The following is a 144,179-nucleotide window of genomic DNA, read 5'->3' on the forward strand; positions in this document are numbered from 1 at the left end:
TAGGCCGATTGGTATCGTCGACTCGGTCGTAGGCCGATTGGTATCTCGGACTATAAGGACTATACCTTAAGCCTTTTCGCCTTATAGGCTCAAGGCTGGAAGGCAAGTGGACCGCCTCGACCGTAGGCCGATTGGTATCGCCGACTCGCCCGTAGGTCGATTGGTGTCGCCGACTCGCGCGTAGGCCGATTGGTATCGCTGAATATAAGGGTTATTATGCGTGTGAGGCCGACTATAAACCTGTGCACTGCCTAGGCCGATTCACGACCTGATCTCACCCGACTGTAACCTTGGCCGACTCACCCGACTGTAACCTTGGCCGACTCACTCGACTGTAACCTTGGCCGACTCACCCGACGATAACCTTGGCCGACTCACCCGACTGTAACCTTGGCCGACTCACTCGACTGTAACCTTGGCCGACTCACCCGACTGTAACCTTGGCCGACTCACTTGACTATAACCTTGGCCGACTCACCCGACTGTAACCTTGGCCGACTCACTCGACTATAACCTTGGCCGACTCACCCGACTGTAACCTTGGCCGACTCACTCGACTGTAACCTTGGCCGACTCACCCGACTGTAACCTTGGCCGACTCACCCGACTGTAACCTTGGCCGACTCTCCCTCTCAGAGCCAGATATCGATCGACTCCCACCCATAAAGACTTACTCGGTCATTATCCGATTGGACACTTAGTAAATGGCGAGGTCCCACCTTCACTCACTAAGTATTTTCTAGATTGTAACCGCTAAAGAGATCCCCATATTCACGGGGCCTATAAGGCCCGTGAACAAGAAACTATAAAATCCAAAACCCTAGAGTTAAGAAGACAGATAACACTTTTGAATGCTCTGACTCTAAGGTATGATCTAGGAAAAAACCCTAGTCCATCCCTTGGCCGAAACAGTTATATATACATAATCACTTTTTCTTTTCATAGCCTTTCAACACACTAATAGGAATGAAATATTTGAGTAAAATTTGCAGTGATATTTATGTTTAATTTATTTTTTTTATATTTTACTTAAAATTTATATATTATTACTTTATTTTTAATTTATGTTAAATAAAATTTAATTAATATAATTTATAATAATTATTTTATGTTAAAAAATTTTATTTTGTATATTTTTCTAAAAAGATAATATTTAATTAATTTTTGAACAGAAAAATGAAAATGGAGATCGGAATAGATATATATAAAAAAAATAATTAAAAAAATCGTACCGCCCATCCTATTATCATACAAGAGATGGACTTAATCTCTAAAAATCCAACTCAACAATCTTTAGATTTACCTCAAATCTTAATCTGGAGATCTCTCCCTCTTTTTCTTATTTTATTTATATGCTGAAAAAGTCCTGCTTGAGAGTTGAGACCCATCAATTAGTTGGATTTGAAGGAGACATGCGCGAAATTACGTGCACTCAATTATTTGTTTTAAAACAAGATAAGAGACTTTTTAGATAAAACAAATATTTTTTTTTAAGTTACATCAAAATCAAAATTTAAATTAAGTTTTGAAATAAAAATAAAATTATTTAATAACTTTAACTTAAAATATTTTTAAATAAAAAACTCTATTTTTTTGTCTCACATAAATTAGTTTAAGATTAAAAGATTATTTTTTTACACCAAAAGGGAATTGCATATGTATTAAATGGATTTAGGTCCGGATCCAAATATTAATTTGTTGGTAAAAGTTGACGGACATAAGTGAGTTTGGACACTTTATTATCTACTTTATCCACGTCCTTAAACATTGAAATTCGTGTGTGTGTGAGTTGCGAGTCCAGGTTATTTTTGTTATCTATAGCTACTTGTTCCATACGAATATCATTTGATATTAAAATACATTATAACTTTCATATTTTAAACTCGCAAAATATATTATTATGTTAGATTTAAATTTAGTTAAATGTTTTGTTTATTAAATTTATAAAGAAAATGCAATTGAGTTATGGATGTTACATTTCTAATTAAGGTTCTTTATTTTGTTGAACATTCATAGTTAATGTTAAAATAGCACTTTTATTTTACTAAGTTATAAAAAGAAGTATACTAAAAGGAAAATATATTTTTATTTAATTAAAGTGTAAATAATAAAGTGAGATCATAAAAGAGAGCTCTTATTCTATAGATTACATGGATCAACTAATATGAAGTTGTTTCAGCTTAATCAATAATCTCAAATTCAAATATTAAATATTCACCTATGTAAAATGTTAAATAATAATAATAATAATAAAAACTTAACATCCATAAGTCTTATCCGTGCCAAATAAGAATCAACTCCAATGAAAAACTTATATGGTCACTATAAAGATAAGTATGAGTAGAATACTTTATACTTATCCATTTGTTAATTAGTTATATGCAAATATGAAGATAAATATGATAATATTTAATTCGCATACTTGTTATCCATAACACAACTTAATCTCACGACTCATGGAAAACTCTCAACATTTCCAATGTGAACTTTGTTTTTCATTTCCAATATTTAATGAAATTAATTATTAGGACTCTTGATTAATTACTTTTGCAAATTCAAAAATTAGCCTCGGATGAATGTGAATTCTAAGTCCAAATAAGCTATGAAGGAAACTTCAAATTAATTTCTACACATAGGCTGGCATTGCCTATTACTATGATGCCTAAACCAAGTATATATCCCCATTATGTTTTCAATGAAGTACATTGCAAGAATGTATTTGTGTGGTTCTCCTCATGACATTAACCAAGTGTGGAGAGAAGCCGTAGAACACCAACTAAATGAAATCAACTTAATAAATAGTTAGGTTTTCTTAAGTATGATGATAGAATTTTGATTTCCTGGTCATGTATAAAGAAGACTTTATTGAAAAAAAGGTAAAATCTACTTCAATATATCTCCCTAAAAAAAATAAAAATCTCCGACGTGAGAGGACTTCCTAAGTGCAAAGTAAAAAATAATACAATAATTTAAAGAAATAAACATAAAATATAAATAAAACAACCCTACGCTACGCCTATAGTCAACTTTAGTTGTAATTTTACGTACCGAACTCCAAAATTCAGAAGATAAGAATGCTTCACCTTTCCTTTAATATATTCCCTCAGCATCACCTGTCACCATCAACGAAACTCCCATGCAATTCTGCATTTCAACTTTTCTTATTATACATGGACAAAGTATATGTCATTTTCCCCCTTCTATTATTTGTTTTCTTTTTTCTTTTCTTGTGATTTTAATTAATTTTATGCGTACGCACGTGCGGTGTAGAAAATTTGTTATGTTGCTCAATTCACTAGAATCTTCAAGCCAACCAAAGCAGGGTAATAGCAAGTTTATATATATATATATATATACACAGAAAATTACTCTCATATGGCCAAGCAGAAAATAATGAGATTAAAGGGAAGGTCCTGTTGGAATTAACGTAGGATATCTGCTACATATCTGCAAGTAAAATGAACAAAGGCACATTGGGTACGAATCCATTTTTAAAATGATTCTTATCCTTCTATGTTCCTTCTCTCTCCGCAATTGACTCGATGGAAAGAATAAAGGGGAAGAAACATGAAAAGCTCCACCATAAACTCTATCATACCATAGTATTTATTTTCTTTATCGTCTCACTTTTATTGTATATTTTTATTTTTATTTTTCTCTTCATTTTTTTATTGCATTATTTATCATATTTATTATTTTTCATAAACATTAGTTTGAGTTTAATTTAATTTTATAAAATTAATTTGTAAGGTAAAAATTATTCTTAACATGTATACACTATTTTGATCATATTTTTTTAGTGTAATGAGATTTTTAACACATTCAAGGTTATATATGCTTAACTTGGAATTTGTATATAATAAACATAATAATAATTATTAAGACAAATTCTGATATCATTTTAGGAATGCGTATTTAAGTTACTAAAATAAATATTACATATAACGATATATAAAAAAATGTTAATATAGATATAATATGTATAGGTATAAATTTATTTGACATATAATTACACATAATTTTAGTGTTAATTTTAAATAAAATTCAATAATATATATTATATCACTATAATTTATATTTACACTTTCTAACAACATACCAACATATATTATATTTATAATGTAAGTAAAAGTAATTTTTAATAACAAATATTATATCAGTAAATAAAATGTGTTACTGTTTAACAATTTTTTTTTGTAATGAACCTTACTTATTTCTATAAAATTGACTTATAAGTGAAAATTATTTTATATTTCTAACATAATTTTTTTTTTTCTATTTCTTCTTCGTACCATATGCAACAAAAAAATAAGGTGCACATTGGTCATTTTCCATGTTAGCTTGTGTAGAAATTAAACTTGAAAAGGTTGATTTTCCAAGTCCTTTAGTTAATGGGTCGAATAAAACGCTACAACTACATGATCCAATCGACCTACGACAAACAACATAGAACCGAGAGGATCATTTTGTCAAACCTAAATTCTTGATCCGATAATAAACTTTAAAGAAATTTACAAACCTTGAGAAAAAATATATATACATATAATCAAATAATAACACAACTATGTTAAATATTTAAATAATAATAATTGTTTTTGCTATTCATAATAATTTTGTTCCGCTTAAATTGATTACTTTGGGAGGATACATGCATGTGTCTAAATCAAAAAGGAATTGAACAAGTCAACTGTAATATTTACTTGCGTAACATTGGTATTTGATATTTCGAATAAGGGTACAAGCTGCAGCACTTTATTTTCCTTAGCAATGATGAAGCATACGCAAATACCTTAACCTAGTATGGTTTAGTTAAGAGCACTCGATCACACATTAGATATCAGTCCTTTTGACATCATTTGCAAATATTGCTGAAGTTTGTAAAGTGAATATAATCATTGGTAGCTTCAACGTTTTAGAGCTGAAGGATGATTTGTCCATGCCTATTGGGAGAATAAAAACAAGACCCAACATGATGTAATCAAAATGTCGTGTCATTTTCGATCTTCTTTTTCAGCACATGAAAGTGGCACAATAGTTGTTCATGCATGTGCATCAACATATAATGCAATTTGTGTGCCCTCAGGGGTCGCACTTGCACAGTCTTGAAATTATCATCAAAATGGGGGTATTATTATGATTCCTGGTGTCCTTTTCATTTTTATTTGGAGTTACTGTTTATGAACAGCGTATTAACGATAAAAGTTGTGTGTGAATAAGGTCTCGGAATCTGTTACGATGACCGTAAGAAAATTCTTCTGTGACTCAACGTTCATTCATGATATATGGCATTTTGTGTATATTCAATCTCATCCCTTTGGTCGCATGCATTTCGAAATTTGTGTCATAGTGAACCAACGTAGAACTAGACAAATTCAAATAAATTTTTTTTCCACAAATAACTATATATTTAAAAAAAATACTTTTTAATGGTTTTAGATTTATAATTTTCCAAACTCAGATGAAATATATATAAGTTGAAATTATAAAAAAATTTCAATATTTATAAACTATTAAATATATATTCATTAAATCAAAAGATTATTTTATTTAAAATGTAATTATACATACTTAGTACTTGAACTTAGAATCATTAATTAAGTCAAAAGAATCTTATATTTGAGAATTTATGCACTTAGTGATATATATAGGGTTATAATTACATTGGTGTAACTTTTATCAAGTGTTATTATAACTTTTACCAAGAATTTTATATGAACTTTCAATTTAACGGTTGGATTTACAAAATTTCTATTAATATAAAGTTATTGAGCAATGTAACACTTGGTAAAAGTTACACTGGTGTTATTATAAGTTTATAACTCCCCTTATATATATATATATATATATATATATATATATATATATATATATATATATATATATATATAATATTATTGTTATAATATTTTTCTATAACTCAAGCTTGCTCTCCTATATAATAGTCATAACTACACTTTACAATGTCTCAAAGTAATTGTTTAAAAAGAAGAGTAATGATAAATCCTCCTATACCGAATCTCTTAGAAATCATTCTACTACTTTATAAAGAAAATATTAAATAAAATATAAATTATTTAGTATCTTTAAAAATTAAAACACATTCAAAGAAGAAGAAGAAAATATATTGAAAGAGGATGTTGTAATAAGAGAGTTTAGAATGTGTTACTTGAAATGCAATCAATAAAAGAAAATCCTTATTTTTAGTATATTGCTTGTATTGACTTAATTTGGTGCACTTTTCGTCCTAATCAAATATATTTTATTTTATTTTAAATATCTTTTCCTGAATTTAATCAATTCTGAACTATTTAATTATTAATCTCCATTTTAATAATAATGAAAACATCTCTTATTGCATTTTATTCTTTTACAATGCAAAATTAAATACATTTTCCTTTATATTTATATGATTTTTATCCAAATTTTAAAATTTATATCTACAAAATAGAGAACAAACGAGGACGTTTGTTTTGAGGTATAATATTGTGTTTCTAGAAATTTTATAATCAGGAATGTTATTCCTATAAGGGTGTTTAGTTAACATTGTTAATTTTAGAAGAAGAAAAAAAAGTATTTAATTAAATTAATAATAATAAATGTGGAGTAATAAGTGGAAAGAGTTAGTCAATAGAAAAAGTAATTTCCATTCCCGTGAAAATATAAGATGCCCATCCTTTACTACGAGAATGAGAAACATGTCAAATGTAAAGGTTTTATATTTCTGGAAATAAAATTAGAAATGCCTTTTTATCACCTTCTAACAAACATAGGAATAGATATGTTCACCTAAACATTCTTGAGAATAGAAAAAATTACTTGAAACAAACACATCCGAAGTATTTGTATAGTTTTTAGTTTATATAAAAATCCTTGTCATAAAAACTAATTAGGTTTAATTTTTTTAATTCCTATAGTTTCACTTATTTTACTTTATCTCATGTGTTCCTATACTTATCATTTTATATCATTTTTACTCCTTATAGTTTAAAATAAATCTTTTAAATTTCTATACTTATAATTTTTTAATTTTTTTAGTCCTTGTCGTTAATTTTTTTTAATATTGTCAATATATATATGATAAAAATTTTAAATTTTATGAGGGTAAAAAGAATGTTTCAACCAAATATTCTAACTAAATAATTAATGTTTAAGTGAACATATAAAGATTAAAAAAATATTTTAACCAAATAATTAATTTAAATATCAATTTCTTTTTAAGTTTATCTCTCTTATATATACCAATGGAATTCAATTATTAGAGATTTTGTGTTATATTTAAAGAAAAATACGAAAGATAAAAATAAACACCAAATAGAATAACTTTTCCATGATATATCATAGGTTAAATTAATATGAGTTCTTATAATTTCATTAAATTTTAGTAATATCGTTATGATAACAAAGGTTTTAATTAAATCTAAGAAGTGTTTTTTTTAAGTTAATTAAACCTTAGTAGATTTAATTTTTTTATTTAAATCCCTAAAAGTTAACACTATTACTAATCCAATAAATTTCTATATAACTAAAGTTTTGTAACAGGTGATCTTGGTGTTCATATGGCTATGGAATTGTGATGTGTGGAGCATCATTTGATAAAAATATGGTGATTAAGTCTTAGTGTTTTTTTTTTCCTTTTCCCAGTTACATTACGTACGCCATTATCTGTTTCTCCTCTCTCTATAATCAATATATACAAGTATACGATGACTATGAGCTAATTACTAGTGTAAAAATTAGATTTAAAATTGAAGCTTTAAAATCGGTTACAAGGTAACCGATCTTAAAAGTGACGCGATGACAATTTTGTAAATAACATGAACATTTTTAAGATCGGTTAAAATTTAATCGATCTTAAAAGTACTTTTAAGATCAGTTACAAAAGAACCGATCTTAAAAGTGTCATTTTTAAGATCGATTATAAAATAATCGATCTTAAAAGTACTTTTAAGATCGGTTACAAAAGAACCGATCTTAAAAGTGTTACTTTTAAAATCGGTTATTTAAGAACCGATTTTAAAAGTGCTACTTTTAAAATCAGTTATTTCAGAACCGATTTTGTATGTAGTATACAAAATCGGTTCTTAAATAACCGATTTTAAAAGTATCGTCAGAAATCTTTTATATTCCTCTCCATTCTCATTTTCTTTAATCTTTCCCTCCATTCCTTTTTTTAATCTCTGATGCTCTCATTTTCTAAAGTCCTCAATAAGGTAAATTTTGTTGTCGTTTTTGTTTTCATTTTCGTCTTTTCATGTTTTTCTTGTGTCTCTTTTCGTTTTCTCATGTTTTTCTCGTCTCTATTTTCGTTGTAGGTTCAGTTTGGGTAAATTTCGAAACTGGAACGGCTCGTTCTGCAAGGAAAACGGGCCGTTCTCCAAGGGGAACGAGTCGTGCTCCTGTTAACTTTTAGGCCTTTTGAACAGACTTGAACGGCCTGTTCCAGTTTTGGAACGGCCCATTCCAGTTTAATTTTTTTCCACGGCTAAGATCAGTTATAAAACAACCGATCTTAAAAGTTAATTTTTAAAATTGATTGTTTAACCGATTTTAAAAGTCTAACTTTTAAAATTGACTCTTTCAAAATCGGTTACGAAACCGATTTTAAAAGTTAAAAATAATCAATTTTAAAAGTTTTTTTTTTCTACTAGTGTATAATCCTACAAAATATAATGCTTTTAATAAATGAATATTTTAGAATTAGGCATTCATGTGTGATCTATTAAGCATGACCCTCATTCATCGATTAACCTCGAATTGTCCTAAGGTTGGCGCATCCATGGTAAACTAAGTCTATGTTGTCTAAGGTAGAATAAATAATTAGCTTAATATGCTTCCCTTTTCGAGAAAAAAGACCGACATGCATAAAGATATTATGTTCAAGATCCATAAAAGTCTTGCTGCAAGGTGATTAGCATGCAATATGAGTCCTTGATCTTGAGTTATTTCAAATTTAATTATGAATTTACTGCTACCGTAACAAAGTTGGCAATTGCAATTATAGCTACCAATGACTTTTTCGGTTTTTGAGGTCAACTACAAAATGACAATGTTGGAAGCGTGATGTTTCATCTCAATATAGGAATTTTGACTTACATATGTTGCATGGTATTCTCATATAGCAAGGATCCAAATGTGTAACATTAAATGATTACCATTGAAAAGAGTGAATGAAGACTCACTTCCCTTTTCTTTCAAAGCTGCAATATTATATGGTTGCATGTATGATGACTTCTAATTTCTATTTTAATTCATTGGTGTATTGTCTTTATCTTAGCCCATAGAAAGACCTATTTCATGTAGTACAAGTGATGCATTAATTTGTTGGTCTCCTTGTCTCTTCACGCTAATAATCCTCCAACAAGGATTGGTTTATTATATAGTTAACTTTTAGGATTTAATTCAAAAAATTAAAATTATAAATATTTAATTTAAAAGATTTAAAATATGGGACCCAGTTAATCAAGAAACAAGAAACAATAAGTGTGATACATCTCACTTATATTCTACATATGAAACTAGGTTAAATAGCCACAAACAAACATAAGCATATATACATAGAAGTCACAAGAAATAATAAATATACCAAACACATATAAGAAAGTTATCAATGTGGTATGTAATGACTCAACTTTGTCAATTTAAATTCTTTAGTAACTTCCTTGCAATGTGGTGGGTGATTTACTTGTGTTTATCTCAATATAAGTAAGTGAGAAAATAATTGTTCCATTCTAAAGTTAAAAAATACTACTAATAATTACTTATAAATACTTGCAAGGATAAAATATTTCATTTGTTTCTCTAAAATTTTTGGAATTCGAACTTAGGGATGAACCTCTCATCACGTGACAATTATATACAATGTAAATATGATTTGTCATGTAAGTGACAAGTCAACGATATTATACAATTGATTAAAAGGAAATAACACATTTAAATTTTGAAGGACTAAAATAGTAAGTTTTTTTTTTATGACTGAAATTGAATTTTAAAAAATTTAGAGAAACGGGAATCATATATTATCCTACTTTTAAATACTTTCAAAAAAATATAAATACTTGTAAACGATTCACTTGAACAAAAAATCTTAGAAGTCAATACATTTGATTGATTTGAATTTGTTTTTACTGTTTATCCCAATCACGAAAATTCCAAACTTCTATTAACATTTAAGTACTAGAAATTCAAATTTCAACCCCAAAAAAAGGAGTACAAGGTACAAACCAGGATTTTTTATTTTTTATTTTTGGTCCATGGCTCAGAGCAAGATTCTACAATGGAAAAGATGTTGTTTAAACATGGCCCAAGTTCCAAAAATTAATCGACTCTTATTCCCACAATACTTTCAACTAAAACAGCCCTTATATGATGACCGGCCAACATAAAGAACTGCAAATACGTTAACTGGCCCAACCCATTATGTGGGCTGGTTTAGGCATAACACAAATCATAACCCACAAGGATCCATTCGATTCTGATCCAATTTTAACGAGAAAAGTTTATTTTGACTAGATTCAAATTTTACTAAAGGATTAATTATATTTTTAGCTAGTTTTGTTTAATTTAATTTTTAATTTATGAACAAAAATTTGACTAGTCAAGATTCTTTAACTTTTTTGTTAAGATTTTTAGATCCTAAACAAGAGTTTGACTAGTCAAGATAATTAAACTTTTTAAAAATATTTAATTTTTAGTCCTAAAAATATCATTAAATAGATAAAAATAATGGATTCAAACTCTTGTTCAAAGAATAAAAATCAAATTTTTTAAATTTTAGAGATCTTCACCAATCAAATCTTTAATAGAAAAATGTTAATCAACCTTGTCCACTCAAATTTTTGTTTAGAGATTAAAAATCAAAATTCAAAAATTTTAGACTGAAAACTTAATTAATCCTTGGGAATTGCTATGGTACTCTCAAAGATCCAAGAGTTTCAATACATTTTTCTTCTATGTAAACTCATAAAAGATTTAAAAAAAATTAATTTAATTATAAAATGAATAATCCAAATTATACTTATAAAATAAAAAATAAGATTAAAATTATAAGATTTCAATAATATTATAAAATATTAAAAAAAAGAAAAAAATTAATAAATAGTAGAAATAAAAATTTATTAAAATTACAATATAGAAATTTAAAATTTTAAGACAAAAGACAAAAAATATACTTAAAAAATTATTAAAATTAAAATATAGAAATTCAAAAATTTTAAGTGAAAAGAAAAAAATATACTTAAAAAATTATTAAAATTAAACTATTTAAATATATAATAATATTATTACAAATAAATTAGAATATATAAAATAAAAATAAAATGACTAAATAATTTAAAAATTGTAAGAATAAAAAATATCATAAATATTATTTAAATAAATTATTAAAATAAAATATAAAAAACTGTACCGGTACCCTCTCAAATAAGATGGGTACCATAGAATTTCTCTTAATCCTTTACTAAATTTACGATTATGCAAAAGTTATACTAATTCTTAATCATTAATTTTTACCTACGTAAAATTTTACATCAAACTTTATTTATATATTTTTTAAAAAACTTAAATATATTTTTAGTTTTTTAAATTTAGGGTAATTTTGTTTTTTGTTCTCCAAAATTAAAACTCTTATTTAATCTCTATAATTTTCAAAAATTTTGTTTTAGTCTTTCAGGTTACCAATAATATACCTGAAAGTAATAGATTGAGATAATTATGTAATATCAATTAAATTTAATGTGATATTTTTACTAATAAAGAGATTAATAGTAGATTTTATACGATAATATTTGATAAATTTTTTAACAAAATTTAAATACGAGAACTAAAACAAAAAAATTTTAAATTACATTTTGTATAATCTAAAAGTTGATATTAATTTTAAGAACAATGTTATTAGCCTCCACCCGATAGTCGACTTAGTTGAAGTATCAGGTTAGTGGGTTAAAAGATGAATCATTAAGTTATCAATTGACTCGCATAACTCGGTCTATATTAAAAAATTATAAATAATTGACAACATATAAAATTTATATTTCAAAAAATATATAATAAATAGATTATAAATATATTATAAAATTTTCATGAATAAAAGTATTAAAAATTTCAAAATAATAAACACTTATCAAATTAAAATTAGAACAACTAACCAACACAATAAACAAAATAAAAAATATATTAAAAACTCATGTCTTAACAAGTAGTAACAGAACAACCACCACCTAGTCCAACCAGCAACCAATAGAAAAAAAAAAAAAAAAAAAAATATATATATATATATATATATATATATATATATAATGTAGTTAACAACAATATTATTTTCATGATTATATCCAAAATATTTATTTTTACTTTTTATTAAAAGATATTATTATTAATTAAAAAATTATTTTAAAATTTTGTTTTAAGTCTATCTGTGTGCTGGACTACCTCGTATATATTATATAAAAAAATTGTATATATAAAAAAAGTGCAAAAAATTGCACTAATTTAAGAGCTTAATCCATGACGCTAAATTAAAATTTACAATATTACTAAGTATTATCGATATATTTGATTATGAATCACGTTAGCCATTTTGATTTGAATTAATTTTAGGTTTAAATATATTTTTAATTTTTCAAATTTAAAATAATTTTATTTTTAATTTCTTAAATTTAAAATTGTTGTTATAATATAAAAATTTTATTTTAATTTTTATATTCAAAATTTATTAATAAATTTGTTAAATACTGTCACATAAAATTTACTTATTAGTGTCTTTGATAATGAAAACATTACATTAAACTCAACTAATATTGTATAATTGTATTAATCTATTTTTAAATATGTTATTGGAGATATAAAAGATTAAAATAAAATTTTAAAAATAAAACTAAAATCAATAATTTGAAATTTAAGAGATAAAAATAAATCTTTATCCTAAATTTAAAGTGGTTTAATTTTATTTAACATACCATTTACATCAACCTGTTCGTTTATAACTACAAAATAAAATTTTCAATTTTTTATTTGGTGGTTTTAAACATTTGTCCATATTTTGTTTTGATAAAGTTAAGTTTGAATATATATGAAGATTCGCAAAATAAGCTAATTTTAGAGTATCTGCGATGGGAGTTGCTTATAAGTAACATTTGTACTACATTATTGTCAAATTAGTTTTAGCTTATTTTATGGATTGCTTAAATTTTAACAGAATTTTAGCAGAGTTACTTCTACAAGCAACTCTGCTAAAATTTAAGCAACTCATAAAGTGAGTCAGAATTAATTTAGCAGCACAAAAATTTGCTTATAAACAACTATATTAAAGATGCTATTAAGTGCTTAACTTTACAAGTGAGGATTCGTATGTTTTATTGCAACTAGACACGTGGCAAAAGTTTAAACTTTTCAAAGTTTATATATATTTTTTCTTGCCACGGGTTTCTTTCCGTATACCGTGTTTGAGATTAATCTCTGTCAGTACCGTAATTATTATTTATTGGTTTGATGAATTTTAATAATTATTATTGATTTGATGAATTTTTACACGGCAGAGATTGAATATGAATTACCTGTTCTTATATATCAATTATATTATATTATTTATATATCATGTTAAAAGCAACTTTCAAAGTATGTACAATTTGTCCTATCCTCGAAAGTTTGTTTCCTTGCATGCTTTTAAATTTTAATGAAATTACATCTTGTTCCAAGAAATAAGCCAAATTTCGCCTTATTTCAACTAATTTATTGTTACTATCTTCAAAATATCTTTCATTTAATTGAAATTTTATTTTTAATAATTTTTCTTTTTTCTTGATATAAAATTTTAATGAATAATAATTTATGAAAAAATATATTTTTTAAATGAAATTGGTACAATAAATGATAGTAACAACTCTCACCATTCCATCTATTTATATTTTAATAATTATAATTTATTTCAATTTAATTATCGTTTTACAATATTAGCATAATATTAATTTTTTATTATATTATTAATCATTATTAATGCATCATTTACTTAGTATTTTTTTAATACTTATTTTATCGGTGAAAATCCAAAAAATTTAAAAATATATTAGAAAGTTACATATATTTTTTTAATTGCGAAATTAAGATATATTAATTGTATTTTTCTTATGTCTTGCGCTAAAACTTGAAATATGCCAAACAAAATTAGATGGAGGAAGTTTATACCTCTCTTATTAAACGTAAATCAATTTTTTTTTTCCTTAGATATGAGACCGGAATGAAATATGCACTAATAAGTAAATAAACTATTTATTTCTACCTACTTATTAAGAGTACAATGACAAGTAGTAAATAGAGATGTTAAACGGGTCAATCCAACCCAATCTATAAAAAAAATAAATTAGATTTGATTTTTTTTCATTGAGTTAAAAATCTCAATTCAACCATTAAAAAATTATAACTTTTAATCTTTTTTTCTTAAATTTTGTTCAAATTTTATGATTAAATATAATTAGAAAAATTTATAAAACTTATAATTACTCAAATAATCCAAATGTTCAACGGAGCATGTAATCATAAGATTATCGACAATAATAAAACAATTCATCCACTACACTAAAATAAGTTTGTAATATAACCACAAATAATTCTAACAACTACAATCAAATAAGTAACATTACTATCAAATAAGTGTTAATAAGTATATGAATCATACATAAAAATATATCATAGGTTAATGTCAATATATAAAAGTAAATAAATATATATATATATATATATATATATATATATATATAGATAGATAGATAGATAAATAGATAGATAGATAGATAGATAGATAGATAGATAGATAGATAGATAGATAGATAGATAGATAGATAGATAGATAGATAGATAGATCAGTCTAAGAAAATAATCCAACCTATCATTTTGTTTATTGTGTTGGTAAGTTATATTCGTTAAAATGTTGAAAAAAGCTATTAAATCTATCTTATTTGAGTAGTTTATTTCGTTAAGTTGAACTCATTTTAATACTCCTATTAATAAAATATTCAAATTATTTTGAAATTTAAAATTATTTAAATGAATTTAATCAAATATAAATTAAGTTACTGTGATTTATTTTAATATAAATGTATATTTCAAAATTATTTAATTTTATTTTCCTTATGTTCTAATTTTAAAAAGTATTTACAACCCACAAATATTTATAAATTTTCCTTTTGTATGAAGTCCTGTCTTGTTCTATACTAAACTCTTATTAAAAAAAACTTATACAAAGCCCTAGAAATGTCAAAATCTTGTCGGATACATTGATTTCTTAATTGCCTATTAATATCCCTTTTTAGTTCCAGCTGGCTTTGAATGTTATATGATCTATCCTTCCTTCTTCATGCCCCTTTGCCATAAACAAAAAGGGAAGGCAATGGAAAGTTGGTAACCCTAAAAACGACTCTTGGAGGTTCTAGGGGTCAATGTCTACGTGTTGCGTGGATTACAACTATTTGTGATTGATCAGATGCATCTATCGATCCAGGAGTAATTAATATATTAATTTTATTAATTTATGAATTCAAGTTTATCTTTATCTGGTGTCAATCTCCATTTCTTATTTTCTTCCACTCTTCATTCTTTTGTCTTCAACTTTTTTTTCCATGCCATTCCCTACTTATTGGGTTTGTAGGTTGTTTATTAATTGTTTGTTTGGCCGTTCATGTCAATGCATTTAACCGGAATCAAATAAAATAATGATTGGCATTAGATCAACATGTTTATTACTGTAATAATAATAATAATAATAATAATAATAATAATATTATATATATATATATATATATATCTATATATATATATATATATATAATTTGTTGGGATAAAATTTTTCAAAAATACTTATATGAAAAACTTAGTGCAAAAGTGATATTTTACGTCGGCTATTTTGAGGTTTTTACATCGTAAATAAGTTTGACGTTAATGTGGGAGACGTAAATTTACGTCGGATCTACCATGTCCGGCGTAAAACATCTTCCTCGTCATTGGTGGCGTCTACCTCTCCCGCATCGCCAACCAGAAGCCTTAGGCCGGCTTTGAGGTCATCCTCCTAGCCCTCTACGCGCATGAAACAACCTCACGTATTGCCCAACCGCTCTCCGTCACCATTCTCGACCTCACAAATCTCAGCATCTACCACGACGCCAAAGCCTCCCCTAACAAAACTCAGAAGATTAACCTAGGTCAGAAAACTCAGAAAAATAGTAACGAAAGGCTCAAAATTCATAAATAGCAACTCACCTTCTCCAAAAACTCATAAATGCCCTTCACCAAATTCCAATCGGTCAAAAAGATGGAGAATAACCCACCAATGACGAGCCTCCCTTCACCGGAAGTCGCCGGAGCTCAAAACGCAACCAGAACTCGTTCTCACCTTCGTCGGAAATCGCCCAAACACTTTTCAGATTAACCTAGATCGTGTGCGCGAGGAAGACGAAGGGGCGACTAGGGATATAAAACGATTTTTACGTCGGACTAAATAGGGATCCGACCTAAAATTTCAAATCTATGTCGGTTGTAGCTTCTATCCGACGTAGATTTCAATTTTATGTCGGATCTTATGTAGTCCGACATAAAATAGTTTAACTTATTTACAAAATTATCACCACGTCTTTTTTACGTCACTTTTTTTATATGTGTGACAACAAAGAGATGACATAAAAGACTGATTTTTCACTAGTCTTCACAAATTTAAACTAGTTTATATATGCACAAGTTAATTTATAATTTTTTTTTAAATAACGCTTTTGAATGAGTTTATCCAATCAGTAGTAATTAATTTGATATTGAGTCAGCTATATTGCTGCATCATTGCTTACCATATGTGGAAAATGGAATTAAACTGTTTCTCCTATATAATATTCTTTTGACTAGAATAACGAAGAAAATAATTGATAGCAACTATATCGAACCTCCACATCTACAATCATTCTTGTGTTTCCTTTTAATTATTAAAAATAAAAAATATTATTATATAAACAAATGAAAAAAATAATAATTTCAAGTCAAGTTGTTTGGTGCTCTTTTAACTATTTTTGCTCTCTCTTGATCTGTTGTTGCCGGGAGCTTTGATTAGAAATATATTCAAATCAAGGCATATCATTTAGAAATATAAATATAATAAAACGAAAAGGAAAAGAAGCATGCATGTCTATGTGTATTAGTTATTAGTTTAAAGTTTAAACCAGCCAATGTGAATTAATTATATATGGGAAGATTCGGTAATACTGCGTAGTTTTTAGACTTGGTATCCAAAGCAAGGTATTATTATTGTATTATATTATATAATTTATATTATATATATATATATATTATATGTTGGATTTAAATTTTCTTAAAATTAGTAAAGATAAAGTAAATAATTTTAATTATTGATAGGAAATCAATGGTTATCATTTTAATATATCAATAATATTGATCGACAATTTTCTTATTTATAATTTAAATTATTCACTCGCATGAAAAGGAATCAAGATCATTCAAATTAATTATAAGCTAAAAATGGAACCACACGGAAAAGCAGCATGCATGTGGTATTAAAACATTTTCATTTTAGCACTTTGCATTTCACAATTTATTTACATGCTAGCTGTTTCATTTATATATACACGTAATTAATCTTTAAATGGATCCACAGACATTGGTTTTAGAAGTTAGAACCTTACGGGAGTAATTAAAGAGAAATTATTTATTGATATGCACAACCTTTGTCTAAAATTATTCATTGAGAAAAAAAAACAAGAAATATCCCAACCCGTGGATATTAAAAAAATTATAACAAGAGTCACAACCCTTGTCTCAAACATTAATTCTATATAGGAATTTATAAACCAATTAGAGATTAATTAAGCAACTGATAAACAAGTTTAGAAGCAAAATACTTCAATCAATTCCCTTATTTGACCATGACTAAACAGAATGGTGTTACGAAGCATGCATTATAAAGAGCAAATCACGTAGAGAATCTTAAATATGTAGCAACTAGCGACCATAAACACTCTGAACATGTTACGAGATTGTCCACACATGAAGATACGTGTAAGCTAAAGGTTAATTTGAACGTGAAAGTGGACATGTTATGAGATTGTCCACCTTAGTGACTCGATTTAGGGTTCTAAATCCACGTAGGTTATTCCTTTGTCGGGCTTAAAAGGCTGAACTTTTACTGAGGAATTTTTCTTTCCACCCTTTAACTTCAACTCTAAGCCCATTAATTTGATTCCCACCGGTACCACTTCTGATAATGACATCTGGGTTGCTGCCAGAAAATAAATCATTATCTTGCTATGATCAAGACAATACAATAGTTTATACTTAATAGCATGAATTTCATTATCCTCATCCACTACCGGAATCACCCATTCCGGAATTTTCGAACTAAAACCCATGACTAGTTATTAGGGGTTTATAAGATTATTTTGAGGAAAAGCTATAAGAACTAATTAAATATGAATTTCGAAATCAATTTTTTGTTTTTAAGTATATTCTTTTTATACATTATTAGTTTACAACTTAAATATATATTTTTTGATAAATAAATTTTATTAGTGAATTGTAATCTCTATAAATAATTTAATCACTATTATAAAAGTTTGTTCAATTATGTCAACTTCAATAGTGACAAATGGATTAATTCATATCTCGATTAAAAGGATCATATCATGAAAGTTAAAAAATTGAAACAAAACTAAAAGAAATAAAAATAAAAACATATTATATTATAAGAAAAGGAAAAATGATATAGAAAATATACACATAATTCTCGAAATCAAAAGTCATTAATGAGAATAGATAGAATGATATACATAGTAAATTTGTGTAAGGTGTTTATGATTCACTATACAATCACCGATTCAAGTATTTAAAAAAGATTATCTCAACAACTAATAAATATGGACTATACACATGTATAATTATTTAATAATAACTAAAATCTGACAATGACTATCTTAACCCTTAGTTTTTGACATAATCAAACAAGTTCAACTCATTACTCTAGACATCTAGAAGTTCCTTCTTTATTTTCTTCGAGCAATATCTTTGAGTTCCTTTCTTTCGAGTGAGTAAAAAAAATTATATATAAATATTAATACAAAAATAAAAATGAAATAAATTGACTTTATTTTATAAGTTAAAATTATTTTATATCACAACATTTTGCAAAATAGCATCAATTGGCTTATGTTGGCCACGAAACTACCACAAAATAACACCAATTAGAAAGGGGGAGAAGGTGAAAACATTTCACTCAATAATTCATATTTAATTTTAATTCAAAATTATATATTGAATTTCAACAATGCAACTTCTAAATTAAAAATTATTTGATATTTTATTATATAAATTTAAATTTATATATATTCATAAAAAAGTGTGTTATAAGATAATTTTAATTTATGTAACAAATCATTGAATAAATTTTAAATTTTGTAAAAAATTATCATTTAATCTATTTAATAAATTCTTTTAATTTAACATTCAATTATTAAAAGTTAATGTATACGATCCATTATTAAGGGGGAGAAACATGAATATTATCTTGTATATCTCTTTCTCGGGGTGTGACTTTCTGCTTCGGGGACATAAGCGAGAGTGTGACTCTGATAGAAAGACAATCGCTCTACTTCAAGGATATGTGTGCGTGTCACTCTACTTCATGGACGAAATTAGCACGTGTGTGAGTGTTTGAGACCCTAAGAGCATATTAATTCTTTTTCATTTTATGGGTTACTTAAATTTTAGTATCGGAACTTTTATAAACAATTTTGTTAAAATTTAAGCAACTCATAAAGTAAAAAAGAGTTGATATGACATGATGTAACACAAAGAGTTGTTTAAACAATTCCCACTGCAGATGCTCTAATAGGAAGACGATCACTCTACGTGCATGATGTAAGCACATTGACAAGCCTCATTAAATAGTTTTGCCTCTGTGTACATTTATTTTGTTTTCTTTAGATTCTGGTTGCAATGACCAACATTTTTGTATCTTTAACCAATCTAAAAGTGAAAAAGAAAGTGAAGCCTCGTTCAGTTAAAAAAAATAAATAGCAGCAAAGAAACACCTGTATAAAAAATTAATATAAGAAATAACGACAAAAGAATTTTTAATGTGGTTCAATAAGGCTACATATGATAAAGAACTTGAAGACATTGGTCTCTTTAGACTATAAAATTGAAAATAAAATAAAATAAAAAACAAAAGAGGCAAGAAATATTCTAAAGAAAAATCGGTGGCAACACGGAAGTGAGAGGCATATGAAAGCATTGTTCATCCTTTTTACCTTTATGTAATGGAAAGCCCATTATAAGTTACTGACTTCTACTGGATTCTTGTAGTTAAAGTTCCGTTGTGCTTTTATCATGAATATAAAAATTAGATGCACTTTTCTGGTAATTTCTGATACCCCACTTAGCAACGGAACAAGATTTTTTTTTTCTTTTATAATATATTTATCATCCCTGTGTGTGGTTAAAGTTGTTTCATCCGAATCATTACAAGAATAATAGCAGATGTATTTATATGTGAATTTATTCCAGTATCTTTATCTATCATTTAATTACTACACTACAGTTGCCCATAAGGCCATCTCAATATTCTCCCCAATATTAAGAATTAGTGTTTAATAATACTCTGGGACCGTTTTCTTAACCTCTTATGAGTGACCCATTTAGCTTTGTTGTTGAAGTTGTCCTCTAGGGGAATTCTTCTAACCTCTTATTTGTGTCCCTTCTATGTTTGGTTATCCTCTTTCTTCTGATTCTCTTGCATTTCGTTAAATTCACGTGAAGACAACATTTAGACAAAACTTTTTGTTTGTTTCCATGTACTCTACTTCGTTCATGTCAATTCATTATTGTTCATTCTTATCCTTTTTCAAGAATAATTAATAGCTAATGACCTTGCACGGTAGCATTTAGACAATTAGATTCAAATCTTATACCTGAAGCCTTTTGGGAATATAAAAGAGAATTTTATGCCGTAGCCTCGAATTGGCATTACTATTGTTATCTTTTGCAATCTTCTTCTCCCTTCCCCTTCCATTTTGGTGCTCCTTAGTAAGGATATGCTTCCAAAGAGTTATTAGTAATTTAGTATTATGTATGCTACCTCACAATTTTCAACGCATATCTATTAGTCTGCATAGTACCATCCAACTTCAAATTTTGTTCAATATTGTGCCAATGAACGAGAACAAGGTTGATTGGGGAGGGTTGATTCAACAAAGTCATGGACTAAGTGGTGATTTGAATTCTGAGTTTGGTAATCGTTATTGTCAATATTTTGATATCAGACAGCCTTGGAATATGGGATCATTTACCATGGTTGGAGGAGGAACAGAACAATTACCAAACAATAACATAGGCTCTGTTAAATCATCTGGCACAATTATGAGCCGTTTTGATTCACCAGCTTCTGCCTTTTATGCTGCTGAAAACTGCATGGGGTTTGCCGAATTTGATAGCCAAATTGGTGTTCACTCTTTGAGTTCTCAGTTATGTAAGATTCATGATTTGGAGTTTCCTTTGTATCAATCTCCAAAGGAAAACCTTTTCTTGGATTCAGCAAACCAACCTGACCCCGACTTTGACTTGTCAAACACTCTGCAATCCATTGTGAAATCTCAATTGAATAGTGGTAATCAATGCAGTAGATCTCCTGAAAAGTCCAATAAAATTTCATGTGGGAATTTTCCCAGTTCCAAGATCCTTCCAATTGAACAACAAAAGTTGTTTATTCATGGTGTTATCAGGGGCTCATCAAATCAGGACCATATGGTAAGTATTTTGTCTTTTGCAAACCCCATGTGTAGATTTTGTCATGTGTGATGTGTCCATTCTTTGAAGATTCAATTGGCTTATAATATTGCATTTGTATGCAGATTAGTTGTGGATCTTATAATTTACCTAATGCACAGATGAGATTCTCTTCTCCAAATGAGAAATTATCTCCAACACTTTCAGCAGGAAGTGTGTCTACTAATGGGGCAGTGGTATCAAGTAAAACACGTATAAGGTGGACCAAGGATCTTCATGAGAAGTTTGTTGAGTGTGTGAATCGCCTTGGAGGCGCTGAGCGTAAGAAACTTAACTAAATTTATCAAATGGCAATGCATATATTAAATATCTGATAGTCCTTTGTTTCCTGATTGACTATAGAGGCAACACCAAAAGCTATACTAAAGATGATGGATACAGATGGTTTGACTATCTACCATGTCAAAAGTCATTTGCAGAAATATAGAATTGCAAAATTCATTCCAGAGCCCAATTTAGGTAATTTCTATTCTGTTCTTTTACCAAATTTGCAGTGTAGTTTCCTTTCCATGCATGTACATTTCTTGTTTCTTGTCTAGACCGAGGATATAAGTTATAGGCTTCTCTTTTTTACCTTGGTTTTCATTCATTAATTATTGTTGAGATATAAATAAACTAATGCAGATTGTTCACAGATTTAATGTATTTTTAGTTAATAGACTTCAAGTGTAGGAAGTTCCAATGAAGAATAAATGTATTTTCATCCATTAACACGGCAGAAAATTTGAGCCACTAAATGACAATTTAGTTTACTCTCTCTTCTTGATGATAGCAACCTTAGTCAAACTACCAACGTTCTCTGTTGCTTTATTGTTCTCTCCAGTTATTCAAAACTTCAAATTCTTTCAAATTATCAGGTTCACTCCCCATACTGAACCTAAAATTTGTCCTGTTACAGGGAAATCTGACAAAAGAGCCCACACAAAGGATGTGCATCATCTTGATATAAAAACGTAATGCTACTTCTTTTGCCTATGCCACTGTTATATTTCTATATTTTAGTGCTTCTATTAAATTGCTTAGTTCATTTCATATTAATTTCATGTGTTGTTAGTTGTTACCTTATAAATCTACTAAATTTACACTGCTCTTGATTTGCAGTGGCTTACAAATTAGAGAGGCACTTAAGCTGCAATTAGATGCTCAAAGGTGTCTTCATGAACAACTAGAGGTATATCCTTGTTATCATTTTCTCTTGCTACTTTTCTTTATGCTATTATATTTCCACGTTCTCCAAATCTTTAATGTTCTTACATTGTAATTGTACTTAATTTATGTGACCCTTCCCCACCTCTTATAAAAAGCTTCAGTATTGATCAAACCAAATGAAAGGTTCTTGACCCTTGCGCATTGAATTTCACTTTTTTAACTGTAACCAACTTTGCGTGGAAGTTATGATGCAGAGATTTCATCACAGAAGAACAATGAAGTCTAATAGTCTCACTTGCTCAAACTCTAACTACAACTTCTAAAACGATGCATCACTTTTACAAGGAAAATATGATATATTTAAAGGCTTTAAGACATCTTTGCCTATTTGAAGTTTGGGATTCTTCTAATTTAAGACATACACAACACTTAGCTTGTAATCTTATTTGAATTTCTCATGCAATCTAGTTTTCTTTTGGCATGGATAGTGATGTGAAATTGCACTATCATGTGCTAAAATGTGTTAAGAGTTAGGCAGTTATTGGTTGAAAAAATACTGAAGAAATTGGATACTAAAATGATGTGAATGAGTTGGAATATTTGGAATCTTATGACACTCTTTCCTAAATCCTAACTTAAGGCTTTCATTCAACTTAATTTCTTGATCCAGATTCAGAGAAAATTACAGTTGCGAATTGAGGAACAAGGCAGGGAACTGAAGAAAATGTTTGACCAGCAGCAAAAGACAAGTAATAACCTCTTGAATACTCAGAATTCAGCCACTGATGAAACAAAAAATAGTCATAAAGATGGTGAGGTTTGTGTTTCTGAAGGGGCCAACAATTCCTTCTTCACTTCCAAGACCTCTCCAAGCCCATAATTTGATGGTTATGTATAAAATTAGAGTTTTCCAAAAGTGTACTACTTGTAAGAAACAGATAGACCACATCATGTGATTTTGTTATGGTAAGAATAACATTGTTGTGTGAATTATACATAATATAGACTGCTTACATTTTATATCCTTATAGAAAGAAGAAGCATTGTATTACATTTGCATTACTGGGGGAGGGGGTAATAAACTTTGTAAGGAGAGTTTTCTTTCTTTTTCAGCAAGGTGCTATTGTTTTTCTCCTTCTGCATTTCTTTTAACTTCATTAGATATATACGGAGAGGCTAAAAAATTTAGAAAAAGAAAAATAACAACGCACTTTTTCAGATAACAATTTGTAATTAATTAAAATTTATTAAAAATCCCAATTATAATATGAGTTTTTTCCTTACTTAATAAATTACACTTATAATTTCCTATTCAATGAATTTCAGTTTATAAAAAATAATATGCTTAAAAGATGTGTTAGAAAGCTTTTATAAGTAACATTTCTCGATATAAATTTATAGATTTCATTTTTTTCATCTCATATATCTTTTGTATTTAAGGTGGAAAAAAATCCATTTTCACGAGGTTCATTTATTTTTTTTTTCAAATGTCAATTCGATTGAATTCTCTAATCATATGCAACTTATACAAACAAATTCAATTGCTTACAAAAGAAAATGATGTGATTAAATATTTATCTAATCATTGAACTACTTCATCATAAATCATTAAAATATTAGTCTAGTGATTAGAGGAAATAAATTAGGTTAAAAATAAAAGTATTATAAGATTAAAACGGTAGATTATTGTATGACAAGTAAAAGCAAAAGAATATACATTTCTCACTTCATAATTCACACATGAAGAATAAAATCCAAGAGAAGGGGAGAGCCTCTTATTTAAATTATTTTGGGATGAACAAGGGAACAAGACACTAAATGACAAGTTTAAACATAATTGATGTTGAGACTGGGGTGAATATAGTTATAAAAGAATTTGTATAATGAGTATAGAAGGAGAATAATTAAAATATAATATTTAGCATAAAAAACATAAAAAGGGTGGTATTGTTAATTTGATTGGTAGAGGCTTAAAAGTTAAAGGAGAAGGTCCTTGAAAAGACCGGAATCTTTGAGGGTAATGCTATGACAGCCGTCCTTCCTTGGCATTTCGTTTTTGGAGCTACCTTCGTCAACGTCTGCATCTGGGGATATATAATATATATGTATCTTACAAAGTTATTAATTATTATAAGTATTTCTTATTTTTTTTTAATTTAAAATGTACACCAAGTATATAATATAAATTTAGTATAGGCTATTGGTTTTTTTTTTTTTTTTTTTTTTTTTTTTTTTTTTTTTTTCACTTCAAGCTAGGTATGAGTATTTTGTCACTACCTACACTTGCCTTTTAGTATAGAATATATGTATTTTTCACTTCGATATGAGTAAGAGGTGGGTTTACTATATAGGTAACGATGGTTTTTTTTTTCTTTCTTTCCAATATTGTATATTCAAAATTAAAATTTAAGATTATTAGTTAAACTAAAATATCATATTAATTGATTTACATGTGCATTAATTATAACATAAAATATTTAACGTTGTATAAATCTCATTTTTTTTTATCGAAAGTGTTAAGTTTTAAATTTGATTATTTATCCTCCTTGTATATAAATTATAATAGTTATATTAAGCAACAATGTTTTTAGAGAGTTTCACTTAACATGAATGTTTTTCTGAATATTTGTCAATCTATTATCACTTTCAATTTATTATTTATTTTTAAATTTAATTTTAATAGATATTTGAAAAGGTTAATGTTTAAAATATTTTTATATCACAATATAAATTATTTATTATAATTCTAAAATATAATTTATAGATTAAAATATTTATTTATCAGAAATTTTAATTATAATATAACTTACACGTTTCAAAATACTTATTTATTATAAACTATAGTTATTAACCATACCATACCACAATTTAAAAAAATACTCAAAATAATTCTTCTAATTTATAAATTTCTCTAATAATAATAATAGTAACCATACCACTATCTTAAATATAAAAAAATACTTCGTAACAATTGATATCATTTTTTTTCAATTTAAACAAAAAAATAACCTCTTTACATAAATTCAAATAACTATTAGTGAAAATATTTTTAAGAGTTTTTCTTAGATCTTTATAGAAAATTTTCTTAACTCTCGATTTCCATCTACTTTCATTTATCCTTATTATAAGGTATTTTTAATCAAATTACATGTATCAATATAAGTAATTATATTAGTTAATTTTATTGAATATATAAAACAAAATCATGATATATTAATTTTAGCATTCTTATCATTAAATCTTCATGGAAAAGGTGGAGATGTGGAGATATTACTTCATATTAAAACTTATGCATCAATATCAATAAATTTTATTCATTACATATGTTAAAGAAATTCCTCTCCCTCTCTCTCTCTATTTGTGTAAAACTTGTTTATTCATTACATATTTACATATCACTATCACTTTCGTTACCACCATCGTTGGCAAAGGTGGTAGTGACAATTATGATAACAATGATAGTAGTGACATTGATAATGATAGAGATAATTAGGATGGTAATAGTATGTGATAACTTTGTTTGTAATATTTTAATTAACCTTGTTTATTTCAATTTAAGGGTTAAAATTGTTCAACTTTGAATGAAAGTCTCATATTAGATAAATTTAAATATATTAAATAACATATAAGTGAGAAAGACCTATAAACATGGTGTTTCAAGGTTTTGGGTTAAGATTTTGTGTAGAATTTACTTGTGATATTTGTTCATGGTCTATTGATGGAACTTTCTCCATTATTTAACTCCCTCTTGTTACCAACAAATGACATTAGAGTCAATGATTTGAATAGGTAATCAACTCAAACAAGTATTGGACAATAATGAAATGTAGTAGATTGAAGTATGAGATCCATTGTGTGAAAGTCTTCTTAGCAACGAGGAGGTCAAACAACATATCACATTAATGTGATCTAACATAGGTGCAAATATCTAGAGTAGAAACAATAATGGTTAAACTTTAAGGGCTTCCATTAAATACTCACGAACAAAAAAGACTTCCGTTGGAGAAGAAATATAGCATGTGGAAGAGATTCACATTTAAGGAAAGAGAATGAGATTATTAATGTTCAAATATGAATGAGAATTCTATATTAGATAAAGTTGAGAAGTAACATCAAAGTAAAAATGACTCATAAACTTAATACCTTAAAGTTTTGAGTTAAGATGTAACTCAAATTTATTTGTTTGATTTGCTCATAACTTATTGATAAGGTTTTTTTTAGTATTTAACCTTTTTAATTTTCCAAAACACACACACGTATATACATACGTACATGCATGCATGTACACACACATATATATATATATATGAGGAGACATTTGTTTACTTTCGGAATAAGTCTACTTAAACTTACTCTTTTTAATAACTCGTATTTTACATTAAATTTTAATAATTCAACCATTAAAATTAAAGTTTTTAATGAATAAATCAAGTATGTAAGTTATTAACTTTTATAATAAATAATAAAAAAGGAATGTAAAATTATTTTACACCATCCATCTTTAAAAAAAAATCTTTAACCCTTGTTACTATGCATATTACCCCCCAAATAAATAATTAATTTACGCATTGATTCACCAATATTGTGTAGTCTTCTACAAATTACAATGAACACATAGTCGTCTCGTATATAAACAAAGAAATAGTATTTACTCTAATTAAAAGAGATCGACTTTCTGGTCATCCAACTAAGCAAATCAAAAGGGACTCGCTCAGATTCTTGTACTCCTGTATTTTACATTATATTATTCTCTTTAACCAAAAGAGATCAACCATATTAGCTATGTTGATCTTAAAACTGTGATGCTATTCCCAATAGTAATAAACTATCTCTTATATTTTTTTTGTTTTTAACTCCGGTCTTTTCAAATGAATGCAAGATGAGTATAGGTTGAGAGCATAGGAGGTATCCGACGGATCCAAAGTAATGCATTGTTGTGCTTATTGCTGCTGAGTAATTATAGAATATTAAACAAACCATGTCTCTCTTGCATCTTGGAATTAAAGAATGAGTGACTATTAGTTTCTCTGTGAAGCTACATTGCATGATATTTTTCTTAGGTCAGAATGTATTTGGACAAGAATTTTGTCCTCATACATCGAAAATTTCGCATTGTATGAGGACACAACTATGTCTGTATACATTTGTTAACTTTTCCTCTCACTGTTCATCCAATTCATTTTTTATTCTCTCACACTCCCTCTTGCTTTAAATAACAAATATTTGAAGTCTTTTGTGGGCACGGTTTGTTAATGCCTTTTTTGTTCTAGGGTTTGGCATATAAATGAGCATCACATAGAAGTGGAGTGATTAAATTAGCTGAAGTGTATAGAAGTGTAGGTTGGGTCAAGTGATCAGAGAAACATCAAACATGTATCAGTATAGTTCCCAGATGTACGGAACTGAATGGGAATCCTACATGGGAATTACCAACCTAGCCAAGGTTGTTTCATCAGAACAGCTATGTGTTGATCCAACAAAATCACCCTTCAACATTGTGACCACTCCTCTTCAAACTCCACCAGGTTTTTGTGCAACCAGAAGCCTTGTGAGTTTTCAAGCTCAACAACATGATCAGATTGAAGTTCCTGCTTGGTGCTTTGAGTTTCCAAAGACCACGACGACAACAACAACAATAGACTCTGGAGATAACTTCACCAGTACCAAGCAAGATCTACCATCCTCACAATTCACAAGCTCCTTATTGTGCCCGGTTGCTGAATCTTTCTTGTCTAGTAATAGTTCAGATTGTCCTTCTTCTTCTGAAAAGTATTGTAAATTTGCTTGCTCTGAAAAGTATAGCGATATTCAGCCTGACAGTGTGCCATATTATGATCAATTTTCACAAGATGATAAGTTACTGAGGGATGATGGTGCCACAGATGAAAGGCCCCTTGAGATTTCCTTTCAGAGAAACCAGGTTCTTACTTTTTTAATATGTGGTTAGTAGTTTCTGATTCCATTTAAAGTATACATGATTTGGTATGAAATTATTCATCCTTAATTTTCTTTAACAAAAATTGGAGTAGATGTGAGCCTTTTACCTTAGCTTGGTTTAGAGGAAAAATAAGTAATCTTACAGTCTTACCTTGCATAGAAATTCTTAGTTACGCATGCTTCACAGATACCCAGATTAGTTGTTGATATATATCATCTCAATGTAGAACTCATTCATAGGAACATGACTTACTTTTAGTTGACTCCATATAGGACATAAGAAGTCCAACAAATTTTCACTTTAATAGTAGAACCCTTAAGAACTTAAAATGAGTTTCACAACATGTCAACATATACCCCGTGTCTTTATATTTTTTTTAAGCAAAATAATTTTGAAATCTATGGTACCTAAAGAAATCTAAGAGTTTTGATTTAGTTATCTTTTGGGTCAATAATTGAATGAGGTTGTAACACCACAAGAGAGAAGGAGCGAGTTTCTCAATAATAATACCCAAAATCCAAATCCTTAATTTTCTTTTTTCTTTTTTGGAAATTTGTCAATAATTTTAATGATAAGAACTCAATTTTTACATAAGAATCGGTTTTATTATCGAGAAACACATCAACAAGCTCTGATGATGAAAATCCATAAGAACTAGTTTTTTTAAGAATCTTCAACCACCGGTTAAAAATTGTCTGAGTCAGATTTTAATAAATTTTTTCATAAACACTCGGAATAAGAGAAAATTTGAAATAAATTAATTTTTTACTTTCAGAAACGTAAACAATTTATTTGAGCATCTTATTACTACTTTGTATTATATTTCTTTTTCTTTATTTGGCTGATGAGATGTAATATGTCTTGCTAGTTGGTCTCGTGTAGAAAGCGAGAAAAGCAGGGTCCTCGTCAACATTGTGGGGGTGCCTGTTTAACTTCAAGTAACTCTGCTTTTAGGAGAGGCAAAAGAAGAATAAAATGGACCAAAGATCTGCATGAACCATTTATGATGATTGTTAAAAGCCTTGGTGGCCCCGAAAGTAAGTTAACAAATTAAAATAATAGTATTAGTAACACGTAACAACAAAGAAACCTCTTCACTCTTGTTAGTTGTTACCTAATAATTGATTTATTCATTGTTAATGGCAGAGGCAAAGCCAAAGGCTATACTAGAGATGATGAAATCAGATTTGCTGTCCATTTCTCACGTTAAAAGTCATTTGCAGGTAAAACTATTTCCACTAATAAACAATTGCTTTGTGCATAGTATCTACTTTTGCACCTTATTTATTGTCTAATGTTTCTAATATAAATGTCTTGCAGAAATGTCGGTCCACAATACACATGCACAAAGATTTACAGGGTAAACTACTTCTGTCATTGTCCATGTGTTGTATATTACTGCCATGCATACCTCGTGAAATTCTTTAAAAATGCTTCTTTTGAACTATACTATTGGTGTGCTCGATAAGAGTGAAGAGAGGAAGGTGGAAATTAGATATGAAATCTGATAAGGTATTAGGACATACTATAGTTCAGATACATCTCATTCACATTCCTCAAATTTTCACCTTCTCATATTTAAATACTTTGGCTAAACACACATTATCTTTTATTTCTATTATAAGAAAAAAAAAATACATTTTTTTTTTCTTAAATATAAGTAAATTTTAATTGATTTTACCCCATTTAATGACATCTTTAAAAAATATCTCTCTTTAATATATGACATTTCAGTTGCACTATTTCTTTTGACATTTATAATAAAGATAATTTAGAAAAAAAAAATATTTTAAAATAATAAAAAATTATTATAAATAACTAATTTTCTTAATATGTATAAATCAATTTTTTTTCTTATAATAAAGAACAAAGAGAATATCTAATTTAGAATGTGTGCCTAAATTAGTATTATCATATTTTTATTTATTTCTTTGTTTGCTCGTGATTATTAATATACAATTAAAAATGAGTTGAACTATAATTTCACAAGTAAATTATAATGATATTTCTTGAAATTTGGTGAGATTGCACAAACACTTATTACTTTTTCTATGCTCAATGTTACAAAGATCAGGGAGTTGTGTGTAATCTTACAAAATTTTAATGTGAGTGTAATTTGCTCTATAATTTCATTTTCTAGTATTGGGGATATATCATGATACAGCTACCAGTTTTTCTTTCAGAAAGATCCGAGGAAGGACATAAAACAGATGAGGTGGCTGAGCTTCAAGTCAAAATGTAACATCAATTAAACTATGGCAATCTAAACTTGTGTTGTTATGATACTATTTTATTTCAATTAAGAGCTTTTTCTCACTAAAATGTCAAGACTCAAGAAGTTAACTGTAGCCATGTTTGCTTTCTCAAATGTATGCTCTTCAATTTGCAGCCAAATGCAAATTGAGGAATCACGGCAATTGCAGCTAGAGGTCCGGAGGAATATTTGCCAACAACTAGAGGTAATGCTCAGAATTGCTTTGATGGAAATATCTATTAGACATCAATTAAAATGTTTATGAAACTCAAGCATTAATTTGGACTCACTAACCCTTTACTATCTTGTGTTCATTTTTCCTTTGGGCTTAGATGCAACGAAATTTGCAAGTGCTAATTGAACAGCAGAGCCAGCAGCTGAAAGTAATGCTAGATTACCAAAAGGAAAGAACCAAACAGGAGAAGAACCCTTGACAGTTGACACAGAACTGGAAGCTCCTATCCCCAAAATATGAATCAATTGTTTTGATAAATAAGTGACTCTATTTTCCTAGCTGTCATGTGGCATGGCTAGGGCACATGCAAACACCATTTTGCTTCCTTTTTCTTGCAATTGGCAATCAAGAATTTTTTTGCCTTTGGCAGCTACTTCAGAATGTAAGCACCTCCAGTCTGCTCTGTGAACACTCCCACACAAAAAGGGTTATCACAGAATTGAGAGAAGAACCGAAAACATCTTCACACTAACTGGGTCGTATATAAATATTATGATACTTGTATTTATACGATTTATTGTTAACTATATTTCATATAGAAATCTGACTTTTATTTCTTGACTTAATTATTAGCAACAAGTTAAATTTTTCTATAAGTAATAGTTATTAACTTTTAAAATTAATCAAAGTTAAATTTCTTTATAATCTTTATTAATTATTAATTTTATTTCTTATACATTCGCAAATAACTAACATTTAAATATAATAACTGTTTAAAGTAAATAATATGTTTTTTTTTTTCGTCCCTGAAATATCCACCGCCGACAGCAGTGACTAATCTCCTCGCTACGTTGGAGGCACCTCAAAGGGTGGGATAGTTGGCCCAAAATTTAAAAAGTAAATAATATGTTTAAGAAAAAAAACTTAAGTTTATGATATATTAAAAATAATCATATTAATTACATTATTTTTAATATTACTTGAATTTATCATTTATCTTATATTACTTATGATTAGTACTAGATGTTGTTATAATTCATAACTGCTCCTTTAATTTTAAGGTATTTTCTTTGATGTAAGTTTTGTTTAGGGTACCAAAATCCTCTGCGACTAGGATCAATATAAACTATCGCCCTTCGGTCCTTCTATGGCCTGATTATGGTGCATACCAATCCGCGGTACGTCTAAATTCACCCTTGAATTCGTGAAAGTGATGAACCGTAAAAGATTGCAATCAGTAGCCAAACTTTGAAGGAAGGAGTATTTCTTATAAGAAGTTAGAACTCAAAGGAGATGCTTTACAACAAACTCAGCTTTGCAACTAAACTTCAAATTTCATGGCTGGAGAGCAAAGTTTCAGCTTTTAAACGAAAAGAGAAGAAACAGGAAGTTGGAAAGGAAGACGACCAAAGAGACAAAAAATGTTTTTTTTTTCCTTTTTTATTTAGAAGAGATGTCTTCAGTAAAATATTTATTACTTATATATTATTTAGTCCTATAATTTAGATATTTTTATTTTTAATTTTCATTAAATTAGTTAATTTTTTTTTTCATTGTTATCGTTAAAAACAACTTTGTTAAACTATGTGGCAAATGAAGTGTTACATTATCGTGTCTCATGTTATTCACGTCAATATATGTTTTAGAGATTAAAATGATAAATAATCTTATACAAATTAAATAATAAAATATAAAATTATAAAGATTAAAATGACCAAAATAATTTATGAAAATTAAGAATATAAAATATCAAATAATAAGAATTAAAAAAATATTGGAAAAATTGTGCCATTAGTTCCTAACTTTTTTTGTTCAAAGATGGTCAAGTTTCCTATAATTTCATATCAATACCAAGAATCTTAAAATTTTAGTAGTTGATTTCTTATTAATTCTCGATTAATTTAGATAAGTAAAAAATAAATATATACACGATTTTCATGTATATTTATTAAACGAAAAGTTCAACTTAATAAAATTTAAAACAAGCAACAAATATGCAAATAGGTATTATAGAAATTTATATATGAGATGCTTGGAATTGAATTTCACACACTACATTTTCTTGTAGTCTTGAAGACATATATATGTTAATCTTTCTCCTATAATATTATATAGAATGAGTCACTCAATACTAATTCCTGAGTAAAGAAATTTTAAATTTTCTCTCTTAAATATCAATCCCTTGCATATTTAAAAAGGAGAATTTGCATTAAGAAGATTTTTTTAAAGTATAATAATTTTAACTTTATTCGTAGCAACTCAAGCCATTAGGTGATTTATTTCAAATCATGATCTGGAAAATATTTTTCAACCAAGTTATAAATCAAAGCTCCAAATACTAAATATCAACATATAAAGACATTAAGAAGAAGAAAAAGAAGAAAAAAGCAAAAGTGTCATCGTTTTGCTCTTGAAGTCAAAATCGCTTTCGAGATCTTCTAATGTTTTCAAACGCCTTCAAACTTGATGATCTTTGGTGTAGAGTGAAATTAAAAGTTTGGGAATGAGAGAGAAAATATGAATTTTTTTAATTCAATTTGTTTCCTTTTATAACAGAGCATAAATCACTTGATTGCATTAATTTTATTGGACAAAATAGAGATTTTTTCAACTTAAAATAAGAAATTCACCCAACTATATAAATTTCGTTTAACCAAATATGTTACGATGAAAATTTGGTGTTTGTCGCCTCAATTTGGCTAGGTCGTGAAAATTTGGCTAGACCAAAATTTGACCTTTTGCTTCTCCCTCCTACTTTGTCTTTAAAATAAGTTCCTTTTGTATTTGTCTCCCAAATCTTGATTTTTTTTTCACTTAGTAAAGGTTGACCTAACACTAAAACAATATTATTGATATTAATTAGCTAAATAGTTATAAATATAAAAAACTATTTACTAATTGTAATACTTGCAAAAATTAACTAATTTTAAATTTTAAATAATTTTTTTTTGTAATACTTCACAATAATATTAAAAAAAAATTGTCCTAGTTAATATTCTCAATGAGTATGTGAATTGATCCTTTACACTCCATGAGAAGGTGAAGTCATATAGCTGAAAAAACATAACCACTCATGAACTTCTTATATTCTTTGTCTCCACACCAATATGAGTATGTGAAACAAGAACCCTTAAATTATTTTTTTACTATTAGATTATAACAAGCTAAAATCCAAAGTTTATTTTAAAATATCTCAAAACTCTCAATTCAACATACAAGAAGGTCATATATTGGATAGTCAATAAAAATTTGTCAAGTTGATAAGAAACAGACTTATATTCCAAAAAGATATGGATTTGATTTGCATTGTCTAGTGTGTGAATTTTGTTGATAGACAATTTATAAATATTTTTGTAAATGTTCACCATGCCTTAAGGCATCTACTTCTAATAAACTTATGAAACTCAACTTAGTTCAATAAAAAATAAATAAATAATATAAGAGATATTTAGTCTATTATTATACACACATACCTTAAACATTAGGATTCATAATATTATCATTCACTTCTTTCCAATTTCACAACATTTATATCAATATTTTGCATTAAATTTTGAATAACTAAGTTCATTTCATTTTCCCTCACGTATCAAATGAAAAAAAATTCACTTATATGACGTTTAAAAAAAAATATTTTATTTAATTTTATAAATTTAAAAATTTGTTGACAACTCAAACATGTCATTAATGTTATTATGGTTCATAGTATTAAGAGCTTCTTAAGTTTTTAATCACTTTTTTATAATAAAAACAAAAAAATAAATAAGACATGCATATTATCAGTTAAAAATATTTTTATTTTCCATATTATAAGAAGTTTATAGTTTATAAATATTTTTATAATTTAAAATTAAATAAAAAAAATCAGGTTAAGATAAAGAGAACGTGAAAAAGATTTTACCTTTATATAATTATGAGTTAAAAGAAAAGAAATGAGAGAGATTATAATTAAGAAAAATGATAGAACCTTCAAATGTAAGTTTTGAAAATCATTCCAAACATTAAAGTATTAATTTAAATTATAAAATATTAAATTAAATAATTATTTTATAATAAATTTATTAAAAAATATTAATAATTTAATATTCAGAGGATGATTCGAACTCTGTTTTTTTTTTTTTTTTGGAGGATATAGCATCGTTCTATAAATAATGAATTAATCAAATAAGAAAAACGCCTCTCAAAAAAAAAAAGGAAAGAAAAAACGAGTCTCAAAATTGTAAGTTGTATACACTAATTTATTTATATATCAATAAAAAAGGTGGGCCGGGCTGAAGACGGGCCTTAGAGTTCGTTTTAAGAAAAGCCCAATTTATAAACCTAATAGATTGGGTCGTGAGTTGTGGAAGAAGTTTGTGTGTGAAGAATACAAAGAGGAGTATGGATGATTTGAAGAAGAGAAAGCTAGACGAAGCAGGGAATGGTGAATTTGCTTCCAAGGAAGAGCTTCGCTTCCTCATTGAACCTCTTGCTAAACCACAGCTCGTCGATCTTCTAGCTAAACTGTGCGTTTCATATTCCTTCTTCTTTTCTTCCTCTCTCTGCAACCAATTTCTATATCTTCTTCTGCTTTCTGGTTTTCGTTCATCTCACAAAACATGTTTTATGTGTATTGTTATATATACACGTTTATTTGTTGAAGAAGTGGAAACCGGAAAAGCGTGTTTTGATTTGGTATTTGGTAGCACTGTCCATTCGGGACTCTGATATATAGTTTTTTTTTTTTAACCTAGTCGGATTTGTAAGTGTGTAATTGAGTTTGGGCTTGCAGGATTTGGCCTTAATGTTGTGTTATTGTTGAAGCGTGGGACTTTAGGAAACAGGAATAAGAGCGTCAAGTCTTTAGGAATTAGCATTTTTACTAGCATCATCCTCTGAGAATATTTTCAAACTTCAAAATTTTGCCCCTTTTGATGAGTACAAATTAAAATATGGGCAATATCACATCTTTTTCTCTTGTTACATTTTCCATTAAGCTGTTCGACTCCCAGTGGTACCAAAACTTAGAGATGTGGGAATGAAAGGCACTGTTCTGTAAATGGTCTAGGCTCTAGCTGATCACATGTTGTTGTCCAGTTGACCCCATAGTTACCAAGTACGTGGTATGTAGGTGTGCAGTTTGTCACTTTTTATATTATTATGTTAAATTAATCAGTAATTCCCTGAACTATTTGAGAATTTTTAAATAGGTTCCCGTTCCCAAACTGAAAAAGAAATTGTAATTGGGTCCCCTCTGCACTTGGTCAATATAGTTCTAAATGGGCGACCTAGTGCAAGATATTTTCACATGGCGAGATTTGGGGAGGATAGAGATGTACATGGCCAGCCTTATCCTTGCAAGTGGAGAGATTGTTTCAGGAATTGAACCCTAGAGTCCTAGACGTCTAGGACACAATGCAACAACCTTACTCTTGTGCCAAGGCTTGTACTCTATGGTCATCATGGTTCTAAATCCACAAATTTAGCTTTATTGTAATTATAACGAGATGAAACAAGACTAATTATACATAAAATATAAAATTCAAATCATAAATGCTTGATGAAAAGAATTTATTACACTTAGAGTCTGGTATTGTTTGGCCTGAATTGGTCAGAACAGAATCGTGCTTTTGTTGCTTGCATTGCTTTATATATGCGTATATACAATGTGAATTTGTCATCTTTGAATTGTTAGTACTTAGTACCTTCTGCTTGCCTGGTGTGCTTGCATTCTCTGAAAAAGGGGCCATAAAAGTATTGCTCCAACTTGTATGCTGTGTGATTGACCGTGTGCATGTGTGTTTGTTTTCATGTTGAGGCATAAAGAGGGTCCCAATATCCTTCCATTGCAGAAGAAATAAAAAGTATTGCAAGTGCAGATCCTGCCCATCGAAAGCTTTTTGTTCGTGGCTTGGCATGGAATACCACTTCAGAAACTTTGCGTGCTGTGAGTGCATTGATGATTGTGTTTAGTGTGTCATGCATGTGATTGTTTCCATGTCACACTGAATGTGCTCAACAAGATTTATTTACAGAATACAAATTTCCAATATCCCTTTATTTCCAACCCAGTACCTTGTCTCTGATCTCAAGAATCTAGTAAAATTCTTTCTTCTCTGTACATTGCTTCTTATAATCATATTTTTTTTCCAGGCATTTCAAGAGCACGGAGAAATTGAGGAAGGAGCTGTGATCTATGATAAAGCAACAGGAAAATCTCGTGGCTATGGATTTATCACTTTCAAAAATATGGAATCAACTCAGCAGGCATTGAGAGCCCCTAGCAAGTTAATCGATGTAAGCTTTTAGCTCATTTTGTTGCTTTGGAATTAGAACTCTTATATGCTGACTCAGCAGTTTCCCAGTAGAAACATCGTTGTAAACTTGTAACTGACTTTGCCTCCTTGAGGTCCTTAACTGACACCCCCCCCCCCCCCAAAAAAAATCATGAGATCTTATTGCAATGATTATCTGAGATGTGATTTATTTTTTGAGACTGATAGCTGACCTGTGGTTAGGGTTTGTTCACTTTGCCTGCTTATTCTCGAGTTATGGAATCCGTTTTTCCTTACCTACCTTGTACTTGTACCGTTTTGACATTAATATTGGGCAAACTGAGAAACAATTGGGCAAAGTGACATTTTTTAAACCTAAGATCGATAACCAAAAAAACACGGAGGATTGTAATTTAGTTGAGTGTAGGTGCCTCCCCTCACCAACTCCTGGAAGGAAAAAGAAAAAGCATGTAATTTGTGTGACTTTCTGCAGCCATCATTATTCCATTCCCCTGGTTGATTTTAGAGATTCTTGCTTTCAGGGAAGATTGGCTGTCTGTAATTTAGCTTGTGAGGGTCTAAGCGGAACAAGTAGTGCTCCTGATCTCTCCCTGAGGAAGCTTTATATTGGAAGCTTATCCCCAGAAGTCACTAGTGAAATGCTGCTTAACTATTTTTTGAGGCATGGTGAAATAGAGGAAGGTTCGGTTGCATATGACAAGGATACAAATGAATCACGGTAAAAAGTAGCAACATGCTTTATTTGGATACATAATTGTATGCTTTTAAAATTTGTAAGAGCAGCTCCAATGCATGACCAAGGTAGTTGCTAATTTGTTACAGCAACCCACTTTAGCATGTGTTCATTGATGGAGATCAACCAATATTGCTTTTGAAAAAAATGGGTGCTCACTGTAGCAAACCCAAAAAGGGGTTGCTAGTTGCTGCTTTTCAGTTATTTTTTTTAAAGAAAGAAACCGAATGATATAGAACAATGGTCATCATATATAGAGCCACTCATATATTTGCAACAGTCATATGGAGCAAAATCTATGTTTCAAGTCCAAAAACTTGTTCTGTCAAATTATCTATTTCAAATATCTCGTGTTCCTGTTTGTTCTCTCAAATCATAAACTTAAAAAAGAAAGTGTTTAGCAACTCTCTTAATTATCGCTATTGAAGATACTGTAAGTAGCTTTTTTTACATGTTTTTCACTGTAACGTGTTACTATTGTTTTTTTTTTTCCCAACTGTAGTGGCTTTGGCTTTGTAACATACAAGACGGCAGAGTCTGCAAAGAAGGCCATAGATGACTTAGAAAAGACTCTTGGGGTAAGGAAACACTTTAATTTTTTTATCAAAGTCTGGTGTTAATGTTAGCTGTGAGGGTAGGAGCTGATTATTTCTATGCTCATTAAATGTCTTGGAATTGCAACATGAAAAATGGAAAAGATCATTAATTGAAAAGGCATCTTAGTTATATGGGGAAAAATAAAATTTCTATTTAAAAAATGTTGGTTTCAGGTAACTGGGCGGTTTTAGCTGCATATTAGATTTTACTTTTCTGTACACATCTGATTTTGTTTAAATTTTTATCCGAAATTTGACAAAAATATAGTTACTCCTCGTGTAGTTCATTTGGAGGACATTCTTTCTTTATCGGAAAAATATGTAACAGGACATTGTACTACTCTGATCAGTAATCTCACCCTTAGGCCCTGTTCTTATAGGAATTAGAGAGCAAATACTGGAAGGGACTTCAGTCTCGAAGCATTAAGCACTTGCGGTGAAAACTGAGAAATCTGCTTTCACATGTGTTTTGATTTTAAGTTGTCATTTTCTCAATGACGGAAATTGGAATTCATACTGCTTGATATGTTTTGCATTGTGAATGAACTGCTTGGAGCTTAGGACCTTAGCTGAAATACTTATTATAGCCTTTGCAATAGCTCAAGGATTCAAGCTGCTTAAATATTGAAGTTATGACATATTGTTCTTGTTCCATTGCAGGGAAGGAATATAATTGTAAAATATGCCGATTTCAACAAAGGTAAAACTGGCCAGGCGCCATTTCCTGCTGGAGTGGTTCCAATGGCAGCCTTACCTATGACCCCGGGATATATGCAGCCTGGAAAAGCTCACGTGAGCTCCGGCCCCCCAATCAATTACAGTTACCCCCAAACTGTAGCACCATATTCTGCACCTCCTTATCCAAACCATCTCCCTGCACCCTCTCCTTATTCAACACAAGGGCAGATTCCTTATCCTCCAGTTTCTGCAAAGAAAGACCAACATGGGTTTCCGCCAACTCAACCTGTAGGAATGAACAACTACCCTTATTACTATCCCAAGCAATGAATGTAACTATGTGGAGATTTTGGCACTCCTTTCTTTGCTTTCCTGTGCAAATCTTTTTAGCCCTTAGTTACCTCTCATGTCCTCATCGCTTATTAATGCAGTTCTGCAACCTTTCTTTTGCAGCTTTTGATAGCTCTTGTAGAATTTTGACATTCTTATTACTTGTAATATTGACTAAAAATTATTTATATAATTTATTTCTGAATTTTTTAAAGTGGAGTTACTCTTTTTTTTTCTTCATTTAAGCTAAGACTTTGAAGTTTCAAACCATATGCCATTGTTTGAGTGGTTATTTAGTCCTTCCCTTAACTTTGTGATGTGTGTTCTTACAAGTGTCACATCATTGGTGTAATGGAGACTAGTAACTTAATAATGAAAAGAAATTACAAGGACTGAAATTGGAATAAAAATGAATAAATTACATGGACTAAAAGAAAAAAGAAAAAAAAAATTCCTCCAAAAATTTATTTTAAATGAGCTGAGTGTAGTTTATCTTTTCCTATGGGGTTTTAACCCTCCTCTTTGCAATGCAATTCACCAAAACCAAAAAAAGAAAAGAAAAAAAACACATTTGAAATGTATTTGTAGACATGAACAAGTATTTAAGTCTTGAATACAATCTATAGATATAATTTAAAATTAATATAAAAAATTAAATCGCAAAAACTGTTTTGTAATAATTATTTGGGGTCTCATTTACCATATACATAATTTCTTTTCTTTTTAACATACATCTCAAAAACCGAATTATATATTCTAGACTTCAATTGTGGTTATCCTTGTTTTGTTTCGATTGCAATCCTTTTTAAATTCTAGTTTCAAGGATAGTGATTTAGTCTAACATGAATAAAGTTATAAATCCAGTAAAGTTTATATAGTTAAAGTAATTATCATCTTTTAAATCGATTTTATAAGATTAACAAACCTTATTTTACATGGTGATTTTATTAAATGGAGTCCATCATTCAAAATCAAATTCTAAAGTGTTTTTCATGTTCAAATCTTTAACTTTCCAAAGGATTCTAATATAAAACCAAAAGTGTAGGTTATTATGTATGGTGTTTGGAGTATAAAAACTAAAGTGAAATAATATTAGGTTTTTATGATGATGTTTGATGACGGAACTAAAAATGAAAAAACACTAGTTCCAACATGGTTGTGTCTTGTGAAAAACACACTAATTCGGCAGCTGCCTCACCCTAAACTCAACTCCTCAAAATGGAGAATGCAGCCGTCAGCCGTTGACGGCCGAGATGTGTGATGTGTCTTCTCTTCCCGAAAACGACACCGTACCCAGCACCCGCAAGCCGCAATGTTCCAGATTCGAAAACTCAACCTCCTCCACGTCCACCCCTGGCAAAACCCTAGATTCCACACCACCAATACGAAAACAACCCCCTCTTCCCTGAAAGAGGCGAAAGCCGCATTGCTGGAATACCTCCACGCCACGCGGAGCCTCCACTTCCTGGACGCCGACAACATGTGCAAAAACTCCCCTTCCTTCCTCCACGACCTCCTCGCCAAAACCCTATCCCATTCCCAAACCCAAACCCTTACCCTAACCCTAACCAAGCGCTCCATCTCGCGCTACCTCCGCTACCACCCCATCAACGAGTTCGAGCCCTTCTTCGAGAGCGTTGGCCTCACCCCTCCCGAGTACGCGCCCCTTCTCCCGCGTGACATGATTTACCTAAACGACGACCCTCTGCTCATGGACAATTACCAAACCCTCTGCAACTACGGCGTTCCCCGCACCAAGATGGGTAAAATTTTCAAACTTGCGCCTCAGGTGTTTCGTTACGGACCTAGGGTTTTGAGCTCCAAGCTAAGGGAGTACGAAAACCTCGGTGTTGGGCCGGGGACGCTGGCGGGTGTGGTTGCTTGTAGTCCCTGTGTTTTGGTTGGGGGTGTTGATTTTGAGTTTGTTAAGGTTGTGGAGAAGTTGAAGGGGCTTGTTGGGAAGGATGGTGATTGGATTGGGAGCAATTTTATTGATGAGGGTTGTTGTAATTGGGGGGTTATGCTTCGGGTTTTGTGCTTGCTTGGTAGGGTTTACAGTGAGGAGCAGTTGGGTGATTTAATCGTTCGGCATCCTTGTTTGATTTTCGAGGAGTCTGGAGGATGTGTGTTGTCCCTTGTTGTTTTTTTGTTCAAATTGGGATTCTCCATGGACCAGGTTTCACGGATGTTTATTGAGTTTCCGGAGATCCGGGTTGGGAAATTTTTGTCGAACTTGAAGCAGTGTTTTCTGTTCTTGACTGAGATTGAGATGGAGGCTTCGGAGATTGAGAGGATTTTTCACTCTCACTGCTTGGTGTTGGGTTCCTTCACTTTGAAGAAAACGATTACTTTGCTGACTTTCTTGAATGTTGGCAAGAAGCGGCTGTGTAGAACTGTGAGTGATGATCCTCTGCTGATGAAAAGTTGGGCTTTGGGGAAAAGGATCGAGCCGTTGGTGAACTCGTATTTGGAGTACGAATCGAAGGAATTGAAGAAGAAGTTCATGCTGAAGTTGGGGTATGTGGAGAACTCAAAGAAAATGAACGAGGCGATTAAGTTGTTTAGAGGTAAGGGAGCTGAGCTTGAGGAGAGGCTTGATTTTATTGTTAGAGCTGGGTTGGATTATGAGGTTGTCTGTGAGATGATTAGGAATTCGCCTCGGATTCTTAGTCAGACCACAGATAGGATCAACAAGAAGATTGAGTTTCTTGTGAATGAAGGATATTCTATATCCGATTTGGCGAGTTTCCCTTCCTTTCTTTCGTATTCGCCTCGAAGAGTTAAGCTTAGGTTTTCAATGTATAATTGGCTCAAAGAGCAGGGAGTTATAGAGGCGGGGTTTGCTTTGAGCACTATCATTGCTTGCTCTGAGAAAGCGTTTGAGCGGCTGTATGTTAAGCGCCATCCATCTGGCCTTCAAGTTTGGCAGGATTTAAAGGCACAAATTTCTTCTGACATCTGAGGCTTAGTTGTTTGAAGAAATCCACCACTTCAATTGGTATTTTTCCATGAAAGGCAAACATGAGATGATAAATTCAGTCTTTCACTGAGATTGAATCACTTTTGTGGTGCATGGTTAATCTGGCAATCTGTTTCTGGGTCAGATAGTTATGTGTCTCCAGCTTTTACCATCTATTAAGGATGATTGGACTGCAACTAGTATTCTAAAATGAATCACTTCAAGTTGACTAGTAGATATGGAGTGGACATTGAAGATAGCCAATTGAAGATCAGATATGCTAGCAGATACAGCATTGACATGAAACCATCATGGACAACTAATGAATACAGGTTTTCATGAGCTAACACCATGGATGATTGCTGATTGCAGATATTTATGACATGGCTTGTAGACGGAAGAATGTTAGCTATAGATGGATTTTCTGTTACCCGCTTGCCTCAGCAACATTGCAGATCACTTTCCTACTGTTTGATTTTTAAAGTATGAACCATACGGCGAATGGAACTGGTGAGGATGAGAAACTGTATTATTTTATAATTGAAAATTAGATGATTAGGTTTGTTAGGTTGAAAGCTATCAATTTGTTAACATGGTTTTTTTTCCAACCAAAGAAATTGTTTAAGAGGAACAGACATGCTCTGTGCAGTTCGGCATTATGTAATAGATGAGTATTAGTAACACACTCTTTATTGTTGTTTAAATTTATGAAAAAAGTACAAAATTACGAGTCATACTCATTAAATAAAAAAATGACCAAGATAGACTCACATTTTTGACTTTCTAATAAACTTCACGTAGTAAAGTTTGTTTAAAAAAGTGGTTAGAGAATGCGATATTCAACTCTGCTGAATTTAGTATCGATATCGGAGCCAACTGAAATTATTCAGAACCTTAAAAATCAAAGCACAGCAAGTTAGCAAGAATATCAGCTTTATTGAAGATGAATAATGAAATCTTAGATAGCTGCCACGGAACGCAAGATGGGTAATTTATGATATCTACTACATATTTTGGTGACAATGTTTTTTGCTATAACATTTGTCTACTATGAATTTGGAAAACATAAATTAGTGACATTGAACTATTAGTGGCTAATGATTCGGGCACATTGATATGTTGGAATTTTTGCCTTTCTTGCTGGGGCAAAAGTCCAGTATTCAAATGCAAGCTTTAAAGCAACGGAACTTACTTTTAACTAACCACCATTCATATCCTAACTTTAGAATCCTAGTTTAGGTGGCTCCCTTCAATTGCCCATTGGAATTCAAAGTTTTCAATACTATAGTATATACTTTCTTGAACGAATATAGAGTCTAATTTGAATTGTCCTTTCATTCGATGATTAAAGATTGGACTCAATTTGGAACTCGTTAAACGGCATCATTACAATCAGACAATGGCTCTATGGCGGGTCCAACTACTAACTCGTGTTTATCATTTTGGATTTTGCTTTTGAGTAGGGGTTAAGTAGTATCTAATATATTTTATTCAAAATATTAACTTTTAATTATTGATATAGTTAAGTAAATGTTAAGAAGTTTATGTTTTTAATATATATATTTTTTAAATTTTATTAGACCTTTGTTTTTTTGTTACGTTAAGAGTGTCCAACGAACTTCATAGCAAATTGCTTTTTCTTTTTCTATGTATCAACTGTGAAAGTATTTTAGTTATACATGTTTACTACATTCATAAAAATAAAAAAAATTAAGCAAATTTAAAAATATCACCACCAATCAAAAGTAAGAATCACAATGTTAAATATAAAAAACTTTATTTTAGTTAAAATTGTGATATGCAAGTAATTTGTATACTTCTGTAAAAAAAAAGTTATTTGTATACTTTTTAATCATCAATGCATAAAAGAATTTGCAAGTTAAGCAGAAAATTATGTTTTTCTTAGGTTTCAACGATAAGTATTTTGATTTATTAAAATGAGTTTGCTTTTTTAATTTATGAATTTATTATTTTTTTTCACATGAGCTAATATTTTTATATTTTTTAAATATTAAAAAGTTAGATTTAAAAAACTTATCAAATTTAAAAGTATACTTTAATAAAAAAAAATATTTTAAAAAATAAAAAAATGGTCATGAATGTGGGTGTGTGCATGTATTAATAATTGATCTTGAATATGATTTGAGAGATATATGAAAATGAAAGCGAAATTTAACCAACAAAGTATTCCTCAAATAAAAAATAGAAACTCCATATTATAATTCCTTGTAGATGCCCATATTATAATGATGCAAATATAATTTAGGTGTAATAATGATAATACACGTTTGAGGAAGGATTAGTATCTGATACGTGACTAATTATTAATATAGAGAATTACCTACAATAATTATTTTAAAATTAAATTAAGAACGACAAGTAAATTTAATAACTTGTTAAAATGTTTTTATCATTTAGGTGCTTATAGTTGTTGTCTTATAATTAAGTGCAGTAAAAAAAAGTCTTATAATTGAGTTTTAAATACAGTGAAAATTTCATGAAATTCTAGTGAATATTATAGTTAATATTTAACAAGGAGTAATGTTTAAATACCCGTAACCGTAAGAGCGGCTGAAAGTAATAAGCTAAGTTGATTAGTAGTTAAAGAGTCTAATACTCTAATGTTAAGTGCTTCTGCCAATACGAAAACATTCTGAGTCACTATTTTAATAATCTAACCAAAAATAATCCTATAAAAAAAATATAGTGTTATTGCTCATTGATTGTGGTGGAAATTCATTTTAATCTCAAACAATTGTTTTATCTGTAATATCATTCTCTTTTTTACAAAATCAATCTTATATTTCTTCCATCTTCACAATAACTACAGTTTTTACGTTTGAAAAATATAATACATAAATTATGTTCTCACTTTTTAATGTAATATAGTATTTTTAGAAATTTTATTTTACGAAAGAATTTGTAAGTATTTTTTGTATTTTTTTTATCTAATTTAATTTTTATTTATCATAATTATTTATAAAATAGATATTAATATTTTAAAATAAATTATCAATAAATAAAAATAATTTAACCATTTAATATCTATTTATATAAATGTTAAATATAAATGATATATTCAAACATATATTTATTTATATTTATATATATAATTTATTATAAATTTTAATTATGTATAATAAACTTACTAGTACAGTACACATATTAAAATATTATTATTAATTACTTTCTTTTTAATTAATCTCTTCTAAATTATTCAACTACTACAATACAAAATAATATGTTTATTTAAAAGATAGGTTATTTTAATAAAATCATATAAAAATGATAGATATATTTTGTCAATATTATATAAAAATCTTAAATTACAATGACAGAATGAGTAGTTAAGTCCACTCACTTAAGAATTAAGAAATTAATCTTATATTTCTGGATATGAAATATAAATTTAATTTAAATATACAGACAATCAAAAGGCTTAAGATTTCTTTATTTAAAAAGTCATATTTAAATATATATATATATATATATATATATATATACTAAGAAAAAAATACTTTGTATTTCTTTATTTAAAAATACAAAAATATAATAATATGTAATTACTTAAAAGTGAGTGTTGAGCATTGGGGGTTACCAGTGTACATGTCTCTACATTGGTGAGATATTATCTGCTTTTGGCTCAAGCTCTCACGGATTTGCTTTTGGACATCACTTAAAAGGCCTCTCGACCAATGGAGATAACTGTGTGTATATAAACCCATGTCCATCCTTTTGTTTGAACGATGTGGGACTTTGCTTGCTTCTCAACAATCTTCTCCTCAAGCAAAGGATCACGGTTTATCCTCTCCCCTGCAGCAGAAACTACGAGTATTATCCGATGGTGGCCCCACAGAGCTCACTCACGCTCAGAGTGCTTGCACCACCGCTCCATCATGACCTCCCTCTTGACAGCGGGACACGCCTCCTAACCCTCCATGTTACTGGGAAGCCTCTCTTCCACGTGGACTCACCGTTAGGAAGACTTTCGACACAAGGGATCCCAAACTTGGATCCACCTGCCAGCCATCATACTCGCCGAGCCGGTCACCTGATCAGACCATCGGCTCTGATACTACTTGTTGAGTATCGGGGAGTTACCACACATACACACAATATTTCACTAATGTGGAGACATGTGTGTATGTGTGGTAACCCTCCGATGCTCAACACTGAAAAATTTTGAAAACTAAATATCATTGAAGTAGAAAAAGAATGAATAAATAGAAGTTAATGAAAATGAAAAGAATTTAGAGATAGAAATAAGAATAAATTAGTCCAAAATTTATCGACACTAAAAATTAAACTCAAAATATTTTAATAAGTTGAAGACATTTTATAAGCAGAAAAACATTATTTTATATGCTAATGTGTTCACTTTAAGCGAATTGGAATCAGAAAGTGACATTTTGTATGTTGGAAAAAAAAATAGTGTTGTGAAGATCAATATAAGGTTGTGTAAGGCAATAAATTGAAGACTCAATCATCTACCGACTAATCAAGGGAAATCAACTTAAGTCAATTTATTAGGGTAAATAAATTGTTGAAAACTTTTTTCTTATCAAGTTCAAGTCTGATAAATAAATAAATAAAATCATCTTGTGACCGGACAATTAAAAAAATTTAAAAATTATTTGATTTTAAAATTGTTAAATATTATTCCTTTATTGTTTGACAAAATAGAATAAAACATCATGGTCAAATTCTGAAAAACATGTTAGTCTTAAACATTATGCTTGAGACAAAAGTAAACATAAAGTAATTATTATATATAAGAATTAAATAGTAAAAGATTATTCTGATTTAATTAATAATTTTGAATTATAGATATGTAACTAAATCAAATATTTAGAAGAAGAGTTTTTTCACTCATAATAATTTTTAACTCTTTGAATAAATTTATAGAAAATACTTATGGTTAATAAAAATAAATAAACAAACAAGAAGTTTATATTCTTTTTAAAGAAAGTCAATTTTTACATACAATTATATTCCCATCTCTGACCCTTTGCCAATCTCAGTGGAAAAAACCAACCACCACAATTTGAAAATATCGAAAAAAATGTTCAAAAAATTCATTAAATGTGCAACTAATGCATTCAAAATTTATATTTTTAGAAGAAGTTCTTTCAAACTAAAGTTTCCAAAGGTCTCCCTAAAAAACAAGTATGAATATTAAATGGCAATATTGAAGCATTCAATGTAGCTAGCCACATTAACTCCAATCTCAGTTATATATAACTCATATTTTTGCCAAGTGTATTTGTTGTACATTATTTAGTGAGAGACTTACAACAACTACTTAATTATAATTCATTTTTATTGCATATCAACAAACGTATTTTCTATTTCTTTTGAAATAGATGTTTGAAGCCTAAAAAACATGTGAAAAAAATACTTTAAAAATGATAGTAAAAGTATTGTATATGTATTATACTATTATTGCATAACTCTGGGCTGTAGAATGAAAATATCAATAATGTGTATTGATTTTTTTTATTGTATATTTATGCCTTTTTTCTTACTAGAAAAAGAATTAAATTGTGAAGTGCTTTACGAAGAAAAAAAGATAAAGATTTTCTTCAAAGTTTTTTTTCTCAGTATTTAGTCACAAGATGATATTCTTCACCCTAAAATTAACTGCTCTTTTGGTGTAAAAAAAATAACTTCTCTTTACATTGTCTTTTAAAAATTTTATAAACAAAAAAAAATTAATATGTCAAATTACTTTTATAGATAGCAAAATACCATTCCACATCTTTTCTTAGACTTTATGTTTATCTTACTAACAGCGTTAATAAAATAATAATAATAAGTATTACTTCTATATAAAAACATATATTTATTTTTAAAATAATATATAAAAAAATTTCATTTTTTTAGATATTTATTTCACTTTATTATATTTTAATCTTTTTGCCTACTAATGTATCTCTTAATGGTAAAATAGTAAAAATAAATACATAAAAAATTAATTGCTATCAATAATAACTACTCACTCATTCAATTTTTTTTTAATGGAGACTCAAAGTATCTTTTTTTTTTTTACTAATAAATTATAATTTAGATTTTAAAAATCATCATCATATACTTTTATGTTTAAGTATTTCCCCCTCTTTCTTCAAATTTTACCCTTTCTTCCAATTAGAATTAGTCTACAAAATTATATTAATAAATATATTTACTTTGAAAAAATATTTGACAAATAAAAAATAATTTAAGTTACAAATAATTTAAACAAACTCGGCATATAACACTACTAGAAAAGTGTCATTTTCTTGCGAATTTTCCTGTAAAAAAATATTTGTAAAATTTTTTTGCGAATTTTCTTGCAAAAAAATATTCGCAGAAATTTTTTTACGAATTTTCTTGCAAAAAAAATATTCACAGAAATTTTTTGCGAATTTATTTGCGAAAAATAATTTACAGATATTTCTTACAAATTTTGCTACAATTTTAATAATCATAGAAATTTTTTTCCATGGTAAAAATTTGTAAAAAATATTGCAAAAATTTTATTTTGTTTCTTGTAGATTTTCTTGCAAAAATAAATTCGCAAGTAATGTTTACTAAATTGGTAGAAAAATTTTGCAGGTAACTTTTCCTGTGAATTTTCCTAAAAATTTTAATCCGCAGGAAAAATAAAAAATATTTAAATTTATAAGTTTAATATTTTAAAAAAACTTCAAGTCTCACATTGATTGAAAATAAAGTAATTAAAGAGTATATAAGTTGGGGCAATACTTACTTTACAAATTGATTTGTATGGTTGAGTATTAAGCTTATAATCTACAATCTTAGAATTTGAAAGTTGAAAAATTATTGATAGAATTTATAGTAATTTCTTTAGTTTTTTTTCGTAAAAATATTCTTGCAAAATTTCTTGCGAAAAAATTCGCAAGAAACTTTCTTGCGAATTTTCGTGCAATTTTTTTTGCAAAAAACTTTCCTGCAAATTTTCGTGCGAATTTTTTTTTGCAGGAAACTTTCCTGCAATTTTTTTTGCAGGAAACTTTCCTACGAATTTTTTTCGCAAGAAATTCCGCAGGAAAATTTTTTGTGAATATTAAAATTCGCAAAAATATATTATCTACGTATTACCTGCAGATAAAATTTCGCAAAAAAATTTACAGGAATAACGTTTCTTATGAATTTTTTATGAAAATTCGCAGGAAAAGTCGCATATAATAAAAAAAATTCTAGTAGTGTAAGTTTTATATTTGTTCCGCAAGTTAAACCATAAATTTAAAAAAAAATTTAATTAATTGTATATTCAACGCAATGTATACTCAAAATTCAAAATCAAAATTACTGGTTAAGTTAGGATAATCTATGTGCTTGATAACATTTAAATAAATCAATTAAATAGGTATTTAAAAAAATTAAATTTAAAATTTAATCTGACTTAATTCAACTTGTCTACATTCTTTTATTAGTAAACATGTGTAAATCAATTAATACAAAATTATTTCAACTTAATTAATAATTTTGAGTTTGTGTATCCAACTATATTTAATAGTTAAAAATGATTTTATCGTACATTATAATACTTTTACACGAACAAATTTTTCAAAGAATAATTATTTATTGAGTATTTTTTGTAACAGTATTTGGCAAGTCTTCCAATAACATAAGAGGGGAAAATAGGAAATTTTTGTGTGTGATAAATATATGTATTAATATTAGAGAAGCAATAATTAGAAAAATAAAATAAAATAGTAAGAAAAAAGAAAGTGTAGCTATCTTCCATTTTCTATTTGCGCTCTTTGTTGAGTTCTTTCTCAATGCCTTGTTTCAGTTCTTCCTTTGGTCACTTCTCTCTAACCTAGTTCCACATTTCCACTCATCAAGTCTCTATCTTTCACCTCATTTTTCTCTTCATTCACATCACTTCTCTGATCTCTCTTTGACCCAGATCAAAATTTTGACCCTTTTTTCTTCCCTCTTATGCTTTCCTTCAAGCCATTCACAGAAAAATCACAGCTTTTATCCGGGTCTACCCACTTTCTTGATTTTGTTATCTGATTTTGTAAAATGGGTTGTGTTTGATATGCATAAACTTGATTCAAGATAGGAGGTAAGCTTCATTTCTCTTCTGTTTCCCTTGCTTCCTCAATCTCAATTCTCTGCACAAATCTATAATGTTATTGCTTACCTTTTCTTTTTCTTCTATTTCTGATGTTTATCACCTTCTGTTTTGATTCTTATGATGAACTAGGAAAGTGATTTAAATTATTGTTAGTGATAGATTTCTTATTGTTTTGGAGCAGAGGAGTTTATCAAGTCTACTTGCATTGAGCTTGAACTAGATCGAACATAGGCTTCAAAAGATTCATTATATTATGTACTGTTTTCATTGAAATTGAGGTTTGTTGTATTTGGGGTTTCTCTTGGGTGTTGCCAGAAAATGAAGCTGGCTTCATTGGTTCGGTTCGGTTTAGGATTAGGTGATCCGCGATGTGGTTCAATTTGTTGCTATGGAGAATGATTTGAAATGAGATGCACTGTTTTCACTGCACGATGTCTTTGTAATTTTCCTTGGTGGAATTGAAGATAACTTGATTCTTTGATTGGTTGTTCTGAAATTGGTGGTTCAGAATTTTAGCAATAGTGGATGCAAGTCCAGTGCTTGTGTTTTTTTTTTCTTCTGTTTTTTTTTTTTGTGATTTTTTACCAAAGAAACCATTCTGTAAACGGTGTTTAAGGATTTTTATGTTGCCCATGTGAAAGACTGAGCATATGTAACAATATCTCAAAGTCCTTGCTCTTGGCTCATACCAGAATTTCAGCTGATGCATTCTTTATTTGATCCTTAAATAGTAAAAAAAAAACTGAAGAAAAGTTATAATTGCATACTTGATTTCTGTTACCTTTAACTTAAATTAACAATTAATTGGTGCAAGTGATTCTTCAAATAAGAATAAAAAATTGCATCTGATCAAGAAGTGGTTTGCATGTAGCATCACTCAAAATTGATGTGCAGTTTTGACTATCATCTTTGTTTTGTTTCAGTTATTTGATCTTGACTTTTAAGTATAATTGTTTTGTCTGTGCAGATTTGTTATAGAGATATTTTAGTTCATTTTGTCAACAAGGTCCTTTGGCAATGGGTAGAGGCAGAGGAAAAGGAAAGAAGCAATCTGTTATTGCTGAGGATCCTGGAAGTGGTGAAGAGCATAAAGTTCCAGCTTATAGAAGAAGAGGAAGACCAGTAAAGCCACTGACAGATGAAATTGAAGAAGTGGAAGTGACTGAAATTATAGAGAAAGATGAGGAGAATGTGAAAGGTAATGGTTCTAACAATGACTTGAAAACTCAGGCTATCACAGTAAATAAAAGAAAAAGGAAGAGATCTACACAGGTTAAAGAGAAGATAGATCCCAAGAAAGAGGAAAATGGCGTCCTAGCAAAGTCAGGCCCTGATGATTCAATGAAGTCCACTGGATTCCGACAGAATGGGAGCCGGCGTAAGAACAAGCCTCGCCGTGCTGCTGAAGCCGGAGTAGATTGCAAGTGAGCAAGGTTGTCAATTGTCATGGTAGTTTTGTTTTTAAGCCCTTGGAATTGCTGGAATTTCGTTGACACAAGACAGGGTTGGTTTGGTTGTGTAAGGCTTGTTGTGGTTGCTTGTTATTGCTTTTGTAACTTTCATATGCTATTTCTGATTTTAATCTTGAGGATTCATAGTAGATTGTGCTCCTTTAATCTTAAACTATTGCTAAAAGAAAAGCTGAAATTTTGTAGATATTCTTTCATCATGAGTTGGTATAAGGGGATTTTTCCTTTCTCCCAAGAAAACTTTTGTTCATACATTTCTTTACTTAGTAAGCATGTATGTGATGTCAAGTAATCTAACTCTTGCTGAATGGTTCAACACCGATTGAAATTCTTAGCCTTCTACAACTTTGGTCAACAATAAACCTCAATGTCCTTCAATCTTGCACTGAAGTTTTGAACATAAAGCTTCACACGTTAATTTAGTTTTGAACAATGGATGTTATATCTCATATTGGCCTTCTTAGTGTTAGTTTAGTTTCAAAGGAGAAACAAGCATAGACATATCTAGCAAAAGGAGAGGAAAGAGGAAGACCATTCCAAAACATAAGAAAGGAAGAAAAAGAGAGAGGAAAGATATGGATAAAATGTGTTCAATTAGAGAATGAGAACATGTGATGATTGTGATCGATCAGGGGTAAAGCTGAAAAAAAGGCTTGATGATGTTGATATTGAGATCCTTCTTTTGCAGAGAGTGCATCCCCAAAGAAAGCCTAAGCTAGTGTTTGATCTTTGGTGTTTTCTTTTTTTCTTTTTCTCTTTTTTGGTACAAAGCTTCCATCTTTGTTACACGTATACTCATAGATTGGAAAAGGGCAGAGGGCCTGTGGGGCTATAGTAGCCTATGCCTATTCACAAAATTAAATTAGGTAATTATTTTTTAAGAATCTGTTTAGTTAAAAATAAATAAATTTTAAGCATTTAAAAAATCTTTTGAATTCAATAAGTTAATTTATATGAGTAAAGTAAATAGCATAATATTATTAGTCTTAGTATTATTGAATTTTCATTATAATGTCTTGAAATTACATGTTTATTAATTTGTTTAAACTGTTAATTCATTATCTTGAAGGATTGGTCCACAGTCGAAAACTATGGGATAATTTGTTTTACCAAAAAAACATATAAATTTATTAGCTTATATAAAAGTTTAAACTCTTTATTCTATTTAATAGTATGACCATTTGTATATTTCAAAACTTTTAAACAATTCTTCGAGTTAGATTAGAAATTTCAAAAAGAAAATTAATACATGGCTTAAAATGACTCGTGTTAAATAAATATAAGTCAAATTTTAGTAAAAATAACGAGTGAGGCATAATTAACATAAATTTCTAGTTTGGTATAACATATGTCTATCTTTTAAATTTTCATGTCTACACTCTCTTATCTTCTTTTTTGATTAACGAATTATTAGACGATTAGGATTTTGTGCTTTGATTTATTGAAAAAATTGAGTGTTACTTTGTTATTATCTAACACCGAAATATAATCAATTTTTATATATTAAACATAAATTTTTAAAGTGTATGTGAACATTTTTAGAAGCCTTTTTTCATCGAGAAGAATTTTAAGAATTTTTTTAAGAATTTTTTTAATTTAATTTTTATTTATCATAATTATTTATAAATTAAATTTTAATATTTATAAAATAAATTATTAATAAATAAAAATAATATTGTCCTACAATATAAATTGTTTATCATAAATCTAAAATATAATTTATATGTTTAAAAATGTCTATTTATTCCCCTAAAAAAATGTCTATTTATACAAATTTTAAATATAATTTATATACTCAAATATAATATTTATTTGTATATATAATTTATGCTAAATTATATTTTTAATCCTTTATCTTATTTGTTAGATTCATTTTGGTCTTTTATATTTTAAAATGTTCATTTTGGTCTTTTATCTCTTAAATTTGGACTAATTTGATTTTTTTTAAACTACGATTATTTTTAATTTTGAGACATGATTTTAAATTATTTTTTGACTGATTTAAGACTTGAAATTCGTCTCATTAAATTCACTTATATAAAAAATGTTAACGTAACTAAAGTTCAAATAAAAATTAAAAATTATTATTATTTTAAAAGGATCGAATTGATCAAAATATAAAAAATAAATGATCAAATAAATATCTTAACAAATAAAGGACTAAAATAAATCTAAAAAATATAAGATAAAATATCAAAAGTATAATTTAACATGTAGTTTATTATAAATTTTAATTATATAATAAATATTTTACATGTGCAAAAACATATTAAAATACTTGTTGTTTATTTAGGATGAATGAATAATTTTCTTATTACATATTTATATGATGTTGTAATATACATTATGTGTAAGCATTGTAGGATTGGAAATATGTTAAGTGTACCTGTCTAAGGGTACACTTGTAATCTTCTGGTAATTGGAGGGCCGAATGAGAGCTCCGGGTGGATACTTCAGAGGGAGGAGGTACTTGCAAAAGGCACTCCGACACTCAAGTCAGGACAAACACGATTCTCGAAAGTAATAAATGAACAGTGACATACCTCATTTTATGTGACCTATTTATATTACTTGTCATGGGCCCTTAACGTGGTGGGCCTCTTCTGACACTTACCAAATTAGGTAATACGGTGCTAATCGGCTGATTATGCCTTAATCGCGTGTTTCCCTTGTTAATCATGATCATCGTCCTAACTATTGCCTGGCTCTATCGACCTTTGGTCGGGCCGATAGGAAAAAAGGGTGAGACTACTCCTTCGTTCTCGGCCTTTGGTCGAGCCGATAGATAAAGGGTTGGGTTGTCCTTCGTTCTCGGCCCTCTTCTGAGCTGATGAGCTGCTGAGGAGTAGAGTCCATTATGTTATCGAAGTTTTGGTCTTATCGGCCACTGACGTGCCGGGGGGTGTGTTGTTGGGGTCTCCTCTCGGCTTCGGCCATTCGCCAGGCCGAGACGCGGGTAAGAAGTTTAACCAACAACACTGCCCTAGCTAAGCCGTTGATGGCTTTGTAGGTTTGTTATTACGGCCATAGCCGTATCCGAGATCTGTGTCGATGTCTGATAGGACATCACATGTTGGTCCACTTGGCCAATAGGACCCTTCCGGTACATTAAGCAATTTTTTTTCTTGAAATACTAAATAGGTATGACTTATTTTCTAAAACCAAGGTTTAAATTTCGCCAACTTATAAAAAAGTTCTTTTAAAAGGCATAATTTAACCTTTTTAAAATTCTAATGGAAACTAGTATTTGTACAGGACCATGAAAAATACCTTTAAACAAGTTAGTAAATTTAAGTTTTTTTTTTTCTTCTTCTTTTGCATGGTATCATCGCGATTAAAGTTATCTAATTATCATTAGGTGTAGAAGTTAGGTAAAATCCTTTTCCAAATAGTCATTATAGGATTTAACCTCTTGATACTATACATAAAAGACATATCAATAATATTTTTTTTATAATATTCTTTATTATTAATTAAAATTTATTAAAAAAATCATAAATTTTGTAGATCTATAACCTTATTTAAGAAGTCTCCATCCATAATTTTGAAATGCTAATAAATTGCTAACATTTTTTTTTTGGTTTTAGACCACAAATATCATTAATGAGAAATAATCATATTCTAATTCAATAAAGATATTATAGTAACAAAAAATTTTCTATGAGTATTTAATGTAATTGCATATTTAGATGCTCAAACTCAAGATACTATTTAAGTTTTGAAAAAATTCCTACATCACTTGTTTTGAAGCATCCTAAGCACTAATGAGGACGTGAGTTATATTTTTAAAAAGAGATGAGACATAAACAAAGTACACTTCCAATGGCAACACATGAATGAATCAAATACACATCAGAAAAAGAAAATTTCAAAAGTTATACAATATTTATACAATTAAGGGCAACTAAAAGGAAATTATGTATACCAATAAGAAATATTTACTTTCCAATAACTCATACTTAAAAATTTCAAAATTAAACGTTATTAACTTAAAAGAATTATGGGATAGATGACCTAGTTAAAAAGTCTTTTATTGATTTTTAAAATAATTGTTGATCTTGAAAGCGACACTAAAACATGATAGATGTATTCAATTATAAATTTGGTGAGACATCTCCTTATCCTAAAAAGATAAAATATGGTTTACATACTTTTTTTTTTGTGTGGTTAAAATCGATATTAATCTCTACATTTAAAACTGATAATTTTGATCATCATGTTTTGAAAAATCAATAAAATTAGTCTCTTGCTTTAACTTTGTTAGTCCCATTTATCATTATCAATGACAAACACGTGAGTACGATGTGTCAATTACATGGTATGTGACATGATTGTCACGTGATACTTGGAACCAATGTTACTATATTTCAAAGTGATAAATATCAAAATCATGGTTTAAAAAATGTAGAGACTAAGACCAAACGTTGACCAAATCTTTAATTAGAGATTAAAAACACATTTACTATCTTATTATTATTATTTAAAATTTTAACTACTGCAATAATTAACTTACCTATTAAATGGTGCGCGGATTTGGGGACAAATAAATATACTGTCGAATTTGATTATGCTTTTGTAAATTGAAAAAAAATATAGAAGAATAAATTCGATGAAAGTGAAATTTAATTTCCCATCAAAGTTGGATTGGGGTTACTCGAGTATCTAACATGTTTGGATTTAATTGTCATACATTTCAAAATCGCCCTCTTTTAATATTTTCCCGAATTTAAAAATATTAATTGTCAATTAAAGAAGTCCTTATATATGGACTAAGACAAGTTTCTCGAAATCGGTATAAATTGTCATAAGCACTCAGTATAATTTTCAAGAATGTCATAAAGACCATAGCCTGTTCTTATATGACCATAGCCTGTTCTTATGTTGATGACTTGGTTATAGTCGGGAACAAAACTTTTGCATGCACCAACTTCAAGCAATATGAGAGTAAGTGTTTTCTCATGATTGATCTTAGCTAGCGTGCTTTATTTTTCTTGGCTTGAAACTAGCTAATGGATCTTTTGATTTATTCACATGGGCAAAAGGATATACACTATGGATATCTTAATGATCAAAAGTGGGATGCTTATATATAATTAGGAAAATTAATCTTTTAAAAATTTTAAAATTTGATTTGATAATTAGTTTGTTCAATTTAATTTATTATAAAATAAATGAATTAAATCTAATTAAAAATTAAATTTGATAAATAAATGGATCAAACATAAATTATGTATAATTTGATTATATTGATTTATGAATGAATCGGTTCAACATGCCTAAATATATAATTTATGTAATTGATTTTCTATTTAATTTTAATTTATTAAAATATGAAAGAATGTCAAAATTTAGTTACGTTAATAATGATATAAGAAATGGATGTTTTAAGATTTTGTAGTTACGGATTGAATTTTTTATTATTTTATGCGAGGTAAAATAAATTTTATTTATACAAACTTTGATTATAATTATTTTTTTAGTCATACCATGTAGTCTCACAAAGCTAATAAAATAAATTATACTTTGTCTTTTCAAAAAAACTAAAATAATTATTTTATTTAAAATCTATTAATGAATTAAAATTTTGAAATGTATAATATTAAAAAAAAACATGACTTTTAGTTCATGTGATTGAACAGAATCAAACTTTTTGTGAACTTGAACTAAGTGGAGTTCAAGTTAAAAGAATATTTCACTACAATAAAATGAACTTTTAATATCATTTAATATATGTATGTGTTTTGGTGACATTTTTTTACTGATATTTATAATGATCACTAATATTAGTTTTTAAATGTTTATAACTACCTATTTACTAACATTTTACTATTGTTTATAACTACCTATTTACTAACATTTTTAATGACTATTATTTATTAATCATTAATGTTTTTATTAAATAATAAAATAGAGATAATTAATTTATTATCATTGAATAATTATTATTAATAATAAATTTTAGTTTACATTTTTAGTGATTATTATTTATTAGTCATTAATATTTTTATTAGATAATAAAATAAATATAATAATTTATTATTATTAAATAATTTTTATTAATAGTAAATTTTGGTTCAGTATTTATATTAAATTCAAGTCGAATTTTGAGGGAATAAAATTTTATGGTTGATTAAGTTCTACTCATTTCAATCCTTACAATATGCAACCCTTATCCTTCCACTTAAGAGCTAGCTCTTGATTCTAAGTCCTCCTTATTCAGATCTAGGGGTGTTCATGATCGATTTTTTGAAAAAACCAATTTAAACCGAACGGAATCGTTTTATCAATGTGGATCGGTTTGGTTTTTTTAAAATATGAATAAGTATTTTTGAAATTAGATCGGTTCGGTGCGGTGTAGTTATCCACTTTTTACTCATATATGAATCGGTTTTTTTAAAAAACCAAACCAAACCGACCCATTTTGTAAAAATAGATCGGATAACTGAACCGGTTTTATAAAGTGGTTTGATTTGGATTTTTTCAAAATAAATCAGATTTTTCAATATGGATCAAATCGGTTATGGATCGGTTCGCATCAGATTAGATTTTTTGCACACCCGTATTCAGATCCTCCTCGTTATCATACCACCTCATCTACTTGTCCATCACACGTTCGGAAATTACATACTCAATGCACAGTAATGTCAATTCATGCAGTAACTTTGAGAAAGACATAAGGGAGAATGCTGTTCTTTTTTCTTTTTTTTTGTGGTATTTGAAATCATCACCGATTCATCAAATCATTCTGCTAAGAAGAATAATTTGCAACTTTTTGCATATCGTGACTAAGAATAGGCTTCATTAACTCGCAAATCCATTGCAGGTTACTTAATAAGGTGGTGTTAGAGCTAGCCCTTATATATTACTCCCTCCGTTTTTTTTTCATAGTTATTTAAGGTTTTGCACAGGCCTTAAGGAAATCATTGATATTTTAGTTTTCAAAAATATTTATTACTTACTTTCCTATTTTATCCTTTATTTTTTTATTTTTTGCATTTTTGAGACTGTTGAACTGCAATCTACTACATTAATTATTAATGCATTGATTACACGTGAACTGTAACCTACTGTATTTAATTATACCTGTCCCTTTTTTGTTTTTTTATAGTATTTTGTTGGGAACATATTGCTCTTATAAATGTACATTAACTTTATATGAGTAGTTAGAGAAAAAATAGGTAGACATTAAAAATAAATACACACATTGTTCAGTAATCATGTATTAATTATTAAGGGTAAAAATGGAGAAAAAAAATTAATAAGTCATTGATTTTAGTAAAATGACAATAAAAAAAAATAACAAATTATGACAAAACGACTATGAAAAAAAAAACGGAGGGAGTATAAAAAAATAAGAATCAAACCACTCTATATGTTGAGATCTTCTAATGAATCCGATTATTGTTCCATCGCTATTCCCACCGGTGTGGTATTGTGGTTGTGAAAGAACCGGACACAAAAATGGATTAACACTTCATTCACAGACAAATATACTATTTTAGATGATAATTTATTTTAAAATATATTTTATAATAAAAATTTTAAATAAAACAAATCTTTTGATATTTTCTACAATATATTATTTTTTTGGATAAAAAAATATGTATGTATCAAATGGTACGGTAGTGTGCTCCTACTATACTACAAGTGCATCCATTCTTGCATATAAGTTAGAAATTCTCACTTTACAAACCAGTTATATAGTTTGAATGTTATTGATAAGAATAATTATTTGGTTGTTTATAGTTTGTTATTAGATATAATCTCATTCGTTTCAATAGTTACATCTAAGTCATATGATAAAGTTGTGTATGAAGTAGTTAGGGACACTTATTGTATATATTTATAGGTGATCATATATTAAGTGAGAAATAATTAATTACTTTTTTATGGTGAAGGAAACTATTTTTAATTTTTCATGAGCAATTAAGTTTTGGAAGACCAAATTGATTATTGGGTGTTATATATCTACGTACTAGTAAAGTGTTTAATTGAACGTGTGTTTACAATCAAATCTACAACTATTCTACATCCAACAAAAATAATAAAAAAATAGATTATTCATTAATCGATGTATTTTTGTATTGACGCATACTCTAGTCGAACATATCCTTAGGTGTAGATGAGTTGAAAAATTACAATAGACAAGTTACTATGAGAAGTGTTGGAAAAACATAGTATCATTGTGGTCTGATAGTGCATGTATGATACTCTCGTACTGCCGTTAGTTCTCGTTGCGTCGTTATATATTGACGAGACACTGTGGTAGCTAGAAATTAGCTAGTGTGCTATTTCATTGTCTTTTCTATGCATTGGATAAGTAATCAGTGTGCTATTTCATGGTAGCTGGAAATTGCAGAAAATGTGGTTCCATATTCTGCCACGATTCATCATACTTAATTACTATGGCATCTTTCGTTTGCTTCATATTGATTACAACATACTATTCAAAAGTGGCAGATATATTAGTCATCGATCCATAGGACCCTACTTGAGAAATAGTAGTCGCTATCTTGCTGCCTTCGTGTCCCACTTTCACCATCTTGCAGAAATTTATATTCACGTACTTCGTACATGCATGCATAACAGATTAGTTTTTATGCATTTTAAAATAATTTAAATTGTGTGTGTAAGTATTTTTCTTTTTCTCCTGTAACAATTTGTTATGAGTATTATTGCTATGTATTATGGAAATTCGATCTAAAATTGGTATTGCAAATTGTCGTATGCAATATTTGGTGAAACCTGTTTTAAGTTTCATCTAACAATGATTTTTAGGTTGATCAAATTATTGTTTCAGTCAAACAAGTTACGAGTACCTGAGTTGTCTAACAGTAGTAGAGATGAACTTTAAAAAAACACATGGCAGAACAGGTTTGGAGCAGTAAGTTTCAATTTACTTGATGGTATAATTTGGTTTTAATTGACTTGGTTGCCAAACCTAGCCTAGAGTCTGAACCGTGCCATATGTCATCTAGATGGATTCAGGTTTCTGGCTAGTGAGGGTTTTTAACTCCTTCTGTAGACGTACGTGTTATATAACTGTTTCAGTGGTAAAAATAAGTATGTGAGTTTGGTGTTTAAGAAATGAGGAAGGTGAGAAATGAAAAATCTTCAGTACTACACTTTTTTATTTTCACGTTTAACTGGTGAAAAATAAATGCATTTGACGCATTCATTCAAATAAAATAGTTGTTTTCTAATGTATTGCTGTCTCTCAAATTTAAACTTATTATGTAATTTTTTAAAATCTTTTTTTAATCTCTTATATTACTAATAACATATTTAAAAGTGATAAATGAAGACCATTATATAAGATTTGTTAGGTTTAAAATAATATTTTCACTAATAAGAATACTAGTATGTATATTTTATGCAAAAGTATTTGACAGATTCTCAAATAAAACTGAAGTATGAGGACTTAAATATTTTTTTTTTTAAATTATAAGACTAAAAAAATTAATTTTAAATTTAAGAAATTAAAAATAAATTTACCTTAAATTTAAGGGACTAAAAATATATTAATTTTTTTTTAATTTATAAGTCACACATTTGAATAAGTAACGATTTCATTCGAATAATTTTAGTGCAATCAAATAAATATTTAATTTAATTGATTAAAACAAAAAATATTAATAAAAAATTAAAAAATTAAAATATTTTTTATTTTGTATTCTTTTCTTATTTTTTATTTTTATTTTTATATACTTTAATTCTCACTTTTTTATTTTCTATTTCTTTCTCTCTCTCTTTACTTATTTTTACTCTTTTTTTAATATATTTATATTTATTTCTTTTCTATTTTATATATCTTATTTCTCACCTATTTTTTTCATCTTAGCAAAGATACATAATATTATTTCTCACCTATTTCTTTTAATTAAACAATCAAATTTTCATTCTATTTTTTTTTTATCTATTTCCACTCACTTAAGTTTCTCTCTTCTATTTTTTTCCACCCTATTTTTTATTTATCTCCTCACAATTAAACAAAGTTTTAATTTTAAGAGTAATTGATGATTGAAATTCAATACGTACTAAATATTTTAACCTGTATAATTAATAAGATTAATGTTTATTTATACATAATTAAAGTTTAATTAAATATTAAAAATTATATTCTAATAAATAAATATTTAAATATAGAAATTATATTTCATATTTATAATGACAATTTAAACTTTGATTAAAATCATTTTAATTATTAAAAATTTATTGAAAATTAATTTCGATATAGAGAAAAAAGAGTAAATTTGGGATTTGTTTATTTCAAAGCAAGCTGGGAGTAATTAATTTTAATGGAGGGGAGAGGAAAAAATCTTATTTAGTTGAGAGGAGGAGAGAGAAAGAGGGAGACTTGTTTGGTTCAAAAGAAGATGGAAGGAGTTTTAAAAACTAAGTTACCTTTATATTTTTATATATAATTTTAAATTTAAAAATATAAATAAGATTATTTTAGATATCATACCAAAAATGTTTTAAAAAAATTTTTCTCTCCAAAATTTTTAACTATTGGAGAAAAGCTAAAATTAGATAAGGAGGTATTTTGCTCCCATTTATTTCTCTCTCTTCTCCTCCTAAAAATTCAACCAAACTAATTCTTTTTAAAAAAAATTATTTCTCTCTAACCAAATTCTATGTTAAAATTTGAATATCGACTATTCATATAATGACAAAAGGAATATAGTTTGTCGTGATTGAGAGAAGAATCTATGATTACTTGCTTGAACAATGTGAACACAACTAAAAATAGATGATAAAATATTGAAAATACTCTATTAAAAGGGAAAAGTCTTATTCTCCAAGCTATCTATCCTAATTTATAATATAAGGATAAATATATAACAGATTTTATAAAATTTTAATAATGACCAATGCTCCTTGTTATAGATTGGTCCTAATCATGCATCTAGCTAAGCCCAATAACGTTTATGGAAGCCGACTTTATCTTTCATTAGCAAAGTCACAAGAGCACACGTTCAAGCAAATATATAAACTATCTATACATGGACTTGAACTTAGAGACACGGCTTAAGTCTAACACTTACATAAATACTTCAAACATTTTTTCAACTAAATCGAACCAATCTATTTTTTAAAAATGAATTAATTAACTGATAATTTTTTTAAAGTGGGTTGAATCAATTTTTTTGAAAATATAAATTAAATTTTTTGAAATTAAATTAGTTTAAAGTGATATAATTATCTGTTTCACACTTATATACATTAAATTTTAAAAAAAATTGAATCAAATCAATTCACTTTATAAAAATAGATTGAATAATCTAACTAGTTTTATAAAGTGAGATTTGAATTTTATCTCAAAATAGATCAAATTTTTTTATTTAGACCAATTTAATTATAAATTGGTTCAGATCAGTTTAAAATTTTTCACATCCTTTATGAAAGATACACATTTACAATATGTAATATATTTATGATTTTTTTTATTAACTTGAGTGTGTGTCCATATATATGATTTGACCAAATCAAAACACACCATTACTTTCGTGAAAGCTCTACTCTATATATTATCACTCTAGTCAAGCCTTTTGCTAGTTTGGACAGTACATCATAAAGAATCTAAACCCACAATCTCACTTATTATGGGTAGATCAATTCCATAGTCTCACCTACATGTAGCTTATAACTTTTAATTGTATTTTTTTTATGTGTATTTAATTTTAGTAGAATCAAAATCATTAAGGTTTATAATAAGAGATTAGAGACATTTTAGAAATTTTTTGGGTTTCATCTTTGTCATACTCATGTCTTTTTCTTTTTATTTCCCTCTTTGAGTCTTTCTTATCAGTTTCTTGTATACACATCATTTAACTAATGGTATCGTTTGTTTATCATGTGAAAGGAAATAAAAGAAAAATGTATGAAAAGGAGAAGAAAAAATAAAAAGTAGAAATTGAGATAATTTTTAAGCTGTTTGATAAGGAAAAAAAATTAAAGGAATTATTTTGGTTGAAAGTAAAAGAAAAAAATATTTGTAAAATGTTATAAATATGTATAATAAAATAATGAATACAACAATAAGGGGGAAATGGTCTTTTATTTCGAAACCATACGTTACCACTTTTGGACGGATCATAAAATATGTAAGTACCACATTTTTTTTGAATTTACAACTCTTATCGTATAAGTTATATATTTATGATGGTTGGTGTGAAAAAAAAATAAATTATATTGGTGTGTTGATCAGATGATTAGAGTTGAAAAATAAAAAATTTATAAATTAATTAATTAAATTAAAAATATTTGATAAGATTAGATGATAAATTAATTGATTATTATAAAATGATATATTTATTTATTTAACAAAAAGTAGGATAATATGTGGACAAATTATTTTTAAATTAAAAAAGGTTAATTTTTTTAAATAAATTAACAAGGATAAAAAAGAAAAGATAAGGTTAACAATTATAAATTATATGTTACTTTAACTAACTGATGAAAATAAGTTATAAATTTTTAAAATAATATCTTATATAAATGAATTTATTTTGGTCAACTTAATTTATTGATTAAAAAAATTTAAATTCTTCGAATCTCTTATAAACACACTAAAATTTTTATATTAATCTAAAATTTAAGTATTCCATTATAATATGCATCAAACTATGATATATCTTTTAAAATAAAAATGCTTTGATTTTATGTTTATAATTATTCAATTTTATTAATTTTAATATAAATAACTAAAATTACATGTATAGTTATAATTTAATGATTAGATAAATACAAATCCCATTATATACAGAATTATAGAAGAAAGCTAAAATGGTGATAAACAGATGGATAAATGTCTTTAATTTACTGGCTTGCGAGTCGACAAGAGCAGAAAAAAAATGGAAACAAATACATTCTTTGAATTTGTAACTAAAGGTATTCTAAAATCTCTTATTTTCCTTTTATTCCTTTCCAATTAAATTAAATAATAAAAATCACTTCATTAATAGACCATTTCCTCCAAAAATAAAAATCACACTTCATTATGATTATAACATTTTTTTTTCTAAAACTAATTTGTGTAAAACTATTTTCTCCCTGAACAAAATTTGTGGTTATTACAAGAGTTAAGGAACGAAAACGAATAAGAACTAAGAAGCTCAAATTACAATATCATATAAAAATAACAATATGACTTTTATATTTTATTTTAATTATTTATAGTAGAGTTTAATAATTAATGTTTATTTTTCTTATTTTTACGTGATATTTTAGTTAATTTATCTTCATATACACAGAAATTATAAAATGAGAAATTTGTAAATTAACTACTAAAGTGCCGACGAGTTGAAGAACCTTGAGAAGTACTCAACTCAAATAATGACACTGATGGACTTAGAAATTTCTAAGTCAATAAATTACCAGTATCAGTATGGCAAGGTTATTGTGGAAGCTGACAAAGAATTAAGCAAACTTTAAGTCTCAAAATAATTGAGTAACTATTTATATCGATAAAAAAAATATAATAATACATAAATTAGCAAAAAATAATTAATCTTCTTGTTTTAATAAAATTATTGACAGTTTCTTTAATATGCTTTTTATTTCTCTTATTTATTGTAGTACTGTTTTGAAAAATAGCGTTTCATAATTTTTGTGAGGGGTAACCTTGACCTAGCAATCGCAGTTTAACCACAGGGAGATGGTATCTTATAATTGCTCTTAAAATTATGATTTGACATATAGAAGAAAGAAACAAACATTTAGAAACGTGTGAAATGAGTGTATGCAACGTATTAAATTATCAAAACTTTACTATCTTGTATTTTTGTTTTTAATTAGAGATAAAAAAAAATTGTGAAATAAATTATTGATGTGAAATAAATAATAAAATTATTTCATAAAGTGATATTTTAAATAAAATTTAAAATAATTAACTCATATAATAATATTATATATAATATGATGTTCACATTGAATGTAAAAATAAAAAAAACCATTATTAATTAGTGAATTTTACAAGTAAGAGTGATGAATTCCAATTCTTATAAAATCTCTATTATCAATTTTTAGTCATCAATCCAATTAAACAGATAGATATTAAATATTTTTAAAATTATTTATATAATTTTATTATGGTTTAATTTCACTTCTTTTTATAATTTCATAAACATTACTTTTAACTTTATGTAGTTAACAATGTTCAATTTTAATCTTTATACTTAATATTTTTGTTTGTCTCATCATTTACTTATATAGAGATTAAAAAGCATAATTTATAAAATTATAGAAATTAAAAGGAAACAAAAATGGTATGTATAAGAACTAAAATAGAATGTTTCAATTTACAAATTGTAAAATAAAGCTCTTGAAACTATATGTACTCAAATCTTTCTTTAATATTTATAAAAAAATTATTTATTGTGCTCTTTAACTAAGGATTGAATTTCAATCCCTAGGATTGGGTACTATTGTACATATGAAATTTTATACACATATTTTTATATTGATATAAATTTGTTTTTGGTTTTTATCCAAAAAGCTTTACATCAACGTGACAAAAGCAACTAATATGACATGTTATCTACTCAACTCAGCGATCACCATGAACTTTATTGGATTGTAAAATTGTGGAGGGAGTCTAACTAGGTAACATGATTGATTTCGATTATTTGAGAATTTTTTGGTGTCTTACTTTTGTTCATATTGATCCAAGGTCAAAAAAGGACATTTACATAAGTTATGCTAAGGGTGTGATCATATTCAAGTTTTGGATTCAACTTTAAAGAAAATAATGATTAACATATATACAAATTCAATGAACAATCCAAATTAAAGCAAATAGTTGAGATCCATGTACCAAGAGTTGTATGTAATTTTGAAGGGGCTCATGTAAACATTGAATAATTGCCGATAAACTTTTGAGAGATCAAACAGTAACAATTAAAAACTTGTATGTGTATCAACACTTAATTGTGATAATTCATGTGAACAATAACAATACATTCTTTTCAAAGACAAAGAATATTGTACAATTTGTTAAAATATAAATAATATCTCACATCATAAGAATAAGAAGATGAATAAGAATTTATAAAATACATACACATTCTATCAGTGAGGATTCTTTTAAATATGATAAAAATAAAATTATGAAATTGTTAGCTCAAAATAGACAATATAAATACCAATGTAAAATTATGTGTGAATAACTAATAAATAACAAGATATAATATTAACCCTACTCTTGATAAATATAACTCACAAACAAATGAATTGAACAATCTTAACACAACTAAGCCACCCATTCGATATAGATTTGAAGTTTTCACTAGTTTAGGAATTTTGTGTAACATTTCAGGAGGTTATAGAAAGTAAGAAGAATAGGAGGTTCGTGTCCTATTCCAGAGCAAACTAATTAAGTTGGAAAACAACCATCACATTCTATTAGACTAAAGAAGTTGGCTTCAATCAAACAAAGATTAAATTATAGTCTTGTGTTTAACAGAACAATCGTTAAAAGTACAGTCAAAGTTGTGCAACAAGTACAAGTCGCAAAAGAAAATACCCCTTTATAATTATATGACCACCCTTATTAAAAAAAAAAATAAAAGTAAAGTCTAGCACGAGAAAAACGCAAGAGATCCTCTAATATAAACACTAGCGAGGTGAAGATATATCTGATTGTTCGTTAAATAATGGAAGTTTGAAATTTAGGTGCGTTGTTGAAATTTGTTGTTGGGTCCATACTATAGTTTGGTATGTAGCAAACTAGCAACTAGCAAGTGTGTGACAGAGAGGGACAGAAAAAAGTTGCACAAAAGGATAGGGCCGGGAATGGTTAAAACGTTGGATGTGGATGCAACCAAACCGAAGCAGTGAGAAGAAGAAGAATACAAAAAAGGGTACAATCTGTTATCTGTCTCTCATAGCTGGCGCTTTACCTCCATTATTTTTGGTTTTCGTTTTGGACAGACAAGCTAGTCTTTGCTTCTCTGACTACACTCCTTCTCTCAGTGTACCACTATGCCATGCCTATGGCCCAGCCTACGTCAACTCTCACCTTTTTCCCTTCCACTTTACTTCCCTTATGCATCAAACAACACCACAATGAACAATAATACTACACTCAACCCTTAGCCACTACCCACCACCCCAATGGCTTCTGCCTCCTCTGAGTCTCTCAACGGTTTGAAATTTGGCAAAAAAATCTATTTTGAGGATGTGGGTCACTCTACTAGTACTCCACCCTCTTCTCTTGCTTCTGCTGTTGCTACTACTGCTTCTTCCTCTTCTTCAAGGAAAGGAAGAGGTGGGTCTGTTCAACCAGCTCAGCCTCCCAGGTGTCAAGTTGAAGGGTGCAAGGTAGATCTGAGTGATGCAAAAGCTTACTATTCTAGACACAAGGTCTGTGGCATGCACTCCAAATCCCCCATTGTCATTGTTGCTAGCCTTCAACAAAGGTTTTGTCAACAGTGTAGCAGGTCAACCCTCCTTTCATTAATAATATTATTATTATTATATTACCTGAAACTAAATTTTTTCTTTCTTCTTGTGCTGTTTTAATATTTTACTATAAGTAGTAGGGTAGGGTTTTCTTTACTTTATTAATTTTCTTTTCAAGGGGTATCTGTCTGTGGTGTAGGCTTTGTAGGTGAGATATGTTATCCTGTTTTGTCGGTGCAGTTATAGGTGTTTAGCCTTGCTGGTTGTTTAATGGTGTGCTTTTGCTTTTGTTCAAGTTTTTGTGTGATTCTTTGTGTCTGTTCTGGACATGTTTTGTTCAGTTATGATTATTTGGCTGGTTGTGCTTGGTGTACTTTGCTTTTTTTCCGCCTAGCTTAGCTTTAAACGGTTGTCTGTTAAGGCGAATGAAATATTGTTTTCCTTTTCAGCGAATTGATTCTTGCACCCCCCCAGGTGTGTTTGTTTGGCGTTAAAAATAATAACTCCCTTTGTACGGAAAAGGGGTTTGAAGTGGCTGTGCAACTTGTAGTCTGAAAATTACACTACACTACTCTGCTGTTTTTTGTGGGGTTGGGTTGGGGTTCGGGCCCTCAATTGTGTATTCATATGCTTCTATAATTTTCTGATTACTGTTTTGTGTTTGGATCATCTGTTTTGGAGGAATAATTTTTTTTTTTCTTTTCAAAGATTACTGGAGAGCCTTTGAAAAAAAATGATTGTTTTCCAAATATTACCAAACACGGGCAAACTCCATAGGTCTGTGATCTGTGTAAAGATAAATCCAGATATTTCAGTTTATTGTTACGAATCAAGTTGTTTTTATCGTGTGAAGGCTTATTATTTGTACTACAATACAAGAGCAAACCCTTGTTGAACTGAGTGAACCTAGGGTTCTTACTTAAGGTTTGCATTATTATCATATAATATGTTAGTTTTCTGCTAATTGGATTTTGAGAGTGGTTGCAACCTGCCATTGTATGGTCATCCATAAAGTGGGTCCTGATTGTTGATAATATGAGATTTTAGATATCTTAAGCAGATAGATTGATTGATTATTCATGTAAATTTCCTTGCATGAAGAAGTTCTCCATACCCCAGGCTGACACACTAGTCATGTATTGTCTCCTTAACTCATGTTATCTTGTACTGTGTAGTTTGACTTGTTGACACATTATTGAGAATGGGTGCAATTAGTGTTGCTGGATCATGCAATCCAGATCGCATGCTTTGCTTATGTGACTTCATTTCTATTATGTTTTATGGTGCTAACTATGTCAGTTGTCACATGCACTGTTCATTTCAATTTGACTCGTTAGTGCTAGAGGATGCTACTGTGCATTTTAGGATAGTATTCAATGGTGTAATAAGCTTATGTTTGGGAGACAGATGGTCATCATAATTAGAAAGTTTCCAACCACAATATACGGAGAATATGTCTATTTGTTAATAAATGTGGGTTCTACATGTAATTTTCTCTTTTTGGGAGCCGGTATAGTGTTCTGGTGGCTGTTCTAAGTGTACTTTTTGACCTGTAGCCTTTCTAGTTAAGGAGCAAGTTATTTTCCTTAATGGGAATAATCAGAAAATGGGAATGCTATACTCTTTTGTATATGCTAAGATAAAATATATGTTAAGAGAGATGATATAGAAAAGATATTTAAGATGAATATTTTAGCATCCAATCTCACAGAATTTCAGATAGTACTATTGGTGGATCTACATTGTGGTTTATCCTCTGTATTTAAGCTTGGTGAGTGACCTTTTGAATTATTCTGGTGTCTTGCACTAAGGAGTAAAGATAATGCTATCCCTTTTGGTAATAAAGAAGAGAAAGAACTTTATTTGTATTGTTTTTTTTTTTTTTAATCTTATTTTACTAATATGTTAAGGCTGAATTCTAAGTATCATGGAGCCACAGGATGTTACCTGAGCAATGTTTGAGGATTGCTTCTGTAAAACAGGGCTCAAGGAACATCTTATACTGTTAATATTCTATCTCATCCAATGCAAAACATGATAACATAAAGTGCATCACTGCAAGATGTGAGAATTATTACTACATCTTACAGAAAAATACCCTTGTTCTTGGGCTTTACATATTACTTATGTTCTATAATCTTTGAAATGATGACTAAATCAAGTAAGTTATAAATTCCATCTCATTTGCATCTGCATTTAATGAAACAAGAGATACTTGGTGCATACAATTTATAGCAACAACAGCATGGCATATCATGTTAGCATTGGTCTTGGCACTTAGGTATGCTTGTTCTCATTTACCTCTCTTTGACATTAATTAGAATCATTTATATTTGTAAAAGCTAATATCAAGTTTCATAGCCTTGCCCAGATTTCATCAGCTTCCTGAGTTTGATCAAGGAAAAAGAAGTTGCCGCAGACGACTAGCTGGCCATAATGAACGGAGGAGAAAGCCCCCACCCAGCTCCCTCTTAACCTCTCGCTATGCCAGACTTTCTTCATCTGCTTTTGGTTAGAAACTCTCAGTAAAATATCAAATTCATGTCTCTCTAAAATTTTCCATAAGGAAGCATATTTAATTCAGCTCATGCCATTCGTGGCATATAAAAAAAGAGTTTAATAGCATGCACGTCAGTTAAAAACTTTTACACTATCAATCAATCATAAATCACTGTTTGTAATTTGTATGACTTTTAAGATTGTTATTTTAAAAGTTAACAAACTTACCATTCATGGTGGTCTGTGATTGGATGACAATGTAAAACCGTGCATAACCCATAACCCTTTTTCTCAAATGTTTGACACTTTTATTGACAGATAACAGTGGCAGAGGTGGCAACTTTCTGATGGAATTGTCTTCATACCCAAAGCTTAGTCTGAGAAGTCCACTTCCAACTCCTGGATCATCTGAGCTAGCTCATGGAAATCAAACCTCAACAATCAGCTGGCAGGAAAACTCAGAGACACCATCTGATCTTTTCTTGCAAGGTTCGGTGGGTGGAACCAGCTTTGCTGGTCCTGAACATCCTCCAGGGGAAAGCTACACTGGGGTCACTGACTCAAGCTGTGCTCTCTCTCTTCTGTCAAGTCAAACATGGGGTTCTAGAAACACTGCACCAAGTCTTGGGTTAAATAGCATGATAAATTTCAATGAGACACCCATGACACAACTTGCTGCATCATCTCATGGTGCATCAATCCATCAACTCCCAAATAATTCGTGGTGTTTCAAGGGCATTGATACCGAGGTTGTCCCTGATCTTGGTCTAGGTCAAATTTCACAGCCCCTCAATAGCCAACTTCCTGGTGAGCTGGATCTGTCACAACAGGGCAGGAGGCATTACGTGGATCTAGAACAGTCCAGGGCATATGAATCTGCTCATTGGTCACTTTAATGCACTTGTTCGTTGTGACGTTTGTTTTGGTTTGTTTAAACTAATAAGCAAGGTGGGTAGCCTTGCTTCATTTGTGGAACCTTTCAGGCACAAATGAAATTACCTGAGAGTGTGTTTTGTTGTTGTCTCTAGCAAAGGTCTGGTGTCTTTTGCAGTTGTTGTCACCTCTTGAATTATTAGCTTAGGACGGTCACTTTGTGATTTGCTACCATTGCTCGAAGTTTTTCATATTATCTTTTGACCATATGTAAACAAAGTGTTGCACACATTGCCCATCTAAGAATATTTTGCACTCTGGTAAGTTGATTGACTTGGAGAACAAGATTGGGACTGTGTAGACTATGCTGGTCTGTACAAAATTCAGTTCATTTTCCAACACAATAATTAGGGTCGCAAAATGATTTAAATAGTAGAAAAACTAATTTTATTTATTAATGAATTTTGCATGCAATTCGTTTAGAACTATTGGAAGTGATATTTCTGTTTTTATTTTTCTTTAACATAGCCCTCGTTCTCAATTTTTTTCCATCATCCTCATTCTGAAATTTTCCCTCTAGTTCTGCTAACCCGCCGAGGCACCAATTAAAACAATGATTCTCTGTGGACCAAAAATAAAAAATGAAGTTCCAAATCCAACCTTAGTCTTGGTATGCAGTTTTGTTAAATATTCTAAGAACTTGTTTATAAAAGTCTTATCTAGCTTAAACAAAATTGTCTTAGATGGAAGATTCTTGTGTTCTCTAGATATATATATATATAAATAAAATTCCCATGTCATTATGATTCATGTGCACTACCTTGACAATTCATAGTTGCACTGTCGTGACTCTACTACAACTTGGAATTGTGTCATCATTGTGGCACTCTATAAGTCGACACAATTAATCCGCCAGTCACGAAGTCAAGATTTCTAGGGTCGGCACATCGAACCAGTGTCTACTGCATTGCCACTGATCACTGTGCCATTATCAAAATTTAAAATACTAATATAGACTTTCCCCAACAATCTATATGAAGATAGGATTTTTTTTTTTTTTTTTTTGTGCGGGGGGATGAAACCAGAATTATGGAAATTTGAAAAATGTTATCGCCTGCAATTTTATATGAAGACCACAATAATTTACAAGAAAGGGGTGGAGATGAAAGTTATGCAAATGTCAAAAATGTTATCACGATGAGTGAAGACATGTCAAATGACTTTTTGTTGTTTCTCAGAATTTTGAAAAACTTGGAGTATTAGCTATTTATTTTGTATGTGTGAACTGAGAATATCTCCTATGTAGTGTTCTATAGAATTCAGGTGTTGAGCACCTATGACTCTACAAAGTTGGTGCAGCAGTGGTGGCTATTGACACTTTAAAGCTTACAATAACAACCGAAGTATTATTTATATAAATTATTTATCATAAATTTAAAATATTATTTATATGTTACTATAAAAAAAATATACTAATATATGTTTAAAAATATCTATTTATACAAATTTTAAATATGATTTATATGTTTAAAGATAATATTTATTTATTTATATATAATTTATTATTAATTTTTGTTATATAATAAATATTTGGCATGTCCAATATACTAATTAAGAAACATGTGAAAAAAAAATAGCATGCGAAGAGGAAAAATGGGTTGAAATAACATGAAGCCCAGGGCTAATTATTCGAATTGGGCTGAAGAAAAGTTGCGCAATCAACAAAAGCCCAATAACTTGTTTGGCGCCAAAAGAAACCATCAATAGTCTTCTTTCTTCGTAAATGGTTAGCATATAACGAACTCAGCAAAGTGGAACCCCATCTCACCCTGAGCACACAATAAAACAGTTGAAAAAGTTAAAAAAAAAAAGCACTCTCTCTCTCACACACCTTGATGCATGCAATCTTGATTCTTCCATTAAGTTCTGTTCCAAATTCAGCTCAAGAACAAATTGTATGCATGTTTGGGAATGATACGGAAACTAATAAAGAAAACAAGGAAAAACGCAAAGAAAATATATTGTTGATATTTCTGTGTTCTCAGGAAAATGGTTTGTCACTTCCTCTACGTGCATCTTAACCTCTTTGTCTTCTCTTCAATTTTGATTTCTCAGGGTTTGGCGTTAACTCATCCAACTGAAGGTAACTCAGATAACTGTTTATTCACTCTTGTATTATCCTATAATTTGCTTTTAATCTTGGAAACAGTTGAAAATTTGATCCGATATTATCATATTATGCGTCTGGTTGCTACAAAAGTTGACACAGACTATTCGAAACATGACTTTTGGTTTCGTGCTTGTGGTTGAGGACCGTGTTGGTAGCTGATATCATCTTTTAGAATTACATATTCAGATTTTGTTACTATTATAAAACTAAAATCCACTTTAACTTAATTTGACAGCTTTCTGCTCGTTCACTAAACAATATATTTGTATTTTGTGCTTATTTTTTTTTTTTGGGATAAACAGTGTCAGCTCTCCAGGATCTATACAATGCCTTGAACTATCCACCTATGCTCAAAGGATGGAATGGTAGCGATCCTTGTGGGGAGTCCTGGACAGGAGTTGCTTGTTCTGGGCCATCAGTTATACAATTGTAGTGCACCACATCCACTGATTTTATTTTCTATTTAGATCCTAATTAATTCCACTAATAACTGTTAGTTATTCTATCTGTCTAGAAAACTTCAAGGATTAAACCTCACTGGGTATCTTGGAAGCCTCTTGTATAATCTACGTAATTTGAAGCAACTGTGAGTGTTTATATGGCATTAGGCTCTTATCAGGATAATTTATCGTCAAGATCTGCTACTTATTTACTTCCATATTGTGGTTTCTGCAGTGATATCAGTTCGAATAACATAGTGGGTGAAATGCCTTTCGGTTTACCCCCCAATGTCACACATATGTAAGCCACCAGCTGCTCTTATCCCCGCAGGATTAAATTTTATGATTCCTGATAAGCATGCTTGTATTTAAATATAGCAGTGTTGTTCTCATGATTCTGTGTAGCAGAAATAAAATGAAGCTTGCATTATTGCAACTATTTGAACCAAAATATTCTACACTTATTGAGAATTGTAAGTTACATCAGGAGTAAAATGGATTTTTGTTCGTCGGAGAGGTACACCATCGGCAATTTAGTCCCTGATGAAAATTTATGTGTTTGATTCTGTCTTTAAACTGTTTAAACTTATTTCATGTTACTCCTCATCAGAGATAATAAAAGGAGTGACATGAAATGGGTTTGAATGATTTAAGAGGACTGAATCATCAAAAAAATTTAAATTTGGGACTAAATTGTGAGAAGTATACTTTTCTAGGGACCAGAATGCTAGTTTACCTATTGTTGATTTTAGAACAAGCTTGATAGAGATGATAATACAAGGAAACATGCTTAACCAGAATATCAATTAAAGTTTATTCTCACATTTTCTCTTCTCTTAAGCTGGGTACAGTGATTGAGCTTTACTAATGCCCGTGAAATCATCTTGTCCTGCAGGAATTTAAGCCACAATTTACTACATGGACCCATTGGTGATGTATTTACTGGTTTAGATCATCTCAAAGAAATGTGCGTCTTTTTCTCCTGGGTCTTTTGACCTGCCTTTGGATATGTATAATAAATGAATAAGCAATTCAACCACTACAAAATTTTAACTACTTGAAAGTTGAATACAATCTAAGCCTTCCCAATTTTTAAATATTCGTGATGGATCAAATGGTATGTATAACACATAATTATAAAATATAATAAGTAAAAGTAAATCATTCAACCCTAAAATAAATAAAACAACCAAAATAAAGACTGCAAGTCCTCTACATTGCTATCTTTTGTTGAATAAGGTAAAATGAAAGTTGAGAAGCGCCAGAGAAACGTGGTTGCTTATAAAAATCTAAAATATTTTCCAAGGTCAGCTGAAGTCAAGTACTATGATACTAGTATTGCGACCCTTATGATCAAGTTGTGAGAAAGTGAGACAACCAGATGAAAATATTTTGATTCTTATGTTCAGAAAGAAAGGCTAGCTAGCAACACACTTTTTCCAACATAATATTACTAGGTGAAACTCCCTTGGGACCTCTAAATAGGAGGTGGAACCTACAAAATAGAGAGTAGAACTCACATGAATTTCACCCAATAGAAGGACTGAAAGTGTACTGATAACATTCTTCTTTGTTCAAATTTCGTTGTATGGAACCTCATAAAGGATAATTTCCTTTCTTCAGGGACCTTTCATATAATAATTTCTCTGGAGATCTACCTAGTTCATTTGGTTCCTTAAGAAACCTTGCTAAATTGTAAGTTTTTTTGTCCGATGCCTTATCCATTTTTCTAGACTTGATTTATGTTTCAACATATACTCAAAGGGAGAATTAAACTTTATTAGGGTCTATTTTGTTGTTTGATATGTAGAGTGGTGCTTATGTGCAGGTTCCTGCAAAATAACAGATTCACTGGATCAGTCGCTTACTTGGCTGAACTTCCACTAACAGATTTGTAGGGTCATCACTCACATTTTCACAATGTATATTTTCAGCTCTATTACTTGCTTATTTTTCTACATTGCCAGGAATATTCAAGATAATATGTTTAGCGGCATTCTTCCACAGCATTTTCAATCCATACTGAATTTATGGTTAGTGAAGACTATTTCAAGTTTTGATCACCTTTAGTTTCTTGCATAAAATGAAATAGTGATCACATAACATTGAATAATAGTCACCCTCTATACCTTCAAATTCAATTAGGATTGGAGAGAATAAATTCCATGTGTCAGACAACTCTCCTCCCTGGACTTTTCCTCTGGAAACTGTATCAGTTGAGCATAACACTAGTAGCCCACCCACAACTCGGGCAAATGCCATAAAGAATTATTCTCCTCCCAGAGTAAGTGAGGCTCTTCCCATGGTAAGTGAGGCTCCTCCCAGAGTAAGGGAGGCTCCTCCCAGAGTAAATGAGCACAAGGAGAAACGTGTAAGTCCTGGAGGAATAGCATTTATGGTTGGTTCAGGAACACTAATGGTAACAGGGTTAGCACTCTTTGTTGCAATCCGTTTGAATAAACTTCGTGTACAGAAATCGAACTCGAAGAGCACAGAAAGCAACCAAGGCTCATTGCATTCTCATCCGTCCAGTGCAACCATAGGTAATTCATACAGAAATGCACATGAACTGTGACTGTGAGGCACTTCATATGCCATTTGACATGGAGTGACCTTGAGTTGAGAAAATCTAGAACAAATAATACAAGAAAATTTTGATCTTATTGAACATTCACTTCTTGTATGTAAATAATTCCTCTCTGAGTTAGTATAGTAGTATACCATTCCATTTAGTATTTCTGTGAATTCATTAATATTGTTCATCATGCTTATTTTTCCCCCTCTGGTGATAGGAGTCTCTTCTACCGCACTAGAGGAGAGCCCTCAACACCCCACCTTTAATTATGCATCCCTCGTGGGCCCTCCTGTGGGATTGCCTTCCCTGAACCATAACAATACAGAGGAACCATCAAGAAGAAGTTTTTTCAAAAGAGCCAGATCCAGTGGAAGGACGAAAATTTACACAGTAGCGGAGCTTCAGTTGGCTACTAATTGCTTCAATGAAGCCAACATTCTGGGAGAAGGATCTCTTGGTCCTGTTTATAGAGCTAAATTTCCCGATGACAAAGTACCATCTTTTAAATACTAGTATTTTTTTGTCAAGTTCAGGTTTGAACTGTTGCTTTCAGATTGTATAACATCTTTTTTCTTTTGGTTTTCTGTTGAAGATTTTGGCCGTCAAGAAGATAAACATGGCGGGCCTGTCGTTCAGAGAAGAGGAGAAGTTCATGGATGTCATTTGCACAGTTTCCCGACTGAACCATCCCAACATCGTAGCACTCAGTGGTTACTGTTTGGAGCAAGGAAAGCATCTTCTTGTTTACAATTACGTTGGAAATTTCACTCTAAACGATGCTCTTCACGATGAGGCGTACAAACCTCTGTCATGGCTCCACCGTCTCCGGATTGCTCTCGGGGTTGCTCAAGCCCTAGAGTAAGTTCCATGTGCTAATGTCATGTCTCACACAAATTTAATACTCGTTAATATGAAAGTAGGGTTCTGGCTGTTATGTGTAATTTTGTATCAACTCTTTAACCTCGAGCAAATATTTGCAGCTATTTGCACTCAGTGTTGTGTCCTCCTGTGGCTCACGGCAACTTGAAGGCTGCCAATGTCCTACTGGATGAAAATTTGATGCCTCGTGTTTGTGACTGTAGCTTGGCTATTTTGAGACCACTGACTATCAATCAAGTCGAAATTCCGGTTAGTCATTGCCAAGGTTCTTGTTGTTCAAGTTATTCCTAACATTGAGCAATAGACCATAGTTCATAACTGATAATTAATAACTGTTGCATTTTGCTAATGCTCACACCTCACAGCTGCTTTTATCTTATATGGGCGATTTTAACTTTTAAGTTCCCACTGAATACATCAAGTTCGAAGTATAGGGTTTAATAACAAGAGTATGTGCCCCATTTCTTGTTCTATAGCAGAAACAATGATAGTAGAGAAATACAAGCAACAATTCATTGAAAATCATAAAAGTTTGTCTTTTCAGATGTGATTTTGTAGTTTTTAATTAAGTTTAATCGATGTATTTAAAAAAGTAGGTTAAAGAGTGTATTACTAATATTTCTAGTGATTGTATTATTTTGTAACTTTAGTAGTTAAAAGCTGCTTAAATTTTATAAACCATGCAGATTTTGTAAAGGGAATCAAAAGTTTGATAAGAATCTTGGTAAGTATGGTCATTGATCTCTTTGATGGCTGTTGAAAACAGGCTAATGAGTTCAACATTGGAGAGATAGGGTACGTTGCCCCAGATCATGGGCAACCAGGAAGCAGCAGCAGAAAGAGAGACGTTTTTGCCTTTGGGGTACTGCTTCTGGAATTGTTAACAGGAAGGAAACCTTATGACGGGTACGTTCTTTTCGTTTTCATCTTTTTGTACGTAGTTTTGGATTGAATGATGTACCCTTTTTGAATTTTCCTTCAACACAGAGCGAGGCCAAGGGAGGAGCAATATCTGGTGAAATGGGCTCCACCGATGCTTCCTTATAGAGCGAGTTTGGAACAGGTGGTAGATCCCCGCATGAAGAGAACATTTTCACCGAAGGCTCTTTCTCGTTATGCTGATATCATCACCCTCTGTATACAGCCTGTAAGGCAACTCCGTCCTCCAATGTCCGAAATTGTGAAGTCTCTTGAATCTCTATACCAAAAGTTCAACATTGACAAGAGCGATGTAGCAGATGGTACCGAACTGGATCCGTTTGAGAAGTCTTTCCATTCGGCCAACATATGCTTTATGGGTTCTCCCGCCGCAGTAAGCCATGCATCAACATCAATCTAACGTAACGTGCTAGAAATTTGAGGTTCATTTTTGTTGCGGCATTTTTCTCTTGTAAATATGAGGAACGTGTTTTTTTTTTTATCCGTTTGTACAGACTAACTGCATGAATTAGCTTGGGATGAAGATTTTTCGATACCCAAATAAATGGAGCATTTGACACTTCTGGTGTGTCTATCTTTCTTTTCTTATCACACGTATCATCGATCATCATTCATATCAAATAGTACTTAGCTTTCTTTTCTTCGTATCCCATAGACATGATTGTGTAGTCTCTTCTAACCAACATTTTTTATCTACCAAAGTCAAACATTAAACATTACTTAATACATTTCAGTTCTGTTTGGACCAACATAAAGTTTGTAACATTTTTTGTTATAATTATGATTCTGTGAAGTGGTTACTTCGAGTTTAATTTATTTTTGTGTAAATATTGAGTTTTAGTTTACTTTTCTCCATTTGTATAGGTTTTTTATTAGTAAAAAATTATAATAATATCAAGAAGGTTACAACTTAAATCTTTTTTAAATTTCTCATCAGTAAGCCTGACCCAATGATTTCGAGTAGTTACAACTTAGTTGCATTGTTTGAAATTTGAACTTGTGCAATAATCCTATATAATAGGCCATGCTAGTAGTTCCAATATTTCTTCATTAACAACACAGTATAAGAGATGTCTTTTTGTTAAACACACATTCAATACATTTTTTAATTCATCATAATCAAATTCGGCATTAAAAAATTACAATATAATACTTCATTAATATATTATGTCCTTACATAATCGTATAAAAAAAATTTGTTAAAAAAACAAGAACAAAATCTTTTTTTATTTTGTTCAATATCATGGAAATAAAATTCATTTAGTTAAATGAACCGATTTAATTTATTTGAACTAATTTGAGGATTAATTGTATGATTAAAATTATTAAATTTATTTTAATACAAATAAGTTATAATTTATTGACAATCTCTAATATATACTCACTTATTTTCTGGAGAAAAAAATTAGCAACATGTAATTTTTTTTTTTTGGGTCAATCAGCCACATGTAATTTTTAGTATATTTGTAAAAATAAAATATATTAAAAAAATTGAAAATATGATAAAAGTTCCATAAAACACAAAATAGGAAAAAGAGAGAAAAAAAATAGTTGCAGGCAAGTAAGTAGCAACGCCGAATCGAGGGTGTTCAGAGTTTACACTAACGAGTGCCCATTTTCTCTTCTCAAATTGTCAGAGGTACCTATTTATCTTCCCACTCTCAAATCCTTTCTTGTTTTCTTCATCAACATCGCATTTTTTTCGTCAATTTCTCTTCTCTATAACCCATCCATACCTTCTTCATACATCTTTTTAGGGTTTTCAACCTAATTTCCTCTTTTAAGCATCACACATCCTCGATCTGAATGTACGATTCTTCATACTTGTTTTTATGATTGTTAATGTTTCTATTCATCGTTCTCTGTTGCCAAATTTTCCTTGTTTTCCGATGTTATTTTCTGGTTTGGAGTTCATTTCTATCTGGATCGGTTATCATCGCATCGAGCCTTACCACATAATTGGTTTGGTGTGTTTCTAATTGTTATTTATACAACCTCTGTTTCCAGCAAAAGATGCATATATTTTGCACAATTGTAGTTTGTTATCGTTGGAATAATGTTCAATAGGTGTTGTAGAAATTTATCAACAGTAAGCCCCACACCACAGTGGCATGTATGCTGTACGTGTGCGTTCTAATAGCATTATGATATATGGAAACTTAATCTGGTTTATTTGGACTATGTTCCTATCAAAGTGGTCTTGTTCGGAGTGGTTAAAACTGTTTTCCCTGTTCTTTTTGAGGGGTACCTGCTTGTAGTCTACAATGTTGTGATCTAACTTTGGCTTTGTTTGGATAAGTTTCTTCATAAGTACTTAAAGAAGAAGAATGTAAGAAGAAGAAAAAAAAAAGCTTTTTGGCTTCTCCCATAGGCTAAAATTAACTTATGCATAAACTAATTTAGTTTATGGAGGAAGGTTATTTCATTTTTTCTTCTTTTTCTATTAGCACTTTTGTCCAAACAGGGCCTTCTTATCTCCCAACATCATTAATGAGTAATGTTAATATTTTGTCAGTGTGCAGAGAATATCATGGTGGACAGAGCAGAACTTAGGTACTTGGAGGATGAGGATTCATCACTCATGAAAACTATTAAGGGTGCAACGACTGGTTTAGTTGCTGGCACTATCTGGGGTACTGTAGTTGCCACCTGGTATGATGTCCCTCGTGTTGAGAGAAGTGTTGCTCTTCCAGGGCTGATAAGGACTTTCAAGATGATGGGTAATTATGGTTTGACCTTTGCTGCCATAGGAGGAGTCTACATAGGTGTAGAGCAGTTGGTGCAGAACTATAGGATGAAGAGGGATTTTGTCAATGGAGCTGTTGGTGGATTTGTTGCTGGTGCAACTATTATAGGTTACAAAGGTAGCCCTTTCCTCTTATAAATATATATGTTTGAGAATTTGCATATTTTAATATCTCTATTATGAAATGTTGCTTCTGTTATTGAGCTACTGATTTGTTGTTGAAGATGAAAAAAAATACAACAAGTGCTATGTATATTTTGTGCTATAATATAAATTAGATATGGTAATGGAGCAGCATCACATGAGCTAGGACTTGATCCAGTTCATTCTGAAATTTACTCTATTTGAAAGTTGTTTTTTTTTTTCCTTGTTGACTTTATTATGTCATCGTGCTAGATGGCTATTGGCACTTTTGATGTCTGGCAAGTGATAAGAAAGTGAATCTATCATTGGCTCTTCTTTGGCTTGCAAGAAACCAAGAATTGATCTTCTTGTCGTTGTATGTGTGTGTTTCTATGTGTATGGGGGGGAGGGGTATCTGTGACCAATCCTTTCTTCAATACCCCTTATGTCAGTTTTATGTCATTTTAGGTTGTCATATAAACCTTGTTCTTTGTCATTTTGTACTTTTTCACTGTCATTCAGGGATCCTTATATTGGGAGGATTTTTGTCCCTCAAAAGAAACTGCAAGTTATATATTCTGGATTGCTTTCATTCAATTGTGCATGGTTATTTGGTTGGTGGTTGCATGATTTTTTTTGCGAGCATGAAATGGGATTTTGTAGGAAATACCAAAATAGGTTATAAGTTATAAACCATGTTATTGGTTGCAGAGGCTAACTTTTCATTTTACCCCCATGTTATACAACAACAACAATAATAACAATAACAACAACAAAGCCTTATCCCACTTGGTGTGGTGAAGTCATCTACATGGATCACACAATGTTGTTCAACATGTCTAAAAACCAAAGATTCAAGAATATTATTTACCCCCATATTGTAGTAGGAACTTAAAGTTGTGTTTGGCAGGAAAAAAGTGACAAGAGAATAAACTATGTAGTAAGGTTGAAAATGCATTAGATAAGTGAACATTTTAGGCAAAACAGAATTAAGAATGAACAAGTTGTCAAAATTACGATTCAACTCATAGAATCGCACGATTCTACGCTTTTGCCATGCTTGGGCGAGTTCGTTTGTGAACAAAATTGCAGGAAAGTAGAATCGGTAGACTTACCGTACTGGATCATAAAAATGATGGAATCAAAGTCTTTTCCAAGTTTGCTGGTCCAGTTTATTTTTGCATTATCTTTTACGTTTTGGGTCAAGTTTCAATTTTTTTTTAATTGATTTTGGGCTTTTGAAAACTTTGGCCAGTAAAATGCAAGCCCTAAGTTTACTCTAACCAAGCACTTAGAATGAAGAAAAAACATGTCGCTGAATTGTTGTCTTCTTCAACCTTTTTCCCAAACAGCAAACCCTCCCCCAAAACTGCTGCACAAATATTGTGAACACTGACCATAGCTCTCTTCCACCGCATTTGGAGTTTGTTGTTCTGCTGCCTCTATTGTGAAGCAAAGAATTGTTGTGCTCCTCCCCGCAGTTGTCATTCTCGTAGTTCTCTTCTGACTGTTTTTTCCTTTACTCCTGTGACTTTGTTTTGCTCACAAGTCATTGGTTATCTTTCTTAGTTTCTATTTTCTATGATTTTAATTTGGATAATCTATTTTAATCTGAGTTAGAGGTCTAAACTAGGTGTTTTAAGCTCTTTTGCTACTGTAATGGAGTATTTTAAGTTGTTTGGTTGGTCATTTTAGTTCTTTATGAAGTTTAGTTATTGACTTTATTCTGCTTATAAATCTATGATTATGAATTAAAGCTTAAAATGGTTTTTTCCCTCTTATTCATAGTATGTTAGATGCATATAAAAAAAAATTATATGCATATATTTGGATTTTATAAATTTTGTAGGGTCTTACGTTTCCTGTTACGATTCTGTGACCCTTTCCCAAGTCCAACTAGAATTTTGATTTTGACTACCTTGGGAAAGAATGCATTGGACAAAAGACTGGTGTAGCGTCTATTGCAGAAAAGATGGTAGACTAGAACCTTGCCTTAGGTGGTCCAAGCATGTGCGGACCGGAGAAGACCTATAGAAGCCCCAATAAGGAGAGTAGATCAGATGGAGGGTAGGTCTAGTTGCTAGAGGCAAAGGTATACTGAGAAAAACTGTAGGTGGGCCAATTAAGGACTTAGGGCCCCTATAATTTGTGTATAGATATAAGTTGTGAAATTGTGATAGAACACCATGGAGTCATTTGATGTATGTAACCAGTCTCTCCTAGTGGCAAAAGGGGTTGGTTGGTCGTTCTTGCTGTATACAAATGTTGAAAATGGTCATTTCAGATTTTCAGTGGTTAAATTCTTTTCTTGCTATAAGTTTTAAGCAGTACTTTATTTATATTACTACCATACATTCATGGATAAATTTCCCCTTAAGTTTTTTGTGTTTATCTTTGTGTTTGTGCATACAATGCTGCTGGTTTCTTTAGTCATTGGTGCAAAGCAGCACCATATTATGTAAGAAGTTCATTGCATTGAACTTTGCTCGCTCATTGAATTATTTAGTTAAACAATGTGTGCCTGAAATTTCCTAAAGGAAAAATCTTAGTGATAGATGGTTCTAACTACCAGTCATAGTTATATAATGTAACTAATTTGTTCTTGTTACTGTTCCATTTATTCACTGAAAAGTAGGATATATTCATGTCTGTTATTGGTATCAAGATTTTTGTGGAAATCTTCTACTTTAAGTTCTTACTTTTATTTATTGCTTGAATTTGATTATTTGTTCCATTTTTCTATGGGTTTTGGGGAGAGAAAGGGAATGGAGGTTGAAATTTTCATTTTCAATTATTAAAGTTTTATAATTTATAAAAATGAATAGAATGGTGATTGAAAGGTTTTGTGAGAATGTATTATTTTGTTCTTTTCATTCTAGAAATTTCTTAAATCAGAAAATATTTATTTTGAGATGAACGATTTGTCCTCCCTTTCCCTTCACTTCAAAACCCTCCCTAGTTTTTTGGCATCACTATTGAGTATTGACTTGTGCTGCGAGCTTTAAGTTTCTTTCGAGTCTCTCCCCTTGTCTGCCTATATAGGGGATTATTTTACGTGTGATGCTGGTTGACCATTTTGACATGTACATGGAATACCCCATGATTTGCATGCTTTTGCATTTTTGCTTCTTGTCAGCTGCGATGGGTCTAATTTAAACATGGTTCGTGAGGATGATGTTCAACCCTTAATAACCTTCTTGAAGTGTCCTAAATTATCTTTCTGGATCTGATTAATCATGAAACCAGGATTATGAACTTTAAAAATCTCCTTGATCTGGTATTTTTCAAGCAAGCTTTATGTTCTGTTCATTCTATTGTAGGAAGGAGCATCAAAACTGCACTTTCTGCTGGGTCAGCATTGGCATTCACTTCTGCATATATTGATTACGGTGATCAGAGATTAAAACATGATGATGGGAAGGAGTATGCTGCTTACACCACAAAGAAAAGAAGCAGCACTGATGCATAATTATTAATTTATGCACTTTTATGACCGAAAGCATTTCAAATTGATAGTAAAGAGTGGATCACTCTTCTGTTGACCCAGTTATTTGTTTTGAGTTGGAATTACATACTCGGCTGTCTTTCCATTTTTATTTTCTTTTGTAATTTGCTAGTGCTGAACTGGTTAAATGCCAATAAATGTGTTATTGTGGGTTAATCTACATTGCATATTAGCCCTCCATAACCACAAATTACCCAATTGCCCAGTAGTCGATGTTCTTTCTTAGATGGAATGAATGAAACCAAGAAGCTGAAACATGTAGAGATTGGTGTTATAGCTTCAAGATTCTCAATATAACTTAACTCATTAGTGATCATCTTAAGGTATTTGATAACTTGATTTTGCTCTTCTACCATTCAAGATAAGGAAATAATAAAAACGGTGGAGGACAGATCCCGGGCAGAATCATAGAACAAACTCTCGCATCATTGGGCTTGCGCGGGTGAAGAACTTTATTGCTAGAACCTCTGTTCAGGAGAGAGATATTTTTAAGGTTTAGCTTCCGACGTAAACAATGGACTCAAATGCAAAAGTGTTTCTGGTCTCTTCGAACCTTCTGTTCGTGTGTCTTTCACTGACATGAACATTCAAGTTGTTTTAATGTTTAAAACAAAGGGCTTATGTTCATGAACTTTTCATAATTTTTTGTAACGGATACTACGCAGACGAGATTGGGGCAATTGACGAATTTTTTACTGATATAGAATTTTTTTTTAAAAAAATTACTAAAAAGGCATCTGTTCAACTTTATTTACACATCTAGCACCATTTACTGTACACACTCAGAATTCGGTTCCCAAGGAACCGAATTCTGAGCTTCAATTTTTTTTTTGTGCTCAGAATTCGGTTCTCGAGGAACCGAATTATAAGTAGGTTTAAATTCTATTTTTTTTTGTTTGTGGCCCAGTTTGGGCGAATCTGGAAGTGGAACGGAACAGGCCGTTCTGCTTGCACACGTAGAGTGGTATTTTTGAAAGTGGAACGGCCCGTTCCGGAAGCAGAATGGCCCGTTTCACTTTCAAAAATACCACTCTACGTGTGTAAGCTTTCGGAACGGGTCGTTCCACTTCCCAGATTCGCGCAAATTAAGCCAAAAACAAAACAAAAAAAAAAGAAAAAATTTAAAATTACTCAGAATTCGGTTCCCAGGAAACCGAATTCTGAGCACAAAAAAAAATTTGAAGTTCAGAATTCAGTTCCCCAGGAACCGAATTTTGAGTGTGTACAATAAATGGTGCTAGATGTGTAAATAAAGTTGAACAGATGCCTTTTTGGTAATCTTTTTTAAAAAAAATTCTATAACCGTAAAAAATTCGCAATTGATAAGAGAGGAAAGAGTGGAGGAAAGACATTAAAAGAAAATGAATGGTTGTATTTAATGGACTCATGTGAAATTTGTAACTACTTCGTTTGTTTAAAGTTTTTAAGGGGACACTTGATTTAAGGAAAATCATTAAATTCAAAAAATGACTTTTTTAAGTTTAAGATTATTATGATTAAGTATATTATAATTAAATAAATTCATAAATATTACTTTGTTAAGATTTGATATTCTTAAGAATATTTTTTAAAATTAAATTAACAAGAGAGAGTTAGAGTGAAAAGGTAATTTACTTGTTGAATTTGGATAACATAATAACTTCGAATAGTTTTTTTAGGAAAGTAATATATATCCAGTGATAGACTTACATTCATTTGATGGTGAAGAAATGTACTCCTCCACTTTAATTAAATTAGTAGTATATCTTTAAAGATTTTGTATTTTGTATTCTTTAATTTTATATATTAAACATACTGATGATTATTTTTTTGATATTTATGTTTTACTTTTTTTATATGTGATGATAATTATCATTTGTTTTTATTTTTGTTTAAGAAAATTATTCTCACTAACTTAATATCTTAGCTCCATCATTACTTATCCACCTCTTACTATGAAAAATAAAAATGTAGAAAAAACATGGAAATGACACTTTTCTTAGAATAAAAATTGTTCAGGACTTATTTATTTATTAAGTTTGTAAATATAAGAATGATACATTTCTAAGTAAGCACAAATTTAATGTGGGTTGGGTCGTTGGATTGAGATGTTAAGTGTAATTTGCAGAATTTGATCGATAGATAAGCCATAATCAGTCAAGCTGAATACAGTAGTAGCTGCCAGCTGGTGTTGTTTGACGGTGGTCATTCCAATGCCGAATAGATTCACTGTAAATTGGGAATGAAATGACTTAATGCTTGTTTGGATTATCATTATTTTTAATGTAAACAAAAATTCTCTCATTTCAAAGAAAAAAATGAGAAGTAACAATTTGTTACTTTCACCATAAATCAAACAGACTGTTACAAATTTAGGATACTCAACTTAGTCTCAAACCAAAAAAGGAGGATTAAAATTTAACATACCTTTGAGCTCAACCTTATTAGCATTTACAAGTTGGTTTTAATCTCCGGTTGTCGATAATAAATTATTTGATAGTTCATAGTTGATGATTATCAAGTGTTTAAACTTTTTAACTTACCCAAAAAAATAATTATGTTTAATTATATATGATGTAGAAACTAATTAAAAATCACGTAATTTAGAATTATTTAATTATTCTCCAAATTACCTGAATAGGCTTAAGAAATAAGAATTTTAGTTTTTATTTTTTTTATAAAAAAATATACATTAAAGATGTAATATTGCTATTCATATGGTAAATTTATTAACTTTACTAATAATTCTAAAAAATTACATCAAAATTAACTTTCAATTAAGTTCACACCACACAAGTGTATAACTAATATTTAAACTTTATTAGCTTTCGATCTGCGACTGAAATATCATTTAGTTTATGAATCAATCAACATATAATTATTTTAACTTAATTAGTAATGTTAAATTTAAGTTTCAGATATGCAACTCAATTAAATAATCAGAGAATAACAAAATTATTTCCAATAAAATGATTTCTCTTTAAAAAAACTATTTTTAATTTTCAAAATCATTTTAAAAAAAAATTGTTTTAAAAACAGCTTTCACTATTAGGCTTGGCCAGCACCAGCAAGGAGGTTATAGAAGTACATGTGTCTCGGATCATAGATATTTTCCACGTGGCAGAAAACCATTGCTGATCCCAAATTTCATGGCCCACAAAATTTAACAAGATGCTTGAGTGAGTTCAAGTTTGAAAGCCTAGTTCTGTAGTTCACCACTTCACCTTCGTGATAGATAAGAGGAACACATAATTTTCGTACAATGGCAGGACCTGCTTTCTACACCTCCTGTCTTTCCTCTTCCAGGTAACTAACTCATCTTATCTTTCATTTTTGCTTAACATGTTCAATGCTTAGTCATAGTAATAGCATATCATATTCATAAACAATTCCTAGCGTTTAAAATTTTATATTCTGCCTTAGAAATTAACCATGCTGGTGAAAACATTGAAGGGAAAGTTCAGTTAATGTTTGAAAATCTATGTGGACATGGTTGTGAGGGACTAAGATTGTGTTTTCAGCAACTTAGGGACATGTTGGTTGGTATTAAAAACTCACAATGCAAGGGCCGTGCCAGGAAGTGGAAGGAGAAGATTGTCAATAAAAGCAGAAGTGCAGTATGTAAACGCTGAAAAGGCAAAGGAACTGGTAGAAGTGGATGGATATACTGTTCTTGATGTGCGAGACAAAACTCAGTTTGAGAGAGCTCACATTAAATCTTGTTCTCATGTGCCTCTTTTTGTTGAAAATAAAGACAATGATCCTGGTATGAAATTTCTCCTTCCCAAGATTTTTATGTGTGCTTGTTTTCTGCTTCAATTTTGTTACTTCATGGCGCTAACTTTCTGTAGGTACTATTATAAAAAGGCAGCTGCACAATAACTTTTCTGGGTTGTTCTTTGGGTTACCATTTACTAAGCCAAATCCTGAGTTTTTCCAATCTGTTAAGAGCCAGTTTCCACCTGAAAGTAAACTCTTGGTTGTATGTCAGGAAGGACTGAGGTTAGTTTATGATTTCCTATTCAATTTAGTTGCTACTTATGCCCAATGTTCATGGTCATGCATGGTGACATGAAGCTTGCATTTATATATTTAGGTCCTTTAAGGACATGTTTGGATAAACCACTCCAGAAACACTTTTAGGAGAAAAAAAAATGAAAGAAAAATGATATATTTTGGTCTTCAAGGACATGTTTGGATAAACTTATCCAGAAACACTTTTGAACAATTAGGATCGATCTAATAGTTAGAGATTGAGGAGGCATGCACAGAGTTTTAGATTCGATACCTGTTACTGTCATTGTAATTTTTATTGATAAAAAAATTAAATTAACTTATGCATAATTATAAGGTTTTGGAGAAATTAATAGGAAAGAGTTTCTACAAATTAGTTTATATATAAGCTAATTTTAGTTTATGGAGAAACTTATTTCATTTTCCTTCCTATTTTTCTTTCATAGAAGTGCTATGGAAAAAGTTTACCCAAACATGCCCTTAGTTCACCTTCTTAGAACATGGAGATGGAGACACCCCCCAACTCTGATTTAGTTCGTTTGTCCTTTATTTATGATTGATCGGCTCCCAGATTACATGCTCAGAATATGATTCTGTAATAGAATCATTATTTACAGTCCAAAATCTAAATGTTAGACGAAAATGAATGAGGGGCGGATGTTGCTTTGGTTTGATTATTCAATGATAATTGGTCACTTAGCAGTGAAGGAAGAGATGGCAGTGCTGTCCTATGGGGTTATTAGTTTAGAAGCTATGCTAAACACACGCATTTGAGAGTGTGTTTTGCAGGTACTCTAGCTTAGAAATAAAAAAATCATTGAAAAGAATGTTGATTATGAAAAATGTTTTTTTGGCTTCTGCCAAATAGCTCGTTTTAGGATGATTTGGTTTTTGACAAAGAGAACCACCATAACTACTTCTGGCTGTGCCTGCATGGAGTGCTATTAAATTCTCAAGTAGAATCAGATGCATAGTTTATGTGAATAAAACCTTGAGCTGTGTGTACTTTTTGTATAAAGGAAGATGAAGGTTCCTGTGTCTTGAATATTCAGGCGAGATCAAGTTTTGTATGTAATAACTAATGACAATTGACAACTATCAATCCCAATTATGGTACATTGTTTTTAGGACGTAAACCTTTCCTATTAAATAATGGGGAAAAAAAGTTGAAAATAACTCTTAGTCTGAGATAGTATTGTTTATATACATAATCCTTTAATGATATCCTTATGTCATGCTTCTCAGTTATCTTAGACAGAGAATTGTACAAGAATTTATTCTATAAGCATATACAGCTATATATTATAACCTATCCCTAAAGCTAGCCACAGACTATAACGTATTTGTATTTTGTTCGCATTGTGAAGAGAGGTGTACAAGATATTTCAAGAACTATTCTATTCTGGGACAATCTAAGAAATTTGTACTCATCCTTGTCGTTTCATTGCCTGTTTTTCTTCAACCTTTTATCACATTGTAGGCCAACTATGGTGGTCTTTATCTCAGCCTAGTCAAATATATTCTGAACCAACATAATATTATGCATAAATCTTTAAGAATGTTAGAAGTTGATTTTAGCAAATTATATTAGTCATCACATCAATAACTTCAAGATGTCTTACATGTAGAGACAAAAAGATGCATCAAATTCCTATAAATTTGCGTGACTTGAATTTTCACTGCACGTGCATTGACTTCGAATAGCCTAATGTAAGAATTTGTGATTTTCTTTCTTCCTTGTCAAGGTCCTCTGCAGCAGCAAATAAGTTAGATGAAGCTGGTTTCGTAAATGTTGCATGCATAACATCTGGCCTTCAAACTGTAAAACCAGGTTTAGTAACTGTTTAGCTTTTTTTTTGTTAGTTAAGTTATCTTTTAGGATAACAAATTAAACTATTTCCATTTTGTAGGGACATTTGATTCTGTTGGCTCCACAGAGTTGGAGAATGCAGGCAAAGCTGGTTTGGTGACAATCCAAGGAAAAATCTCAACTGTGTTGGGAACCATTCTTGTTTGTAAGTTTTTCTTCAACATATTTTTATTACTATTTCTTGATGCTTGTATTGATTTTATTTTTTTAAAAAAATGAAATTTTCAGGTGCATATTTATTCATTACCTTCTTCCCTGATCAAGCTGAGAAACTATTCCAATTGGTCCCTTCAGGCTAAGCCTAAAAATTCCATCAGTCTTTCTTGATTTTTTCCTTCCCCATTCATTTTGCATGTAGCATATTAAGGAACTTGTGATTAGAATTGAGAAAAATAAAAACATGAAATGTGAATAAAGTGATGGAAGAGTTAGTGCTTAGTAATGTGAGTATATAGCTATGATGGTCAAGAAACCAAATGGTGTATGCCACTGGTAGTATTCTCCATTAAGCAAGGTGTTGTATCTATTTCTAATGTTTAAGATACCATTTATTTCAAATTTACGTTACTAGGACAATGTGTTGCCTTGTAGTTACACTTGCACTGTTGGGGTAGTTTTCCTTTGAAGATAGTTTTTCTTTACCCCTGGTTTCCTTCTTGTATTAAAGAAAGGTGCACTATGATTCACATAATCCGATTTTGATGATATGATGTTATCCATGCATCATGTCTAACAGATTTTGTAATGAGAATTAAGAGTTAAAGTTCTAAAGATGGTTAACTTAATTTTTGGCATTCTATCACCAAAATTTTTATTCAAATTCAAGTAACTCGTATATAATTAGGATGATGAAAGATATAATAGGTACAATTTATAAATAATAACTCGATATTTTGTTACTTTATAGTATACACAATTCAATGAATTGTCTATAATCTATTCTTTCCCCTTTGTTTAATTTGTGTACTTATTTCACATTGTATGAATGGAAAAAGAATTTACAATATGGTATGGGAAGGTTAGCTTAGTTGGAAGTTTCCAACCATTGGTCACCATCAATAAAACTTGTGTTGAGAAATGTCAAAGCTTGTGTTTCATTTAATTTTTGTACATAAGGTGCTCTAAAGTTCATATTAGCCCCGGGTCCTGAGCAATTGTATTCTCCATAGAAAATAGTCCTGCATGAGTTAAATATGAAGTCAGTACTATAGAGAGAGAAAATAGTTTGTGGACAGCAAAACTAAATTCGTTCTTCTTCTTTGATTATAAAACTAGTACGTATAAAATAATAGGATAATCGTAATTAGATAAGCATCATTGGTCCAATAATTTTAGAATAAATTATACCTTTTTTCCTTAAGTGATAAATAAGTTTGTAATTAAATTTAAGCTTAAATATATTTTTAGTTCCTCAAATTTAAGTTAAATTTGTTGTTTGTTTCGCAAATTTAAAATTGTTATTTTTAGTTCCTGTAATTTTTAAAAATTTTATTTTAGTTCTTTAAGTTACCAATAACATATTTGAAAGTGACTAATTAATTAATACAGTTATGCAATATCAATCGAATTTAATGCGATATGTAATCATGTTTGATAAATTTCTTAACAAAATTTGAATATAAGGACTAAAATAAGATTTTTTGAAATTACAAAGACTAAAAACGACAATTTTAAATTTGAGGGACCAAAAATAAATTTATCCAAAATTTGAGGGACTAAAAACATATTTAAACCTTAAATTTATTTCAATGTGAATAAATCTCTTAATGGTAGTTAATCTTAAGAAAATGAATTATGAATTCAATTTATTCCTACAAAGTCAATTTATAAGGTAAAGATTTCTTCATTTATATACAATATTATGGGTCAATGTGAGATTATCAATCATTAATAACTGTGAATGAGTATCTCACACTTCATTGCACTTTTTAGTGTTTATGAAAACTAACTTTAAACTAATTTAAAAATGTAACAAGTTTTAAACGTATTTATATTTAGGTTCAAAATTTATTCCATCTCTTAGAAGTTACAAAGTTGATAATGGAGGTTGAAAAATAGTTTTGGATGGTGTTAAGAAGTCTTGCTGAGCAAGAGGGAAAAAGATCCTCAACAATCTTGTTTATATTAAAATTGAAAATATTGTACCTCTAAAAATTATTAAAAAGTACAGTACACGTTAAGCATCTTTCGGGAAAAAAAAAATATACGTTACTCATTATTTTAATTAATTAGTAAAAAAAATTGAAAATTGAATTTTTTTTGTTTGTAACCATGAGGTTCTTCAAATAGAAAATAGTGAATATTCAAGATTTTTAAAATAATAATTTTGTATTGATATAACTATGGTATCTAAAAAATATTAAATAATAGAATTCAATAATTTAAAATTTTGATTGGCTCATGGGTCCACTGATAAGTCATAATACACGGCAAATCTCCCATTAGTATGCCTTTGTGTTCTACAAAAACCTAGGGTACACAATCACGTTACCTCGAATTCCCCATTCAAAAAACATCAAAATAGTTTAAAACCTGATTTTGAGGAAAAATTTCTTTTCAACATAATATTAAAAATATTTCAATGAGAAGCTTGTTTAATTAATAAAATCAAACTTCTCACTTAGGGATGGCAAATATACCTGTACCCGTGGGTAATATCCGAACTCGTCCCGACTTTGACGGGGAATACCCGGTTTGACCGGGTACGGGTACGGGTAAAACCCGATATATTAAATCGGGTACGGGTATGGGTATGTACTTACCCGCCCCGTACCCGTACCCGTCCCCGTTCTCATTTTTAATTTAATATTCACTTTTAATTTAATTATATTAAAAAAATTTAATATTTTTTTATGTGTGATTATTTATTATAATATGAGATAAAGAAATAACCCGACGGGGACGGGAATGGAGATTAAAATTCATACCCAACGGATATGGGAACGGGGATGGGGATGAGTTTAACTTGCGGGGACGAGGACGAGTATCATGAAACCCGTACTCGCCCCGCCCATTGCCATCCCTGTAGTGTGCATAAAAAAAGTGTGCCTTTATTTCAAGTGACTGTTACATGTTTAAACAAAAAAGACACAACAAAAACAAATTTTCTATTTAACGACTATGTTAAAAAAAAAAAAAAAAATTGAGTATGTTTAAGCTCAGTGTGTAAGATGAATTCACCAAAAAAAAAAAAAAAAAAAAAGCGTGAGGATAAGCATTAAGTTTGAATTGGCATATGTTATATTTTTAATCAAGAGTTGTGCACTCACTGATCTCTTAAAGGGTCGTTGAAATCATTCCAACCTTCAGGAGCAATGATATCTGACATTACTGTGAAGGCAAAAATAACACGAGAATAAGGTCTCCATGCCCTACCCAACCATATTCTTCCAGTTCCTCCAATTGTACTATTCACAAATGCAAATCCTGTATTTTCATCGGTGGAAACTCTACCATGAGCCGTAACAGCACCATTTATGCTCTTTTGTCCCACAGGTACAGGGTTAGCTATAGAAACTAACTCACAATTCTGTAAATAACAAAAGTAACATCATTTCCATATACTATGTTTTAACTTGTAATACCATAAAACATGAATATAAAGATATACCTCATAGAGTGACCTTGCATTGCCGAATATGAAGTCAATGGAACCTTGAATGTAACAATCTTTGAAGTAATGACGACCCTTATCATCATGAAGGGTGTCTTGGGCTCCGAAGAATCCACAACCCCTGAATTCAGATTGATCGCCCGAAATTCTAATAGCTACTGCTTGTGCCCCTACGGCCCCAGGACTTGGTATTGGTGCTAAATTCTATTTTCAAGTACAAAGTTGTTAGTGTCATTGTAACATATTATTTATAGTTTCTCTCTTCTAGACATACAAATAAAAATTATTCACCATGAAGCTTATGTTCTTAGCAATGAAATTGGAGGCGAAAACTTGTACAGATCCACTATAAAATGTTCCATTCGCAGACAATGCAGTATCATTCCATGCAATCGCAGTTGAAATATAGCCTTGTCCTTGAAATGTAATGTTGGGTTTGGTTTTTGGCACCATAACCTTCTCACTTTCCGAAATAAATGGCATGATATCATATCAGTCTCAAACTTCTAATAAAACTTAGATGCAGTACTATAGATATTGTTAATGTTATTTTTCAATTAAAATTAAAATTTTTTATCGATAATATATATTGACATTTAATGAATCTTGTATTACACATGTCACAAAATTAGAGTTTTATCTTTGTAACATGCATAATACAAAATTCATTAAATGTCGATACATGTTATCGATATAAAACTTTAATTTTGATCAAATAACAACATGTACTTTATCTAAGTTTTGTCCTTTCGAAAAATAGTTTGTTTGAAGAATGATGAGGACCAACTTACTAGTAGATGCCATTGTTTATCCAAATTATGGTTCTTTTTAGACTAAAATCTGGAACTGCATTCACGGCTGCTTGTACTGTTGTGAAATTACAACACCCTTTTCGATCAACACAAAGATAAGAAGTGGTATTAGTATTTGGAGGTGGAATGCCTGGTGGAAAATCATCACAAACAGAATCAGTGTTCCCATTGTCAGGGTGTTTCTTGTGTGGTCGATGATGATGGTTTTTGTGGAAGTTCCAATTCCAAGCTAAAGGTTTTGCCAAGTATATAGATGATGGTGACAAGTTTGTGAGACTCAAATATGTGAAGTTGTTGAGAAAATGTGGAATTGGATTTATGAAATACAAAGATACAAAAACTGCTGCCAAGGGAACCAAAAGAGATAGGAGGTTGCTTTGGAGACTCATTTGCTGCTTTTAGAATGTAGAAGAGGGTGTGAAAAGGGATGAGGCTGAAAATTGGGAAATGAGTATATATATGAATAAAATCACGTCAAAGATGGACTTGAAGGGAAAGGTTCAGTGGCATGCCTTGCAAACTACCCTGTCCCTTATTCATTCTTGGGAAAATTTCCAAACTTCACCAAACTTTTAAGTTGGTTGTTTTTCTTCAACCTTTTTTCATGACATTGTAGACCAACTAAGGCTGTCTTTATCTCAGCTTTGTCAAATATATTTTATGTAATGAGACCAAAGCTATTGCCTATATATGAATGAATTCCTTACTTCAATGTTCTGAATAAATATTTCTAGTGTCATACTACTTAGGTTTCACTTTGTAACTAATACAAAGTTTCCATTCCATGTAATTTCATGGTAACTTCATTAAAATGGGAGGTAGAATACTGCCGCAGAAAAGTTTATCCACAATGAATCAAAATACTTAATTAGTTTTTCAATAAATACTTAATTATAGGATAAGAATCTAAAAACCAAAATGAAATCAAATTTTTTCCGAAAGTTCATTTTAAATTTTGTACGAGTATTTATTGTAAACTTTATCCACATAGAGCTACAGTCAATGACTTTTGGTGATAATTTGCCTGTAACAAGAGTGAATTGAGCTACTAATAAAATAGAAGAAGCAAAAGAGAAGAGCACGGAACCACAAACAAATCTTGCTAGAATTTATTAAAACCAAGAAGCAAGGCACCGCAACGCTCACAATGAAGGAACGGGCGTCGATGAGGAAACGCCTCTGCAATTTGATGGAACAGCACCTCCACACCACGCAGCATCCATGCAACGGAGGGAATTAGAAGACGTAACTGGCTCCAACGGAGGACAGGCTTGCATGCGTAGCGTGTGCTTTTCTCAGTAAATAATATATAACCATTCACCAGGATATCTGGGCATTCTGATGTTCTAAATCATATGGTGACATGATATTGTGAAGAAAACTTCGACATCAAACACCAACGACTACCATGCTAACACTTCCATTTCATTATTGCGCAATCCTGATCACCATATACCAGATTTCTTAATACAGACACTAGTTATGTACATTGAACCAAAGTTGGGTCATTTTATCGTCCTTGAGCTATCTACAACTCATCTCCCTCGTTACTCGTAAATAAGACACGATAATACCATGTTACACAGTAAAGTCACAAAGCTAGAGGACCCAAGAGAAATTCCTGGGAAGTTTAATTAAATGAAAAAAACTCGAAGTTGGAAGACATGCAATGCAGTACACTAGACGTTGGCAGCTGGAATTTTTCACAAAGGCCATTAATTTAGGCTAACAAAATATTACAGTAATTATTTTCACAAACAAAAAAAAATATTACAATCAGATTAGCAACTGTGTTTTTCATTCGACTCTGCGCACCGGTGATGTCACGGCATAAATAGGTGGGCTTTCAAGTCATCTGATCTCAGCTACCTATGCGGCCAATAGAATTGGCAAAGGAATTGAAGAGGAAGTTCAAAAAGGAAGCCAGAAACCTCGTTCCTGTACCATTAACTGTGCCATAGCATTGTCTCACAAAGATTAATCGCCTTGTAGACAATAAAGCTGACGAATGTTCCCCGAAGCTGCCACCACAGAAAACAAATTATTACTATTAGAGAAATCTCCACAAAACATTTGCCAGAGAAATCATAAGCTTGGTAGAGATAGTCCAAGTTTCAATTTCGAGTATATACATAATATAAAAAAATGCTTAAATGGAAAGGCAGTGTTCAATGTACAGGTGAAAATCAGATATGTTGGAGTAGAAGAGAATAATAAAAAAGAAAGATGATTACCATATAACCAGTCCCTGAAGTACACATGGATTGCAGATGACATTTCTCGTTTGCGACTTTCTTCTAAAGATGCTTCTTGCAAGAGTTGTTTTATTTCCCCTAAATTTTTTAGCTGCAGAGAAGATACAATTTGAATCAAGTGAAAACATATTTCACTCAAAATACAGCTTTTTACAGTTTGATCACCAAAATATTACTCAATTGACACCATACTTACATTTTTATGATGAGATGCGATATAAGCATCCGGTAATGTGAAAGGGTTGGCTTTTGTAGCCCCAGTGGACTCTCCTCCTAGCCAGTTTGGAATCTGTGCGACACCAGCATGGACCAAAAACAAAGCATGACTAAATGAGAAAGAAATAAATATGAACATTAAACATTTCATCCCAGAAAACTTACGAAACAAGATACCAACCAATAGTGAACATGTTGAAACCCATTAAGTATGATGGTATTTAAAAACAAAATCTTCATTTTCCCTGTAAGTACAAGAATTTCGTCCCTACCACAAGATTAGTGAACTGATCAGGGTCCAACTGTGTAGCAGACTCAGCTTGAACATCAGAGACACCTGCTGGATGAGATAATGAATCATGGGGGTCAACCATGCCCAATGCTAGAGGTTCATCCCATCGGTTCACCATGGGCACAATTCCAACTTCACTCATATGCTCCTCCAATTGGGAGTAAAAAGTATTATAGGGAGCCACCTGTTAACATTGTGAGGGAGAATGTTCTCATGCAATGAATCCAGGTGAAAAGAGTGAGGATACATTATAAGAAGATAGTACAATTAGATGAAAGAAGTGTAAACAGAAAAGGTATACCTTGTGTAAGAGGCCATGGGCCAAATACCATTTTTTTCATAAACGAAAATGCACATTTTTAGTGATCTAAAATAATGGTTAGAAATCTGTTACTAGATTTAGAAGAAAAACTCCAATTCTTGCTCTTGCAAAAATCAAAATATACTAATCGTGGAAGACTTTTATGAGCTTATCCATTTCATTACTTAAAGCTTAATCATAGAGTTAACATTTTCATCTATTTCTCTGCTTATAGAACTACACCTTATCATCAATAACATCATCAATAACATATAGGTCAGAGACTGTGTTCCAAAGTTATATAATTTAAAAATTAAAACACAAGTATAAATTATAACAATAATTTCTCTATAACCAAGAATGTAACAGTATTTTTGCCATGCTTGGTTATACCATATAAGACACCTATGATATATCACAAATCAATCATTTTGTATTTTCTGTAGGAGCATCCCGAATGAGAGCTAAACACAATTCCAAAATTTCTTAGTTACATTCTCATGTAATGTAAGAAACATGGAATAGCAGAGCACCAACTTCATAAATCAAGCAACGTAAATGGAGAAGCTCACCTGCAGGTTATGGTTATCACCAAGAATAAGTGGCTTCTGATTTACTCCCAAAAAGAAAACACATTCACGGCAATTAGCAATACAAATGCGTTTCGCTGCTACAATTACATGTACTCGTTCACAGTGTTCTACTCTCACAGCCTGTCAAAGTAAAAAATAGGTAGAGATCAACTTCTTTTCTTCCAATTAAGTACCAGCTATTCTAATAGTGGTAGAAATGGGATAAGTAAAATGCTTCTCGGTTACCAAGTCTTACCCACCACAGACAGTTTGCATATGCATAAGTTTAGCAATGATCTTGAATTTTAATATAATGAGTAAATAATTTCATCATGTCTTTTGAAGTAGAAGTTCTTTGAAATGCAGGCAAGTAGGTCCAGATGGATGAACCATCCAAGAGTAATTAACAAAAAAATGGAGCTGAAAGTGCCTTGTTAAAATTGTTATATGTAATAGATGACAAACAGTTACAGCAAAAATCATCAAAATGGCCTGATTTTCAATTTTTCATCCAACAAAACAATAAAAGACTTCTTTGATTCAATTTTTCTTCTTCTCCCTTTAAGTGCGTACAAGTTTATTCAAATTGACTCCTAGCAGAAAGACCCAATTCCATTCCCCTACTAGCCTATTAGGACTTTAATCCTAATAAAATCTCATTCACATGAAGGCAAGCCAGCTTGAAAGCTATAATATCAGTATCATCTTCCTTGATTGTCACCATACAATTTTAAGTGACAAGATACTATTGTTTCCCATGTTCAGGTAGAAAAACACATTCCACGGTTGTTCCTACTACATGCATAGAATCATTATGTTCCTTTTGAAAGCAGGCCAGAAACTACTAGTTATTACCTTGCCAACTGCTCCAAGAACTATAGTTGCATCTGAACATCCATAGACGGTGGCATATCTCAATGGTGCTAGGATGTAGATGGCAGACTCGTGGCAATTTAGAACCTGCAATGACCAAAACATAATATTAATAATTCATACCTATACTGACAAAAATTTCAAGACCTCTCAGTTTACAAAATATATGAAGTAAGATGAATAGCAAGCTGACTGCGCAGAAACAAATGGTAAACACTTGACTTGAGCACTCAAAACTTCAAATATCAGCTACCCTGAAATCTCTTTTCAAGGAAGATGGTAGTAGGGATGTTCAAAAACTAACTCGTCCTAAATTAACAAACTAACCCAATACAAACCGATCAGCTGGTGTTGATTATTTGTATAATTTTTTTTAATATGTCTATATCACCAATATCATTATGCATATATTGGTTTTATAGGCATTCCAGTAGACAAAAATTATTAATAATTAAAAATTTCTCATTTTGAAGCTTTCCAGAGTTATAATTGACCTACAATCAGTCTCAATAGTCAAATGATTAAGTTTGAAAGAAAGTTGAAAAAAAAAATTGTTAAAATTCAATTGTAATGATAAATCACTTATTAGTTATTATATTCATAAGAACCTTAAAAGAGAAATAGAAATTTGATAAAAACAAAGAACGATTCTAGTGATCAACTGAGAATAGGAGAAAGAAACCTCCTCCAAGGGTTTCCCTTCTCTTACAAACTATCTATTTCTTTGAATGGCTTCTTCCTTCTTTCCCCTTATTTATCAAAGTCATCCCCTCTAACTGCCGCAGTTCCACTAACTGATTTTCCCTTCCCATTCTCCTAAATCCTAAAAGATATACTATTCCTACTGTAAAACTAATGCAACAGTTAGGATACATGATACAAGTCTTTAACGCATGTTAACTACAAGCTAATCCATGCAGGATATGGCAACAATGATGTCCAACACTGGTTGACAATACATTAAGCACTCTGAAATTGAATAATGTTCAAATCAAGAACCTAAATCTGCATGTACATAATTTGTTCAGACATAAAGCAGACTAACTCTAGCGGTTCCAAAATCAAACTTTTAGACAGAAAAATGTATCTCGATAATACCCAAATCAGTCATTATATTACATCAAATTAGAATACCAGGAGCTAAATAGCTATTCATTCAGAAGCAGATGCCTATATGGAATGTATTTGCAGTATTAGAAGATATTGTTGAAAATAACAGAATATCTTAGGGGTTTATCAACAGAATATCTTAGCAATTTATCATTATCCTTTTATTTTTTTTATTTTTTATCATTAAGTCATAGTTTTCTCATTTTGATATAGTAGTTTTCTCTATAAAAGCATGATTAGAGAATGTAATGTGTGTGAAAAAATATTATTAATGAAAGTTCTTTTTCAAGTCAAGTTTTACGAAAGAAAAAAAAAATTGAGTTAAAACTTAAAAGTTTACTTGGATCAATAGCTTCAATGACATATCAACAGTTAAAATCAAATTGCAGGCAAAATTATACTTGAAAAACAAGCAAATATAAGGAAAGATGTGTAAGATATTAACCTTAACAGAGGAACCTTTAATATCAGATGCATTCTTTGCATATGACGATTTAGAGATCCCTTCAATGAAACTTGCACCTCTAGTATTTGTTGAGACCTTAACTGAGACGGTGTTTGCATCAGTCATTGCAACATCCTGATCAGAGGCACTAGCTGGGCCATTTTCCTTTGAAGAAGTCCGTTCAGAAATATATTCCAAAGCAGCAGCTATATTCTGCAGAAGCCAGTCATGAACTTGTGCAGCAGGAACAGGAACTGCAGGCATGTCAGGGTCTGAGTTTGCAAAAAAAGGAGAACATTGACTAAAAGAGTTTCCTTCGGATCCCTTATCACCAAAATGAATTAGAAACCCAAGATGCTCGAATCTATCCATAGATAAAACCTATCAAAAAAAACAAAACAATAATAGGATTAACTAAAAGAAAAACATATAGAAAGTTGAAAAATAGAAAATTAATTGAAGAAATGAAACATTTAATAAAAGAAAATATAAAAAGTTCAAAAAAAATCATCATACTTTCCTCCAATAACAAACAAATGATCTTAGCTAGGCTACAAAGATGAGTTCACTGAAAAAAAAGGGACAACCCAGTGTATCAGGCTCCCACCTAGTGGGGCCTGGAAGGTATGTGAAACACTATATCATGCCCCAATGAAAAGGTGGTAGTATGTGACACTGATATGTGATGCCTCTCGAGTGAAAGTAAATCTTACAGCAACTCCAGCATATCCTTTGATTATTATGATTTTTAATGAAAGACAAGTATATATGCATTGACAAATGCAAGTGAAACAAAATGAATTAATTAGTGCAAAGAAATGTGGGGATATAACATTAACATCAAGAGAAGTTGACATCATAAAAAAAGAGAAGATGGCTGACATTCTTATCAAAAATTAAATTAAATACCAAACAAGGCAAAGAACGGATCCCATATGCTTAGTCTGATACTGAGAATATAAGAAATAACAATTTGCCTTCAGTAAATTAACAAACCAGAGACTCTTCGCCTTCTCCCTCTACAGGCTCTGCTAGAAGAGACAGAATGTTAGCCAAATGCTTTTGCAAGTACGACAACTGATGCGCCTCTTCATCAGCCTGTGATGGCGTAAACCGCCTACTGTTGCTGCGTACAAGCTGCAAAACATTCAACAACATAATCAAACACTTTCCAGTTTTTATTACAAAATCAAAAGCTAAAAAAAAAAAAAAAAAAAAAACATAAGGAACTAAAAAAGCACCAAAACCGAGGGAGTGAATGTCAAAGAGAATGGAAGGATCCAACATGATAGGAATTAAGCAATGCATTAGTCGGAAACAAGGGATGGAAGGATCACCTGGAGCGGGGAGAGGGCGGACAAGTAGCCGTCGAAGGCGGAAGTGGAAGGCCAGACGTCGGCGACAGTGGCGGAATCCTTGTGCGTGCGGGGGAGAAGCTTCTTGTAGGATTGAATGTAGAGGAACAAGAGCAGATCATGAACGTCGACGCCCACGGAGTCGATTTGGTCGAGGTTGGCGGTGACGAGAGGTTCGGCGTCGGAGTGGAGAACCGAGGCGAGGGTATCGAGGACGAGGGTGGCGTGCTCAATGGAGATCTGAAGGGCGTCGGAGATGGCGGCGGAGTGGACACGGTGGTTGGAGGATAGCTGTAGAAGCTTGTGCTTCAAGGGAATTAGGGTTTGGGCGGGGTCGGAGAAGATGAGGCGGGGGATTGGCAAGAGGCCGTGCTCGAAGGGCTCACGCCTTGGGTGAATCACGGTGCTTGGGGATGACGTGGAAGGCTGGGTTGGTTCCGTCATGGCAAGGCAGAGAGAAAAATCATGGGAAGAGAAAGCGTTGCAGATCTTTGATAGAGATTAGAGGGAGGGAGAAGAGAGAGATGTGGTCGTGCGGTTACGTGGCGTCTTCTCATTCGTTGCCTCTCAACAGTCACCAATTGTCAATTGCTTAACTTTTGAGATCAGATTTAAATGCATTTCTACTCCAAGGTGGTGGTATTTGATAGTATTTCTCTTGCAATTCTGTTGTGGCACGGAATTTTTCACACTGAGACAGACACCCCTCCCTGGTTGCAGCTAAATTTCGGGTTATTCACGTTTCTGGTCTACATTGCCATGTAATTCTTTCTTTTCTTTTCCATTTCTCCTGCTTGGTTGAATAGAAAATAATCATGAACACGAACTAAAATTAATATTATATTAAAAAACTAAAATGATATTTTCTTTGTTATTTATCTTTTTATACATTTATTATGAAATATTATGAGATGGAGAGAGTATTAAACTAAATCTAAGTTGGCTTGTGCTTGATGGCATGATCATATATACCATTTTAATGATGAACCAACTGCAGCCACGGATTTTCAATTGCTAATTAAGAAATCAATATGTTCATCAAACTCCGTTTGCCAGATTTTCAAATTAGAGTATCTCAAATTTTTAAAGTAAATAATCCCTCACCATATGGCTAATTGAATAACTAGGCCATAATCCTTAGTGGATGAGTAATCTATAAGTTGATTTGTAAATGCACCTGAGCTTTGAAACCTATTTTATATCCAAGGAACCCCCATAATCAATTTCAACTAAACTTTTATTCACCAAAAACATATTTGCAGAACTAGGCAATTAACTGATTTACACTTGACTAATTAAAAATAAGTGGTACTATTCGTAGGGTTAAATTCGAAATTATATTCATTATAATTTTGTAGATTTTTCGGTAACACTAACTTTAAAAGTGCACTTTTGCTATAGAGAAAAACTAAATTCTTGTATTTCCGTGATTAGGGGACATGATTATTAGGATATTAACACGCCCTAATCTTGTTGCCTTACAAAACATGATTACGAGGAATAATTCGACATACATCAGTTGGTCTACAATGCTGCCAAATCCTAACCATCATTTGCATTTTTTCTTCACAGCAGTATCCACGGCCAGAAAATGACTGCGTAGAAGTTCAGAAATACTGCTATTAACTATTGTACATTGAGGCATATTAAGCCATTTACTGTACTAGAGCTATCTCCAACGCATCCTTGCCAATTACTCGTATATTAGACACGTTAATGTACAAGGTAAAATCACAGAGCGAGAGAACCCAACAGCAATTCCCGGGAAGTTTAATTAAAATGAAAAAACTCGAAGTTAGGGGGATATACAGTACACTAGATGTAGGCAGCTAGAATTTTTCACCAAAGCCATTAATTTAGGCTAACAAAATATTACAGTAATTATTTTCACAAACAAAAAAATATTACAATCAGATTAGCAACTGTATTTTCCATTCGATTCTGTGCACCGCTGATGTCACGGCATAAATAGGTGTAATTCACGTCATCTGATCTCAGCTACCTATGCCGCCAATAGAATTGGCAAGAGGAATAGAAGAGGAAGTACAAAAAGGAAACCAGAAACCTCGTTCCTGTACCATTAACTGTGCCATTGTATTGTCTCACAAAGATCAATCACCTTGTAGACAATAAAGCTGACGAATGTTTCCCGAAGCTGCCACAACAGAAAACAAAATATTAGGGTTATCTGCGTAGCTTCACCTTGACAATAATTACGGTAGCCAGCTCTGTACCAAACTCCTCCTTTTATTATATACTGCTCATCAATTGCCTTCTGAATGAGACTAATTTAGATTACTTTATAAAGTATTTTGTATAAAACATCTGAAACCTATGTTATGTTAACATGAATGTATATATGCTTAAATCTTGGGAACGTGGCAAGGCGATTCTTGCTCGATCTGCCCAACTGAATGCAGGTGTTCCCTTCACGTGAGAGGAAAATTAAATCCATTAAGTGTCGTGTTAATAAATAACGAAACACTGACCGTTAAGATTACTCAATAATATGGCTAATAAAATATAAGATATTATATGAATAGGAAAATAAAGAGGGTTGTTTGATTCGAATTTGAAAGACACTAACTCATGAGAGACGTTAAACAATTTTTTATCCAAAACATAGGAAGATAAACCAAAAGGCTAATGCCATATTAAGGGTAAGGGGGGTTTAAAATTCCGTGGCAGCCTTGCTCAGTGGCAGTATTGTCGACTTTTTGGTCATTGTTTAATGAAACTCCAAATGGAGGTTCCATAATAGAAGGTACTATAGAGATCTCCACAAAGCAGTTGCCAGAGAAATAGTAATTTTGATAGTTGGTACAAAAATGAATTAGTCCACACCACATTTCAGCTTCAAGGACTTCAAGAAAAAACTTAAAATGGACAGACACACGTTTTTCATTGGAGAGGTGAAAGTCAAATATGTTAGAATAAGGCCCAGTTTGGCTAAATTTTTCAATAAGCATAGGGGAGAAAAGAATATAATATATGAAGAAAATGAGATGAATCACATTCATTTCATAAGTTAAAATTAACTTATGCTACTCAACTTTTTAGAGGCTTGATTCATTTAACTTCTTCCTTCACAAGTACAAGTCAATTTTTATTCATTTGACTCGAGAGAAGTTTGATTCCTTTTAATTTTTTTATTCATTTTAGTTTCTTTGCCTACATGTACTTGTTGAAAAGTTTATTCAAATTGGACCTAGAAAGCATGCAACAGTAAATGATAGTTTCTTACCATATAACCAGTCCCTGAAATACACATGGAGTGCAGATGACAATTCTCGTTTGCGACTTTCTTCTAAAGGTGCTTCGCGTAAGAGTTGCTTTATTTCTCCTAAATTTTTTTGCTGCAGAGAAAAAACAATTTCATTCAAATTAAAGCATAATTCACTTAAAATACAGCTTTTTGAAGTTTGATCACCAAAATATGTGGAAATCAAATAATTAATACACTAATCAATTAACACCATACATTTTTAAGATGAGATGCCATATAAACATCTGGTAAAGTGAATGGGTTCCCTTTCGTAGCCCCAGTTGACTCTCCTCCAAACCAGTTTGGAATCTGCACGACAACAATTTCGGACAGAGAAAGCATGACTAAATAAAGAGGAAAGAAATACCCCTTGAACAACTATTCATTCCTGAAAATTTACAAAGCAAATGCACAAGATACCATCTAATGGCAAACATATCAATATCCATTAAATGACTATTAAAAAAAACCTGTTTCCTTAAAAGTAAATGTTCAAGAAACATTCATACCACAAAATTAGTAAACTGATCAGGGTCCACATGTGTAGCAGACTCAGCTTGAGCATCAGAGACACCTGCTGGATGAGATAATGAATCATGGGGATCAACCATGCCCAATGCCAGAGGCTCATCCCATCTGTTAACTGTGGGCAAAATTCCAACTTCATTCATATGCTCTTCCAATTGGGAGTAAAAAGTATTATAGGGGGCCACCTGTTAACATAATGAGTGAAAAAGTTTTCAAACCATGAATCCAGCGGAGAAGTGCCCAAATTGTAAAGAAAAATATATGTTCATTGTAAGAACTAAGAAGCAAGTACCACTAGAAGCATAAATATGATCAGAAAAATAGACCTTCAGTAAAATTAATGGTTCATACATTTCATCACTTATAAAAGTTAATACATGGAGTTGACCTTTGTGATTTTACCTCTACTTTAACTACACCTTATCAATAACACATGGATCGTACACTACTACATGTGTATTGTGTTTTAAAATTTGATAATCAAAACATTAGTATTTGATGGCAAACAATACCAGTACGCCTACGAAGTATGATCCATAAACAAGCTCAAAGTACACCTATTTACAATTTAACTAACTTATCCATTCATGTTCGTCACATGATTTAATAGTACTAGGCTCTAGTAGTTTCATAAATAGTAGCCTAATATTTTGCAGTGATTTTATCAACTCCTTTCTGCACCAGTAACAAGTCCAAATGACATCCCAAATTCCCAGTGATTAAAATAGAACAATAGTAAAATCCTACCACCTAACACTAATACTAGCTCTGTAAACTATATAAGCTGCAATACAAAAACAATAAAAATGCTGTAAGTTATAATTTTTCTTTAGCCAAGAAAGCAGAAGTATTACCTATGAAGCACAGGATCTGACATAGCAAATGTCCAACATAGAAAACACTGGAAAATTATGTATTATATACAGAGAGAGAAAAGAGACTCAAATGAAAGTAAATGAGCGACAAAAGTACATAAAAAAATTATTTAAATTAATATTTGTATATTCTTTTATATTCTCTTTCTTCCTAATAATAATGAATTGAGTCACTCAATCACGTAGATTAATTATTTTGTCTCTTTACATTGAAAAGAAACAAAAAAATTCAAAACAACAATTATATCTTTCACAAAAAGTATATTCACCTTCTCAAAATAACTTGCTAAGTTTTAAATTTTTACTGTTATAATGACCTTAAAAAAATATTGAGATGCATTATTTTTTAATATTTTATAATATTTTAAGCTAACTTTTCTGAATGTTCAAAAAGTTGAATATTTTTCATAATATTAGTGTCCTTAAAGCGTCTATCCATAAGGTGCTGACTCAAGTGTCTGAGCTAATTTATAATAAAAAATAAAAAAAATAGACAGCTAGTGAGGAGTGGCTGACATGTTTTGTATACATGCCAGTGTCAAAAGCATGTCCAACACTACACCTCAACTAAGAGGACCATGCTTCATAGGTTATGCCAAGTTATATCAGTTAAGCCACATATAGGATATATCACAAAGCAGTCTTTTTGAATTTTCTGCAGAAGCATATACAGTTCCCAAATTTCATAGTTACATTCTCATGTAAGAACCAAAATGGAAGGGCAAAGTACCAACTTCTTAAATCATACAACAGTGGATGAAGAAACTCACCTGCAGTTTATGGTTGTCACCAACAATAAGAGGTTGCTGATTCACTCCCAAAAAGAAAACACATTCACGACAATTTGCAATACAAATACGTTTTGCTGCTACAATTACATGAACTCGTTCACAGTGTTCTACTCTCACAGCCTGTCAAAGAATAAAGTATGCGGAGATCAACTTCCTTACTGCCAATTAAGCACCCAGCTATTCTAATGCTAATAGTAAGCTTAGGATCAGTAAAAATGCCTCCCAGTCACCAAGTTATACCCAAAGTAAACAGCACGCATATGCAGAAGATAAGCAACAGTTTTTAATATGATGAGTAAAATAATTTTAATATATTTTGAAATTAGCAAAAATGCAGGAAAGTGGGTCCAGAAGACCTAAAAGCCCCTTGATGAAATGGATGACAACTAGTTTATGTAAAAATATCAGATTGAATAGTTTTCAAGCAACAAAGTAATGACAGATCACTGCTGCATAAATAATTGTGGGGATGAAGCAACAATCATTATCTCTCTCACTTCTTCTATACCTGGAAGGGCTGTTCACTAAGCAAATATTCACATAAGTAAAGAAAAAAAATCCTTCTGAATTTATAGAAATTATAGCATTCGAACAAGTTAAGGTAACAACTATCATCCCTCATCTCAAAGAAGTTGAAGTCTTAACTTTTGCACGTTCAATCTTTCTGATTGATCGGCATCTTGCCATCTCTCCATTTTCCTTTTTCTTTTTCCATTCTCAAACATGAACTTCAATTTCCTTTAACACAATTTAAGATTTTTCAGGGATCAGAATTTCTGTCACTTCATATGGGACTCACACAAGCATGAATCCATGACAAGGCTAAGATCCTGCCTTTGAGAAAAATAATAGGATGCAAGAATGAGAAAAAAAAGATTTCTTGAAGAGCTTTTTATATTTTTAAAGTCCCAATGTTCATTTCCTAGTAATCGTGAGTATCTTTATGTTAACCAATTGGCAGGCATGAATAAATGGAAGGAAATAGAATACCAAATTGTGCCCTTCAGTGACAGCTACAATCACCTTGACTTAAAGCATATTTGTGTTACAGTATTGAGTATTCCTTGGGAATTGATAATATTCCAGGTTATAGAAAGTGCTAGTTCCATTCCCCTTACCTACTCACTTGAAGCCCACGGCATTCCTATCATACCAGTATCATCTTCCTTGCATGCCACCTAACCATTTAAAATGACAAAATAATATTGTTTCCCAAAGCCCACCAGTCTTATTAATGGTGGATGGCAGTTCATGGCCGCAAGCCAAAAATATACCATAAAAATATGGCAGATGCCATCATGGACTATGGCAAAGGTGTGGTAGCTATAACACAGAAAAAAAAAAATCAAGAACAAAGAGGCAGAGGTAGGCCACTGGAAAATGAGTTGTTGTCAATACTTTATTGTTTACCTTTGCATATTGTTTTATTCATTTATTAATGATACAAGGCATTTAATTTATTATGTGTATATACGAACATAATAAAGCCAGTAGAATAGTTTATTAAATGTTATTATTAAATATCCTTAGTAAAGTATTATGGTCAATAAGAATAATAATACATTGAAAACAGTAAGCAGACTGATGTGAGATATGAGATATCAAGTCATTACATGGATACATGATTAGTGTAATAATGTAGTGGGTTGACCCGCTATGAGAACACCACATAGAAGAGTTATGCACGTGTTATAAGCAATTCTCAAAGTGATTATAGGATAGTCCTTTGATTTGAAGTCAATACAATTCTTACATAAGAAGCTAAGTGTTTTAATGTCATCAAATGTTACTGTAATAAGGTGACTTTAAAACTAGTAATGGGACATAGAACAAATCATGAAGATGAATGTGAGTGATCTAGATGGGAATTATCCTTCCTTCATAACCGGAGTAATATCTACAGTCCTTTCGAGAGAAAGACAATAATGCAAGATTGTGTTATAATGAATCAATATGGGATATTGATCTCATTTATTCTTATGTATGCTTGGATATCAAGTTGTGTGTTTTAATATCATCAAATGTTACTGTAATAAGGTGATTATAAAACTAGTAATGGACATAAACAAATCATGAAGATGGATGTGAGTGATCTAGATGGGATTTATCCTTCCTTCATAACCGAAGTAATATCTACAAGCCCTCTTGATAGAGAGGCAATAATGCAAGGATGTGCTATAATGAATCAATATGGGATATTGATCTCATTTATTCTTATGTATGCTTGGGTATCAAGAAATAGGAGGACACATTTTATGCCTAGTGTTCAATAATGATATATGGACAAAGGGACTAAGTTACACAAGAACATGTCATGGAAAGGTTACATCAAATCATAGACATTCTAATTACTGGGGTAACAATGATGTGTAGCTAAATATCATTTACTGCTTATAATATTGAATAAAATTTAATATTATTGTCACCACAATAAGAACCTATAGGATCACTAAGGAAATCCTATATAAAGGAGCATCTCAAGCCCTAAGAGGCACATCACTCTCAATAGCTGCATAATGTACACAGTACGAGAAACCCTGCCAACAAAGTTCCTTGTAGCACAACTAGACTGCTCGCTCCTACCTTAATGGTGAGATGGTTCAATAAATTGTATGTGTGAATTTCGTAGAGATTTGGGTCGTGTTGCTAGACGGTGTGATTTGCAGAAAAAGGGTTTTCACATTACAAGAGGTAAACATACTATCACAATTTTATGCTCTTTCACAAAGTTCTGTTGATGGAAAATTTTCCAACATGGCTTGTTTTTGGTCCATGTTTCCAAAAAAAAAAACTGCTTCCTTACTCCATAGATGGAAGGGAAAGACGAAAAAAGGGTGTGACCAAACACACTGCTGGACGACTGAAGAAGTATCTTAGTGCTTTAGGATTTCACACAATTTTGGTCATGGATTGTTATAACATGAAAATGTGCTAGTCATGAAAATTGTTGTGAATCAAAAGGGCTAAAGGCTCCCATTTGTGTGTTCGAGTTTTTTGTTATTTCCACAATCAAAGCAATGGGTGCCATGAGCATTGCAGGCAACATGGCCCGCCAAACCAAAATGGCCATCCAAAGCCTTTGTGTGGCAGATTGTCAAATTTCTGCCACATGCCCACAGTGCATTCTGGTATAAAAACAAATTCTAATTGTTTGTTATATATATACACATAGACTCATTATGCTCTTTCCAAAAGCAGGACACAAAGCTACTAGTTATTACCTTGCCAACTGCTCCTAAAACTATTGTTGCATCAGAACATCCATAGACAGTGGCATATCTCAAAGGTGCTAAGATGTATATGGCAGACTCGTGGCAATTTAAAACCTGTAATGATGAAACAGAATTTTCATTAGCATTCTATATCAATAATAGTCTCAAGTGACCTCTCAATTTCCAAACACAAGAAAAGTAAGATGCATAAGATGGTGATTGAGAGCAGAAAAATAAAATAATTGATGCTTAAGCACTCAAACAAAACTTAAAAATTAAAATATTAGCTACCATGTCCATGACATCCCTTTTTCAAGGAACTAATTGTTCAAAAAGCTAAAGCCATTAGTTGGAATGCCCAAAAACAAACTCATCATGGAAAACCAAACTAACGCAATACAAACTGATCAGTTGGCATTATTTTATATCATCCTTTTAAATACCTGCAAGGCTATAACATAACCAATAACATCAATAAACAGACATTGGTTAAACATGCATTCCACCCTAATTCAAGGTCTAAAGTCCTTACTTGAATAACACACAGGAGAAAAGATGATTATCACTTTCAAGCTTTCAAGTGAAGGCATGTTTGACCAAAAACCTGTCTTGCTTAATTAAGTTTGAAAGAATGTTGAAAAATTCAATTGTAATAATACATCACTTTTTTATATACACCATTTAAGTATTTCTACTGTTATAAAACCAATGCAACAACTAAAACACAAGGTATAGATTTGTTCAAGGCAACAAAGATTTCCAACACTGACTGATAATATGGTAGATACCAGAGTATAGCCTCTGGTTCAGAGCTACATCAAAACCCCTGACCGAACTGCCCGTTTAACCAACTCCCAACAACCCACAAACTCCTTATTTTTGTTCTCCCACCTAGTATATACCTTCCAAACCCAATTCTCTAGCTGGGGCTCATGCCTGACGCAATACATTAAGCATTCTGAATAATTTTCAAATCATGAAATCCACATATACATTCATTCAGACTTAAAGCAGACGAACTCTAGCAGATTCAAATTTCAACTTTAAGACAGAAAAATGCATGCAAACAATACCCAAAAGCAAGCCTCTGTCACTTTACTATCAAGTTGGGATACTAAGAGCTAAATAGTTACTCATTTAGAAGCCAATGCCTATATGTAATTGTTGAAAATAACAGTACTTAATGTAATTTGGGAATAGTAGCTTTGTCTAATTATGGAATTGTATATTCATGTAGTGAGTTGTTTTTACTCATGTAGATCTACAAATCTAAAAATCCACATTGAACCAAAAATGCTAAAACTCTTGCTTCTGAATTTGGTGATTGGAATGTGTGAATTCCCATTTGCATTGAAGCATACAGGTTCCCAAACACAACCTAGGAAGTTTGCACCCATTCACACTTTAGCCTAGAAATAGTCCACACACACACTATATATATATATATATACACACACACAAATTGAATTAATTCAAATTGATAGATAATCATAAGAGTATTTTATACGTTGATTAGAATCTATATGACGAAGTATCATATCGTTTTCAAATTTTTTAAAAATTTATAGATTTAATATATTTTTTAAAAATTTGTAGATTTAATCTATTAATAAGAACTTTTAATTTAGTGATTGAATTGTTAAATTTGATGTAGAACATAAATTATTGGGTAAGTCTACCAATATTTACTCTTAGAGTAAGTCCCCTCTCATAAATAAGAAAGTCTTTTCACTAAGTTTCTCTTCTCTATTTAGTAACTCCATCTTAAATCTCCCCCTCAAAATCCAGCATATAACAACTCTAATTAGCAGCCTTGTATGAAAACAAAAAATTAAGGGTTAAATGCCTACTTAAGATCAATAGCTTCACTGATATATCGAAAGCCATAATCCAAATTGTGAGCAACATTATACTTGAAATACAGACAAATATATGGAAAAATGTATAAGAAACAAACCTTCACAGAGGAACCTTTAATGTCAGCCGCATGCTTCACATATGAAGCTTTTGAGATCCCTTCAATGAAACTTGCACCTCTAGTACTTGTTGAGACCTTAACTGGAACGGTGCTTGCATCAGTCATGGCAACATCCTGATCAGAGGCACTGGCAGGGCCATTTTCCTTTGAAGAAGTCTTTTCAGAAATATATTCCAAAGCAGCAGCTATATTCTGTAGAATCCAATCATGAACTTGACCAGCAGAAACAGGAACAGCAGGCATGTCAGGGTCTGAGTTTGCAAAAAAGGGAGAAGATTGACTCAAAGAAATTCCTCCAGATCCCTTATCACCAAACTGAATTAGAAATCCAAGGTGCTCAAATCTATCCATGGTTAAAACCTACCAATTAAGCAAAACAATATTAGGACAACAAACTATAAGGAAAAGAAAAGATTTGATTCAATAGAAAATAAATTGCTGCAAATCTGCAATGCAATGAAACATTCAATCAAAGGTAAATTAAAAAAGTTAAAATATTCCTTAATCTTTCCTTCCGGTAACAAACTTTATGATCTTAGGCTACAAAATCAAATTCACTTGGGGGAAGAAAAAAAATGGGAACCCACCACTTCCTAAAACAATATATCATGCTCCAATGAAAATATGGTAATATGTTGATCTAAAGTTACATGAAAATACAGTAATATTCTTATTTGGTTAATATGTGATGCCTCAGTTAGTAAAAGAAAGAAATCTTACTGTAATCTAGGCTAGCATATCCTTTCTTTATAATGATTAGTTGATTACTAATTACTAATAGCAGCCAAACATATAAGGTTATATGCATTGCCAAATGCATATAGAGGAAGAATTAATTAATTAATTAGTGTACAGAAATCGGGGGCCTAACATTAAAGGGACGTTTGGTAAGCGAAATATTTTTACTTTCTCAAGAATTTGTAGTTGGGAAAGTTAGTTATTCATATTTGGTTTATCATCTAAAAAATAACATTCCTAGGAAACATGGTTTCCCATTAATGCTTTTTATACGGGTTTCCCACCAAATTATTACCGTGGGGGTAGGTGAGAATCTAACATTTCTGAGTTAAAATGAATGTTTTACTACAGTAAATTACCTTAATTTGCCTAGTTAATGCAGTATAAATATTTGATTCCTGAGTAAGATTTATAAACATTCCCAAAAACATTTATAACCAACTAAATAGATTTAATCATTTTTGAGAATCATGACTCTCAAGATTTATGATTTCCAAGAACCATGATTTTCAAGCATGAAAAAATATCCCTTCTGTCAAACGCCTCTAACATCAAGAGAAGTTGGCATTAACAATAAAGAGTAGATGGATAACATCCTGATCAAATTAAAATCAAAGTTGTCCTTGTCCCAATACCAAACAAGGACAAACAAATGACCAACAACCATTTTGCTTGTTTTTATCCCCACCTCCAAAAAAAGGAGGAGGGGGGCTTGCTTGTCTACAGAGATGGTCCAATCATACTAACTCTCTCTAGTGCATGACATGTATATATATCAACCTAGCACATCCATAAGTCACTTAGAAATTAGCAGATCACAATCCCATAATTTTAAAGCCAAAACAGGTCAATGATAAATGGTGTATGAGTCTTGAAATAGGTATGGACTGCATGTGAAAATTTCAATCAACATAGAAGCACTTGCACAAGATTCATATTTTACATGACCAGCCCACCCCCCAAAAAAAATGGTCCAATAAATAAAATAAGAGGAAGATAAACTGTATAGAATTATGTTTTCTACTCTTCTAGAGGATATTGCAATGATAACGATATGTCACAAAAACAGAATAACATGTTACAATCATACAGGAAAGTGACACAGAAGGCTACCTATCTGCTTCAAAAAAATTTAACAACTGCTGTCATCAGGGTATACACATAGTATAAAGTTCTGACTTCAGACAAAATTCATAGCAATGTGCAAACAGTAGAAAAATTGATTAAAAGATTAAGTAATAAATAACAAATAAAGATCATCATTTTACGGGAGCTAAGCAACAGTGGGACAAAGAAAAAGCATACAACAAATGATGAAAAACTATTTCCCATAGCACTCAACATATCTCTTCATAGTTTGCATGGGACATCACCAAAACAGCGACAACCAATTGTGTACAAGAATGAATCCCAAAAATAATGTGTGTGGGTAAACCAAGTATTTTATTGACAATATAAGAAACAACGAATTGCAGTCAAAATCAGCAATAACCAAAAGATATAGCATACAGTAAATTAACAAACCAGAGATTCTTCTCCTTCTCCCTCCACAGGCTCTGCTAGAAGAGACAGAATGTTAGCCAAGTGTTTCTGCAAATACGACAACTGATGCGCCTCTTCATCAGTCTGTGATGGCATAAACCGCCGACTGTTGCTGCGTACAAGCTGAAAAACATTCAACATTTTTCAGTATCAAATCAACAGAATCACTCGAAACGAAATTGTCAGCAATTTAATACAGAAATCAAAAATAAAATAGCCGCAATAAAACTAATCCAAAATTACAGGAACTAAGCAATGCATTAGTAAAACGAATTGCGCGAAGGAGAACAGAAGGACGGAAGGAAGAGGGAGAATTCACCTGCAGCGGGGAGAGGGCGGACAAGTAGCCGTCGAAGGCGGATGTGGAAGGCCAAACGTCGGTGACGGCGGCGGAGTCCTTGTGCGTGCGCGGGAGGAGCCTCTTGTAGGATTGAATGTAGAGGAAGAGAACCAGATCATGGACGTCAACGCCGACGGAGTCGATTTCGCCGAGGTTGGCGGCGACGAGAGGTTCGGCGTCGGAGGGGAGAATCGAGGCGAGCGTATCGAGGACGAGTCTGGCGTGCTCAATGGAGATCTGCAGTGACTCGGATATGGCCGCCGAGTCGACTCGGTGATTGGAGGATAATTGCAGAAGCTTGTGCTTCAAGGGAATTAGGGTTTGCGCGGGGTCGGAGAATATGAGGCGCGGGATTGGCAAGAGGCCGTGCTCGAAGGGCTCGCGCCGCGGGTGAATCACGGTGCTTGGGTCCCTCGCCAATGAGGAAGACGTGCATGGCTCCGCTGGTTCCGTCATGGCAACGCAGAGAGAAAAATCATGCGAGAATGAAGAACAAAAAAAAGAGAGAGAGAGAGAGAAAGAGTTGCAGATCTTTGAATCGGGGGCAAGTAGAGGGAGAAGAGAGAGATGCGGGTGTGTTCGGGTGGGGTTCACCGCATGGGAGTCTGCCTACGTGGCGTGTTATTATTGGCTTTTTAACAGTTGCCGTTTGGTTAAGCTTTGCCCTTAACTCTCAGATCAGTTTTCACAAAAATAATAAATAAATAAAAACTCTGAGATCAGATTGATGCATTTGTACTTTAACGCATCTTTCTTTCTTCCTATCTCTGTTGTAAGACAGGTTTTTTTTTTTCATTTTTTTTTTAACTCCAAACAAATATTTGCTTAAACATTGGCTGATAAAAATACCAAATACTCCTTTACGTATTTTTGGTTGTCGAATACTCGTTAACACTACTCCTTAATACACATTTGACCTTCCAAAATGTTAAATATTCTTCGACTCGCATTTCACATCCCAAAAGACTACATATTCTTCAATACAATACATACTCGATCTTTCAAAGGGTTTAATATTATTTTTATACGTATTCCATCTTCTAAATAATCAAATACCCCTTTTAAAATTAAATACTCCTTCATTTATATTTGACCTTTTAACAGGCCAAATACAACATCTATTTGATCATTATACAAAAATTACTTAGCTTAAATAAGTAGAATATAATCCTTATTAATGTCAAAATACTTGACTGATAATTATGTGTAAAGCTCAAAAGCTCAAAAATATAAATAAAAAAATGCATTAATAAGAGGTAAATATGAAGATAACTACTATTTATTATTGCATTGTTCATTCATTTACTACGTATTTATTGTTCTAAATGAAGTTATATTTTAGTGTTTTTGCATGTATTTCACACTCCCTGATCCTAAGTTACTTGTTAGAGAGATTACAAAGATAACAAAATTAATCATAAAATGCATGATAAACAACTACTATTTTTAGTTTTTATTGGCGACTAAAATTTAAGGTACAAATAAATTATGTTAAAAGAACTCTTATAATATAAGGCAATAAGGATCAGACAATTGGCTTAATGATGGAAGTTAGAATAGTTTATACAAATTTTTAAATCTTTTTCTTCTTGTTGTTATGGTAAATATTTATCTATAATATGGTTTTATAATCCTAGAAAAAAAAATTGACCAGTTGTTATATAAATCTTAGGCTGTTTTCATAATTATCAAATAAATTAAACAAAAAAAGAAGCACGCTGTGTCACTCCGTGAGTTTCTGTTTTTTTTTTTTATTAAGTGAAAGTTAAATCAAAAGAGATCATGAAAAATAGTTACAAGGATAAAATAAAAACTAAATAAAATATAAGATAACAGGAGAGAAATAATAGTGTAGAAAGTAATTATAGAGGCTAATAGTAAAAAAAACTCCATTGAAAAAAAAAAGTCAAATATTTGCAAAGATGCATCCAGTGAGAGCAATGTTTAAAAACCCGGATCGGATCGGCCGGTCGGACCGATTGGACCGGGAACCAGTGGTCCAGCCGGTTCGAATCTTAAGTTAGATCGGTTATGCAGTCGACCTGTTTCAAACTGGATTGAACCGGTCAATTTTCTGGTTCAATCGGTAGGTCAAACCGGTTCAACCACTTTTTTTTCTTTTTTTCTTTTTTTTTAAATTTAAGAGACCATAAACTACAAAAATAATAATGAAAATTAAATCTCTTAATGGAAGAACAAAGATTCTTATTAAATATAACAATGACTACTTGTTTTAATATATTTGTTTATAATATATATAATTTAAATAACTTTTATAGTATATTATTAATTTTAAATTATATATTTAATAATATAATATCTATGTAGATATTACATATATTATTTTGTGATATCAATTACAAGCATATTATATATGTACATATTATTTATATTTTTAATTTGTATTAATATACAGTTTAACATGCAAATTTTTATATATTTTTTTACAAAATAAAAATAAAAATAATTTTAAATAAGAGAAAAATTAAAATCTAAAACAAGATATGAATTTATTAAAATTTATAAGTATAAAATATATTTAATATGGATATTTTTTTAATAAAAATAAAGTCATACGATTTAACTTGTGATTTACCGGTTTAACTTTTGACTCACTAATCTAATATCTTAATTGGTTTGATGACCGATCCGATTTTTAAAAGTACGAGTGAGAGTGATATTCCATTATGCAAGCATGTAACAGAAAGAAGGTTCAAATGTTATCAACTAATAAGACCAACTTTACAGCAAAATATGGTGTAATAGCTTATTGGATTGTTAATTACTTCAAATATTTAATTGATACCCCCTCCCTCCCCCCAAAGAAAAACAAATCCCAAATAATTGAAAATCACTATTCATTTTAAATTCTGATGAGAACAACACTAGTTAGTGAAGTATAAAATAAGAAGCGTTGACTCAAAAAGACTACTACTATTATTTGTATTTTTTTTATTTATACAAAAATACTAAATTATTTAGATGGGAACATTCGAGTAAACAACTTTAAATAATTTAAAAAGTTTATGTCATAAATCATTTTTATAAATACAAACCAAAGACTTTGTTCAATATGACATATTTTAGATATATTTTTTAAGTATTTTTTATTTTTTTAATTAAATTTATAATTTTACGTTAACAATTTTTGTAATAAAAATTTACATTGAAAATTAGTATAAGGTTATTCTATTAAAATTTAATTATAATTAAATAATAGTATATAAATAAGAAATTGCATATAAATCTTTTCTCATCAATAGACTATTACAAAACTATCATTTTAACTCGTGCAAATACATAAGATAAATATTTTTATATACCATCATGTAGTTTTATAAATTAAAATCATTTTAATAACTACTTATTCTTACACCTTTACTGACTTCTTTTAAGAAAACAAATTAATGTAGAAACAACATTTAATGTTATTTAAATTTGAAAATATAATATAATTATAACAAGTACACTTCAAAGACAGTATATGATTTGTTAAAATTTTTAAAAAAATGAAGATTATATTTCAGATTAATTACTTTCATTGTTAATTATTTTCACAAATTAACGCAAGTCTTTTTCGGAGTATTTTGTTTATACTTATACATTGTTGTAAAAAAAAATCTAGTAACTCAATTATTTCAAAATTATTTGAGTCAAGCATGATTTACTAGCTCTTCAATGATGGACTACCATAAAGTAAATTGTATTGTATTGATATAAATAATACCAATATATCTTTCTAAGTTATTCTCAAATTTACAGTTCTATACTTGTACATAGAAGTGTCAAATAAGTTAGTTTAGTTTGATCATGTTTGACCTACACAACTTAAATGTTATTTTAGGTTAGACTGGTTTAACTTTTTTTTACTGTCTTGTTTTGCCCAATTCAATTAATGTCAAGTCATCGTACCAAATTGACCTAATTAAATTAAAATATTTTTTAAAAATTAAATTGTTTTTTATAATTAAAAAAATAAAATTTATAACATGATTAATTAATACTATATACATTTGAAACACCTAGTTATTTTTATACAATCATAAAACATCCTATCACTACGAGTCATATCATAAAATAAAAAAATATTTATTATAGAGTGAAATAATATCTTGTAATTTTGTAGTTTAAATGGTGACAATAAGTCAATTTTGTCACTCAATGAACATAAACATAAACATGAGTATTATATTATTTTATAACACATTTTAAATTGATATTAAATTTATAATATTTTAATTATTAATTTAACAAATCAGTCAATAAACTTGCAAATCAATTCGACCTAAATTTATTTAACCAGCCAGACTTAATCAATTAAGACAAAATTATCTAATTAAAATTGAACCTAATGATATATGCATACCAACTTATCTGACTCGTCAAGACAGACCAAATTCATAACTTTACCCACACAATCTTCATATATTTCTCTCATTTGGGTGTGTATTGACTCATTTATTTATCCCTTTGACTAGAAGTCTACCAGGAATCCCTCATTATCTGTTCATTATCTCTATTTGCACATGTGATAATTCTCTACCCCCGTCAGCACTGGAGATATTACAGCATAGCAGACTCTTAATAGCAACTCATCAAAAAGTACTCTTAATAGCAATAATTAATACAATTTAATGTAAATTTAAAAACAATAGCAGTTATTATGAATTAAAATAAATTATTATTTAATTTAATTTTAAACATAATAACATGTTCATAATTAATAATATATTTTTCAATTTTAAAAATGAGATAATATTTTAAGGATACTATTTATTTCTCATAAATTATGCTTGAAGATCGATATATAGTAAGGAAAGACGGAAAATATATAAAGAAACAAAAAAAAAACAAAAATTAATTATTTGGGTGAAAATTATCAAAATAATAATAAAAAAGTATGAGTTTAGACCCCAAAAATTATTATTAAAAAATCGAAAAAAAATAGTATATTTTGAGAAGAAACTAAACGAGCACTTCTCCCAGCCTCAATAAAGAAAACTCCTTAACTAATAATTTATCATAATTAGGTCCTAATTAATAAAAAAAAATGTTCAAATATGTAGTGATAGGAAGATTAAGTTATTTTTTTAACGGGCTAAGTTGATAAAAGCACTAAGAACATCTGCAATGAGAGTTATTTATAAGCAATTTCCTGTGCCACATTACTGCTACATCAGCTCTAACCCACTTTAAATTTTAGTAAAGTTGTTTGTAGTTACCTTTATATTAAGAATTTGTAGGGACAAAATAATAAGGTTAAGATGGACTCATGTGTCTATAGTGTTGGAGCCTAATAAAACATATTCAAAAAATTTATTGGTGCATTATATTGGCTCAGTTGATGTTTTTATTTGTCTAAAATTGTTATAATTGACTATGTTTTATATTAGTATGATTAATTTTGATTTTTAATTCTAGTTATTTTTTTAGAATTTTCCTTACTTTAAAATTATTGTTTTGTATAAAATATATCTAGAGTTACAGGTTTCAAAATTGAACAATCTTGGTCACTTTGAAAAGTTAAGAAAAAGATCTAGAAGGACATACCTAACAAGTTAGATCTATTTTAAACTCTATCATGCTAAAATTTATAAATGAAGTCGCTACTTCTACACTTAGGCTAAAACTCTCATTAGAAGTCCAATTTAAGGATATATTAACTTTTTAATTTGATGATTGATGAACTTATAATTAATTTTGATTTGACCTACAATTTTAGGTGTTTGTAAGTAAATCATAGATGACCTGTGTTGTACACTTTTATTACATTTTTTAGAATTGAATTTAGTTTTTCTTACAAGCTTCTCTAAATTTGTTTCTCTCTCATGAGTCTATTCTCTCTCTTGAATTTTTTTGGCATGGACAAATCCGATCTTTCATTTTGATGAAGATGGAAGACTAGTTTTATTTATCAAGTGAAGGTTTTAAGAATTCAGATTAGAATTTGTGTTCTGATTTTATCATTTTTATGAATTATTCATTTCTTTCTCTTTGTTCTAGATTTGAATTTAATGGTTTATGATCATAGTTAAAATTATAGAATATGAATTAGATTATGTTTTTAACTATAGAGTTGAATATAAATTAGATTATGTTTGATTAATATAATCTAATAAATGTTCGATAATTGATTAATTATCTAAATTAATTATTAATTATTCTTTAATTCGTGGAAATAGAAATTGCAATTGTGATTTATGTTGTTGGGAATTTTTGTTTTCAATTGTAATTGCATTGATTAATTTTATTCCCATGTTGATATGAGAATGGATACATTCGTATTTCTTGACAAATGTGATAACTTATCATATTTTGATCTTTTAAATGAAAAATTTTCAACTTAGTTTGTAAATTAGCATAAACATAAAAAATGTGTATAGCAGTAATGAGAAAAGGGTCATAAAGAGACAGAGTTAGCTGGAAGAATGAGTTACTAAATAAAGAAATTAAAGAAAGTTAAATAATGTATTAAAAAAAAATGAGATATCAAAAGAAGAAGGGGTTCTTAGAAAAAGGATAAGAACTTATTCGAGAAAGATAAGAATTAGAGAGAAAAAAAAAGGAAGAATTTTGAGAAGGAAAAACTACATTTAAAAGTTAGTTAATTATATACAGTGTCCAATAATCTTAGGTAATTTGTTCAACATAGAAGTGTGCATGGAACTAAATTGAATTAATTCATTTTTTTATAAAATGGATTTTTTTTTTAAATATGAATTGTTTTTATTTTTATTTTTTTAAATTGAATCGATTTGATACAATATAATTATTTATTTTATATCTATATTTAAATTTTTTTTAAATCGAATCAAAGTGTTCATTTTGTAAAAGTGAATTAGATAAGATTTATTTTGTCAAAATGAATTAGATAATTGAATTAATTTTATAAAGTGAGTTTGATTCAATTTTTAAAAAAATGGATATATATATATATATATATATATATATATATATTTATATATATTTTAATGTGAATTGGTTCAGATATACTCTATTGGAATTTTTATTACACTATATCCAGCGTAAGCATTGATTGGAGTTTTGTGTACGTGTAATCACACCAAAACAAATGGCCAACGTCCCAAATTCACAAATCTTCCTAATAACTGTACTCCGTTTGATATCTGCCTAATAATTACAAATTATCTAACAAAAAATTGTTGTAATAATTTCTTATAATTGTTGACCTCTATACACAATTTGTGATATATATATATATATATATATATATATATATATTAAATTATATTAAATAATAGTATTTTATATGGAAATTAAGTTTTATTAATTTTTGTCACTATAGAAGATGCTATTATTTTCAAAATTAAATTAAAATTTATTTTATTTTAAGTTCTATTAATTTCTATTGCCTTTAAAATATTATTGTTATAATTATATTATTAACTTCAAATATAAGTTAAACTAAATTACTTTTTTGCCAAGTTATTGATTAAAAATACAATTAAGTAATTTTAATTTGTATAATTAAATGGTTTCTTGTGAAAATATTTATTTTGTATATTTGCATAGGTTAAAATACTAATAGCATGTTTAGTTTTAGGTTTCAATATTTTAAAATAAACTTTTATACATTCCTATGTTCTAAATGACAAAATAATTATACTGATGAATTAGAAAAAATGTGAGTTACGTTTAAAAAAAACGTTTTTCTAAACATGCCCTAAATCTTGGGATCTTTTGAATATTTATGGTAGTGAGGAATTTGAGTACTTGGGGTCATGCTCTTGAGCTTTTTGGTTTGCGCCAATATTTAATCAATAAAATTCACAACCAATCCGGAAATAATGCAGAAATAAATGGTGAACAAACTTCCCTACTCAATTCGTTCAATCGCTATAGATAGTTCAATAAAAGTATCATTAGTGGGTCATAGGGCACTATGTTTGCTTTATTCAGTCAATATAAATGTGCATAGCTTACCACAATTGACAGCATCATCAATAAATAATAGTCCAAAAGTGTGAGGTTCAAATTCCATCCTTACCCTTCTCTTCCTCATTCACTTTTCACTTTCAAAATCCAACCATGTAGGATGTGTTTGGAAAAAAATTACGTTCAACGTAACTTGCTTAATCAAATGGCCGTTTGGTGTATTGAAATGTGTAAAAATCTGTTAAATAAATTTTAAATGATAAACTAAACACACACCTAGTATGTGTTTATTTTTCTGTTGAAAATGAAAAATTGCAAATGTGAACAGAAAAGATAGATTTTTTTTTTGGTATTTGGTATTTTGGAAAGAGTGATTTTAAGTTTCTGTTTACTTTATATAATTAGAATTCATAAAATAAATATTTTAGATATTTCAATTCAAACCTATATAAATAAATATTTTTATAAATTTATAAATAATATATTTTCATAAAAAAAGAATCTTAAAAAATGCTCTGATATCAAATAATCACATTCACACGCGTGAGGCAGACGTGTGAGTAGCGAGCGAAGTGGTTCACACGCGTGAGACGGGTCCACCGCCATTCCTGATTCCACCACCCTGTACAGCAACAGAGGTGCAGCCAGCACTGTGCAAAAAAGCAAAGGGGGGAACTTCTCTGTATATTTTGCATAGATTCATTAGATCCTAGCCCCACAAACAAAAAAAGCACACACACCCTCTCCTTCTATACCCTCTTCCCTTTCTCTTTTCCCTTCACTCTTACCCTTATCTCTTCCCACCTCCATTGCTTCTGCTTTTTCTTCTTAACAACTAACCCTCTCCAAGGTAACAACATCTCACCATTATTCTTCTTAAGCCTAAAACCCTCTCCTTTTTTTCTCTTTCTTCTTCTCCTTCCTCATTTCGCTGCTATTACTTGTAATTCTCAAAAATAAAAAAAAATCATTTTGTTGATTTTTCAGCACCCATTTGGTTCAAAATTGCATCTTTATTACTTTTGTTGAAAAAAATGGGATTTTTTATTTTTATTTTATTTTTTAATTTTTTTAAATGGATAGAATATTAAGCTGCTTATAATCAGAGTATGTTGGTGTTTTTATATTATTTTTGGTTAAAACTTCTGTGGGTGGGTTAGGTGGTGGGAAAGTGCTGAAACAAGCGAGGTAAAAGTGAACAGAGGGTGATGTTCGTTTCCGGAAAATGAGTGAACACTCGTTAAAGGGTCTTGGAATGCTGAAAGTGTGAAACTTTGAAGTGGTACTCCTTCGTTTCATGCTACATTCTGTCGGCACCCATCCTCGAACATTCTGGGTTCTGATTTTATTCTGTACTTTTTCTATGTGTTTATATTTTGTTTCTTGTTTTGTGATTTTGTGCTTTTGCTGAACACAATCGGATCTAAAGTTTTAAGCTTGCACACAATCTTGGTGTTGTCATAGATCTATGCTTGCATCCCTGTTTATTTTTGCATTAATTAAAACCTAGAGTTTCCTTATCTTCTGTGGTTTGTACGTTTTAAAGTTTAGGGAATATTTAGATGACTCGATTTGCCGGCCTGTAACGGTTATTTGACCGTGTTTTTCTGTTTTTTAGGCTCCTTGGAACCGTTGTGTTTTTTTTATTTCTAAAAAGCACCACTGTTCCTACTAGTGGAAGTGTGGAACATTGAAGATTTGAAATAGTTGAGCAACAGCTTCCATTATTTGGAATAGGGTCTTTTGATTCTTTGAAGCCAGAAGATGCAGAGGCCTCCACCAGAAGATTTTTTGTTGAAGGAGACCAATCCCCACCTTGGAGGGGGAAAGGTCTCTGGTGACAAGCTTACTAGCACTTATGACCTTGTTGAGCAAATGCAGTACCTCTATGTGAGGGTTGTGAAGGCTAAGGACTTACCTGCGAAGGATGTCACTGGCAGTTGTGACCCTTATGTTGAAGTCAAGCTGGGGAACTACAAAGGCACCACTCGGCACTTCGAGAAGAAGACTAACCCTGAATGGAGCCAGGTTTTTGCTTTCTCCAAAGACCGCATTCAGGCTTCCATGCTAGAGGTTACTGTGAAGGATAAGGATGTTGTGAAGGATGACTTCATCGGTCGTGTCTGGTTTGACCTCAATGAGATCCCGAAGCGTGTTCCTCCGGATAGCCCTCTTGCCCCTCAGTGGTATAGGCTCGAGGACAGAAAGGGTGATAAGGTGAAGGGGGAGCTAATGCTGGCTGTTTGGATGGGTACACAAGCTGATGAAGCGTTTCCTGAAGCGTGGCACTCAGATGCTGCAACGGTTAGTGGGACTGATGCTCTTGCAAACATTAGATCGAAGGTGTATCTATCTCCAAAGCTTTGGTATTTGAGGGTTAATGTGATTGAGGCACAAGACTTGCAGCCAACTGACAAGGGTAGATACCCTGAAGTTTTAGTGAAGGCTAGTCTGGGAAACCAGACCATGAGGACTAGAATCTCTCAAAGCAGGACTATCAATCCAATGTGGAATGAGGATTTGATGTTTGTGGCTGCAGAACCATTTGAGGAGCCTCTGATTTTGAGTGTGGAAGACAGAGTTGCCCCTAACAAAGAGGAATCACTGGGGAGGTGCGCAATTCCCTTACAGATGGTGGAGCGGAGACTGGATCACAAACCTGTGAATACTAAGTGGTATAACATTGAAAAACATGTTGTTATTATGGAAGGGGAAAAGAAGAAGGAGTTCAAGTTTTCTAGCAAGATTCATATGAGGATTTGTCTGGAAGGTGGATATCACGTTTTGGATGAATCAACTCACTACAGCAGTGATCTCCGCCCAACTGCAAAACAGCTGTGGAAGTCAGGTATTGGAGTTCTTGAATTGGGGATATTGAGTGCTCAGGGTTTAATGCCAATGAAAACAGGGGATGATAAGGGGAAAACAGATGCTTATTGTGTAGCAAAATATGGGCAGAAGTGGGTGCGGACAAGGACAATAATTGATAGCTTTGCACCCAAGTGGAATGAGCAATATACTTGGGAGGTTTTTGATCCTTGCACTGTCATTACAATCGGTGTATTTGATAACTGTCATTTGCATGGTGGTGATAAGGCTGGAGGGGCAAAGGATTCCAAAATTGGAAAGGTACGAATCCGTCTTTCCACCCTTGAGACTGACCGTGTCTATACACATTACTATCCACTTCTAGTTCTTCATCCGTCTGGGGTGAAGAAAATGGGTGAAATTCACTTGGCTGTAAGGTTTACCTGTTCTTCCTTGCTTAATATGATGCACATGTATTCACTACCTTTGCTACCTAAGATGCACTATATTCACCCGCTAACTGTCAGCCAGCTTGACAATTTGAGGCATCAAGCTACTCAGATTGTTTCAATGAGACTGAGTCGTGCTGAGCCACCATTAAGAAAGGAGATAGTTGAATATATGCTGGATGTGGGTTCCCACATGTGGAGTATGAGAAGAAGCAAGGCCAACTTTTTCAGAATTATGGGAGTTTTGAGTGGATTAATTTCTGTAGGAAAATGGTTTGACCAGATTTGTAACTGGAAAAACCCCATCACAACGGTTCTGATCCATATCCTGTTCATAATATTGGTCATGTACCCTGAGCTTATCTTACCCACAATATTCCTTTACCTCTTCTTGATTGGAGTTTGGTACTATAGATGGAGGCCAAGGCACCCTCCTCACATGGACACTCGTCTATCTCATGCAGACTCTGCGCACCCGGATGAACTCGATGAAGAGTTCGACACATTCCCAACCACCAGGCCTTCAGACATTGTTAGGATGCGATATGACCGACTTAGGAGCATTGCTGGGAGGATACAGACTGTGGTTGGTGATTTGGCCACTCAAGGGGAGAGGCTGCAGTCTTTGCTCAGCTGGAGAGATCCAAGAGCTACTGCCCTCTTTGTGATTTTCTGTCTGGTTGCTGCCATTGTACTCTATGTGACTCCCTTCCAAGTTGTGGCCCTTCTAACCGGAATTTATGTGTTGAGACACCCCAGGTTCCGCCACAAGCTTCCTTCAGTGCCTCTGAATTTCTTCAGGAGGCTCCCTGCAAGAACTGATTGCATGCTCTGAGTCATGGAAAGTGCACAAACTGCAAATGGAGCTTGCTTTGCTTTCATTGTTCAGCACCAGATTTTGTGGATTTGCATTTCATTATGTCATAGGATTTTCTGTTTTGAACTTTTCATGGTAGTCTTGGTTAAATTTGTAATTTTGTAGGCTGTGAGTTGAAATTAACTTATGATGCTTAATCAACTTCATGTTTAATTAGATCTAGTAAAGTTTCTCAATGGAAGTTTGAACTTACCACCTCAAATGGCTATTGATATATAATTGACTTTGAGGTTAGGTGATTTTTGTTTTTCCTCCTCCTCTTCCCTTCCTATAAGATTTTTGAAGATGCTGATTAGTATAAGGTAAAACAAACCTATTAGTATTTTGTGCACAACCCGAACTACTAGTTTCAATTGTTTATTGGTACTTTGATAGATACCTTGCTTGATGTGCGGTTTTCTCTGCATTTTCTATTGACTTATGACTTGGTCCTCAACAGTTTTCTGACAATAATATTTTGCAATTTTGTAATAAAGCTACATGTGGATATAGATATCTCTGGACCGTGACATTAAAATAAAGAAGCTGCATATAAGTCTGTTTTGCTATGCAATGTGCTACCTAATTTATTTGGGTCTGTATTTATTTTGCTTCAGAGGACAATAATTCGAGCAGTGGGACAGACAGAAATGCTTCCGCAATAATTGGGTTTTGTTTTGTTACTTTTTTTTTTCTCGCCAAATGTTTGCTTTGCTTTATTTTTTTTGGGACAATTTTTTTCTGCGTGGGTGACATGGTTAACTTTTGAATGCAATTTGGGATCGAATATCTGTTTATTGAATTTATTTACTTTAGTTAATTGTTCAATAAAGGGAAAGAGTTTTCCCTGATTCATAAAACTGGGGGCAGGGGCGGGAGAGAATGTTAATACCCGCTCCTCGTTCCTCGTTCCGTTTAATAATATAATTAAAAAAAATATTTATATATATATAAAATAAAATTAAAAATATTTATATATAAAATTTATTATTATTATTATTTTTTTTATTTTTTTAAAATTTATTCATATTTATTTAAAAGAAAAAAAAGGTGGGGGTAGGACAGGGGAACCCGAATCCTGCTGGCAGGTATCGAGACGAGGAACGTAAAATTCGCTCTATGTTTTCTGCCATCGTCTCGTTGCCATGCCTACTTCATACTCTTTTGAATAGATGAATAAAAAAAACCTCTAAAATATAATTTCATTATTAATCGAAATTCAAAATTTATAGGCCATATTTCTTATTTGACTTAGTTAATAATATATTAATTGTTTAATTACTTTTTTGTTCTCTAATTTTATAAATTTTATCTTTTAATTTTTTGTAGTTTATACATCTTATTTTATCTATACAAACTAAAAAAATAAATTTTATATAATTATAAGAACTAAAAAGAAAAAATTTATACATCTATAAAGATTAATGATGTATTAGGGGGAGGTGATTTAGTAATAAATGAAAAAGAAACGGAAGGATTATCAATGATTAAAAAAGTGTTTGGAGAAGATGATTTACGTGGATTTGAGGAGATATTGTGATGAGATTTATATGAATTTAGTTTCACTTTTTTATAGATGTGTTTGTTTGAAATTTTTCTCAAGAAAATATTTGGACAAGACTATTCTATATTATTGTTTAAACATATTTGAAAAAAGTTAATAAAAGGTAAAAATATAATTGTCTAAATGATTTATTTTTTACATGAAAATCTAACTATATAAAATACAATTTTAAGATATCAATTTCTCTATATTTCTTACTTAATTTCACTCTATCCAAAAACTACAAATTCTATTTTATTTCACTCTATTTTCAACTTTTTTTTTTTTTTTATCAAAATAATTCTAATATATTCTTTCCTCTCCCTCAGATTCCTCCTCCTCCCCATCCCCAAACAAAGCTTGATTTATTTTGTCTTGTTTTTTTATCAAGTGCTGGGGCCGAATGAACACCACTTCATCTTATATATATATTAAAAAAAAAAAACACACACTTTACGTACACATGAGATATATAAAATAAAAACTCTTTATGATAAAAAACTATAAACTTAGTCTGTATGCAATACATTGGCTCTCACATACACGTCTAAACACGTCTGAATGACAAGCGCTCACACAGGAAAACAACCAAAAATTAACGTATTGCTATGATAAATTTATTAATTTTTATAATAATAATTTTTAATATCATACTTAATATAACTTATCTTAAAATATTTATACTAACGATACATAAAAAATAAACTTAATTCTATTAATCAATTTTCTTACTATATTTCTCAGCAAGATTTAGATGTGTATCGAGATTCACATTTAAGTAAGAATTATGTTAATTTTGATAGAAAAATAATTAACAGTTACTTTTATGGATCCCATCAAATAGCATCAAATGTGTTGCCAAACACACATTTAATAAATATTTTTAAGAATACTAGTCATATATTTTTTTTATTGAATAAAAATTATATAAACTCAATAAATATATTAGAGAAAGTGAGTTAATATTTTGAGCTGGAGCAGTTATATGGTGGATTCTGGATCTTTTGTTACCGTATATGGGTTAGAAGTTAGAAGTTAGAACCCACTTACCACCTGGGCCGTCTTTCAGCTTTTCTAAGGCCCACTTATTGCTGATGAACAACAAATAGAAGAGCCTCATCCTCTCTATTTGCCTCAAAAGAGTAACAATAACAATGCAGTTGATAGACTAACGACCATCAAATAATTTTTTTGAATTTTTTCATACAAAATTCTACATAATCATATAAACATCTTAAATATTTTGTTCTTCTCAAAATTACTTTTATATAAAAATACATATAAATGTCCATCAAATTACATTGATATATCCCATGAATTTCATAATCTTTTTTATCAGTATAAATTCCATAAATTTCACAATTTAAACTAACTACATGTTAGGATTGACAGATTATGATCCTCTTCAGTTTACTAGTGAAACTGCACTGGTCACATGCATACAAACATAGATGTTGAGGCTGCAAAGGACCATGTCCATGAGAAACCAGGGCCCTGCATGAAAGGTGTGTGTTAAGATATATCTCATATTAAATAAATTATAACCAAAATACTTATTTTATCTTGAACAATTCCCCTCTTTTATTTTATTTTATTTTTATAGAATATAAGTTACGCTAGATTGGTTTATGCCACTCGACTGAGGGATTTGCTTTTTTTGTTAAAAGGGCTAAACAACCAAAAAGCAAGGATTAGTCATACCAAGCATCTACTGATTTTACCCTTCCTTCATAAAAAGTAAATGAATTTTTTTTAAATAAAGATAATACCACCAAATCACCCTTTAAGAACATAACATATATGGTGGATGTTAAAAAGATTGAGAATCCTTGCTTATCAAATGGACAAGTTAGGCTTAATACGTTATTTAGTTGGTTTTACATTCTTAGTTATGATATTCATTAATCTAGAAGTTGATCACTTCCACCATTTAAAGTAAAAAAAAAAAATTAGTATCAACTTGACAAAATTTGAAGGATTAATTTTATAACAGGAGATTATATTTTTTTTCGGGTTTGACTTAATTTATCATAGTTGAAACTAAATAGAATTATCAAGCAAGATAAAGTTATCTCTATTGAGACTTAACATAGATTGTGTTTAAATATAAATTAGAAATTTGTTTGAAAGATTTTTTTTATTAAAAATAAAAAATATTTTTGATAAAGAATAAAAAATATTTCTAAACATATATTTAGACAAATTGATCATAATCTTATTCTAGACACTTGAACTTAGTATTATTTTTTTTAATTACATTATTGATATGAAGTATTCAGTGTTAGGAGTAGTAATTAATCAAACTTATGTGAAAATATTTGAGAAACTTGACTATTTGTAAGACCTTATTTATTAATAATTAAATCACTTATTAAATTGTTAGATAATCAAATTTATGTGAAAATTCTTGAGAAACTTGACTATTTGTTGGACTTTATTTGTTAATAAATCACTTATTAAATTATATGTTAGATTCATGATCGAAGAATATCAATTTTATTTAAGTGGGATTTAATTTTCGGTTGTTGAATTTTGAGCAATAGATTATGAATCAATTCAATTTGTAAAAATAAATAAATAAATATAAGAGTTTAATTGATAATTTTTTTTGATAAGAATAACTTTTTTTTTTAATTATAAAAATAAAGAGAACTAAGTGAATTAAAAATTTCATAAAAAATTAAAACTACACCTAATTTAAGTCAAAACATCAAAACTACAATTAATTAAACTTAACAAATTTGATAAAAAGAAACTCTTTTATCCAATAACTTTGAAAGCCAAGCTCAATGTCAATGTCAACAAAATGCAACAAGCATATCAAAAGAAGATCCGCGATTACACTTATTTTCCGAAGTTTCACATTATCCAAATAATCAGTCACTATATAATAACATTACACGCATAAATGATGTCCATATTTTGCAAAACGTTATTTAGACACGAACAATACAAACTTAACGTAATGGTTTATAAAACATTTCTTTTCTTTTGTTTAATAATGAATTTTAGCATCACATCTCTGCAAACAGTGAACCCCAAATGAATGCATAGTAATAATGAATTTCATTTCATGCACACTCTGCAAGTGCCATGTCTCCAAATGAATGAATAATCAGTCAAAGCACGCAACAATATATATTCGGAACCATCCAGCCTGTTTCCTCTGACTGCATCTCAGTAAGAAATCGCACATTGTTCAGGTTTCCTGTTTTGTTTCCCTTTCACACCTTTTTATTTTTTATTTTTTAATTTGTTTCCATCTTTATCAAAAGAAAATAAAATAATAAATGGCCAAACTAGACTAGTATAAGAGCCAGAAGTTAAATAATCATAACTCATACAAAAATTGTATATTTTTAGATATAGTTGGTTCATATTTGACTTAATAATATATCAGTTATTATATAGTTTGTTTAATGTAAAGAGTTTGTACTTTGTGTCATGTATAGCATGAGAAATTAAGAATGTGTGTGATAATGAAAAGAGTAAAGGTATGGTCAGGTCAGGCCAACACAGTCTTCAAATTTGATGTGGTTACTGAAGAAACAGAAAGCTTTGGAACCAGCTAGTTGATCAAGATATACTATATTTGGAAACTGAGAACTAAGAGGGGTGGCTCAAGGGCCCACTTTTGACACTTGAGATTTTCATTTTTGATTTACATGGAAAATTGGAAGGCCCATATTGGCCCCATATTCCCTCAAATTTAGGATCTAGCAAATAGATGATGATGGAGCAAAAGATCATGCTAAATTTGGACTCATCTCTTTTTTCTCCATCCAATTTGGCCATCCATTCCCATTTCCAAATTCCAACTCGAAACTAATGTCTTATTCTAATTAAATATTCGGTTTTTGTTACCCTAATTTTAAGCAATTTAATAAAGACATTATTGCATGAAAGTATATAATAATATAATAAACACTCATAAGAAAAATATTGTTAACGTTTAAAATTACTTTCAAAAACTGATACTAACAAATAACAAACCCATTATTCCTCTAACTCCATATACTAAATAAAATTATATATCAATTTCATATCATATTTTATTGCTATGCCTAAATAAGTCTATGCTTAAATGATCTCTACATTCCACTTAAGTCCCTAGCTTTAATGATTTAAAGTCCTTTAGCGTAACAAAATTTCCTTGTTATTTATGGTAAATAAGATAAGGTATCAAACATGGGAAATAGAGACTTGACAATCTGCAGAGCTTTGAATGAATTGAAATTGGGTTGCTTTTCCCATAAGTAGGGTTTAGACCAATAGGGCTCCAAGAGGCATGGGAATTGAAACATAATTTCCGTGGACTCTTGTAATAATGAAGCCCCACCCTAAGATGAGATACAATATACTATAAAGCTATAATTGGAGGAAATAAGCAAGAAGAGTAACTTCAAGAGACAAGTTTTGAAGCTAGGTGTCCTAGTGTGTCCTTTTCGAAATTTGGTTGCGTTTTGTTTTTTCAGCATAGGATTTAGATTGGTGAAATAGAAGTTGGAGGAGTTGATATATGTGATTTCACTAATCTATTGTTCTCAATATATACCAACTAAAGTTCATGTGTAGGTTTTAGTTTCTACATGGTGCCAACGAGTTTAGGTTTAGACATTCTTGTCGTATGGCTCTGCTATATCTTAAAAAAGGAGGAAGTTAAGATTACAATGATGATTTCAAATTTTGGAATCATGGATCATTGACCTCTTTATTTTGAAATCAACTTCACTTGTTTCCGGCATGGAAGGTAATGCAGACCATGCCTTTGGTTGACTTGACATCGTAAACTCATCAAATTATATTCTAATCATATTATAAGAACCCAATTATTAATTAACTGAATCTTATAGGTAAAACTATATATTATTTTAAAACCAGCTTTTCCCTTGCCAATTGAAAGAATATATATATATATGAATTATTCAAACGTTGCATTTTCAAGTACTTTGACATCATGCTGGTTCTAATATAATTATAATAATAATAGATATATAAGGGTATTTTATGTATATTACATGAGGTTTAAATTTTTTTATTTATAGAAATTGAATTTTTGTTAACTTTATTTGAGAGTTGAATACTGTCACAACAACAACAAAATTGGGAATTGATTTTTTTTTATGTATAGGAAAAAATGGTAAAATCATGAGGTTAAAGTATTGTCTCACCTAACAAATATTAATATTATCAAAGCTTGTGAATACTTCCCGCTAATTATATTAGTTACCAAAAAAAAAACATCATTGTCATATGATTATTTTTTTGTTTTGTCCCCTTATTAAAGTAGTTTATATTTTTTGTTTGGCTGTCTGACATATTTGAACTATTGCTCTCATCCTGTAAAACCCTTGTCGTATGAATTGCTAAATGTTACAAATAACTTCGACATACTTTGATTAACGTAAATTATGTCATATTAGGGAGTTAAAAGTAATTTTGATATAAGAATATTATTTTCATTTACTATTTTTTGTGTTATCATAAAAAAATGGTCAAATTAAAAAGAATAAAATAGTATTTATATATTAAAAATACACAACTAAATTTAGTATATTTTAGATAATTAAAATTATTCAATAGAGCATATATTAATTCTTTCATATTATATACTTGTAGACACGAGAAAAGACATCAATAAATAAAATATCAATGTCGTAGCAAAGTAAATGGAAATGATAAGGCATGTGCTTAGATACGTTTCATATTTTAATTAAGTCAGCTTAAGAGGCTAATTGATGATAGGTTGCATCGATGGATATTATTGTCAAATAAAAAAAATACTAACACATTTCAATTAAAGTTGAATGCATTGAACTTGATCACAATTAAGGGTAACACGTCCAAATCATATAAAGTGTAGAAAATGGCATTGCCATAGACCAGAGAGTAAGATAATGAAGAAGCTATTAGATCTACATATTTAACACTTATTATAAATTAATTGAAGCATCAAAGTATTCAAACTTGTTAAGTATATGTTTGGACTAAGTTTTATATTTACGTAAAATAATTGTTTATATACTCCGTAGCAAGTTCAACCACTCGATGATAGCATCCTTTTCCGTTTGGAAGGTAACACAGATGCAATTAAAAGCAGAAGATGCTTCACGTTCAGATTTCACGCTCGAGATAATCACTTATGTCAACATCCAAACGCAATTAACGTTTACTTGAGCATCATTTTATTGTGTAGTTTTGTATAATCTCAATAGGTTTTGAAGAAGACAGTAGTTAAGAAAATAAAAATGAAAGTATAATTTTTAATATTATCAATGCACTTTAATTCATTTTTCTTTCAGTTCATTGGTATTAATTAGGCAAAAGTTTAGTTGTTTAAAATTAGTCCTAAAGGTTGATGTCAAGGCCATGAAAGCATTTTGTCAGAATTTAAGTGTTCGTTTTTAAGATTGATACACACTTACTCTCATTTTCATGTAGCTAGCTACATATTTTCATTATTTAATTTAGTGACACATGTCTTGTATATGAGTTTACTTAGTGAAATTTATTATTTTGTGTTCTTTAATTAAATATTCAACCAAGGGAATTGTTAATTTTTTTAAAGTTTAATCAATATATAAACCCAAAATTTTCAATCAAGTATAATGAAATTATTAATAAAGCAATATTCCATATCTATTAATTAAACTAATTATTAAATAATTTTCAAATTTCTATATTTTATAGTTTAATTTATATTAATTTTTTTATAGTTATTTTAATTTTTAGATTTCACATATATTTATAAATATCCATAAAATACATGAGATAGTTAATTACAACTTACTGTAACTCGAAACTAATTAATAACACACACACTCTTTCACTTGTATGATTTATTATTATTTTTTTGTTTTAAAGTTTTGAAGAAAAAAAAACTATTAATAACTATAAGAAGACACTTGTTATACAAAAATTGTTTTAACATTCCTGGAAAAATGGAAAAATGATATGAAATAAATTTTTCTCACGAGTACACACCAATTTTCCCCCTTCATTTTCTTATAAAAGAGAATAAAAATATTTTTGTTAGGGTTTTCAAAAATATTAACAAATGAAAACAAAACACTTTTGTGAAAATTATTCATAAAATTATTAAACATTTTAATTATCATTAATGTATATATATTATTTTCAATAAAATTAAATAAAAATTATACATATTTAATAAAAAAAATTTCTAAGAATAATATTCTTAAAATTCATTTCGAAAAATAAGTTAAAAGATAACAAATTCTTTAATTACATCAAAGGCTACTCAAGAAACATATAGGGGTTATAAGAATACAGAAATTCCACTCTTATGGTCCATATAAACGTAAACATAGGAAAATCGATAATAAATAAATAGAATATTTTGATTTGATTGTTGCTTTCCTCATGACTAAAAGGTGATTTTTTTTTATTTTAAATTTTATGGGTTAATTCCATGTATCTTTGTATAAACCCTATGATTTTGTGATCCAGGGGTTGGGTGACCTAATTTAACTTGAAATAATAAAATATAGACAAGAGATCACCCCAACTATGCTAATATAGTAATAAATCTATTAGAGACGATAGAAAATAAAAGGAAACAACATAGGTAGGTTTTATAGATTTGTCCACTCCGTTTAATCCGTTCTATAATGATAGTATTTAATTGAATTAGATTGGACCAGCTGACTGAATTTTTATATGCTTCACTTTTGATTCACTTAATTTATGAACTAATGAATTAGTCTTCACGCAGACTGAATAATAATAAAATTTAAAAATGATTAAAAAACTATAAAAATAAGAATAAGAATAATGAACAACATAACATTGGGAAATAATTCATAAATAAACTATTAAATAATAAAAGAATAATTAGTATTCTAAAAAGTAATTACTACTGAACTTAATTAATTTGCAGGTTGATTTGATTAAATTGAGTGAGTTAAATAAATCAACATTTTAAATAGGCTTGCATATTATCTGATTCTATTATATATAAATAGTCCACAATTAAACAAAGCTCATATGGGTTGGATAGCGGTGAGAGTTTCAAATACTACATGATCATAGATTTGAAATCATGTTATTGCTATTGTAATTTTTATAGATAAAACAAAACGAAACTCATATCTCTATCTCTAGGGAATGTAATATGGTACCACTAAAAATCATGAATATATAAATAAGAAAAATACTATGGTTATATATATATTATGTAATAAACTTTTGATAATTAGTTAAAATTTATTACAAATTATAAATTTGTTTGAATCTCACTTCTTATTTTAATTTTAATGAGTCATCCATAACTTTATAGTTTTCAACAATTTTTAACTAATATTAAAAAAAACAATAGTATATAATATAAAGACCACCAAGCACATGAATCAACAAGAGTAAAATTATTCTAACTTTATTAGTAATCTCAAATACAATTCATGAATATACAATCATGTTAAATAGTTAGAGGAAATTTTTTGTCGCCTATAGTAATGTTACTGATTCAAATATAATTGCCTTTACAGGAAGACACATGTGGTACATATAGACCACTAAAAAATAATGGGGATGACAATTAATTATTATTAATTAGCAACAAAAAAATATTGAATGTTATTGAATAACTCAATTGAAAGCATAAAAGTGAAAGATAAAAAAAATTAAGGATAAATTACACTTTTAATTTTTTCATAATATCTAATTTATAATTTTGATTTCTCCCATAATTATAACACCGGTGAGGAATCCACTAGTAATGTATAATTACATACCTCAAATATATAATTTTAATTCTTCCATAATTATCATTTATATATATTAATAGTGTCATGTTAATGATCAATTAATAATGTCATATAATTAACTAATATAATTAACTAAATGCGCATGATAAAATGTTAAAATTTGAAAATTTGGTGATAAAATATGAAAACTTGAAAGTCAGATAAAGTTAGAAGAAAATTTACCACAAACCCTTGACTATACCACCTCCTTAAGTTTGTAAATTTGTGTCAATTAAATTTTTAACTCGCCGGAATAAATTCAAGAAACAGTCATTCAAATTCAATAATGTTTTCATAATTCGTTTGGAACATGTGCATGTACAGATCAAGGAAAGAGGAATAGCCGGATTATCTAGAATTTAATTAACCTCCCTTTCAATAAAAATGATTCGACTAGCAATTTCCATTGAGCTTGTAACTTATAAGCAATTAATGGTGGAAACTTGAGACAGGGTTTCCATAACTTAGCCTAGTGTTTTGATCTAATTAAAAAAAAAAAAAAAACTTAGCATTTGTGTCACTTTCAGATTGAGAAGTAGGTGAAGTTCTTACTTGAATCACCTTTATAAGAGAGGCCAACTTCTTCAATAGTTATTAAATTGTATATATGCTCCTTAATTTTTTACGTTCTTCTCATACCTAATCCATTTTATCACCCCTAAAAAAGTTTAATTTATAGCAATCGTATTTGTCTCTTTCAAGAGGGAGGTTAAGTAGAATTCAAAATAACAAACTTCATATAAAAAAATAAATAAATTAAAGCTCACATCCTAATTAATTAATATGCTAGAGTGGTGTTGTGCATGATATACTCGTGGAGATGGTGCGCTGTGAATTCTCCGCTATTTATTACTGAAATATAACTTTACATTAAATATTTTCTTTAAAAAATAAATAGACTAATGAAATGCTAGCTCATACATATGTAAAGATTAATTCAACCTATACTAATTTAGAACATCGTGTATTTCTTGAATCCTTCTATATAGGAAGAGGTTTTCACTAATTTACACATCTACTGATTTGTTGTGCCCAATGTGTGTGTGGGTATCCTCCAAAATCCCACATCAGGTAGTTGTGAAGAAGAGAAGTGGTAGACTACTACTATAAATAAGGGGTGATAGTTTGGGTCTACTCACCACAACAACACTAGTCTTTGAGTGTATTGGGAACTTGGATAGTTGTGTGTCATGAGAGGGTTTGCAATTTTTTCGTGCAAAAATTGTGTGAGAAGGTTTCCAAGTTTTGCCAGAAAACTTGTGAATGAGAGGGTTTGCAATTTTGTCCTTGTAAAAATTGCAAGTGGATAAATAAAATGAGTTGTTTGTGGATGTAGGCAAGAAGTGCCGAACCATGTTAATTTTTGAGTTTTTTTCTCTATTTTTGTGTGTGCGCTTCCGCTGTTTGAAGGCTTCTTTCCCCAACAAGTGGTATCAGAGCCGATGGTCTGATCGGGTGACCGGCTCGATGGTGGGGCTCTGGAGGAAAAGAAGCAGTACGTTGGCCGGAAGGGGTTTCCAAGTTTTGCTAGAAAACTTGTGAGAAGGGGTTTCCAAGTTTCTCCCATAAAACTTGTGAATGAGGGTTTTCAAGTTTCGCCAGAAAAACTTGTAAAGGAGGGTTTCCAAGTTTTGTCAGAAAAACTTGTGAAAGAGGGTTTTCAAGTTTTGCCAGAAAAACTTGTGAAGGAGGGTTTCCAAGCTTCGCCATAAAACTTGTGAATGTTGATGGATTAATGTGAGACTTTGGATGAAAGGAGGATTTGTTGTGCCCAATGTGTGTGGGTATCCTCCAAAGTCCCACATCGGGTAGTTGTGTAAATAAGGGGTGATAGTTTGGGTCTACTCACCATAACAACACTAGTCTTTGGGTGTATTGGGGACTTGGGTAGTTGTGTGTCATGAGAGAGTTTACAATTTTTCCGTGCAAAAATTGTGTGAGAAGGTTTCCAAGTTTCGCTAGAAAACTTGTGAATGAGAGGGTTTGCAGTTTTGTCCTTGTAAAAATTGCAAGAGGAGAAATAAAATGAGTTGTTTGTGGATGTAGGCAAGAAGTGCCGAACCATGTTAATTTCTGAGTTTTTTTTCTCTATTTTTGTGTGTGCGCTTCTGCTGTTTGAAGGCTTCTTTTCCCAATAAGTGGTATCAGAGCCGATGGTCTGATCGGGTGACCAGCTCGATGGTGGGGCTCTAGAGGAAAAGAAGCAGTACGTGGGACGGAAGGGATTTCCAAGTTTCGTCAGAAAACTTGTGAGAAGGGGTTTCCAAGTTTCGCTAGAAAACTTGTGAGAAGGGGTTTCCAAGTTTCTCCCATAAAACTTGTGAAGGAGGGTTTCCAAGTTTCGCCAGAAAAACTTGTGAAGGAGGGTTTCCAAGCTTTGCCAGAAAACTTGTAAATGATGATGGATTAATGTGAAACTTTAGATGATGGGAGGATTTGTTGTGCCCAATGTGTGTGGGTATCCTCCAAAGTCCCACATCGGGTAGTTGTGAAGAAGAGAAGTGGTAGACTACTACTATAAATAAGGGGTGATAGTTTGGGTCTACTCACCATAACAACACTAGTCTTTGGGTGTATTGGGGACTTGGGTAGTTGTGTGTCATGAGAGAGTTTGCAATTTTTCCGTGCAAAAATTGTGTGGGAAGGTTTTCAAGTTTCGCCAGAAAACTTGTGAATGAGAGGGTTTGCAATTTTGTCCTTGTAAAAATTGCAAGTGGAGAAATAAAATGAGTTGTTTGTGGATGTAGGCAAGAAGTGCCGAACCATGTTAATTTCTGAGTTTTTTTCTCTATTTTTGTGTGTGCGCTTTCGCTGTTTGAAGGCTTTTTTTCCCAACACATTCGTATATGTTGAAAAAATGATCTTTCTCCTCTAAATTTCTCTCTTGCAACTAAGTCTATTGATAAAAAGAGTATTCAATTATATACTTCCACACTAAAGGCAAGATGAGTTTCACTGTTTGAGAGTTAGTTTATAAGAAATGGTAATGAAAAATTAAAATCCAACCTTTTCTTCGTTGAATTGAGTGAGAAATATTGAGTATTGTAATTCAAATGTATAATTTGTATATATTATCTATATGTATAGTCTATGTGATTAGTTTTTACATATAGTCTAAAAGTTTAGTTTGTACATGTACCATTTTATGGTACCGTTTGATAGTATAATTTGATGATATAATTTATAGGTATCCTCTGTGTACCTTAGTTTATCAATGCTATATGTTTATATCATCTATCAATATACTATATAAATACATGTTTGCATTACTACTCATTAATAAGAGGGATCAGTAGTCATATGTAATACACAAGTATGAATATAAAGTTTTTCTCTTCTCAGTTTTCACTCTCTATTATTTGTCATTAGTGTGTGCATTTCTATGTGTGTCATCCTTAACAAATTGGTATCAAGAAATTGTTGATCATGAGGGACCTATGGGTGATGTATGTGAACCCCATTAGATTGCAAGGTATTTTGTTGTGAGGGAAACTCTTTCTTGTGTGAGTTTTTATTATTTGTGTGTGGATACTTCTACTTTCTTGTGTGGTGTTGGAAGAGTGAATCATGACTGGTTCTTATGGAGCTTTCCTTGCCAACTTACTTGTTTTTTATGACAAAAACATCAACCTATGGTGTGTGAAGATGAGTGTCATTTTTGGTTTCCAAGAAGTGTTGGAGATAGTGAAAAACGAGATTCAAGAAGTGGAAGAAAGTGCTATAGAGGCATCACAAGCAACTTACAGAGAGTTAAAGAAGAAAGACTGTAAAACTCTTTTCTTGATCTATCAATGTGTGGAGTTTGCAAATTTTGAGAAAATTTGCTCAGCTAGTTTGACAAAAGAAGCTTAGGATATTCTGCATAAAGCTTATAGAGGTGTTGAGGTAAAGCTTCAATCTCTTTGAAGGAAGTATAGGTTGTTGTTTATGACTGATCAAGAGTCCATAATTGATTATTTCAATTAAATTCAAGCCCTCGTTAATTCAATGAAATCTTATAATAAGAAGTTTACAGATCAACAGATTGTAGTCAAGTTGTTGAGAACTTTGACTCTTCGTTTTGATCATATTATGGTGGAAATCAAAGAATCCAAAGATCTTGAGACGATGAAGGTAGAGGAGTTGTAGAATGCTCTTGAAGCTTATGAATAGATACTAAATGTGAGGAGAAATGGTGAAAAGATTCAATAACAAATCTTGTTGGCTCAAACCAACTATAAGAAGAAAGGTGCAAGTGGTTGGAACAAGAAAGGAAAAAGGCAAGTGGAAAGGTGGCAAGGGTGGTGGAGCTAATGACTCATTAAATGGTAAAAATTAGTGTCAAACTGAACATGATCAAGTTGAGTCTTCAAATAGATGATAGGGCATTCCATCTCAAATATTTTGGGGGAAATAAGAAGTTTGATAACAAGAAAATCCAGTGTTACAATTGTCAAAATTGGGGGCATTTTGCTAAAAATGCAAAAGTGGCAAAATAGGAAAGGAAAAATTTGATGGTGAAGCATATCTTACTCAAGATGAAGGGTTAGATTCTGATAAAGTGTTGTTGACGGTAACCACAAACTCTGATGGTGATAACTCTAAATCTTGATATCTTAACATAGGTTTTTCAAATCATATGATAGGATATAAAGATTGATTACTTGATTTTGATGCAAGCGTAAGGAATAAGGTGAAATTTGTAGATAACAATACCATTATAATATAGGGAATGGGAAAGGTTGTGATCAAAAGGAAGGATGGAAAATCTGCATATGTGACTAATTTTTGTACGTACCATAAATAAAAACCAATTTACTTAGTTTCAGACAGTTGTTAGAGAATGGCTTGTTAATGACTATGAAGGAAAAAAAGGTTTTAAATATAGGAGAAAAAAAAGGTTTCCAATTTTAGTTTTAAGTTTTTAGAAGTTGTCTCTTTTGATAAATTCATTCACTTTCTTTAGTTTTTCTTTACCTCCCGATGAGTCATTTATATATGTTCTCTATTCAATCTTCTTTAACACTCATTTAGCCTTCACCTCTCCTTGTACAACTTCCACCTATTTAGTCTTCCATTTTTAAAAATTTTGATAAAACCAGGAACTTATTTAGAAAGTGATATTCAATCTAGAAAGTGACTTTGTACATTGTGTTTTTTTGGTTTTTTTTTGTTTTACAACCAATGTAGAATAGTAGCTAGAGTGCTCATATTTTTGTTCCCACTCGATTTTCAAACCTCAATTCTTTGATTTCAAGACATCTCAAGGATATGATGATCCAATTAT

The 144,179-nt window shown here is 30.6% G+C and overlaps 13 protein-coding genes across 23 annotated transcripts; 10 read left to right on the forward strand and 3 right to left on the reverse strand.

The window, feature by feature from the left end:
* The first annotated feature begins 20,588 nt into the window (after positions 1-20,588).
* LOC109797364 (uncharacterized) lies at positions 20,589-24,113 on the forward strand. Of its 2 annotated transcripts, none has more exons than XM_020357383.3 (6): positions 20,589-21,783; positions 21,924-22,083; positions 22,165-22,281; positions 22,721-22,775; positions 22,924-22,993; positions 23,642-24,113. In XM_020357383.3, exons 1-6 carry the CDS (start codon positions 21,109-21,111, stop codon positions 23,849-23,851), a joined length of 1,287 nt encoding a protein of 428 aa, XP_020212972.2. In that variant the 5' UTR covers positions 20,589-21,108; the 3' UTR covers positions 23,852-24,113. The 2 variants fall into 2 exon arrangements, with proteins under 2 accessions (XP_020212972.2, XP_020212971.2); XM_020357382.3 differs by having other exon boundaries at positions 20,595-21,783; positions 21,888-22,083.
* Positions 24,114-28,094: 3,981 nt separating this feature from the next.
* Positions 28,095-31,959, forward strand: LOC109797452 (uncharacterized). Of its 4 annotated transcripts, XM_020357497.3 has the most exons (8): positions 28,123-28,706; positions 28,821-28,891; positions 29,778-29,946; positions 30,056-30,132; positions 30,230-30,269; positions 31,081-31,147; positions 31,299-31,368; positions 31,496-31,959. In XM_020357497.3, exons 1-8 carry the CDS (start codon positions 28,343-28,345, stop codon positions 31,595-31,597), a joined length of 960 nt encoding a protein of 319 aa, XP_020213086.2. In that variant the 5' UTR covers positions 28,123-28,342; the 3' UTR covers positions 31,598-31,959. The 4 variants fall into 4 exon arrangements, 3 of the variants coding, with proteins under 3 accessions (XP_020213086.2, XP_020213084.2, XP_020213085.2); XR_014434716.1 differs by having other exon boundaries at positions 28,095-28,891; positions 31,050-31,147; positions 31,496-31,565; XM_020357495.3 differs by having other exon boundaries at positions 28,125-28,891.
* A 3,717-nt stretch (positions 31,960-35,676) lies between these two features.
* LOC109797458 (UBP1-associated protein 2C) lies at positions 35,677-40,164 on the forward strand. The gene is made up of 6 exons (XM_020357503.3): positions 35,677-35,843; positions 37,144-37,264; positions 37,471-37,614; positions 38,135-38,331; positions 38,849-38,924; positions 39,603-40,164. The coding sequence occupies exons 1-6, from the start codon at positions 35,719-35,721 to the stop codon at positions 39,948-39,950; spliced, it is 1,011 nt and encodes a 336-aa protein (XP_020213092.1). The 5' UTR covers positions 35,677-35,718; the 3' UTR covers positions 39,951-40,164.
* An 855-nt stretch (positions 40,165-41,019) lies between these two features.
* LOC109797983 (transcription termination factor MTEF18, mitochondrial) lies at positions 41,020-43,592 on the forward strand. The gene has a single exon (XM_020358167.3). It carries the CDS (start codon positions 41,263-41,265, stop codon positions 42,910-42,912), a length of 1,650 nt encoding a protein of 549 aa, XP_020213756.1. The 5' UTR covers positions 41,020-41,262; the 3' UTR covers positions 42,913-43,592.
* Positions 43,593-50,653: 7,061 nt separating this feature from the next.
* On the forward strand, positions 50,654-52,707 carry LOC109797117 (uncharacterized). Its single transcript, XM_020357038.3, has 2 exons — positions 50,654-50,986; positions 51,966-52,707. Exon 2 carries the CDS (start codon positions 52,016-52,018, stop codon positions 52,424-52,426), a length of 411 nt encoding a protein of 136 aa, XP_020212627.1. The 5' UTR covers positions 50,654-50,986; positions 51,966-52,015; the 3' UTR covers positions 52,427-52,707.
* Positions 52,708-68,145: 15,438 nt separating this feature from the next.
* On the forward strand, positions 68,146-72,567 carry SPL9 (squamosa promoter binding protein-like 9). Its single transcript, XM_020356296.3, has 3 exons — positions 68,146-68,909; positions 71,243-71,382; positions 71,689-72,567. Exons 1-3 carry the CDS (start codon positions 68,584-68,586, stop codon positions 72,264-72,266), a joined length of 1,044 nt encoding a protein of 347 aa, XP_020211885.1. The 5' UTR covers positions 68,146-68,583; the 3' UTR covers positions 72,267-72,567.
* A 602-nt stretch (positions 72,568-73,169) lies between these two features.
* LOC109796358 (protein STRUBBELIG-RECEPTOR FAMILY 2) lies at positions 73,170-79,834 on the forward strand. The gene is made up of 14 exons (XM_083077189.1): positions 73,170-74,386; positions 74,716-74,842; positions 74,928-74,999; positions 75,089-75,154; positions 75,749-75,820; positions 76,477-76,548; positions 76,682-76,747; positions 76,821-76,886; positions 76,999-77,396; positions 77,646-77,920; positions 78,021-78,286; positions 78,409-78,556; positions 79,074-79,213; positions 79,295-79,834. Exons 1-14 carry the CDS (start codon positions 74,293-74,295, stop codon positions 79,644-79,646), a joined length of 2,214 nt encoding a protein of 737 aa, XP_082933315.1. The 5' UTR covers positions 73,170-74,292; the 3' UTR covers positions 79,647-79,834.
* A 907-nt stretch (positions 79,835-80,741) lies between these two features.
* On the forward strand, positions 80,742-85,818 carry OEP16-3 (Mitochondrial import inner membrane translocase subunit Tim17/Tim22/Tim23 family protein). Of its 3 annotated transcripts, none has more exons than XM_020357307.3 (3): positions 80,742-80,885; positions 81,762-82,110; positions 85,436-85,818. In XM_020357307.3, exons 2-3 carry the CDS (start codon positions 81,777-81,779, stop codon positions 85,582-85,584), a joined length of 483 nt encoding a protein of 160 aa, XP_020212896.1. In that variant the 5' UTR covers positions 80,742-80,885; positions 81,762-81,776; the 3' UTR covers positions 85,585-85,818. The 3 variants fall into 3 exon arrangements, with proteins under 3 accessions (XP_020212896.1, XP_020212899.1, XP_020212898.1); XM_020357310.2 differs by having other exon boundaries at positions 80,758-80,885; positions 81,769-82,110; XM_020357309.3 differs by lacking the exon at positions 80,742-80,885 and adding an exon at positions 80,894-81,054.
* Positions 85,819-88,746: 2,928 nt separating this feature from the next.
* On the forward strand, positions 88,747-92,059 carry LOC109797004 (Rhodanese/Cell cycle control phosphatase superfamily protein). Its single transcript, XM_020356884.3, has 6 exons — positions 88,747-88,905; positions 89,121-89,365; positions 89,451-89,601; positions 91,359-91,444; positions 91,524-91,628; positions 91,712-92,059. The coding sequence occupies exons 1-6, from the start codon at positions 88,862-88,864 to the stop codon at positions 91,780-91,782; spliced, it is 702 nt and encodes a 233-aa protein (XP_020212473.1). The 5' UTR covers positions 88,747-88,861; the 3' UTR covers positions 91,783-92,059.
* On the reverse strand, positions 91,712-97,367 carry LOC109795740 (putative pectinesterase 8). Its single transcript, XM_020355270.3, has 5 exons — positions 95,888-97,367; positions 95,388-95,559; positions 95,094-95,300; positions 94,753-95,012; positions 91,712-92,661 (listed from the first exon to the last, which is right to left on the reverse strand). The coding sequence occupies exons 1-5, from the start codon at positions 96,295-96,297 to the stop codon at positions 92,508-92,510; spliced, it is 1,203 nt and encodes a 400-aa protein (XP_020210859.1). The 5' UTR covers positions 96,298-97,367; the 3' UTR covers positions 91,712-92,507.
* A 141-nt stretch (positions 97,368-97,508) lies between these two features.
* On the reverse strand, positions 97,509-104,039 carry LOC109796940 (uncharacterized). 2 transcript variants are annotated; one of them, XM_020356803.3, is made up of 9 exons: positions 103,310-104,032; positions 102,969-103,109; positions 101,973-102,353; positions 100,400-100,504; positions 99,545-99,685; positions 98,652-98,855; positions 98,360-98,452; positions 98,143-98,254; positions 97,509-97,929 (listed from the first exon to the last, which is right to left on the reverse strand). In XM_020356803.3, exons 1-9 carry the CDS (start codon positions 103,769-103,771, stop codon positions 97,886-97,888), a joined length of 1,683 nt encoding a protein of 560 aa, XP_020212392.1. In that variant the 5' UTR covers positions 103,772-104,032; the 3' UTR covers positions 97,509-97,885. The 2 variants fall into 2 exon arrangements, 1 of the variants encoding a protein (XP_020212392.1); XR_002239679.3 differs by lacking the exon at positions 97,509-97,929 and having other exon boundaries at positions 98,208-98,254; positions 98,561-98,855; positions 103,310-104,039.
* A 1,046-nt stretch (positions 104,040-105,085) lies between these two features.
* On the reverse strand, positions 105,086-117,192 carry LOC109796199 (uncharacterized). 2 transcript variants are annotated; one of them, XM_020355872.3, is made up of 9 exons: positions 116,576-117,178; positions 116,239-116,379; positions 113,956-114,336; positions 112,008-112,112; positions 108,766-108,906; positions 107,102-107,305; positions 106,809-106,901; positions 106,572-106,683; positions 105,086-105,482 (listed from the first exon to the last, which is right to left on the reverse strand). In XM_020355872.3, exons 1-9 carry the CDS (start codon positions 117,050-117,052, stop codon positions 105,439-105,441), a joined length of 1,698 nt encoding a protein of 565 aa, XP_020211461.1. In that variant the 5' UTR covers positions 117,053-117,178; the 3' UTR covers positions 105,086-105,438. The 2 variants fall into 2 exon arrangements, with proteins under 2 accessions (XP_020211461.1, XP_029126801.2); XM_029270968.2 differs by lacking the exons at positions 105,086-105,482; positions 106,572-106,683; positions 106,809-106,901 and adding an exon at positions 107,975-108,021 and having other exon boundaries at positions 107,109-107,305; positions 116,576-117,192.
* A 7,935-nt stretch (positions 117,193-125,127) lies between these two features.
* On the forward strand, positions 125,128-128,876 carry LOC109796191 (FT-interacting protein 3). Of its 3 annotated transcripts, none has more exons than XM_020355861.3 (3): positions 125,128-125,342; positions 125,653-125,828; positions 126,111-128,876. In XM_020355861.3, the coding sequence occupies exon 3, from the start codon at positions 126,257-126,259 to the stop codon at positions 128,582-128,584; it is 2,328 nt and encodes a 775-aa protein (XP_020211450.1). In that variant the 5' UTR covers positions 125,128-125,342; positions 125,653-125,828; positions 126,111-126,256; the 3' UTR covers positions 128,585-128,876. The 3 variants fall into 3 exon arrangements, with proteins under 3 accessions (XP_020211450.1, XP_020211451.1, XP_020211449.1); XM_020355862.3 differs by having other exon boundaries at positions 125,653-125,774; XM_020355860.3 differs by lacking the exon at positions 125,653-125,828.
* Positions 128,877-144,179: the final 15,303 nt, after the last annotated feature.

Source organism: Cajanus cajan, chromosome 6, assembly GCF_000230855.2.
Source record: "Cajanus cajan strain Asha chromosome 6, NIPB_CcT2T_4, whole genome shotgun sequence".
Classification (NCBI taxonomy): Eukaryota; Viridiplantae; Streptophyta; class Magnoliopsida; order Fabales; family Fabaceae; genus Cajanus; species Cajanus cajan.

Bases quoted from the DNA above. Each gene is read 5' to 3' on its own strand.
- LOC109797117 (XM_020357038.3), top strand. From the start codon at position 52,016: ATGGGTAGAGGCAGAGGAAAAGGAAAGAAGCAATCTGTTATTGCTGAG.
- LOC109796199 (XM_020355872.3), bottom strand. From the start codon at position 117,052: ATGACGGAACCAGCGGAGCCATGCACGTCTTCCTCATTGGCGAGGGAC. The intron at 114,337-116,238 runs GTTTGTTAATTT...CTTAATTGGTAG, and splicing joins GAGAAGGAGAAGAATCTCTG to GTTTTAACCATGGATAGATT. The intron at 107,306-108,765 runs GTGAGTTTCTTC...TTATGTTAACAG, and splicing joins GTGACAACCATAAACTGCAG to GTGGCCCCCTATAATACTTT.
- SPL9 (XM_020356296.3), top strand. From the start codon at position 68,584: ATGGCTTCTGCCTCCTCTGAGTCTCTCAACGGTTTGAAATTTGGCAAA. The intron at 68,910-71,242 runs GTCAACCCTCCT...AGCCTTGCCCAG, and splicing joins TTTTGTCAACAGTGTAGCAG to ATTTCATCAGCTTCCTGAGT. The intron at 71,383-71,688 runs GTTAGAAACTCT...TTTTATTGACAG, and splicing joins ACTTTCTTCATCTGCTTTTG to ATAACAGTGGCAGAGGTGGC.
- OEP16-3 (XM_020357307.3), top strand. From the start codon at position 81,777: ATGGTGGACAGAGCAGAACTTAGGTACTTGGAGGATGAGGATTCATCA. The intron at 82,111-85,435 runs GTAGCCCTTTCC...ATTCTATTGTAG, and splicing joins AACTATTATAGGTTACAAAG to GAAGGAGCATCAAAACTGCA.
- LOC109796940 (XM_020356803.3), bottom strand. From the start codon at position 103,771: ATGACGGAACCAACCCAGCCTTCCACGTCATCCCCAAGCACCGTGATT. The intron at 102,354-102,968 runs GTTTGTTAATTT...TTTTTTTGATAG, and splicing joins GAGAAGGCGAAGAGTCTCTG to GTTTTATCTATGGATAGATT. The intron at 98,453-98,651 runs GTAGGGACGAAA...GGTGTCGCACAG, and splicing joins ATCAGTTCACTAATCTTGTG to ATTCCAAACTGGCTAGGAGG.
- LOC109795740 (XM_020355270.3), bottom strand. From the start codon at position 96,297: ATGAGTCTCCAAAGCAACCTCCTATCTCTTTTGGTTCCCTTGGCAGCA. The intron at 95,301-95,387 runs GTGAATAATTTT...ACTTGAAAATAG, and splicing joins CTAAGAACATAAGCTTCATG to AATTTAGCACCAATACCAAG. The intron at 92,662-94,752 runs GTGAGTGCACAA...TAACTCATGCAG, and splicing joins AACGACCCTTTAAGAGATCA to GACTATTTTCTATGGAGAAT.
- LOC109797364 (XM_020357382.3), top strand. From the start codon at position 21,109: ATGCTACCTCACAATTTTCAACGCATATCTATTAGTCTGCATAGTACC. The intron at 21,784-21,887 runs GTAAGTATTTTG...ATTTGTATGCAG, and splicing joins CATCAAATCAGGACCATATG to ATTAGTTGTGGATCTTATAA. The intron at 22,994-23,641 runs GTATATCCTTGT...TTCTTGATCCAG, and splicing joins GTCTTCATGAACAACTAGAG to ATTCAGAGAAAATTACAGTT.
- LOC109796358 (XM_083077189.1), top strand. From the start codon at position 74,293: ATGGTTTGTCACTTCCTCTACGTGCATCTTAACCTCTTTGTCTTCTCT. The intron at 74,843-74,927 runs GTAGTGCACCAC...CTATCTGTCTAG, and splicing joins GGGCCATCAGTTATACAATT to AAAACTTCAAGGATTAAACC. The intron at 76,748-76,820 runs GTAGGGTCATCA...CTACATTGCCAG, and splicing joins GAACTTCCACTAACAGATTT to GAATATTCAAGATAATATGT.
- LOC109797452 (XM_020357495.3), top strand. From the start codon at position 28,343: ATGTATCAGTATAGTTCCCAGATGTACGGAACTGAATGGGAATCCTAC. The intron at 31,148-31,298 runs GTAACATCAATT...TTCAATTTGCAG, and splicing joins GCTGAGCTTCAAGTCAAAAT to CCAAATGCAAATTGAGGAAT. The intron at 31,369-31,495 runs GTAATGCTCAGA...CTTTGGGCTTAG, and splicing joins ATATTTGCCAACAACTAGAG to ATGCAACGAAATTTGCAAGT.
- LOC109797004 (XM_020356884.3), top strand. From the start codon at position 88,862: ATGGCAGGACCTGCTTTCTACACCTCCTGTCTTTCCTCTTCCAG. The intron at 89,602-91,358 runs GTTAGTTTATGA...TTCCTTGTCAAG, and splicing joins GTATGTCAGGAAGGACTGAG to GTCCTCTGCAGCAGCAAATA. The intron at 91,629-91,711 runs GTAAGTTTTTCT...TGAAATTTTCAG, and splicing joins GTTGGGAACCATTCTTGTTT to GTGCATATTTATTCATTACC.
- LOC109797458 (XM_020357503.3), top strand. From the start codon at position 35,719: ATGGATGATTTGAAGAAGAGAAAGCTAGACGAAGCAGGGAATGGTGAA. The intron at 35,844-37,143 runs GTGCGTTTCATA...TGAGGCATAAAG, and splicing joins GTCGATCTTCTAGCTAAACT to AGGGTCCCAATATCCTTCCA. The intron at 38,332-38,848 runs GTAAAAAGTAGC...TCCCAACTGTAG, and splicing joins AAGGATACAAATGAATCACG to TGGCTTTGGCTTTGTAACAT.
- LOC109797983 (XM_020358167.3), top strand. From the start codon at position 41,263: ATGTTCCAGATTCGAAAACTCAACCTCCTCCACGTCCACCCCTGGCAA.
- LOC109796191 (XM_020355861.3), top strand. From the start codon at position 126,257: ATGCAGAGGCCTCCACCAGAAGATTTTTTGTTGAAGGAGACCAATCCC.